This window comes from Ranitomeya variabilis, chromosome 4 (genome assembly GCF_051348905.1).
Source record: "Ranitomeya variabilis isolate aRanVar5 chromosome 4, aRanVar5.hap1, whole genome shotgun sequence".
NCBI lineage: Eukaryota > Metazoa > Chordata > Amphibia > Anura > Dendrobatidae > Ranitomeya > Ranitomeya variabilis.
In genome coordinates this window covers 260,870,990-261,015,168 of record NC_135235.1, presented here as the reverse complement: position 1 = coordinate 261,015,168, position 144,179 = coordinate 260,870,990, and the positions used below count along the sequence as shown (strand labels likewise).

Sequence of the window (144,179 nt, the reverse complement as noted above, 5' to 3'; positions counted from 1 at the left end):
AACTGAGAGAAGTGCTGCTAGTGCATTACAAAGCAGCTCAGTGCGTCCAGGCAGTGGAGGAGGCTCTGCACAAAGAGGGAGCAGAAGCAGTGCCTCTGCCCAAGGCAAGACCAGTATGGCCCAACTGTGGCACAGTTTTCTGTGCCCCCCACAAAAGTCTACACCATCACAGACGGCTCCAGTCAGCAGGAGGCAACGGTTCCGTCAGATGGTGACAGACTACATGTCTTGCCCTCTTGCTGTACTCCCAGACGGCTCTTCCCCTTTCAAGTTTTGGGTCTCAAAGCTGGATACATGGCCAGAGCTAAGCCAGTATGCATTGGAGGTGCTGTCTTGCCCTGCGGCCAGTGTATTATCGGAACGTGTCTTTAGTGCTGCAGGTGGTGTACTAACTGACCGTCGCATGCGACTATCCTCCGATAACGTTGACCGGCTTACTTTCCTGAAAATGAACAAGGCCTGGATCTCGCAGGAATTTGCCACTCCTCCTCCTGATTAAATAATTAGGTCACTGTATACGTTATCCAGGTCTCCTGTTGTGTTCATCTTTCTACCACCTGAACTTAAATTCCTGTGCTCCAACACCGCCAGTTGAGGCTCAGAAGTGCCGTCTGCACAGTCAAAACATACGACCCAGTGTTATTGGGTTTCAGTAACGTCAGCTGATCCCCAGCTGTGTAGCCGGCAATGTGTCATGCGACCGCCACGCTGACACAACAACTGAAATGTAAGGGAATCTGTCCCCCCCCCAAGGCGTTTGTTACTGAAAGAGCCACCTTGTGCAGCAGTAATGCTGCACAAGGAAAAGGTAGCTATTTTTGTTTAGCTCCTTGCACACGCAGAACTTAACACTTATAAAATGTGTCCACTGATACCGTAAAACCGTCCCGGAGGTGGGACTTTCCTTCGTAATGTGACGCAGCACAGCCGTCATTCCTACCCCCCCGGCGCCGCGCACCGGCTCCTCAGCGTTGTTTTATTCCGTCCCGGAGCCTGCGCTGTTATGTTATCCCGTGGCCAGGCACACTTAGGGCTGCCCGTCTTCTGGCATCATTTGGTGTCAGGATGGCTGCGCCTGTGCGGCCGTGCTGGCAGAGAGCCCGCCTCGCAGTGTCTTCTGATTTAATCCCACTGGGGGCCTGGGATCCATGGACATGCGCAGTGCATATCTGAACCTCCACCTCTCACTCATTTCCCTATGGCTTCTTCAGACTGTTCGGTGTCAGCTGGTCCCTAATAGCATGCCACGGCCGTGACACCGCACAGTCTTAAGAAGCCGTAGGGAGGGGAGTGAGAGGCGAGGATATGCACTGCGCATGTCCATGGATCCCAGGCCCCCAGTGGGATTAAATCAGAAGACACTGCGAGGCGGGCTCTCTGCCAGCGCGGCCGCACAGGCGCAGCCATCCTGACACCAAATTATGCCAGAAGACGGGCAGCGCTAAGTGTGCCTGGCCACGGGATAACATAACAGCGCAGGCTCCGGGACGGAATAAAACAACGCTGAGGAGCCGGTGCGCGGCGCCAGGGGGGTAGGAATGACGGCTGTGCTGCGTCACATTACGAAGGAAAGTCCCACCTCCGGGACGGTTTTACGGTTGCAGGGGACACATTTTATAAGTGTTTAGTTCTGTGTTTGCAAGGAGCATGATGAAAAGAGCCACCTTTTCCTTTTGCATCTTTTGTGCTGCACAAGCTGGCTCTTTCAGCTACAAACGCCTTGGGGGGGGGTTAAAGGTTCCCTTTCGACTTTCTCAGGCTTCGGCCTACATTGTGTTCCTCTGCTTTTCCACCTGTCCCTGGGCTCCAACACCGCCAGTTGCCGTCCAGAAGTGCTGTACGCACAGTCAACAGTCCCTCCTCTGTTATTGGGGTTCAGTAACGTCAGCTGTTCCCCTGCTGTGTGTGTGGCAATCCCTCCTACCTCCTCCAACCTCCTCCTCCTCCACCTGTCCCTGGGCTCCAACACCGCCAGTTGCCGTCCAGAAGTGCTGTACGCACAGTCAACAGTCCCTCCTCTGTTATTGGGGTTCAGTAACGTCAGCTGTTCCCCTGCTGTGTGTGTGGCAATCCCTCCTACCTCCTCCAACCTCCTCCTCCTCCACCTGCCCCTGGGCTCCAACACCGCCAGTTGCCGTCCAGAAGTGCTGTACGCACAGTCAACAGTCCCTCCTCTGTTATTGGGGTTCAGTAACGTCAGCTGTTCCCCTGCTGTGTGTGTGGCAATCCCTCCTACCTCCTCCAACCTCCTCCTCCTCCACCTGCCCCTGGGCTCCAACACCGCCAGTTGCCGTCCAGAAGTGCTGTACGCACAGTCAACAGTCCCTCCTCTGTTATTGGGGTTCAGTAACGTCAGCTGTTCCCCTGCTGTGTGTGTGGCAATCCCTCCTACCTCCTCCAACCTCCTCCTCCTCCACCTGTCCCTGGGCTCCAACACCGCCAGTTGCCGTCCAGAAGTGCTGTACGCACAGTCAACAGTCCCTCCTCTGTTATTGGGGTTCAGTAACGTCAGCTGTTCCCCTGCTGTGTGTGTGGCAATCCCTCCTACCTCCTCCAACCTCCTCCTCCTCCACCTGTCCCTGGGCTCCAACACCGCCAGTTGCCGTCCAGAAGTGCTGTACGCACAGTCAACAGTCCCTCCTCTGTTATTGGGGTTCAGTAACGTCAGCTGTTCCCCTGCTGTGTGTGTGGCAATCCCTCCTACCTCCTCCAACCTCCTCCTCCTCCACCTGTCCCTGGGCTCCAACACCGCCAGTTGCCGTCCAGAAGTGCTGTACGCACAGTCAACAGTCCCTCCTCTGTTATTGGGGTTCAGTAACGTCAGCTGTTCCCCTGCTGTGTGTGTGGCAATCCCTCCTACCTCCTCCAACCTCCTCCTCCTCCACCTGTCCCTGGGCTCCAACACCGCCAGTTGCCGTCCAGAAGTGCTGTACGCACAGTCAACAGTCCCTCCTCTGTTATTGGGGTTCAGTAACGTCAGCTGTTCCCCTGCTGTGTGTGTGGCAATCCCTCCTACCTCCTCCAACCTCCTCCTCCTCCACCTGTCCCTGGGCTCCAACACCGCCAGTTGCCGTCCAGAAGTGCTGTACGCACAGTCAACAGTCCCTCCTCTGTTATTGGGGTTCAGTAACGTCAGCTGTTCCCCTGCTGTGTGTGTGGCAATTCCTCCTACCTCCTCCAACCTCCTCCTCCTCCACCTGCCCCTGGGCTCCAACACCGCCAGTTGCCGTCCAGAAGTGCTGTACGCACAGTCAACAGTCCCTCCTCTGTTATTGGGGTTCAGTAACGTCAGCTGTTCCCCTGCTGTGTGTGTGGCAATCCCTCCTACCTCCTCCAACCTCCTCCTCCTCCACCTGCCCCTGGGCTCCAACACCGCCAGTTGCCGTCCAGAAGTGCTGTACGCACAGTCAACAGTCCCTCCTCTGTTATTGGGGTTCAGTAACGTCAGCTGTTCCCCTGCTGTGTGTGTGGCAATCCCTCCTACCTCCTCCAACCTCCTCCTCCTCCACCTGTCCCTGGGCTCCAACACCGCCAGTTGCCGTCCAGAAGTGCTGTACGCACAGAGCCAAACACCTCGCCAATGTGTTAGTGGGGTTCAGCACCGCCAGCTGTTCCCCTGCTGTGTATACGGCAACGTGTACTGCGACCGCCACGCAGGCACAACAAGTTAAATTTAAGGGAACCTGTCCCCCCCCCCCAGGCGTTTGTTACTGAAGGAGCCACCTTGTGCAGCAGTAATGATGCAAAGGGAAAAAGTGCCTCTTTTCGTGGTGCTCCTTGCAGATGCTGAACCTAACACTTATGAAATGTGTCCCCTCACAGCGTTCAACCGTCCGGTAGGTGGAACTTTCCTTTGTCATGTGACGCAGCACAGCCGTCATTTTTACCCCCTTGTCGCCGTGCGCCGCCTCCTCAGCGTTGTTTGAATCTGTCCCGGAGCCTGCGCTGTTAGGTTACCCCTTGGCCATGCACACATTTTGCGCTGCCCGTCTTCTGACATCATTTGCTGTCAGGCTGGCTGCGCCTGTGCGGGTGCGCTGTCCGAGATTCAGCCTCGCGGTGTCGTCTAATGTAATCCCACCGCGGGCCTGGGATCCGTGTCCATGCGCAGTGCATATCCTCGCCTCTCACTCCCCTCCCTACGGCTTCTAAAGACTGTTCGGTGTCAGCTGATCCCTAATAGCATGCCACGGCCGTGACACCGCACAGTCTTAAGAAGCCGTAGGGAGGGGAGTGAGAGGCGAGGATATGCACTGCGCATGGACACGGATCCCAGGCCCGCGGTGGGATTACATTAGACGACACCGCGAGGCTGAATCTCGGACAGCGCACCCGCACAGGCGCAGCCAGCCTGACAGCAAATGATGTCAGAAGACGGGCAGCGCAAAATGTGTGCATGGCCAAGGGGTAACCTAACAGCGCAGGCTCCGGGACAGATTCAAACAACGCTGAGGAGGCGGCGCACGGCGACAAGGGGGTAAAAATGACGGCTGTGCTGCGTCACATGACAAAGGAAAGTTCCACCTACCGGACGGTTGAACGCTGTGAGGGGACACATTTCATAAGTGTTAGGTTCAGCATCTGCAAGGACCATAATTAAAAGAGCTAAGTTTACCTTTTCCAGCATTAGTGCTGTACACGATGGCTCTTCCAGCTACAAACGCCTGGGGGGGGGGGGTTAAAGGTTTCCTTTCAACTTGCTCCAGTGCAGGCTTCGGCCTACACTCCGCTCCCCCTGCTCCTCCTGCTGACCCTGGGCTCTAACACCGCCAGTTGGGGCCCAGATGTGCTAGCTGCACAGAGAAAAACACCTCGCCAATGTGTCAGTGGGGTTCAGCACCGCCAGCTGTTCCCCTGCTGTGCAGCCGGCAACGTGTCCTGCAACAGCCACGCAGGCACAACAGACCCAAAGCTGCCGCCAGTGCAGGCTTCGGCCTACACTCTGCTCCCTCTCCTCCTCCTGCTGACCCCGGGCTCCAACACCGCCAGTTGGGGCCCGGTACTGCTAGCTGCACAGAGAAAAACACCTCGCCAATGTGTCAGTGGGGTTCAGCACCGCCAGCTGTTCCCCTGCTGTGCAGCCGGCATCGTGTCCTGCAAAAGCCACGCAGACACCAGAACTGAAATTGAAGGGAACCTGTCCCCCCTCCCCCAGGCGTTTGTACGTTTTTAAGGCCACCTTGTACAGCGGTAATGCTGCATGTGTGCAAGGTGGCTCATAAACGTATTCTCCTCGCACATGTGGAACGGAAAACACGTCTAAAATGTGTCCTCTGTGTGACCATTTAACCGTCCCGGTGGTGTGACTTTCCTTTGTAATGACACGCTGCAACCCCCTTGGTAGCGCTGCCCGTCTTCTGGCATCATTGTTTGGCTGCCTGCGCCTCTGCGGCCGCCCTGACCCACACAACGCCCCTCGGTGTCTTATTTCTTGGGAGTGCGAGGGTGTGTTTGATGGGCATGAGCAGTGCATCAGTTCGCCTGTCCCTCATCTCCTTCCGCCTTCTTCAGACTGTGCGGCTTCATGGCCGTGGCATGCGATAAGGGATCAGCTGACGCCACATAGTCTGAAGCAGGTGTAAGAACCCAAGCGAGAGGCGAACATATGTACTGCGCCAGGCCATGAATCCCAGCCCCGCAGTGTTTTAACTATGTCAATACACTGCGGGGCTGTGATTCATGGGCATCGCGAACCGCACCAGCCAACATTAAATGAGGTCAGAAGATGGGCAGCGCTAACAGCGCTAGGCCAGGGGATAACACGACAGCGCAGACTTCTGTACAGCAAATAACAACGCTCAGGAGGCTGCACCCAGCACCAAGGTGGGATTCTTGACATCTGTGCTGCGTCTCATTACAAAGGGAACTCGCGCCTCCAACACAGTTTGAGTGTATAAAGGGCTAAATGTTATACGTGTTCCATTCAGCGTGTGCAAGGAGCCAAATTAAAAGAGCAACCTTTGACTTGTGCACCACTACTGCTGCATAAGCTGTGGCTCTTCTACTTTGTAACCCCTGAGGGGGGGTTAAAGGTTACCTTTGAAATTGGTTCGATTAGGCTTCGGCCTACACTCTGCTCCCCCTGCAGAGCCCGGGCTCCAACACCGCCAGTTGGGGCCCGGTACTGCTAGCTGCACAGAGAAAAACACCTCGCCAATGTGTCAGTGGGGTTCAGCACCGCCAGCTGTTCCCCTGCTGTGCAGCCGGCAACGTGTCCTGCAACAGCCACGCAGGCACAACAGACCCAAAGCTGCCGCCAGTGCAGGCTTCGGCCTACACTCTGCTCCCTCTCCTCCTCCTGCTGACCCCGGGCTCCAACACCGCCAGTTGGGGCCCGGTACTGCTAGCTGCACAGAGAAAAACACCTCGCCAATGTGTCAGTGGGGTTCAGCACCGCCAGCTGTTCCCCTGCTGTGCAGCCGGCATCGTGTCCTGCAAAAGCCACGCAGACACCAGAACTGAAATTGAAGGGAACCTGTCCCCCCTCCCCCAGGCGTTTGTACGTTTTTAAGGCCACCTTGTACAGCGGTAATGCTGCATGTGTGCAAGGTGGCTCATAAACGTATTCTCCTCGCACATGTGGAACGGAAAACACGTCTAAAATGTGTCCTCTGTGTGACCATTTAACCGTCCCCGGTGGTGTGACTTTCCTTTGTAATGACACGCTGCAACCCCCTTGGTAGCGCTGCCCGTCTTCTGGCATCATTGTTTGGCTGCCTGCGCCTCTGCGGCCGCCCTGACCCACACAACGCCCCTCGGTGTCTTATTTCTTGGGAGTGCGAGGGTGTGTTTGATGGGCATGAGCAGTGCATCAGTTCGCCTGTCCCTCATCTCCTTCCGCCTTCTTCAGACTGTGCGGCTTCATGGCCGTGGCATGCGATAAGGGATCAGCTGACGCCACATAGTCTGAAGCAGGTGTAAGAACCCAAGCGAGAGGCGAACATATGTACTGCGCCAGGCCATGAATCCCAGCCCCGCAGTGTTTTAACTATGTCAATACACTGCGGGGCTGTGATTCATGGGCATCGCGAACCGCACCAGCCAACATTAAATGAGGTCAGAAGATGGGCAGCGCTAACAGCGCTAGGCCAGGGGATAACACGACAGCGCAGACTCCTGTACAGCAAATAACAACGCTCAGGAGGCTGCACCCAGCACCAAGGTGGGATTCTTGACATCTGTGCTGCGTCTCATTACAAAGGGAACTCGCGCCTCCAACACAGTTTGACTGTATAAAGGGCTAAATGTTATACGTGTTCCATTCAGCGTGTGCAAGGAGCCAAATTAAAAGAGCAACCTTTGACTTGTGCACTACTACTGCTGCATAAGCTGTGGCTCTTCTACTTTGTAACCCCTGAGGGGGGGTTAAAGGTTACCTTTGAAATTGGTTCGATTAGGCTTCGGCCTACACTCTGCTCCCCCTGCAGAGCCCGGGCTCCAACACCGCCAGTTGGGGCCCGGTACTGCTAGCTGCACAGAGAAAAACACCTCGCCAATGTGTCAGTGGGGTTCAGCACCGCCAGCTGTTCCCCTGCTGTGCAGCCGGCAACGTGTCCTGCAACAGCCACACAGGCACAACAGACCCAAAGCTGCCGCCAGTGCAGGCTTCGGCCTACACTCTGCTCCCTCTCCTCCTCCTGCTGACCCCGGGCTCCAACACCGCCAGTTGGGGCCCGGTACTGCTAGCTGCACAGAGAAAAACACCTCGCCAATGTGTCAGTGGGGTTCAGCACCGCCAGCTGTTCCCCTGCTGTGCAGCCGGCAACGTGTCCTGCAACAGCCACGCAGGCACAACAGACCCAAAGCTGCCGCCAGTGCAGGCTTCGGCCTACACTCTGCTCCCTCTCCTCCTCCTGCTGACCCCGGGCTCCAACACCGCCAGTTGGGGCCCGGTACTGCTAGCTGCACAGAGAAAAACACCTCGCCAATGTGTCAGTGGGGTTCAGCACCGCCAGCTGTTCCCCTGCTGTGCAGCCGGCATCGTGTCCTGCAAAAGCCACGCAGACACCAGAACTGAAATTGAAGGGAACCTGTCCCCCCTCCCCCAGGCGTTTGTACGTTTTTAAGGCCACCTTGTACAGCGGTAATGCTGCATGTGTGCAAGGTGGCTCATAAACGTATTCTCCTCGCACATGTGGAACGGAAAACACGTCTAAAATGTGTCCTCTGTGTGACCATTTAACCGTCCCGGTGGTGTGACTTTCCTTTGTAATGACACGCTGCAACCCCCTTGGTAGCGCTGCCCGTCTTCTGGCATCATTGTTTGGCTGCCTGCGCCTCTGCGGCCGCCCTGACCCACACAACGCCCCTCGGTGTCTTATTTCTTGGGAGTGCGAGGGTGTGTTTGATGGGCATGAGCAGTGCATCAGTTCGCCTGTCCCTCATCTCCTTCCGCCTTCTTCAGACTGTGCGGCTTCATGGCCGTGGCATGCGATAAGGGATCAGCTGACGCCACATAGTCTGAAGCAGGTGTAAGAACCCAAGCGAGAGGCGAACATATGTACTGCGCCAGGCCATGAATCCCAGCCCCGCAGTGTTTTAACTATGTCAATACACTGCGGGGCTGTGATTCATGGGCATCGCGAACCGCACCAGCCAACATTAAATGAGGTCAGAAGATGGGCAGCGCTAACAGCGCTAGGCCAGGGGATAACACGACAGCGCAGACTCCTGTACAGCAAATAACAACGCTCAGGAGGCTGCACCCAGCACCAAGGTGGGATTCTTGACATCTGTGCTGCGTCTCATTACAAAGGGAACTCGCGCCTCCAACACAGTTTGACTGTATAAAGGGCTAAATGTTATACGTGTTCCATTCAGCGTGTGCAAGGAGCCAAATTAAAAGAGCAACCTTTGACTTGTGCACCACTACTGCTGCATAAGCTGTGGCTCTTCTACTTTGTAACCCCTGAGGGGGGGTTAAAGGTTACCTTTGAAATTGGTTCGATTAGGCTTCGGCCTACACTCTGCTCCCCCTGCAGAGCCCGGGCTCCAACACCGCCAGTTGGGGCCCGGTACTGCTAGCTGCACAGAGAAAAACACCAGCCAATGTGTCAGTGGGGTTCAGCACCGCCAGCTGTTCCCCTGCTGTGCAGCCGGCAACGTGTCCTGCAACAGCCACGCAGGCACAACAGACCCAAAGCTGCCGCCAGTGCAGGCTTCGGCCTACACTCTGCTCCCTCTCCTCCTCCTGCTGACCCCGGGCTCCAACACCGCCAGTTGGGGCCCGGTACTGCTAGCTGCACAGAGAAAAACACCTCGCCAATGTGTCAGTGGGGTTCAGCACCGCCAGCTGTTCCCCTGCTGTGCAGCCGGCATCGTGTCCTGCAAAAGCCACGCAGACACCAGAACTGAAATTGAAGGGAACCTGTCCCCCCTCCCCCAGGCGTTTGTACGTTTTTAAGGCCACCTTGTACAGCGGTAATGCTGCATGTGTGCAAGGTGGCTCATAAACGTATTCTCCTCGCACATGTGGAACGGAAAACACGTCTAAAATGTGTCCTCTGTGTGACCATTTAACCGTCCCGGTGGTGTGACTTTCCTTTGTAATGACACGCTGCAACCCCCTTGGTAGCGCTGCCCGTCTTCTGGCATCATTGTTTGGCTGCCTGCGCCTCTGCGGCCGCCCTGACCCACACAACGCCCCTCGGTGTCTTATTTCTTGGGAGTGCGAGGGTGTGTTTGATGGGCATGAGCAGTGCATCAGTTCGCCTGTCCCTCATCTCCTTCCGCCTTCTTCAGACTGTGCGGCTTCATGGCCGTGGCATGCGATAAGGGATCAGCTGACGCCACATAGTCTGAAGCAGGTGTAAGAACCCAAGCGAGAGGCGAACATATGTACTGCGCCAGGCCATGAATCCCAGCCCCGCAGTGTTTTAACTATGTCAATACACTGCGGGGCTGTGATTCATGGGCATCGCGAACCGCACCAGCCAACATTAAATGAGGTCAGAAGATGGGCAGCGCTAACAGCGCTAGGCCAGGGGATAACACGACAGCGCAGACTTCTGTACAGCAAATAACAACGCTCAGGAGGCTGCACCCAGCACCAAGGTGGGATTCTTGACATCTGTGCTGCGTCTCATTACAAAGGGAACTCGCGCCTCCAACACAGTTTGACTGTATAAAGGGCTAAATGTTATACGTGTTCCATTCAGCGTGTGCAAGGAGCCAAATTAAAAGAGCAACCTTTGACTTGTGCACCACTACTGCTGCATAAGCTGTGGCTCTTCTACTTTGTAACCCCTGAGGGGGGGTTAAAGGTTACCTTTGAAATTGGTTCGATTAGGCTTCGGCCTACACTCTGCTCCCCCTGCAGAGCCCGGGCTCCAACACCGCCAGTTGGGGCCCGGTACTGCTAGCTGCACAGAGAAAAACACCTCGCCAATGTGTCAGTGGGGTTCAGCACCGCCAGCTGTTCCCCTGCTGTGCAGCCGGCAACGTGTCCTGCAACAGCCACGCAGGCACAACAGACCCAAAGCTGCCGCCAGTGCAGGCTTCGGCCTACACTCTGCTCCCTCTCCTCCTCCTGCTGACCCCGGGCTCCAACACCGCCAGTTGGGGCCCGGTACTGCTAGCTGCACAGAGAAAAACACCTCGCCAATGTGTCAGTGGGGTTCAGCACCGCCAGCTGTTCCCCTGCTGTGCAGCCGGCATCGTGTCCTGCAAAAGCCACGCAGACACCAGAACTGAAATTGAAGGGAACCTGTCCCCCCTCCCCCAGGCGTTTGTACGTTTTTAAGGCCACCTTGTACAGCGGTAATGCTGCATGTGTGCAAGGTGGCTCATAAACGTATTCTCCTCGCACATGTGGAACGGAAAACACGTCTAAAATGTGTCCTCTGTGTGACCATTTAACCGTCCCCGGTGGTGTGACTTTCCTTTGTAATGACACGCTGCAACCCCCTTGGTAGCGCTGCCCGTCTTCTGGCATCATTGTTTGGCTGCCTGCGCCTCTGCGGCCGCCCTGACCCACACAACGCCCCTCGGTGTCTTATTTCTTGGGAGTGCGAGGGTGTGTTTGATGGGCATGAGCAGTGCATCAGTTCGCCTGTCCCTCATCTCCTTCCGCCTTCTTCAGACTGTGCGGCTTCATGGCCGTGGCATGCGATAAGGGATCAGCTGACGCCACATAGTCTGAAGCAGGTGTAAGAACCCAAGCGAGAGGCGAACATATGTACTGCGCCAGGCCATGAATCCCAGCCCCGCAGTGTTTTAACTATGTCAATACACTGCGGGGCTGTGATTCATGGGCATCGCGAACCGCACCAGCCAACATTAAATGAGGTCAGAAGATGGGCAGCGCTAACAGCGCTAGGCCAGGGGATAACACGACAGCGCAGACTCCTGTACAGCAAATAACAACGCTCAGGAGGCTGCACCCAGCACCAAGGTGGGATTCTTGACATCTGTGCTGCGTCTCATTACAAAGGGAACTCGCGCCTCCAACACAGTTTGACTGTATAAAGGGCTAAATGTTATACGTGTTCCATTCAGCGTGTGCAAGGAGCCAAATTAAAAGAGCAACCTTTGACTTGTGCACTACTACTGCTGCATAAGCTGTGGCTCTTCTACTTTGTAACCCCTGAGGGGGGGTTAAAGGTTACCTTTGAAATTGGTTCGATTAGGCTTCGGCCTACACTCTGCTCCCCCTGCAGAGCCCGGGCTCCAACACCGCCAGTTGGGGCCCGGTACTGCTAGCTGCACAGAGAAAAACACCTCGCCAATGTGTCAGTGGGGTTCAGCACCGCCAGCTGTTCCCCTGCTGTGCAGCCGGCAACGTGTCCTGCAACAGCCACACAGGCACAACAGACCCAAAGCTGCCGCCAGTGCAGGCTTCGGCCTACACTCTGCTCCCTCTCCTCCTCCTGCTGACCCCGGGCTCCAACACCGCCAGTTGGGGCCCGGTACTGCTAGCTGCACAGAGAAAAACACCTCGCCAATGTGTCAGTGGGGTTCAGCACCGCCAGCTGTTCCCCTGCTGTGCAGCCGGCAACGTGTCCTGCAACAGCCACGCAGGCACAACAGACCCAAAGCTGCCGCCAGTGCAGGCTTCGGCCTACACTCTGCTCCCTCTCCTCCTCCTGCTGACCCCGGGCTCCAACACCGCCAGTTGGGGCCCGGTACTGCTAGCTGCACAGAGAAAAACACCTCGCCAATGTGTCAGTGGGGTTCAGCACCGCCAGCTGTTCCCCTGCTGTGCAGCCGGCATCGTGTCCTGCAAAAGCCACGCAGACACCAGAACTGAAATTGAAGGGAACCTGTCCCCCCTCCCCCAGGCGTTTGTACGTTTTTAAGGCCACCTTGTACAGCGGTAATGCTGCATGTGTGCAAGGTGGCTCATAAACGTATTCTCCTCGCACATGTGGAACGGAAAACACGTCTAAAATGTGTCCTCTGTGTGACCATTTAACCGTCCCGGTGGTGTGACTTTCCTTTGTAATGACACGCTGCAACCCCCTTGGTAGCGCTGCCCGTCTTCTGGCATCATTGTTTGGCTGCCTGCGCCTCTGCGGCCGCCCTGACCCACACAACGCCCCTCGGTGTCTTATTTCTTGGGAGTGCGAGGGTGTGTTTGATGGGCATGAGCAGTGCATCAGTTCGCCTGTCCCTCATCTCCTTCCGCCTTCTTCAGACTGTGCGGCTTCATGGCCGTGGCATGCGATAAGGGATCAGCTGACGCCACATAGTCTGAAGCAGGTGTAAGAACCCAAGCGAGAGGCGAACATATGTACTGCGCCAGGCCATGAATCCCAGCCCCGCAGTGTTTTAACTATGTCAATACACTGCGGGGCTGTGATTCATGGGCATCGCGAACCGCACCAGCCAACATTAAATGAGGTCAGAAGATGGGCAGCGCTAACAGCGCTAGGCCAGGGGATAACACGACAGCGCAGACTCCTGTACAGCAAATAACAACGCTCAGGAGGCTGCACCCAGCACCAAGGTGGGATTCTTGACATCTGTGCTGCGTCTCATTACAAAGGGAACTCGCGCCTCCAACACAGTTTGACTGTATAAAGGGCTAAATGTTATACGTGTTCCATTCAGCGTGTGCAAGGAGCCAAATTAAAAGAGCAACCTTTGACTTGTGCACCACTACTGCTGCATAAGCTGTGGCTCTTCTACTTTGTAACCCCTGAGGGGGGGTTAAAGGTTACCTTTGAAATTGGTTCGATTAGGCTTCGGCCTACACTCTGCTCCCCCTGCAGAGCCCGGGCTCCAACACCGCCAGTTGGGGCCCGGTACTGCTAGCTGCACAGAGAAAAACACCTCGCCAATGTGTCAGTGGGGTTCAGCACCGCCAGCTGTTCCCCTGCTGTGCAGCCGGCAACGTGTCCTGCAACAGCCACGCAGGCACAACAGACCCAAAGCTGCCGCCAGTGCAGGCTTCGGCCTACACTCTGCTCCCTCTCCTCCTCCTGCTGACCCCGGGCTCCAACACCGCCAGTTGGGGCCCGGTACTGCTAGCTGCACAGAGAAAAACACCTCGCCAATGTGTCAGTGGGGTTCAGCACCGCCAGCTGTTCCCCTGCTGTGCAGCCGGCATCGTGTCCTGCAAAAGCCACGCAGACACCAGAACTGAAATTGAAGGGAACCTGTCCCCCCTCCCCCAGGCGTTTGTACGTTTTTAAGGCCACCTTGTACAGCGGTAATGCTGCATGTGTGCAAGGTGGCTCATAAACGTATTCTCCTCGCACATGTGGAACGGAAAACACGTCTAAAATGTGTCCTCTGTGTGACCATTTAACCGTCCCGGTGGTGTGACTTTCCTTTGTAATGACACGCTGCAACCCCCTTGGTAGCGCTGCCCGTCTTCTGGCATCATTGTATGGCTGCCTGCGCCTCTGCGGCCGCCCTGACCCACACAACGCCCCTCGGTGTCTTATTTCTTGGGAGTGCGAGGGTGTGTTTGATGGGCATGAGCAGTGCATCAGTTCGCCTGTCCCTCATCTCCTTCCGCCTTCTTCAGACTGTGCGGCTTCATGGCCGTGGCATGCGATAAGGGATCAGCTGACGCCACATAGTCTGAAGCAGGTGTAAGAACCCAAGCGAGAGGCGAACATATGTACTGCGCCAGGCCATGAATCCCAGCCCCGCAGTGTTTTAACTATGTCAATACACTGCGGGGCTGTGATTCATGGGCATCGCGAACCGCACCAGCCAACATTAAATGAGGTCAGAAGATGGGCAGCGCTAACAGCGCTAGGCCAGGGGATAACACGACAGCGCAGACTCCTGTACAGCAAATAACAACGCTCAGGAGGCTGCACCCAGCACCAAGGTGGGATTCTTGACATCTGTGCTGCGTCTCATTACAAAGGGAACTCGCGCCTCCAACACAGTTTGACTGTATAAAGGGCTAAATGTTATACGTGTTCCATTCAGCGTGTGCAAGGAGCCAAATTAAAAGAGCAACCTTTGACTTGTGCACCACTACTGCTGCATAAGCTGTGGCTCTTCTACTTTGTAACCCCTGAGGGGGGGTTAAAGGTTACCTTTGAAATTGGTTCGATTAGGCTTCGGCCTACACTCTGCTCCCCCTGCAGAGCCCGGGCTCCAACACCGCCAGTTGGGGCCCGGTACTGCTAGCTGCACAGAGAAAAACACCTCGCCAATGTGTCAGTGGGGTTCAGCACCGCCAGCTGTTCCCCTGCTGTGCAGCCGGCAACGTGTCCTGCAACAGCCACGCAGGCACAACAGACCCAAAGCTGCCGCCAGTGCAGGCTTCGGCCTACACTCTGCTCCCTCTCCTCCTCCTGCTGACCCCGGGCTCCAACACCGCCAGTTGGGGCCCGGTACTGCTAGCTGCACAGAGAAAAACACCTCGCCAATGTGTCAGTGGGGTTCAGCACCGCCAGCTGTTCCCCTGCTGTGCAGCCGGCATCGTGTCCTGCAAAAGCCACGCAGACACTTGCTCTTGTACCTTCTGCTCCCCATCCTGGTTCCAGTACCGTCAGCTGGTTCCGGGCAGAGCCTTTGGCTTAGGTGCCTCCCTCTGGGTATCCGAGTTCCACCAACGTCAGGTGGTCCTTGGTAGTGCTTTCAGGCACGGGTACCTCCTGCTTAGTAACCGGGTTCCAGTAACGTCAGCTGGTCCTCGGTAATTCCATTGGCTCTTGGACCTTCGGCTACCCATCCGGGTTCCAGCACCGTCAGCTGGTTCTCGGCACTGTCTTTTGCTCTTGTACCTTCTGCTCCCCATCCTGGTTCCAGTACCGTCAGCTGGTTCCGGGCAGAGCCTTTGGCTTAGGTGCCTCCCTCTGGGTATCCGAGTTCCACCAACGTCAGGTGGTCCTTGGTAGTGCTTTCAGGCACGGGTACCTCCTGCTTAGTAACCGGGTTCCAGTAACGTCAGCTGGTCCTCGGTAGTTCCATTGGCTCTTGGACCTTCGGCTACCCATCCGGGTTCCAGCACCGTCAGCTGGTTCTCGGCATTTTCTCAGCCTTCTTGTACCTTCTGCTACATTTCCAAGTTCAAGAGACTAAACACGATGACCCGGAAGAACACCCCTAAGATGACGACGACACCAGAGACGACAACCACCATGATGACGACGACCCTGGAGACGATGACCCTGAAGACCACCGTGATGACGACGACCCCGGAGATGACGACCCTGAAGACCACCCCGATGACGATGACCCGGGAGACGACGACCCTGGAGACGACGACCCTGGAGACGACGACGACCTGGAAGACCGAGAAGCAGAAGAACAAGAGGCTGCAGAACAAAGAGCAGAAGAACATTAAGCATAACACTAAATATCAGAGCAAAAAATATTATCTAAATTATAAGCAGAAGAAGACTAAGCAGTGTATGGGGGTGAGTCCGTTCCTCCTCGTGGTGCCCCTGGATAAAGCCTGATGCTGCAGGCCAAACTGAACGCGGACAAATGTAACTGTTTTGTGACAGGCAGAACGGAAGGTGTAATCTTCAAACTTTTATAGATAACAACTACAGGAATGCCTGTCACAAATAAGAATATGATGAAGAAGTAGAATATGATGAAGATAATAGTAAAATAAAAAGAATATGAACAATGTAACCCAAAAAATAATAGGTAGAAGATGAAGAAGAAGATGAATAAGGTGAAGAAGTTGATGTCAAAGAAGCTGATGATGAGGATAATGAAGAAGAAAGCGTGGGAGAAGAAAAAAAGAAGGTGAAGGGCGTTGAAGTAGTGAAACATCAATATGTGGCATAAAAAAAAAAAAAAAATTAACATAGTCAAATTCTTTCTAACGCCGAACGTCATCCAAAAAAAAAAAAATCCTGCTATTCTATTACATTGGGCTAAACCTCTGTGCCTTTAATGTCTCCGCCACGTCCCCCAATACATCCTACATTATTCTTAGTTGTTTTCCTTCATGTAGAATGAACCTACAAGTGTATAAAGGGTTTATTTTAATTCCGATATTTTCGTCCCATTGACTTGCATTGGGATCGGGTATCGGTATCGGATTGGATCCGATATTTTGACGGTATCGGCCGATACTTTCCGATACCGATACTTTCCGATATCGGAAAGTATCGCTCAACACTACTGAGGGCACAAGAGGACAGAAAATCACTTTCAAGCTTGGTCATGAACAGATTTGCATACACCACAGAATCTGCATCAATTCCTGCATTTTCCATGAAGACTTTGCAGCATTTAGTCCATCCTGCTGTGGGGTATTAGAGCACAAAGATTCCCCATCCATGGTGGCCAGGACGGATCCTTCTGGTGGATGGCAGGGGCGGAACTACCGCGGTCGCAGGGGTCGCAGCTGCGACTGGGCCCAGAGTGCTTAGGGCCCGCCCAGTCCAGCAAAGACTGGGCGGGCCCCTAAGCACTGAGCTATAAAATTGTCCGCTGGCCCTTTAAATCAGTGGGTGGCTTTAAATGCGGCGGCCGGCAGGTCCGCAATTCTCCGGGGGCAGCCTGCCATATCGTGCCGGCTGCCGACCCTTTAACCCCCGAGTGCAGGGTAAGCAGCGTTCATTACAGAACGCTGCCTCTCCTGCACAGCAGCACAGGAATGATGTCATCAGAGTGGGCGGGGTTACCGGGTGGGCGGAGTTACCACCCAATGCTCTCCTGTCCTGTCCCGACTCCAGAATAGGAGCTGCTGCCCAACAGAGTCCAGTCTCCAGAGCGATTTCTGTGCTGCCAGCTCTGTGCCTCTCTGCAGGTGATCTGTGCCCCTCAGCTCTGTGCCACCCCCCACTGTTTGCCCCAATATGATCTGTGCCCCCCGCTGTGTGCCCCAATATGATCTCTGCGCCCCCCGCTGTGTGCCACAATATGATTTCTGTGCCCCACGCTGAGTGCCCCAATATGATCTCTGTGCCCCCCTGCTGTGTGCCCCAATATGATCTCTGTGCCCTCTGCTGTGTGCCCCAATATGACCTCTGTGCCCCAATATGTTCTGTGCCCCCCGCTGTGTGCCCCAATATGATCTCTGTGCCCCCGCTGTGTGCCCCAATATGATCTGTGCCCCCTGCTGTGTGCCCCAATATGATCTCTGTGCCCCCCGCTGTGTGCCCCAATATGATCTGTGCCCCACGCTGTGTGTACCAATATGATCTCAGTGCCCCCCGCTGTATGCACCAATATGATCTCTGTGCCCCCCGCTGTGTGCACCAATATGATCTCTGTGCCCGCTGTATGCACCAATATGATCTCTGTACCCCCCGCTGTATGCACTAATATGATGTCTGTGCCCGCTGTATGCACCAATATGATCTCTGTGCCCCGCTGTGTGCCCCTATATGATCTGTGCCCCAATTTGATCTCTGTGCCCCCCGCTGTGTGCCCCTATATGATCTGTGCCTCCCGCTGTGTGCACCAATATGATCTCTGTGCCCCCCACTGTATGCACCAATATGATCTCTGTGCCCCACTGTTTGCCCCAATATGATCTCTGTGCCCCCCGCTGTGTGCACCAATATGATCTCTGTGCCCGCTGTATGCACCAATATGATCTCTGTGCCCCCCGCTGTATGCACCAATATGATCTCTGTGCCTCTGTTTGCCCCAATATGATCTCTGTGCCCCCCGCTGTATGCACCAATATGATCTCTGTGCCCCGCTGTATGCACCAATATGATCTCTGTGCCCGCTGTATGCACCAATATGATCTCTGTGCCCCCCGCTGTATGCACCAATATGATCTCTGTGCCCGTTTGCCCCAATATGATCTCTGTGCCCCCCGCTGTGTGCCCCAATATGATCTCTGTGCCCCACGCTGAGTGCCCCAATATGATCTCTGTGCCCCCCTGCTGTGTGCCCCAATATGATCTCTGTGCCCTCTGCTGTGTGCCCCAATATGACCTCTGTGCCCCAATATGATCTGTGCCCCCCGCTGTGTGCCCCAATATGATCTCTGTGCCCCCCGCTGTGTGCCCCAATATGATCTGTGCCCCCTGCTGTGTGCCCCAATATGATCTCTGTGCCCCCCGCTGTGTGCCCCAATATGATCTGTGCCCCCCGCTGTGTGCACCAATATGATCTCTGTGCCCCCCGCTGTATGCACCAATATGATCTCTGTGCCCCCCGCTGTGCGCACCAATATGATCTCTGTGCCCGCTGTATGCACCAATATGATCTCTGTACCCCCCGCTGTATGCACCAATATGATCTCTGTGCCCGCTGTATGCACCAATATGAGCTCTGTGCCCCGCTGTGTGCCCCTATATGATCTGTGCCCCAATTTGATCTCTGTGCCCCCCGCTGTGTGCCTTTATATGATCTGTGCCCCCCGCTGTGTGTACCAATATGATCTCTGTGCCCCCCGCTGTATGCACCAATATGATCTCTGTGCACCACTGTTTGCCCCAATATGATCTCTGTGCCCCCCGCTGTTCTGCCTTCCTCCACGTAGGATGCTGTGTGGATTCCAACATACGGCTAAACCTTCATCCACATCCCAGTAAACAGACTGTATTGAAGCTCAAGTCTTATTTATTAGGGTGATGATAACATAAACTATAACGTTGAACAACAATGGTGGATAGTATTCATAGTAGATGATCGAATAGTGAATGATGTTGATGTACAAAGTGGATGTTCAGTGAATAATCATAGTGGATGACTGGTGAAAAACTGTAAAGAATAACAGCATATCAGTATATGCACATACAGGGTGCAATCACATAAATAACTGGGACATTACAGCAAGAATTATACAGAGTGCATTACACAGTAATTCTAGCAGCACTGCCCTATTCTATACAAAGATGCATCTATCTACATGCAAGCTGCAGAGCACAATCTGCCTAACTACATCAGACTATAGGAGCTGCATAAGGCTGAGATACTAACACAAACATAAGATGCATTTAACCCTTTATAAACGTACCGAGATCCGTTAGGACAGGGGTAGGAAAGTAAGTGAGACAGGAGCACGTGTGCCTCCCTTCAGACCTGAGGAGAAATGGCTACTGAAGCTTGTCTTCCACAAGAAGAATGAGGGCGGGACTTACCCAGAAGATATTGCTCTTCTGAGGGATAAGTTGGTAAACAACATGAAAAGTAGGCAACTGATGACCTCCAGTGGCCACAACTTGAATAACATGATAATTAACTTTCTGTACATTAAGATGGGCAGAACACTCCCCGCTTGGCGTCAACAGATGCCACAATTAGGTTCTTTTGGGGAAAATAATAATACAAGCTCGGTAACGGGCCTGAGGAACAGTTTGTTCTCCCCAAGCTTGCACACTCTGACCTCTACTTTCCGCACCTTCCCATCTTTGCTGGGAAGGGTCTTGATGACTAGGCCGAGTGGCCACTCGTTCCGATGTGACTGACTGTCTTTGACGAGTACAACATCGCCAGATTGAATATTTGGGCGGTCTTTCTGCCACTTTGTCCTGGTTTGCAGAGTGGAGAGATACTGTTTCCTCTATCTATCCCAGAAGACGTTGGACACGCTTTGTACTTGCCTCCATTGACGTCTGTAGAGGTCTTTGTCATTGAATTCCCCGAGTGGAGCTTTCGGGACACAGGTTTTCTGTGTGAGTAACATTGCAGGAGTAAGGATGGATGGATCTCCAGAATCACTAGAAAGTGCTGTCAGTGGCCTGGCATTCATGATGGCCGAGACCTCTGCCAAGAACGTGGATAAACTCTCTTGTGTAAGTCTGGTGTTAGCTTGCAAGAAGATAGAGTCTAGTATTTTGCGTGCTATCCCTATCATCCTTTCCCACGCACCTCCCATGTGCGAAGAGTGTGGTAGATTGAAAGTCCAGGTACATCCTCGCTCGCCTAGATACCTTTCCACATTAGCGATGTCCAGATTGGAAGGGATTTGGAGTTCTCTTGCCGCTCCGACGAAATTCGTACCTCGGTCAGAACGAATATGCTTCACAGGACCTCTGATTGCGATGAAGCGTCGAAGTGCGTTTATAAAACTTGATGTGTCCATCGATTCGATTACTTCGATATGAACGGCTCTGATGGACAGACACGTGAATAGAACTGCCCAACACTTTGCTTCTGTAAGTATTTTCCTAGTCCGTCGTGTAGCCACAGACCAAGGACCGAATACATCTATTCCAACGTTGGTGAAGGGGGGTTCAGTACTGAGTCTGTCGGGTGGAAGATTGGCCATCTTCGGGTTTTGGAATGTGCCCCGGAGTTTGCGACACCTAACACAGTCGTTGATGAGTTTGCTCACTCTTCTCTTTGCTCCAACTATCCATAGTCCAGCCGCCGGTAGGTTTCCTTCAGTGAACAAATGGCCTTGGTGTCTCACTAAGACATGTTGATGTTGAATCAGCAGGGTTGTTACGTGATGACATCCAGGAATTATCACCGGGTGCTTCTCTGAAACTTCTACCTCAGCTTCTTGAAGACGGCCACCGACTCTCAGCAGCCCATCTTGATCGACAATCGGATCAAGCTTCTTCAGTCCACTGACTTCAGCAATGAGTTGTCCCTTGTTGAGGTTGTCTATTTCTCTGCCATAGGTTTCTCTTTGTACGACACGAAGTATTATAACCTTGGCTCTTTCCAGGTCTGGAGCAGTAAACGCAAGCCTGCAGTGATGCCAACCTTTCCAAGGTCTCTGGCTATCAGGTAGTGTTGACTTGTAGGACTGGGTTACATGAAATAGACAAGCTATAGCTCGAACAAGTGACTTCCAGGTGGAGAACCTGCTGAACCGGTGAGATTCGAGGTGGCAGCTTGAAATCTCTGTATGTAGAGCAGACACTTGAGGTCGGACCTCTTCATCTGTGTCTGGACCCACTAGTTCAAAAGTTTCAGGCCTGCTGATGTGGGGCTTCAAACGGTACAAAGAGGTAGGACCTGTGAACCATGTAGTGTCCTTCAGATAACTGGGTGCAACGGATCTAGTCGCGTGGTCCGCAGGATTGTGGTGAGTAGGTACGTAGTGCCACTGATTAGGGCCGGTGGATCTTCTTATCCGAAGTATCCGGTTGCTGACGTAGAAGCGTTGTATCTCGTTACAGATGTACCCCAGTACCACCTTGCTATCGGTGTAGAACTCTGCATCCTTGATCTTCAGACTCATCGCATCCGAGATCAGTTCGGCCAACTCAACTGCTAGGACAGTGTTACGCCATCCTATACTTACCGTTCCGGCCGGCGCGCTCCCGACGCTCCTCCTCGCTCCTCTGTCCCTGCTTTCCTGGGTGCTCGTCCATTTGCCGGTCCGTGCATGCGCAGACGGGCTTCTCAGACCGCACGGGCTTCTGGGAGCTCGTGACCTGATGGCTCCGCCCCCAATATGGCGGCGCCCATCGGGTATTTCACTCCTGCACTTGCCCAGGTTAGACGCCTTTGCGGCTATCGTGTTTGTCGGTTCCTTGCCAAGCAATAACAAAACCCAGCACTCAACTTTGTTGTGAGAGGAAAAACGGATAATTTATTGTATCCCAATGCAAAACGTTTCGGTCACACATAAGACCTTCGTCAGTAACTGGAAAGTATATATATCAAAACTGTACATAAATTCAGAATAACACAAAATCATAAGTAATAAACAAAGTATATACACAACATAAACATGTACAGCCGTACATGTGCATGGCAAAAGAGAGCTTTCTAAAGTGCGTATATGGTAACAGAGAGTTACAAATCTATAGTGGCACAGTGAATGAGAAGAGGGGTATAGATAGATACATACCAAGAACTGGGATGAAGATAAATGCTAGTGGCTATACAGTGGGGCAAAAAAGTATTTAGTCAGTCAGCAATAGTGCAAGTTCCACCACTTAAAAAGATGAGAGGCGTCTGTAATTTACATCATAGGTAGACCTCAACTATGGGAGACAAACTGAGAAAAAAAAATCCAGAAAATCACATTGTCTGTTTTTTTATCATTTTATTTGCATATTATGGTGGAAAATAAGTATTTGGTCAGAAACAAAATTTAATCTCAATACTTTGTAATACATCCTTTGTTGGCAATGACAGAGGTCAAACGTTTTCTGTAAGTCTTCACAAGGTTGCCACACACTGTTGTTGGTATGTTGGCCCATTCCTCCATGCAGATCTCCTCTAGAGCAGTGATGTTTTTGGCTTTTCGCTTGGCAACACGGACTTTCAACTCCCTCCAAAGGTTTTCTATAGGGTTGAGATCTGGAGACTGGCTAGGCCACTCCAGGACCTTGAAATGCTTCTTACGAAGCCACTCCTTCGTTGCCCTGGCGGTGTGCTTTGGATCATTGTCATGTTGAAAGACCCAGCCACGTTTCATCTTCAATGCCCTTGCTGATGGAAGGAGGTTGGCACTCAAAATCTCACGATACATGGCCCCATTCATTCTTTCATGTACCCGGATCAGTCGTCCTGGCCCCTTTGCAGAGAAACAGCCCCAAAGCATGATGTTTCCACCACCATGCTTTACAGTAGGTATGGTGTTTGATGGATGCAACTCAGTATTCTTTTTCCTCCAAACACGACAAGTTGTGTTTCTACCAAACAGTTCCAGTTTGGTTTCATCAGACCATAGGACATTCTCCCAAAACTCCTCTGGATCATCCAAATGCTCTCTAGCAAACTTCAGACGGGCCCGGACATGTACTGGCTTCAGCAGTGGGACACGTCTGGCACTGCAGGATCTGAGTCCATGGTGGCGTAGTGTGTTACTTATGGTAGGCCTTGTTACATTGGTCCCAGCTCTCTGCAGTTCATTCACTAGGTCCCCGCGCGTGGTTCTGGGATTTTTGCTCACCGTTCTTGTGATCATTCTGACCCCACGGGGTGGGATTTTGCGTGGAGCCCCAGATCGAGGGAGATTATCAGTGGTCTTGAATGTCTTCCATTTTCTAATTATTGCTCCCACTGTTGATTTCTTCACTCCAAGCTGGTTGGCTATTGCAGATTCAGTCTTCCCAGCCTGGTGCAGGGCTACAATTTTGTTTCTGGTGTCCTTTGACAGCTCTTTGGTCTTCACCACAGTGGAGTTTGGAGTCAGACTGTTTGAGGGTGTGCACAGGTGTCTTATTATACTGATAACAAGTTTAAACAGGTGCCATTACTACAGGTAATGAGTGGAGGAAAGAGGAGACTCTAAAAGAAGAAGTTACAGGTCTGTGAGAGCCAGAAATCTTGATTGTTTGTTTCTGACCAAATACTTATTTTCCACCATAATATGCAAATAAAATGATAAAAAAAACAGACAATGTGATTTTCTGGATTTTTTTTTCTCAGTTTGTCTCCCATAGTTGAGGTCTACCTATGATGTAAATTACAGACGCCTCTCATCTTTTTAAGTGGTGGAACTTGCACTATTGCTGACTGACTAAATACTTTTTTGCCCCACTGTATGTGCTGCCTAGAATGAAAGTAAAGATATGGCAAGACCGGTTATATCAAGGGCATCTCCTTGGTTTCCTAGGCCCCACCAGCGTTTACTCTGTGTCCTTCCCTGTCTCATTGTCTCCTTCCTCCGTACCAGTCCTGTGTTGCAGTCTCCGTGTCTGCCCTGTGTTCCAGCCTCCGTGTCAGTCCTGTGTTCCAGCCTCCGTGCCAGTCCCGTGTTCCAGCCTCCATACCAGTCCTGTGTTCCAGCCTCCGTGTCAGTCCTGTGTTCCAGCCTCCATACCAGTCCTGTGTTCCAGCCTCCGTGCCAGTCCCGTGTTCCAGCCTCCGTGCCTGTCCAGTGTTCCAGCCTCCGTGCCAGTCCAGTGTTCCAGCCTCCGTGCCAGTCCTGTATTCCAGCCTCCGTGTCAGTCCTGTGTTCCAGCCTCCGTGTCAGTCCTGTGTTCCAGCCTCCGTACCAGTCCTGTGTTCCAGCCTCCGTGCCAGTCCTGTGCTCCTGCCGTCTTGCCAGCCCAGTGTTCCAGCCTTCCTAGCCGGTCCTGTGTTTCCATCGCTCCCTATCAATCGTGGTTCTCCTTCTTACTGGTTAGTACCTAACATTCTGGGCTAGTCTCTTATCTGTGCGCCTCGGTGACACCACCTCTCCTGTATTCTCTGACCCACCTCTGGCTCTCATATTAGTCATCCCTTTGGTTCCGGCAGTCGCGGCCTCACCCCCCTTGGGCCTGTCCCAAACACTCCCTGTATAGGGGGTGGTTCCATCTGGTCCGCTCGCCCTCGGGGGCTCTGTAGCCGTGACCCTGAGGGTCCACTTTCCGAGCCGTGATAGACAGCAGCACAGAGTTCCAGTCTAGGTATCGTGTGTTCACGAAGTGGCGCCAATTTCGTCCGGCTCATAACGAACCCGATATGGCATTGTCCGCTCACGTCTATGGTTTTGAGGTACGCTACTGCTGCAATCGCTTTGGCTGATGCTGGCTTCTTAGGATGGTACACTCCGAAGATGGGCAGGTACCAACACTCCTCTGAGTGTCGAAGTGCAGGTGCAATCTCTGCGTGGTTGTTCTGGAATTTCTTTCCCATGAAGGTAAAGAAATGTTCCCTCGTCTCAGGTGACTTCTGAAGCTTGTGTCTTAGGGAGATGAATCTGCTGTAGACCAATTCCCTGTTGTTGGGTAGGCTGTCATGAATCCCCAATGGCTAGGGATAGCACAGGACAAGCAAAGTATAACAAATATCGGACGAGCTCTAGGGTGATGGAACCTGGGCTGACCGCTGCCCTACGCCTGACAAACGCAACTAGAGATAGCCAGGGAGCGTTCCTACGTTGGTTCTAGACGCCACGCACCAGCCTAAGAGCTAACTAGTACTGCAGAGAAAACAAGACCTCACTTGCCTCCAGAGGAATTAACCCCAAAGGTATAGTTGCCCCCCACATGTATTGACGGTGAAATGAGAGGAAGGCACACACATAGAGATGATGTATATAGCTTTAGCAAATAGAGGCCCGCTGAAAACTAGAAAGCAGAATGATACAAAAGGGGACTGAGCGGTCAGCAAAAAACCCTAATCAAAAAAACCATCCTGAGATTACAAGAACCCATGTGCCAACTCATGGCACATGGGGAGAACCTCAGTCCACTAGAGCAACCAGCTAGCATAGAGACATTCTAAGCAAGCTGGACCAAAAACCAAACAACTGAAAATCAGCACTTAGCTTATCCTGAAAGATCTGGGAGCAGGTAGGCAGGAACCAAACAGAGCACATCTGAACACATTGATAGCCGGCAAGGGAAATGACAGAAAGGCCAGGTAAAATAGGAAACACCCAGCCTCTGATGGACAGGTGGAAACCAAAGGCCGCAACCCACCAAAGTCACCCAGTACCAGCAGTAACCACCAGAGGGAGCCCACCAACAGAATCCACAACAGTACCCCCCCCTTGAGGAGGGGTCACCGAACCCTCACGAGAACCCCCAGGGCGATCAGGGTGAGCTCTATGGAAGGCGCGGACCAAATCAGTCGCGTGAACATCGGAGGCGACCACCCAGGAATTATCCTCCTGACCATAACCCTTCCACTTAACCAAATACTGGAGTTTGCGTCTGGAAACACAAGAATCCAAGATCTTTTCAACAACATACTCCAATTCTCCCTCCACCAGCACCGGAGCAGGAGGCTCGACCGAAGGAACAATGGGCACCTCATACCTCCGCAACAACGACCGATGGAACACATTATGAATAGCAAACGATGCTGGGAGATCCAAACGAAAAGATACAGGGTTAAGAATCTCCGAGATCCTATAAGGACCGATGAACCGAGGCTTGAACTTAGGAGAAGAGACCTTCATAGGGACAAAACGAGAAGACAACCACACCAAGTCCCCAACAAGAAGTCGGGGACCCACGCGGCGACGGCGATTAGCAAACTGCTGAGTCTTCTCCTGAGATAACTTCAAATTGTCCACCACCTGATTCCAAATCTGATGTAGCCTGTCCACCACCACGTCCACTCCAGGACAATCCGAAGATTCCCCCTGGCCAGAGGAAAAACGAGGATGAAACCCTGAATTACAAAAAAAAGGAGAGACCAACGTGGCAGAACTAGCCCGATTATTAAGAGCAAATTCGGCCAGTGGCAAAAAAGCAACCCAGTCATCCTGATCAGCAGAAACAAAACACCTCAAATAAGTTTCCAAGGTCTGATTAGTTCGCTCCGTCTGGCCATTCGTCTGAGGATGGAATGCAGACGAGAAAGACAAATCAATGCCCATCTTGGCACAAAACGTCCGCCAAAATCTAGACACAAACTGGGATCCCCTGTCAGAAACGATATTCTCCGGAATCCCATGCAAACGAACCACGTTCTGAAAAAACAAAGGAACCAACTCAGAGGAGGAGGGTAACTTAGGCAAGGGCACCAAATAAACCATCTTAGAAAAGCGGTCACACACAACCCAGATAACGGACATTTTCTGTGAAACCGGGAGATCAGAAATAAAATCCATGGAAATGTGCGTCCAAGGCCTCTTCGGGATGGGCAAAGATAACAACAACCCACTAGCCCGTGAACAGCAAGGCTTAGCTCGAGCACACACTTCACAAGACTGCACAAAGATACGCACATCCCTAGACAAGGAAGGCCACCAAAAAGACCTGGCCACCAAATCTCTTGTACCAAATATTCCAGGATGACCAGCCAACACAGAAGAATGGACCTCGGAGATGACTCTACTGGTCCAATCATCCGGAACAAACAGTCTTTCTGGTGGACATCGATCCGGTTTATCCACCTGAAACTCCTGCAATGCGCGTCGCAAGTCTGGGGATACGGCGGACAATATTACCCCATCCCTAAGGATACCAGCAGGCCCAGTGTCTCCAGGAGAATCAGGCACAAAACTCCTGGAAAGAGCATCTGCCTTCACATTCTTTGAACCTGGCAGGTATGAAACCACGAAATTGAAACGAGAAAAAAATAATGACCAACGAGCCTGTCTAGGATTCAAACGCCTGGCAGACTCAAGGTAAATGAGATTCTTGTGATCAGTCAAGACCACCACGCGATGTTTAGCACCCTCAAGCCAATGACGCCACTCCTCAAATGCCCACTTCATGGCCAAAAGCTCCCGATTACCCACATCATAATTGCGCTCGGCGGGCGAGAATTTTCTAGAGAAGAAAGCACATGGCTTCGTCACCGAGCCATTAGAACTTCTCTGTGACAAAACCGCCCCCGCTCCAATCTCGGAAGCATCAACCTCCACCTGAAAAGGAAGTGAAACATCTGGTTGACACAACACAGGAGCAGAAGAAAACCGACGCTTAAGTTCCCGAAAGGCCTCCACGGCCGCAGGAGACCAATCAGCAACATCAGCACCCTTTTTAGTCAAATCAGTCAAAGGTTTAACAATACTGGAAAAATTAGCAATGAACCGACGATAAAAATTAGCAAACCCCAAGAACTTCTGAAGGCTCTTAACAGATGTAGGTTGTGTCCAGTCACAAATAGCCTGAACCTTAACGGGATCCATCTCAATAGTAGAAGGAGAAAAAATGTACCCCAAAAAAGAAATCTTCTGGACTCCGAAGAGACACTTTGAGCCCTTCACAAACAGAGAATTGGCCCGCAAAACCTGAAACACCTTCCTGACCTGTAAAACATGAGACTCCCAGTCATCAGAAAACACCAAAATATCATCCAAATACACAATCATAAACTTATCCAGATATTCACGGAAAATATTGTGCATAAAGGACTGAAAGACTGACGGAGCATTGGAGAATCCAAAAGGCATTACCAAATACTCAAAATGGCCCTCAGGCGTATTAAATGCGGTTTTCCACTCATCACCCTGTTTTATCCGCACCAGATTATACGCACCACAAAGATCTATTTTAGTGAACCACCTAGCCCCCTTAATGCGAGCAAACAAATCAGTAAATAATGGCAATGGATACTGGTATTTGACTGTAATCTTATTCAGAAGGCGATAATCTATACAAGGCCTCAGGGAACCATCTTTTTTTGCCACGAAAAAAAAACCTGCTCCCAGAGGGGACGAAGATGGACGAATATGTCCCTTTTCCAAGGACTCCTTAATATAATTCCGCATAGCAGTATGCTCTGGCAGTGACAGATTAAATAAACGACCCTTAGGGAACTTACTGCCAGGAATCAATTCTATAGCACAGTCACACTCTCTATGAGGAGGGAGCGAATTGAGCTTAGGCTCCTCAAAAACATCCTTATAATCTGACAAAAACAGAGGGATCTCCGAAGGAGTCGATGAAGCGATAGAAATCGGAGGTGCATCATCATGAACCCCCTGACATCCCAAGCTTAGCACAGACATTGTTTTCCAGTCCAGGACAGGATTATGAGTTTGTAACCATGGCAGACTAAGCACTAGTACATCATGTAAATTATACAGTACAAGGAAGCGAATCACCTCCTGATGAACGGGAGTCATGCGCATGGTCACTTGTGTCCAATACTGCGGTTTATTCATAGCCAATGGTGTAGAATCAATTCCCTTCAGAGGAATAGGAACTTCCAGAGGCTCTAGACTAAAACCGCAGCGTTTAGCAAATGACCAATCCATAAGACTCAGGGCAGCGCCTGAATCCACATAGGCATCGACGGAAATGGAAGACAGTGAAAAAATCAGAGTCACAGACAAAATGAACTTAGACTGCAGAGTATCAATGGCAAAAGATTTATCAACCCTTTTTGTGCGTTTAGAGCATGCTGATATAACATGAGCTGAATCACCACAATAAAAACACAAACCATTTTTCCGCCTATAATTTTGCCGTTCACTTCTGGACTGAATTCTATCACATTGCATAGTCTCAGGTGCCTGTTCAGAAGACACCGCCAACTGGTGCACGGGTTTGCGCTCCCGTAAACGCCGATCAATCTGAATGGCCATAGCCATAGACTCATTCAGACCTGTAGGCGCAGGGAACCCCACCATAACATCCTTAATGGCCTCAGAAAGACCATTTCTGAAGTTTGCAGCCAGGGCGCACTCATTCCACTGAGTAAGCACCGACCATTTCCGAAATTTCTGACAATATATTTCCGCTTCATCATGCCCCTGAGAGAGGGCTAATAAAGCCTTTTCAGCCTGAATCTCTAGGTTAGGTTCCTCATAGAGCAATCCCAATGCCAGAAAAAACGCATCCACACTGAGCAACGCAGGATCCCCTGGTGCCAATGCAAATGCCCAATTCTGAGGGTCGCCCCGTAGGAACGATATAACAATCTTGACCTGTTGAGCAGGGTCTCCAGAGGAGCGAGATTTCAAAGAGAGAAACAATTTACAATTGTTCCTGAAATTCAGGAAGGTAGATCTATCTCCAGAAAAAAACTCTGGAATAGGAATTCTAGGTTCAGACATGGGAGTGTGAACAACGAAATCCTGTATGTTTTGAACCTTTGCCGCGAGATTACTCAGGCTGGAAGCCAAGCTCTGGACATCCATGATAAACAGCTAAGATCAGAGCCATTCAAGGGTTAAGAGGAGGTAAGAAGCAGCTAGACAGCAATTAAGGGCTAGGCAGCAAAACTCTGAAGGAAAAAAAAAAAAAAAAATTTTCCTTGAACACTTCTTTTCCTCCTGCTTCAGCCCAAACAATTAACACTTTGTAGGCCGGCTATACTGTCATGAATCCCCAATGGCTAGGGATAGCACAGGACAAGCAAAGTATAACAAATATCGGACGAGCTCTAGGGTGATGGAACCTGGGCTGACCGCTGCCCTACGCCTGACAAACGCAACTAGAGATAGCCAGGGAGCGTTCCTACGTTGGTTCTAGACGCCACGCACCAGCCTAAGAGCTAACTAGTACTGCAGAGAAAACAAGACCTCACTTGCCTCCAGAGGAATTAACCCCAAAGGTATAGTTGCCCCCCACATGTATTGACGGTGAAATGAGAGGAAGGCACACACATAGAGATGATGTATATAGCTTTAGCAAATAGAGGCCCGCTGAAAACTAGAAAGCAGAATGATACAAAAGGGGACTGAGCGGTCAGCAAAAAACCCTAATCAAAAAAACCATCCTGAGATTACAAGAACCCATGTGCCAACTCATGGCACATGGGGAGAACCTCAGTCCACTAGAGCAACCAGCTAGCATAGAGACATTCTAAGCAAGCTGGACCAAAAACCAAACAACTGAAAATCAGCACTTAGCTTATCCTGAAAGATCTGGGAGCAGGTAGGCAGGAACCAAACAGAGCACATCTGAACACATTGATAGCCGGCAAGGGAAATGACAGAAAGGCCAGGTAAAATAGGAAACACCCAGCCTCTGATGGACAGGTGGAAACCAAAGGCCGCAACCCACCAAAGTCACCCAGTACCAGCAGTAACCACCAGAGGGAGCCCACCAACAGAATCCACAACAGTAGGCGTCTCCTCTGAGGTCGAAATGGTAGAGGTGCGACCCAACTGTTCGACGTATCCTTGACTATTTGTTCATCCATGATGTCCAAGAACATCCTGTCTTCTATAGACATCGCTACCTTGTTGTCTTCCTTCGTCCTGTGGAAGACTGTACATCCTATGTGGTCTTGTTCACCTTCACAGGCGTGGTCTTCGTTGATAGGAACTGAGAAAGGGCAAGGTAGGGGAATGCTGCTCGGTAGTTCCTTTACCAGCAGACTATTGTGACACGGCTGGAAGAGAGATGGACGTCCATTTTCTAGTGTGCTGGTAAGCATACTGTTGACTGAGACCGGCTTGTGTGCTCCTCCTAGGCAGACATCTCCTACAATGACCCATCCAAGGTCTTGCCTCTGGGCGTATGGAGCATTCCGGGAGCTGTTGATGTATTCTCTAGTCTTGTGGACTGGTAGGATATCTCTTCCCAGAAGTAAAGCTATTGGGGCTTCTGGTTCCAACTCAGGTATCAGGTGGGCTATATGCTTCAGGTGGGGGTGATATGTTGCCACCTCTGGTGAAGGTATCTCAGACCTGTTGTCGGGAATCTGGTTGCACTCCAGGATGGTCGGTAGTGACAGGCAGGTCTGGCCATCTATGGACTCCACTTTGTATCCGGTTGCTTTCCTCCCCGCCGTCTCAACGGTAACTGAACATGTCCTAAGGGAGTAGGGAGAACCGGGGCCTACAATGTTGAAGTTGTCAAAGAAGATGGACCTGGCTAAAGACCTATTACTTTGGTCATCCAGGATTGCATATATCTTGAGCGCTTTGTCTCTGTGGCCTGCTGGATAGACTCGGACAAGGCAGATTTTTGAACAGGATCTTCCTCCTGTGAGTCCCTTACAGATCTCCGTACATTGAGAGATGACCGCAGGGGTGTCTTCGTCGGTGTTCTTCTGCTTCTCATCGTGCTCCTCTGCCTGTGACAACACTCCTGGAGGTGGTCCAGGGTGCAAGGCTGTATTGTGATCCGTGCTGCTGCATTCTGCACATTTCACGCTAGCTTCACAGTTCCTGGCGAAGTGAGAGGTTGTCGCACAGCATTTGAAGCAGATGTTGTTTTCCTTGAGGAAACCTTTGCGATCCTCTAAAGTCTTCTCCCTGAAGGCTCTGCACTTTAGTAGAGGATGTGGTTTCCTGTGTAGAGGACACTGCTTACTGACATCCTGAGGTTTGCTCTCTTCCGTAGGGGGCTTAGTTGTCTTGTGAGGAGGACCTGTGGAATCAATATTAGTTTTATGGACTGCCACGGGTATCTTAGTCTACGTTCACATTTGCGGTCTGCGCCGCAGCGTCGGGTGCCGCAGCGTCGCCGCATGCGTCATGCGCCCCTATATTTAACATGGGGGCGCATGGACATGCGTCGCACTTGCGTTTTGCGCCGCATGCGTCCCTGCGGCGCCCGCGTCCGGGCGCAGAGGACGCAGCAAGTTGCATTTTTGCTGCGTCCAAAATCAATCAAAAAAAGGACGCATGCGGCGCAAAACGCAGCGTTGTGCATGCGTTTTGCTGCGTTTTTGTTTGCGTTGTGCGTTGCGGCGCTGACGCTGCGGCGCACAACGCAAATGTGAACGTAGCCTTACTGGGTTTGACACCAGGGGTAGTGGAACATGACAGAGTGAAATCAAAACTAGGGTCATTTCTGATCTTGGCTTGCTGGGTGACAAACTCAACAAATACAGTAAAAGGAGGGAATGGTACATTATGAATTTGTTTATACCGTGAACCATGTATAATCCACCTTTCTTGAAGATTGTAAGGACGTTTTTGTACTATTGGATTGACACCCCTAGCAGTGTCTAAGAATGCCAATCCGGGCAAGTGACCTTCCTTCTGAGCGACCTGTAACTCTATCAATAAATCACTCAATTCTCTAAGCCTTTGATAACCTTTGGGCCCTATCTTAGGGAAATCATCAATTCTTTTGAATAAAGCATTCTCTATTACTTCTACGGACCCATAGCATTCATCAAGTCTTTCCCACACTTTACGTAGACCTATGTGTGGGTGTTCGATGTTAATGTCTCTTAGTTTTTTAGCATGCTCGACCGATTCAGTTCCAAGCCACTTTACCAGGAGATCTAACTCCTCACTACTAGAAAGGTCCAGTCCCTGAATGGCGTTCTGGAACGAAGCTCGCCATGACCTATAGTTTTCGGCTTTGTCAGTGAACTTTACAAGTCCTTTTGTTACCAGTTCTCGGTGGGCAAAGAACTTTGCCAAGTCTATGGTGGCTTGATCAGTGTTGGTACGAGCCGGTATGTTATAGTCATGTCTAGTGTGTGGTGCATCACCATACCTGTGAGACGCTCTTGGTTTCGGACAGTCTGCATAGTACCTTTCTGGTGAAGATGTCTCTTTAAGGTGAGGTGGGAGCTGTACCTTCTTCTCAGTGGAACGGTAGCTGTGGTCGACATCTCTGTGCTGGAAGTCTTCTTGTTTGTAGTAGCGAAGTTCGGGGTTGGATCGATGATAATTGGCGTAGGCTGATCGATGTAGTCTGTTGAGGGTGTTGTCCATGCTGGAGTGACGATGGATGTACTCTGCAACGCGCTGAGCTGGATCTTGCTGCTCTAGATCTGATCCAAGAACGTTGCTGCATCTCTCATAATCAGGATCCTTCATGGCTTCCAAGTACTCTGCCTTAGCTATTGCAGCTGCTGTCTCTTTGTCTGCCATAAGTCTTTCTAGAGACACTTGCAGGCGCGCACTTTCTGCCTCTTGCTCTGCCCGCAAACGTGCGGTTTCGGCTTGCAGGCGTGCAGTTTGTTCTGCCTGCAAACGTGCATTTTCTGCTTCATGCTCTGCTTGTCTCAGCTTTAGATGCATTTCTTTCTCGGCGAAGGAGGACCTCGCTTTGGCTGCTTCAGCTTCAGCACGGGCGACAGCAGCCAGCTCTGCTAAGGATGACCTGCTAGAGCTTGCCCGTGATCTCGTCTTGAGTGAGGATGTGCTGTTTTGAGACATTGTGCGCTTAGCTGCGTACTGCTGAGTGTTTTGGCGGGAAACTGAGTCTATGTGCGGTGAGCTTCCGCGTGGCGGGAATGATGTAGCTCTTCTTGGCGGGCTGCAGTAAGTTCTGCGGCTGTATGGCTGCTGCTGTGATACCCAAATGCGGAGCAGTGTGAGTGTTAGCGGTTCCGTACAGTCTGATCAACTACAGCCTGCGACCGGCTATCAGTTTCACTGAAGGCAGCTAATCTGTTCTTACTTTACAATCACCGCCTGCGACTGGCGGTCTCGTTTTTCACTGTTCTGCCTTCCTCCACGTAGGATGCTGTGTGGATTCCAACATACGGCTAAAGCTTCATCCACATCCCAGTAAACAGACTGTATTGAAGCTCAAGTCTTATTTATTAGGGTGATGATAACATAAACTATAATGTTGAACAACAATGGTGGATAGTATTCATAGTAGATGATCGAATAGTGAATGATGTTGATGTACAAAGTGGATGTTCAGTGAATAATCATAGTGGATGACTGGTGAAAAACTGTAAAGAATAACAGCATATCAGTATATGCACATACAGGGTGCAATCACATAAATAACTGGGACATTACAGCAAGAATTATACAGAGTGCATTACACAGTAATTCTAGCAGCACTGCCCTATTCTATACAAAGATGCATCTATCTACATGCAAGCTGCAGAGCACAATCTGCCTAACTACATCAGACTATAGGAGCTGCATAAGGCTGAGATACTAACACAAACATAAGATGCATTTAACCCTTTATAAACGTACCGAGATCCGTTAGGACAGGGGTAGGAAAGTAAGTGAGACAGGAGCACGTGTGCCTCCCTTCAGACCTGAGGAGAAATGGCTACTGAAGCTTGTCTTCCACAAGAAGAATGAGGGCGGGACTTACCCAGAAGACATTGCTCTTCTGAGGGATAAGTTGGTAAACAACATGAAAAGTAGGCAACTGATGACCTCCAGTGGCCACAACTTGAATAACATGATAATTAACTTTCTGTACATTAAGATGGGCAGAACACCCGCTGTGTGCACCAATATGATCTCTGTGCCCGCTGTATGCACCAATATGATCTCTGTGCCCCCCGCTGTATGCACCAATATGATCTCTGTGCCCCTGTTTGCCCCAATATGATCTCTGTGCCCCCTGCTGTATGCACCAATATGATCTCTGTGCCCCGCTGTATGCACCAATATGATCTGTGCTCCCCCCGCTGTGTGCCCCACTATGATCTCTGTGCCCCCCACTGAGTGCCCCAATATGGTCTCTGCCTCCATGCTGTGTACCCCAATATGATCTGTGCCCCCCCCCGCTGTATGCACCAATATGATCTCTGTGCCCCCCAGCTATGTGCCCCCTGTGATTTCTGTGCCCTTTGTGAGCGCGGCTCTCGTTCGTGCTTGGGTGTGCGTCTGCAGCCCTGGTCAGTGCGGGCAAACAGGAGAGTGTGTGCACACCAGGGCCTATGCAGTAGTGTGAAAAGGCCGCACAGATGCCTGAGCCTCACTCTGAACAGCGCTCTCCTCACCAATCCCCGGCCGGCATCCGCTCCAAGTCCTCAGCACCTCCGACGCTGGCTGGACAGTGGACCCTCCTCATCCTACTCCATCTCAGGTGAGTACCAGCATGAAATCTTTTACGTATATGCAGCATTTGCAGTTTGACCTGTATACTTTGTATAGACTGCTGTATGTACAATATATAGGTGACACTGCTGTACATAATCACCGTATCACCTATATAATGTATATACAGAAGTCTATATTCATTATATAGGTGACACTGTGACTAATGTGTATATACGTGATATAGGTGATACTGCTGTGTATATATAGTGTGACTATACAGTGTAGTCACAGTATCACCTATATAATGTATGTACAGCAGTCTATATACATTGTATAGGTGAAACTGCAACTGCGGTATGTACGTTATATAGGTTATACCACTGTGTGTAATATAGTGCGACCGCTGTGTATAGCCCATATAGGCCAGCCGCAGTGTGCGTGTTATATACTGTAGGGGTTTCACTCACTCAGGTGCGACGGCTGACACTTAGGCCGCTTTCACATTTGCGGTTGTGTCCGCAGCGTTTCTTCCGCAAATATCTGCATGCGTTGTGTATTCCTATCTTTAACATTAACGACGCATGCGTTTTTCTATGTTCGCGTTTTGCCGCGTTTGACGACGCATGCGTCGTCTAGCCGTCTGCGTCTTGGCGCGGAAATGCAACATGTAGTAATTTTTAGAGGCGTCAATTTGCCGCCTGGAAACGTATGCGGCTGATTGCGCAAGGTTTGCGCCCAAAAAACGCATTGTAGTCTATGTAAACGCATGCGTTTTTCAGTACATGCGTTTGCTTGCGTTTACCGACGCATGCGTCTCAATTGAGAAAAACATGTCTAGACACTGATAAGCCACCCCCCACATACAAGGTGATAAAGGGAGGTAGTGGACATTTGCAGGTCACTAGTCAGCAGACTGCCTTGCAGACGAGACGCCCCACAGCCCCTTGGATCAGCAAACAAGCCTCAGAACTATGTGAGTATATCCTATCCAATGCATTTCTTTTCTATAATCTGTGTCTATGTGCCCTAATTTCTGTCATTCCTTTCTTTCTGCACACATCAGAATGTCTTCTTCTTCTGATGAGGAAACGCCTGGGCCTGCACAAGGGGAACATGTCAGCGAAGTGAGTATTCACCTCCTCAGATTGTATTCACTGTCACATCTACACATATGACAATGTATATTTTCCCTTTTTCAGACCACTTCTTCTACAGCGGAAGAGACTGGGCAGGAGACTGGGCAGGAGCAGCGTAGTCATGGCCGGGCAAGACGGCGGCATCGTGTAAGTATAGCTGGCTGAATGTGTATTGTATCCTCACTTTATAATTCTTGAATCTTCATTTCTTTCTACTTCTCTCTTTCTTTCCCTTTTGCTTCAGCACCAGTGTTTTTTTTTACTTCAATATTCATGCCATTCCTCTGATTCTGTTTTCTGTCTTCCGTATGTGAACGCCTCCTATATTAATGTACTTTTTGTTGTTAGGTTCCAGAGGAGGATGAGGACCTAATTGAGAATGAACACCTCATCTCCCTGGTTCACGAGCGAGTCGCATTGTGGGACACCCGGGATCCACTGCACGCCAACAATGTGACGATCCGGAGGCTTTGGAATGAGGTGGCCGCAGCGTTGTGGGATGGCTGGGCCAATGCCCCGGCTCGGGTCCGTTCTGCATTTGGTAAGTATCGCAATGCAGTGTGATGTAGTCAATACCTTGGCCATGCTCACACAACTGTGTATGATGTGAGAAAGTCATTACTTTTTCACAGCACATACAGTTGTGTGACCATGGTCAAAAGACCATTGTCCTAACTATTATGTTTTGTTTTGCCAACAGTGTCAAAAGTGAAAACACGTTGGAGATCGATGAAGGACCGCTTCAACAAGGACCTGCGCCAAGAGAGCCGGCTTCCAAGTGGTTCTGCAGCAAGGATACGCAAATACAAGTACCACCGCATCCTTGCGTTTTTGAGACCAGTCCTTGCACGAAGAACGTAAGTATATTGGTTAAAAAAGAAAAAAAAAATGGTGTATAATGCAATTTGTTGCTGGTCATTATTTCCCATCAGTATTTGTAATCCGAAACCTTGATTGATTGATAGATGCAGCAGTGGGGTACGTGTTCTTTGAATACTTTCCCTCACATAGTTCCTCTCCAGGTTTTGGCATACCAATACTGATTTGAAAAACTGATCAAATACTGAGAGTGTGACGGCAGCCTGCACAACAGATCTATACTCAGCAAGTTAGGTGTCAGAAATAATGAATTCAGGATGCCAATGGCTCCTCAATTCATTTTTCCTGACACTTGTCCTGGTGAGTATACAGGAGGCTTGTATGTCCTCTGTCGTCAATTCGTATTTCCCATCAGTATTTGTAATCCGAAACCTTGATTGATTGATAGATGCAGCAGTGGGGTACGTGTTCTTTGAATACTTTCCCTCACATAGTTCCTCTCCAGGTTTTGGCATACCAATACTGATTTGAAAAACTGATCAAATACTGAGAGTGTGACGGCAGCCTGCACAACAGATCTATACTCAGCAAGTTAGGTGTCAGAAATAATGAATTCAGGATGCCAATGGCTCCTCAATTCATTTTTCCTGACACTTGTCCTGGTGAGTATACAGGAGGCTTGTATGTCCTCTGTCGTCAATTCGTATTTCCCATCAGTATTTGTAATCCGAAACCTTGATTGATTGATAGATGCAGCAGTGGGGTACGTGTTCTTTGAATACTTTCCCTCACATAGTTCCTCTCCAGGTTTTGGCATACCAATACTGATTTGAAAAACTGATCAAATACTGAGAGTGTGACGGCAGCCTGCACAACAGATCTATACTCAGCAAGTTAGGTGTCAGAAATAATGAATTCAGGATGCCAATGGCTCCTCAATTCATTTTTCCTGACACTTGTCCTGGTGAGTATACAGGAGGCTTGTATGTCCTCTGTCGTCAATTCGTATTTCCCATCAGTATTTGTAATCCGAAACCTTGATTGATTGATAGATGCAGCAGTGGGGTACGTGTTCTTTGAATACTTTCCCTCACATAGTTCCTCTCCAGGTTTTGGCATACCAATACTGATTTGAAAAACTGATCAAATACTGAGAGTGTGACGGCAGCCTGCACAACAGATCTATACTCAGCAAGTTAGGTGTCAGAAATAATGAATTCAGGATGCCAATGGCTCCTCAATTCATTTTTCCTGACACTTGTCCTGATGAGTATACAGGAGGCTTGTATGTCCTCTGTCGTCAATTCGTATTTCCCATCAGTATTTGTAATCCGAAACCTTGATTGATTGATAGATGCAGCAGTGGGGTACGTGTTCTTTGAATACTTTCCCTCACATAGTTCCTCTCCAGGTTTTGGCATACCAATACTGATTTGAAAAACTGATCAAATACTGAGAGTGTGACGGCAGCCTGCACAACAGATCTATACTCAGCAAGTTAGGTGTCAGAAATAATGAATTCAGGATGCCAATGGCTCCTCAATTCATTTTTCCTGACACTTGTCCTGATGAGTATACAGGAGGCTTGTATGTCCTCTGTCGTCAATTCGTATTTCCCATCAGTATTTGTAATCCGAAACCTTGATTGATTGATAGATGCAGCAGTGGGGTACGTGTTCTTTGAATACTTTCCCTCACATAGTTCCTCTCCAGGTTTTGGCATACCAATACTGATTTGAAATACTGATCAAATACTGAGAGTGTGACGGCAGCCTGCACAACAGATCTATACTCAGCAAGTTAGGTGTCAGAAATAATGAATTCAGGATGCCAATGGCTCCTCAATTCATTTTTCCTGACACTTGTCCTGGTGAGTATACAGGAGGCTTGTATGTCCTCTGTCGTCAATTCGTATTTCCCATCAGTATTTGTAATCCGAAACCTTGATTGATTGATAGATGCAGCAGTGGGGTACGTGTTCTTTGAATACTTTCCCTCACATAGTTCCTCTCCAGGTTTTGGCATACCAATACTGATTTGAAAAACTGATCAAATACTGAGAGTGTGACGGCAGCCTGCACAACAGATCTATACTCAGCAAGTTAGGTGTCAGAAATAATGAATTCAGGATGCCAATGGCTCCTCAATTCATTTTTCCTGACACTTGTCCTGGTGAGTATACAGGAGGCTTGTATGTCCTCTGTCGTCAATTCGTATTTCCCATCAGTATTTGTAATCCGAAACCTTGATTGATTGATAGATGCAGCAGTGGGGTACGTGTTCTTTGAATACTTTCCCTCACATAGTTCCTCTCCAGGTTTTGGCATACCAATACTGATTTGAAATACTGATCAAATACTGAGAGTGTGACGGCAGCCTGCACAACAGATCTATACTCAGCAAGTTAGGTGTCAGAAATAATGAATTCAGGATGCCAATGGCTCCTCAATTCATTTTTCCTGACACTTGTCCTGGTGAGTATACAGGAGGCTTGTATGTCCTCTGTCGTCAATTCGTATTTCCCATCAGTATTTGTAATCCGAAACCTTGATTGATTGATAGATGCAGCAGTGGGGTACGTGTTCTTTGAATACTTTCCCTCACATAGTTCCTCTCCAGGTTTTGGCATACCAATACCTTGTATAGAGATATGGCTTGTATTGTCTCCATCATCTCTTCATAGTTTACATCAGTTTTTTTAATCCCCAAGGACTGGTCGATGCATGCAGAAGTATAGCATGTTGTTTTATGAAACTTTTATTCCTACTGTTGAACTCCTGGCTTGCAAATTCTGATGTAAAATTCACTACAAATAGTAGTGTGACCTTTCCCTATCTGAATGTGTATCTAACTGTTCAGTTATCTTTTTGTAAATGTTTTGTAATATATTTTTTTTTTTTTTCCGCAGCACTTGGAGCTCCACTGTTGGCCCAGGTTCTGGAGCGGTCCTTCATCAGTCAGCCACGGACCCGTCCCAGCCATCCTCCAGCGCTGCAGCAAGTGGGCCTGCCACACAACCTGGAGACCAGGAAGCTGGTCCATTAGGTGTTCCCCTTCCCCAGTCCTCTGCCTCTAGCCAATTTTTTATGGGCTCCTCCCGGCAGCGGCAGAGGGCCGCGGACAGGTCACTCATGCCCGAGTTTTTGCACTTGAGCTCGGTCTTCCATGAGGGACTCAAGGCGATGGGTGACCGACTGGATACTGCCATTAGTCATATGAGCACACGTATCCAGGAGGTAACCACAGCCCTTGCCCAAGTGAAAGCCGACCTCCAGAGGCCAGCACATCATTTTTTTAATCAGATAGAACAGGGCATGTCGGAACACCTTAGTCCTGAGCTCCAGATTACTGTTATGCAGGCCTGCAATGCTGCTTACGTGCAGGCTATGCAGCAGAGTCGGTATTTTCATCAGACAGTGGGGACATTTCCAACAGTGCCCACACTGTCACGCTTTACATCAATGCCGACATCTGCTGCATACCACTGCACGGCCACCTCCATTCCAAACACTTCCGGACCGTATTATAGCACCACCACCATGCCCAGTGCAGTGGGTCAGCCCACCGCCACCACCATGACAACTGCTGCTCCTGCTTGGGCCTCCTCCACTGCCACCAGCATGCTGCTGCCGCCGGACCCTGCCCTGGTGTTTCCTGGCACCACCACTACCAGACTGCCGCCGCCGGACCCTGCCCTGGCGTTCTCTGGCACCACCACTACCAGACTGCCGTTGCCGGACCCTGCCCTGGCGTTCTCTGGCACCACCACTACCAGACTGCCGTTGCCGGACCCTGCCCTGGCGTTCTCTGGCACCACCATTACCAGACTGCCGTTGCCGGACCCTGCCCTGGCGTTCTCTGGCACCACCACTACCAGACTGCCGTTGCCGGACCCTGCCCTGGCGTTCTCTGGCACCACCACTACCAGACTGCCGTTGCCGGACCCTGCCCTGGCGTTCTCTGGCACCACCACTACCAGACTGCCGTTGCCGGACCCTGCCCTGGCGTTCTCTGGCACCACCACTACCAGACTGCCGTTGCCGGACCCTGCCCTGGCGTTCCCTGCCACCACGACAACGTGCCCGCGCAAAACAAGGAAGGGGAAAGGCAAAAAAAAACAAAAAACCATAGCTATCCCTCCCCCCTCACCTCCCAATGTGTCTGTAATGTCTGGTTTGTCTCACCCTTCCAGTGTGTCTCAACCCTCTCATGTGTCTAGCCCTATCCCTGAATATCCTGACCCCAGTAGTTTCATAGCGCCTTCTCCTGCCACCCCTATGTCGGCTACAGTAATAAGCCAGACCTCACTACTCAACACCCCACAATATCGGCACTCAACCCCAAGCAGGCGCAGTTAATTTTTTGGTTTGTGTGTGTTTAATAAACCTGTGTTTTTTGCCCCAATAAGGTTTGGTTAATTGTGTATTTCGCCACCGTCACCACACAGCATGCGCCAATAACAAATTATGCGTCAAACACATTTTTGGGGGCCACCTCCAACCTCCAGTACCTACTTAGCAGAACACTGAAGCTTGGTGTGTTTGGTTGAGAGATATGAGGTTGCCCCCAAAAATAACACTTGTATTTTCTCCAAAAACAGTTCTTTCTGTTTACTCCGTGACTTTTGGTCGCACACAGAAGACAAAATGGTGGTAATACACAGCACAACTATACTCAACAGGTCCTTTCTTATCCGAAACATTATTTATGACCCCTGACCTGCTGATTTTAGAAATGCATTGTATTACCTCCATTTTATCTTATTGGTACATATACATATATTTCACACAAAGTGAAGGAACAATGTACATGGCAAATCTATACTCACCCGGACAAGTGTCAGGAAAAATGAATTCAAGAGCAAATAGCATCATGAATTCATTAGTTCAGACACCTGACTTGATGACTATAGATCTCTGGTGTAGGCTGCCATCACACTGTCAGTATTCGCTCTGTATTTTACAGCACTATTTGTAAGCCTAAACCTGGAGTGGAACTATGTGAGGAAAAGTACATTAAACAGATATGCACCACTAAAAGAATTTAACTACCGCTCCTGGTTTAGGCTTACAAATACTGATGTTAAGTACTGGACAAATACTGCGACAATAACGGACATCGTCTATACAGTCTGCGGCAAAAAGCTAATGGTGAACCAAGACAGGACTCACGTCAACAACCTAAGCCCAAAAACCCAAAGTGGTTTGTTAAGGAAATAGATAGGAGACATGATGAAGAAAGTAAATCACAATTATTTTATTTGAAAAAACATTAACATTCCAAACATAAATTTGCAGACCCGAAACCAGCAGTACATTTTACACCATATTGTCCTGCCATGGCACACGTCCAATGTCAGAATCAAAAAACGCTGCAAATTGGTCCCGCATGTGGCCTACTTCAACTGTTGACCGCAGCGGGTGATGACGGTAATCAGGCAAAGGGTTGGCAACAGGTTCATCAAGTTCTATGGTGGGTCGCTCCTTAGCCAGAATGAAATTGTGGAGAACCACACAGGCTTTAACTACCTCATCCACTGTCTCCATTTTTAGATTTATTGCAGTTGCTAGAATGCGCCATTTGGACACCATAATCCCAAAGGCACACTCTACTGTTCTGCGTGCCCTGGTTAGTCTGTAGTTGTAGATCCGTTTTGTGCGGTTCAAGTCCCGACTTGAATAGGGCTTCAGGAGATTTTCACTCATCTGAAAGGCCTCATCCCCAACCATTACAAATGGCAGCGGTGGGCCTTGAGTGTAGGGGAGTGGTCGTGGCTGTGGGAAATTAAAATTTTTGCCATAAACACGTCGGCCCATATCAGAGGTTTTAAAAGTCTGTGAATCGTTGCCACGGCCAAAAGCACCAATGTCCACAGCAATGAAGCGACAGTCTGCATCGGCTATTGCCATAAGAACTACTGAAAAATATTTTTTGTAGTTGAAGAACTGTGATCCCGTTCTGGCTGGTTTGGTAATCCGGATGTGCTTCCCATCCACCGCACCCAAACAGTTGGGAAAATCACAAACAGTCCAAAATTTGTCAGCAATTTCTTTCCACATGTCCTCCGTGGGTATGGGTATAAATTCCTCACGGAGAATGGTCCATAAAGCCCGGCAGGTTTCAAAAACAATTCCGGACAGCGTGGAAATCCCAAGGCGGTACTGGAAATGAAGGGATGACAAGCTCTCTCCAGTTGCAAGAAATCTGTAGTAAGAATAAAAAATTTACAAAATAGGCAAAAAAACATCAGACCTGCAAAAAATTTTGGTTAGCTTTTGTTTAGAATTATTACGTACCTTAAGGTAACCAGGAGACGTTCCGCTGGTGGAATGGCTCTACGGAGCTGTGTGTCCTGTCTCCGGATGGCTCCTTGGACACGATCAAGCAAATCCCGGAAAGAGTCTTGTGACATCCTGGTATATTCTGGGAATTTTTCTGGGTTCTCATTGAGCTCGCCATACAGGGTGTGATATGTACCACGGCTCTCCCGCAGTTCTACAATGGGGTGTTGCCAAAACCGCCTACGCCTTGTCCTTCTCTGTCTTTCCCGGTTTCGGTGTTGCTCCCAAGCAAACGCACATGCCAGAAAAATCTTGATGCTCAGATCTAGTTTAAAGTAATAGCTATCCATGTGAAGATCCATCTTCTCACAGGACACAGGAGCAAAATCTGAAGATTTCAGCTGTCCTAGGGTCTATATATAGATTTCACATAATACACGCCCTCTGTAGTCCCATTGGCTGGTTCTTGCATCTAGAATTTTTCTCTGGTAAAATTTTGCGACATGCGCACAAAAAACTCAAACGCATAGAAAACGCAAGCAAAAGCATGTAAACGCTGCGTTTTAATGACGCATGCGGTAACCGTAAGCGTTTTAAAAACGCTGCGTTTACACGCGTTTTCATGCGTTTTTCGTGTCCTTGCGTTTGCGGATTAAACGCTGCAGATTCAAACGCTAATGTGAAAGTAGCCTTACCCATCACATGATTAGCCATGTGGTCTGACATCACCACAGGTCCTGAAACACATATATATACATGGTTATATGCAACAAAGAAATACTCCGGGCTACATTACAGCAACAAGCCACCTATGCGACACATATCTCCCGTCGACTACACACCCTTTAGCCATGCTACATACCTCCCCCCTCTGCCTAAAGCCGTGGGGCTTGGCACTTTCCCCCACTAAACAAGGGATTCTTGATAGGGCATCCACATTACCGTGCAGCTTTCCGGCCCTATGTTCCACATGGAAACTGAAGTCCTGCAAGGCTAAGAACCAACGGGTGACCCTAGCATTTCTACCTTTTGTTTCCCTCATCCATCCAAGTGGGGCATGGTCAGATATTAGTCTGAATTTACGACCCAGCAGATAGTACCGTAACGTGTCCACCGCCCACTTTATGGCCAAACACTCTTTTTCTACAACTGAGTAGTTCTTCTCAGATGAGGACAGCTTTCTACTCAGATAGAGAACAGGATGCTCCTCCCCATGTAGCTCTTGGGAAAGGACTGCTATCCCAACATCCGAGGCATCTGTCTGAAGAATAAATTCTTTCTTGAAGTCCGGGGCCATCAGAACGGGCTGCTTACATAGAGCCCCTTTCAACTCTTGGAAGGCTGACTCTGTCTCTTCGGACCATTTAACCATCACCGATTTTGTCCCCTTTAGCAGATCAGTCAGAGGCGCAGCCACTGTGGCGAAGTTCGGGATGAACCTCCTGTAATATCCCATGATTCCCAGAAAGGTTTTAATTGCTTTTTGGAGAGTGGTTTCGGCCATGTTTGGATTGCCTCCACTTTCCTGATTTGGGGCTTTATTTCTCCACGACCCACTATATAGCCTAGGTATTTAGCTTCTTCCTTACCCAAGGCACACTTCTTTGGGTTTATTGTAAACCCCGCCTCTCTTAGAGCATCAAACACCGCTTGGACTTTCTCCAGATGACTCTCCCAGTCCGGGCTAAAGATGATGATATCATCTAGGTACGCAGCAGCGTAGGCCTTATGGGGTGCAAGGACTCTATCCATAGCCCTCTGGAAGGTCGCCAGAGCTCCCTGTAGGCCAAACGGCATCCGGACATACTGGAAGCATCCATCAGGTGTCGAAAAGGCCGTCTTCTCCTTGGCTTCCTGTGCCATGGGGATCTGCCAATACCCCTTTGTCAAATCCAAGGTGGATATATATCTGGCGTGCCCAAGCCTTTCGATGAGCTCATCAACGCGGGGCATGGGATAAGCGTCAAACTTGGAGACCTCATTCAACTTCCGATAGTCGTTGCAAAACCTCCACTCTCCATCAGGTTTTGGGACCAGGACAATTGGGCTCGACCAACCGCTCTTGGATTCCTCAATGACTCCAAGCTTCAACATACGCTCCACTTCCTTGGAGATAACTTCTCGACGAGCCTCAGGAATACGATTGGGCTTCACGTTCACCCGCACATGTGGTTCTGTTAGGACCTCATGCTCTATGACCTTCGTGTGTCCTGGCAACTCTGAAAACAGGTCCCTGTTTTTCTGGAGTAACTCCCGGCACTGCTGTTTCTGGGTCTACGATAGCGTCTCCGCTATAGTAACCGCTCCAACCTCACCTTCTGGGTTGCTTAACAACGATGCAGTTACTGTCGGCTCTCTATCTTGCCATGGCTTGATGAGGTTGACATGGTATACTTGGAATGGTTTCCATCTTCCTGGTTGGTGAATTTTATAATTTACTTCACCAAGTTTCTCGACAACCTCATATGGCCCTTGCCATTTGGCCAATAACTTGCTTTCCACCGTCGGAACTAACACAAGAACTCGGTCTCCCGGATTGAACTGCCTCACTCTTGCAGACCGGTTGTAGACTCTGGCCTGAGCTTCTTGTGCCTGGAGGAGGTGTTCTTTCACGATAGGCATCACCTTTGCAATCCTCTGCTGCATCAGGGCCACATGCTCATTGATGCTTCTGTGGGGTGTGACTTCGGCTTCCCAGGTTTCCTTGGCTATATCCAGGAGTCCTCGCGGATATCGGCCATATAGAAGCTCAAACGGTGAGAACCTTGTGGAGGCCTGTGGAACTTCGCGAATGGAAAACATCAGATAGGGTAAGAGACAATCCCAGTCTCTACCGTCTTTCTCTATAGCTTTTCTCAGCATGCTCTTCAGTGTCTTGTTAAATCTCTCAACAAGGCCATCTGACTGGGGATGGTACACCGAGGTCCTCAACTGGGAGATTTTCAGGGCTTTGCATAACTCCCTCATCACCTTGCTCATGAAAGGTGTCCCCTGGTCAGTCAGGATCTCCTTTGGCAGACCTGTCCAGGAAAAGACATGGACCAACTCGCGGGCTATACTCTTCGAGGAAGAATTTCTCAAGGGAATTGCCTCAGGATAGCGTGTGGCATAGTCCAGGATGACTAATATATACTGATGGCCCCGGGCTGATTTAACTAAGGGACCAACCAAGTCCATGGCAATTCTCTCAAACGGCACCTCAGTAATGGGCAGTGGCACAAGGGGGTTCCGGAAATGAGGAGTGGGAGCAGTTAGCTGACATGTAGGGCAGGACCTGCAATAGTTCACTATTTCCCGGTGACACCCAGGCCAATAGAACCTCTGCACAACCTGTTCCTGCGTTTTTTCCACCCCTAGGTGTCCACCCAAGATGTGTGAATGGGCCATGTCCAACACCTTCCGTCTATATGGACCCGGCACTACCAACTGCTCTACCAACTCCTCCCTTATTTTCGTGACCCGGTACAACAACTCCCCACTCATCAGAAAATGGGGAAATCTTGTGTCTGCCCCCGGCTCCTGTACCACCCCGTCAATAACTGTGACATTATTAAAGGCTTCCCTCAGAGTGGGGTCCCTATGTTGGGCAGTCCCAAAATTTTCACCGGTTACCTCTAACTCCATAATGTCAGATGCAGGGGACACTTCCTCCTCATCCCCAACCAGAACACAAAAAGGAAACCTGTCTGTCTCTGGGTGTGGCGACACCCTTCCAGGGTTCATTGGTTCCCTACTCTTGCTAAGGAGCTCAGAACCTTTTCCCCACAAATCCCAAAACAAACAGAAATCCCGGCCAATAATTATAGGGTGCAACAAGTCCTGCACAACGCCGACTATGTGGGACTCATAGCCACATGCCGTTTCAATGTCCACCCTGGCCAAAGGGTAGTCCTTTGCATCACCATGTATGCAACGCACTCCGACCTTCTTTCCCGGGAGCAGGTGGAGAGGAAAAGTGGCCCTCACTAGGCTCCCCGAGTCTAACAGTGCCGTGACTGCTCGACCGTTCACCTTTACGGGACACGCTTGAGGTCCCTCGTTGGGTGGAGAGTTCACACTGCAGGCTGGATACGCATAGTATGAACAACGGCGTCCCATGCTGCAGTCCATCTGCTCAGTGGTCTGGGGACAACGGGCAGCTATATGTCCTGGCCCGTGGCACCTCCAACAAATAACATCACCCGTAGGGACCTTGGGCACCACCTCCCCCGCCCTTTGTGACCTTGGACGCGCCACCCCTTTTTGGGACTCAGCAGCTTTCTGGGACCCCCAGTACTGCATGGGCTGCCTCCCAAAGGAGCCTTCCATCCCTTGGTACCTCTCGACCAGTCCGATCAGTTCATCGGCATTCTGGGGATTACCCTGGGCAACCCAAGTCTGTATGGACCTCGGGAGGGAATGCACAAACTGATCCATCATCACCCGTTCTACCATCTGTGCAGGCATAGAGGACTCTGGGTGCAGCCATTTCTGGACCAGGTGTAACAGGTCAAACATTTGGGAGCGAGGCGGTTTGTTCCGGTGATAGGCCCAGCAGTGAACTCGCTGTGCCCTAACAGTCAGTGTCACCCCCAAATGTGCGAGAACCTCGGCTTTCAATTTGTCATACTCCTTGGCATCCTGCAAGGTCAAATCATAGTATGCCTTCTGAGGTTCCCCCGTCAGGTAAGGTGCCAACACCTCTGCCCACTGCTCTGGCGGAAATTTTTCCCTCCCAGCGACCCTCTCAAACACCGTCAGGAAGGCCTCAACATCATCCCCGGGAGTCATTTTCTGTAACGCGCGTCTTACCGTCTTCCGGACGTGGGTGTCATCAGCCAAACCTGGGGTTGGGGCGCTCGTCTTGCCCTGGATGGCGGTTGCCAGAAGCTGCATCTGCTGCCGTTGCTCCTGCTGGTTCTGCCATTGCTCCTGCTGGCTCTGTTGTATCTGTTGCATCAACAGCCTGTTGGTCTCCTGCTGCTGTGACTGCAACAACCTGTTGGTCTCTTGCTGCTGTGACTGCAACTGGACCAAGTGTTTCAGCAGGTCCTCCATTTTCCCCGGCAATGCTTGCTGGCTTACAGCCGACTTGACCCAGGACATTCAAAAATAGACTTACGTCTCCACTGGGAACGCTGCCCGCACGTCTACCACCAATTGTAGGGGTTTCACTCACTCAGGTGCGACGGCTGAAACACATATATATACATGGTTATGTGCAACAAAGAAATACTCCGGGCTACATTACAGCAACAAGCCACCTATGCGACACATATCTCCCGTCGACTACACACCCTTTAGCCATGCTACAATACACACACACACATACACACTGCGGCTGGCCCATATGGGCTACACACAGCGGTCGCAGTATATTACACGCAGTGGTATAATCTATATAACGTACATACCTCAGTCGCAGTTTCACTTATATAATGTGTGTGTGAGTCTGTATATATATATATATATATATATATATATATATATATATATATATATATATATATATATATACACACACAAACACACACACACACCACTCTGATTGAGGCCTGTCCCACACGTCCAGATAATTCCGGTACCGGAAAAATCGGTACCGGAGTTATCCGTGTCCGTGAGCTCACGTGGCACATCAGTGTGGCACACGTGCGGCAGCCGTGTGCCGCCCGTGTGCACACTGGGTACCACACGGACCGTGCAGGAGACAGCGCTATAGTAAGCGCTGTCCCCTGCTTTGGGTGCTGAAGCCGCCATTCATTTCTTCTCTCCAGCAGCGTTCGCTGGAGAGAAGAAATGAAAAATCATTGTTTTTTTTTTTTGTTTTTTTGCGGTTGAAATAAAAAGATCTTTGTCACCACTCCCCTCCCACCTCCTGGGCGCCCGCCTGCTTGAAATAAAATACTCAACCAGCTCCCTCGATGCTTCCTCTCCGCGCCGCAGCTTCTCCTGTATGAGCGGTCACGTGGTGCCGCTCATTACAGTGATGAATATGCGGCTCCACCCCTATGGAAGGTGGAGCCGCGTATTCATCCCTGTAATGGGCGGCACCACGTGACCGCTCATACAGGAGAAGCTGCGGCGCGGAGAGGATGCATCGAGGGAGCTGGGTGAGTATTTTATTTCAAGCGGGCGGGCGCACAGGGGGTGGGACGGGGGTGGTGACAAAGATCTTTATTTCAACCGCAAAAAAAACAAAAAAACAATGATTTTTCATTTCTTCTCTCCAGCGAACGCTGCTGGAGAGAAGAAATGAATGGCGGCTTCTGCACCACAAGCTGGGGGGACAGCGCTTACTGTAGCGCTGTCTCCTGCACGGCACACAGATGGCACACGGACAGCATCCGTGTGTGGTACGTGTTTTACATGGACCCATGGACTTTAATGGGTCCGTGTGATCCGTGCGCTCCCACGAACACTGACATGTCTCCGTGTTTTTCAAACGGACACACGGTCCGTGAAAACACGCTGACATGTGCAGAGACACATTGATTTTTAATGTGTCTACGTGTGTCAGTGTCTCCGGTACGTGAGAAAACTGTCACCACACGTACCGGAGCCACTGACGTGTGAAACCGGCCTGATTGTGATAAAAGTGTCGGACTCTTTATTGGCCCAACGTGGCAACATTTCGGATCAATAACAGAACATTTCTCTGATATGAAACTGAAATGTTGCCACATGGGCAAATAAAGAGTCCACTGTTTAAAGGGATTGTAGAGATATAGAAAAAATACACAGCACCGATGTGCCTACGTGTCACCGCCTCCATAAATAAATAGTACAACTGTTTGCCACTGCTATGCCATGTATGTCTGACCTTAGACACTGGGTGCACATAAAAAGTGGATTGTAAAAATCCAGGCAAAGAAAAATCAGAAGTGCACTCACCAGTCTCTTGTGCGAAAGTCCTTTATTTAGAACATATACGGGCACACTTGGGGAGAACGTGGACAAAAGACTTTGTCTTTTGTCCATGTTCTCCCCAAGTGTGCCCGCATATGTAATATGTAATAAAGGACTTTCGCACAAGAGACCGGTGAGTGCACTTCTGTTTTTTCTTTGCCTGGATGTTTAAAGGAATTGTCTCCCACTGGGACAACCTCGTGTTAAACTAAATGTTCACCCCAATAAAATAATAAAGCCTATACTCACCTCCTGTGCCGGCGCCGTTCCCACAGTGGCTGTTATGACCCCCTCGGGGCTGTGATGTGCTGTTGAGATGCCCGGCACCAATCAGCGCTGGTATTGCTGTCTCCATCTTCAGACAAACTGAACGTGAAGAGGAAGTCCAGGACGAGGGTGTGAGTTTGGATCGGAATACCCTCCACGAGGCTGGAGGTTGTGGTCTGTATACAGACAGTGAACTTCACTCTTGTGAACACAGCCTACAACTAATTCTGTAATGGTACGTGTATACTAACGCAGATCGTGTTCGTTCGAGCGTGTCGCCATTTCTAATTCACCTATATGTTTTGGCATGGTGGGGGGCCCCATTTGAAAGTTCGCACCGGGGCCCATAACTTTGTAGTTACGCCACTGGTGGACGGTCTATTGCTGATAGTTTACTCCATAGGTCAGATGTGTCCTGTATGGAGCTGGGTGTCTCCTTTACCAGGGGTTTAAAAACTTCCTCTACCCATCCAGAAACTTGCTCAGTATTGGTGCCCACACATGGAAAATCAATTACTTGGTCAAAATGACAAAGTTGCAGTCAATCAGTGGTCACTGATTGGCTGCAGTGGTCACATAACCTACTCTTGCCAAAAGTGGAAGCCTGCAAGGGTCACAGAAAGCAGTGCACAGGAGAGGCAGAGGCTTGTGTGTTTTTTTTAAAACCATTCTAGGCCTAATTTTTCTATAATAATTGATGGTGGACAACCCCTTTAATGTATCAGTTTAGTTAACTGGAAATATTTGTTTTTCTTTAATTTTTCAAAAGAAATCAGTCAGCCACTGGTGTAATGGATGGATGGGCCTCGTCGGCCACATTCTGGCTGCTCGGACGCCACCCCTTTCCACAGGTTGTGTGAGGTACTGCATCCCGGCCCCAATTAATTCACTGGAGCTGAGCGGCAATAACGGATACAGCCCAGAAGAGAGTGGCGCTGTGTGCGGCAGCCATATTTTATCTAGTCACGTACAAGCCCTATAAATATGTGACAGTCTGACAACTGGAGCACAAAATGACGCTCACAGCGGTTGTCATAGCTTTACATTTTGGCAAAAGCGTTGTCCGTAGCCACCAATCACTTTTTGTGCTCCATCAGGACTTCTATTTTACCTGGGCATTGCTGCATTATATATATGCTGTGGCAACTCATGCTTGACAGATTTGGGGACGCCCTCTTCTGGTCATAATATATGTTGGATTTGCTTTTTTTTTGGATATATATACATTGTGTTATTCTTATTGCACCTACAGCAATTCTTAATGCATGGTAGTTATTGTCACATTGTATTTCTAGCCATTACTCGCATAGTTTGCTATGTTCAGGTGTATTATAGCATTTATTACATGAGTATCATTCTGACATCTTTACATTGGGAAGGGTGTTTTGTTCCTATGGTTTTAATTGATTTTATATTTTCTTGTGTGTCCGTGCTTTTGGCATAATAAAGTTTTGCATTTTTGTAATTATTCAGCAGGTGTGCACATCTTTATGCATTGGCTGTCTCTCTTTGCTTTAGCCACCAATCACAGCACAGCTTTCATTTTACCACAGCCAGGGGAAACAAAGTCTATTTTTTGTCATCAAATTTAAGTAGCCAATCAGATCCCTGATTTCATTTTCCACACAAACTAAAGCTGGATTCTGATTGGTTGGTGTGGGGAAATTGCTGTGTTTCTATTTTTGCCACATAATTGTTGGTGTTATTTTCCCGCCAGCTTCTGCTGGCGCCTCTCTTTCACCATGGAGACACGCGGACCGCTGCCCCCACCTCACTTCTTTCACCACAGGCCTACTTTATTTACCCTTTGTCTGTGTAACATTGAAAAGCGCATGCGCTTCTACAAACACGCATGCGCAGTGATTCGCCGCAGAATCGGACGCTACCATCTTTTAATATTTAGGGGTGAACGGAGCGCGTAGACATCCACTCGCCGGCCTTCTAGAGCATAATTCTGAAATTTTGCGCCCCGTATATCGAGGACGGTGTATTTCGCTGTGTGTGATAACATTATTTATGTTGTACCTGTGAAATAAACAGTCGGGAATCCCAGGTTGTAGGCTCGTCCTCCCCCGTCTAAGCAAGTGGTAGCGCGCAATATGAGATAGACGCTGGTGAGAAGAGCGACGCCGCCATTTTCTGACCGAGCTCGGGAGGTGTGAGAGCGACGGCTGGAGTGCTCAGTGACTGTGCGTATTGTGAACGGTTTACCGCTTTTGAGGCTTCCGCACATACTAGTGATTTCAGCTGTGATTCGAAACTGGATCCCGTGAGTATCAGTCTCCGGCGGGTGGGCTGAGTGGAGGCCGCATGGCCGGGGCCTCCGGTGGGAGGGGCGGCGGCTGGGAGCCGGCTCGGGCCTGTTCCACGAGCTCAGCATCGTCGTCTATGTCCATGAGGTGCTGGGCAGCTGCCGTGTGGGTAACCCTGTAAAGACCCGTTCTTTCAGATCTGCACTTCCTTGTTAATTTTCTTAAATTATTATTTTTTTAAATTCTTGCAGCTTTCTGATAATTTGCTTCAGTCCCCCTCTGTATGATCTCCTGTGATGGTCATGTGTGCACTAGCCAGCAGGCCCACGTATTGAGACCACAGTCCCATCCTAATGGGGAACCTAAAGCCCACCATAGTCCTAGGTTAGAGGGATCGTCTGGTGACTGGTGGGGGTCCGCCTGCGGCAGAAAGGAGCTGTAGTGTCATCCCCAGCTGAGGCTCCAATCATTTACTATGGGACTGCTGAGCTCTGCTTGGCTTTTTTTGGCAGTCCTATAGATAATGAACGGTGCAGTGATTGACTTGCTGATGTCCTAAAAAGTGTGTAATGCATGCTGGGAGATGTAGATCTGCAACTGTTAAAGGGGAACTTGTCACCCCAAAAATTGAAGATGAGCTGCAGCCACTGACATCAGGGTCTTATCTACAGCATTCTGTAATGCATTCTGTAATGCTGTAGATAAGCCCCTGATGTATCCTGAAAGATGAGAAAAAGAGGTTATATTATATTATACTCACCCAGGGGCGGTCTGGTCTGATGGGAGTTGCGGTCCGGTCTGGGGCCTCCCATCTTCTTACAATGATGTCCTCTTCTTGTCTTCACGCTGCGGGTCCGCACAGCGTGAAGACGAGAAGAGGACATCATTGTAAGAAGATGGGAGGCCATCAGACCGGACCGCCCCAGGTGAGTATAATCTAACCTCCTTTTCTCATCTTTCAGGATACGTCAGGGGCTTATCTACAGCATTACAGAATGCTGTAGATATGCCCCTGATACTGGTGGCCGCAGCTCATCTTCGATTTTTGGGGTGACAGGTTCCCTTTAATGTCCACTCCAGTAGCAAGTAGCTTTCACGTGCTCAGTTTTCTGGGGGTTCTAGTGGTCGGCTTATCCCTTATCCTGTAGACATGGCATCACTTTGTCTAACTAACTTAACCCGTTCTGGTTTCCTGCATAAATGGTTCTCAAAATCCCCTTCATTTATAGCAGAAAATTGGATCGCTGTGCAGCTTAGCTACTTGGTAATTGTGTGCCCCTATAAGACATGTGGGCTGCGATTGTTGGGAAGCCCCTGGATCTGCAGATGCAGTGTTACTGATTTTCTAAACGTGGACCATACAGATGCCACTCAAGTGCCTGATTAAAACTAAGAACAAAGTCTTCACCCGATGTCTTCCTGTTCACTTGCCCTCGTTGTATTCTGAAGTTCCATCTCATGGGTAGTCAAGTATATGAACATCAATAGCATTTCTTGCTGCAACAGGCTTTTCTGGAACTTTAAAATAAATATATGCCTCACTTATGATGTATTGTATTGGTAACAGATATGGTTTCTTTTAGTTTGCAACCATGGAGATGGAATATATCCGTGTGGCGGAGGACGAGAATGAGGAGCCGATGGAAATTCCATCGGAGGATGATGGCACCGTCCTGCTGTCCACCGTAACCGCTCAGTTTCCCGGCGCCTGCGGCCTCAGATACCGGAATCCAGTGAACCAGTGCATGCGGGGAGTCCGCCTGGTAGAAGGCATCCTACATGCTCCAGAAACTGGATGGGGAAATCTCGTGTATGTTGTGAACTACCCAAAAGGTGAGTTCTCTTCTAGTGGATGTGTAACGTCTGCTTGGCCTGTTCTGGTCGGTCACTCTCTTAATTATGGCTATAAAGCCTTCATGTGATGCCCTAGTGCATGTGAATAAAAAAACAAAAAAAAGGTAACACTTTTTGGGATTTATCCAGATTAATTGAAATGCTTTTGATTTGCCCATAAAATGAGATTTATCAAATGAATCCACGCACTGGAGAGGATTTCTGCACATAAGCTAAATTAAGATGCAGATATTTAAATCTGCACCAAGATTTTCCAACCCTTTTCAGTGTAATGGGGTGTCTTGATTTTTCCTGTGAAATTTCCTTCCCTGGCCGCCATTCCATTTATTGGTTTCCCTGAAGAAAAAAGCTCAGCAGCCACATAAAAAAAGAAATAGAGTAGTAGTCAGGCATCTGTGCTGCTGTTGCTCCCCCTCACAGGGTTGTAAGTTCCCGTTGGTTATGGTTTTGGCGATCGGACACCCACCGATCAAGTTATCACTTATCCTGTTTAATGGGTAATATCCTGAGTATCAAAAATAAGGCAAAAAAGGAATGCTAAGTGGTAGTGAGGGTATCCATAGTATTTAGTGAATTTTAAATATAAAATCATGAAGGTGAATCACCCGGCAACCAAGAAGCCGTGCCTAATTAATACCTAGACAGTTGGAAAACTATGAAACAAGGAGAATAAAGAACCGACCATATAGTCCGAAATAATTTGTTACTAATTGAGGTAAGAAATAACAGGACAAACCACAATGAATTAGATAAAATGGAAAATTTGTACAAAAAGGACGCTCGCCCAGGGGTATGCTACTGCAAATAGAGCTGGGTGAAAAGTGACACTATGGTATATGTTGTACAATACTATTGTACGCTCACAAAAATCAATGAGCAAAACTGCAAAATATTTATAAAGATTAAAAAAACAATATGAAGGTAAAAATAAAAACTAGCAAAAGTCCTAGTGCAGTGTAACAAAGCATGTCACCGTAGCAGCAAAATCAATGGGTATAAGTGTACGTATACCATACAGTGGTCAAAGCACCAAATAGTGAATGTGTGTATCAAGGTGTTACCATAGCAGGAATATCATTAAATGCAAGTGTATACCATCATAGTGAACAGGGCACCAAATGGCAGCACAGAGTAAGTGTGTGGTAGCAAGAGCAGAAGATAGTGTGAAAGTATAACTAATAAATCCAAGGTAGGAAATATCTCGCAATGATGGTGCAGAACTCTGGCTCCTGGATGGTGTCCACCCCAATGCGTGTTTCGGCAGAGTGCTCTGTACTGTCCCATTGATCTTGTGGCCTACTATACCATTATGGCTGGGCCAGAAGATATGGTAGACTGGCAGGCATTAACATGGGCATTATGGTAGGGATTAGTGCCAGTCCTGTAGACAAGTGTGCTTCATCCTAGGGGTCTTGGTGCTCATCCAGTAAAGGCTAAACCATGGAGACTTCCTATAGATGCCAATAAGTTGGAGCGGTGTGTGCCTAGAGCTCAGAATGGAGGAGAACATTGCTGCTGTTATGGCCTCCTGATGGCTAAAGAACACTGTAGCTTATGGTAGATGGTATTATGTAGACCCTTGTGCCTTCTTTCAAGACAGTCAATATATTTTTATTGCAGACAACAAAAGGAAGATGGATGAAACTGATGCTTCTTCCGCTGTTAAAATTAAGCGAGCAGTAACAAAAACCTCTGACCTAATTGTGCTCGGCCTACCATGGAAAACAACGGAGCAGGATCTGAAGGACTACTTCAGCACATACGGAGAAGTCATCATGGTCCAGGTACTGATGCTGCAGATGTTCACTGTTTCTTGCTAATGAGCTGAAGTCTGACTTACTGCAACCTTAACACTTTTTTGTTTTGATTTGTAGGTTAAAAAAGATGCTAAAACTGGGCAATCTAAAGGCTTCGGCTTTGTAAGGTTCACAGAATATGAAACACAAGTGAAAGTGATGTCCCAGCGCCACATGATAGACGGAAGATGGTGCGACTGTAAACTACCCAATTCCAAGGTAACGTCACACCCTCGTATCATTCTTGTGCATGTCGATTAGATGCTCATGAAGTGGTCCATGGCAGTTCTGTCTAAAGGTTTCCTTTAATATTTGTAAACGTAAGAATTTGGGCTCTTACAAAAAAGTACCGTATTTTTCGCTTTATAAGAGGCTCCGGATTATAAGACGCACCCTAAATTTTGAGGAGAAAAATAAAAAAACCTTTTTTTTTTTTTTTAAATAATGGTGCTTCTTAAAATCCATGTCTTATCACTTACGGGGGTGGTGGCTGCGGTGAAGGTGCCAGGGTTGCTGCTGGAGGAGGCAGAAGTGGAACGTTGCTGCAGGACGCAGGCTGGGATGAGGCGGTGTTCAGATGTGCGTCATGCTCTGTGCCCGGTGTTTGTCATCGCGCTCTGTCCCTGGTGCTGCCTGGGACAGGGTGGTGGCAAGCTCTGGACACCCGCAGCGGCAGCACAAATAAGGTATATCCGCATTGTAAGACGCACCCCCATTACAAGTGCGTCTTACAAAGCGAAAAATACAGTATAGAACTTGAGATTTGCAATACATGGAGTTTGCAAGTGCTGGTTAGTGGCTGCAAATATCAGTTACAGCAAAGCAATGTAAGAGGTTGTACACATGGCAGCAAGTTTGCTCATTGTTGCTCCCTTACAGCAAAGCCCGGACGAGCCAATGCGCAGCCGTAAAGTGTTTGTTGGCCGCTGCACCGAGGATATGAGTGCCGATGAGCTGCGCCAGTTCTTCACACAGTACGGAGAGGTTGTGGATGTCTTCATCCCAAAGCCGTTTAGAGCATTCGCCTTCGTGACTTTCGCAGATGATCAGGTAAGACAGGATAAATGCAGCTCCCTCGTTTTCTATGACTGAACTCCTTTAGCAGCTTTCTTAAATTAATGCATGAACATATCCATTCGCCACCATTTCTAATAAAATTGGATCACACGGATGTGCTGTGAAACTGATGTCTTAACCTTTTCTGAATGATCAAGTCCACAAAATAAGTGACCACACGCACCCACTTATCCGATCTATAACTGCTTTGTGCAGTTGTTGTGCTATTTATTGGTCACCTATCAGTTTGCATATGGCACCCTGTCTGTTGGGAGGACAGTAATGATTGGGAAGAGCTGAGCTTGTAGGCATGGGGGTGATTGATCGTTATAACGTCTGTCCTAATTTTTTAAATCTATGCCCTCACCATGCACTGGGGGGTGTTAACTGATCGTCAGCACAGTCCTACAATGATTTCTGCAAGGACTGCCCACCGCTCTACTTGGCAAACATCTAATTAAACCTGCGCTAAAGCATGCGGCCTGCCAACTGGGTTTAAGCTTTATAATAGTTTGACAGATAAAGGTCAGATGTCCCATATTGGACACTAAAGGCTGGATATCGGGGTCTTTTTGTAGCCCTTGGTACTAGGATTGGTTTTGTGGCATTGCAGGTGACACCCCCTAAGTGAATGTCTTTTATTTTTCAAGGTTGCCCAGTCTCTGTGTGGAGAAGATCTCATTATCAAAGGAGTCAGTGTTCATGTGTCTACAGCGGAGCCTAAACACAATAATAACAATAGAAGCCCTTTGGAGAGGGGTGGCAGATTCCCAGGCCCCAACTTTGGCAATCAGGGGTACCCTAATAACAGGCCAAACAGTGGTGCACTTGGAAACAATCAGCCCAATAACATGGGGGGAGGCGGTGGTGGTGGTAGCGGCGGAGGCGGTATGAATTTCGGGGCATTTAGCATTAATCCCGCAATGATGGCGGCTGCTCAGGCAGCTTTACAGAGCAGCTGGGGTATGATGGGCATGCTGGCTAGTCAGCAAAATCAAACTGGCCCCCAGGGTCAAGGCAATCAGCCTCAAGGCAATCAGCCACGGGACCAGGCACAGGGCTTTGGCTCTGCCAGTAACTCCTATGGATCAAACTCTGGGGCTATAGGTTGGGGTTCTCCTAATGCTGGCTCCGGCACAGGCTTCAATGGAGGGGGCTTCAGCTCAAGCATGGAATCAAAGTCCTCTGGTTGGGGAATGTAGATGGTATGGTAGATGTGTTGGGGGGGTTATAATGAACATTTCCTAATTTTATGGTAAGTACAATGTTAAATGCAATTACAGACCTATTGTCCCTCAAGGGTTTTCTTCAAGCTTGCAGGTGGTTCAGCTGTATATCCTCTATGAAGGAAAGCAGGTGGTGTGATCCCATGTGTGAATGCTCTATGAACCCTTACTGCATGTTGAAGAAAACCATTTGCCTTTGGTGTTGCCCATTGATTTAACTTAAACGTTTTTGACTTTTTTTTTTTTTTCTCCTTCTTTGATGTTAATGAGAATCGCATCTTGTTTAGACCAGTTTTCCTTCCCTTATTGTGTTCACTGCTCCAACTACCGACCTCTGCTCCGCACACTTGTCTCTCTGGACCTGGCACTCAGTTCTGTTTTATATCCGGCCTTGGCATCATTCCTTCATAATTCTCCCCTCAAGAAATCGACAGCACACGGCCATTCTTAAGACGGTGGGTGATCCAATTTTTGTCCACTATATTTCGTGGAAGTCGTACCAGCGCTTTGAGAACGCACGGCTGTGAGATGGATCCAGAAGGCTGTTTGAACCGTGGGCTTGTTGGTACCAAGGCATGAGAGGCTTGGGGTATGAGCGAGAAGCGGAGAGCGTGCAGAGACCTGGTGGTGCATTTTGGAATATTTTTTTTTTTTTCTAAGCGTTAAAAGATGTGTCTCTCGATCCAGTGGCCATGGTGAGCGTGTGCCGAGAGCAGTTGGGAGCCAGTAACGTACGAATGTTTTCTTGCATTCAAAAGACTCGTTCATTTGAAAGACTGGGGCTGATATATATTTTCTTTTTTTCTTGCCTAAATGCTATAAATGTTTGAAATAGGTTTGTGTACAAAGAAGACATTTTTTTTTTCTCCCTTTACCTTGAAATGTCTACTGCTGTGAATGCTGTATGAGGTGTGCACTCTTATCTGTTCAATGACCTTGTGAGTCCTTGTGAACTGCATATGATGTTGGTGGGGGTGGGTGGTGAACGCTCTGGAGTGACATGGGAAATGCTCCTGTTCTAGAGTGTCGGGACTGTTTTTTTTTTTTGGTTTGTAAGTAATACCCAGAATGCTGTTTGCAGTCATGTGTTCTGTCTGGATGCTTTTTACAAGACTTGTCAATGTAGGATTCTTAAATAAAATCGATTAACTACGATGTGTTTGAGTTTTTCCTCCTTCCAAAAAACAATCGGCTTTACCCTCTGCTGCTGCATCAAAGTGGGACAACATTAGTGATAAAGTGACTGCAAAGAATAAGTACTGTAATCAGCTGTAAATGTTGGTCTGTATTTGTTATAGCGCCATTTATCCATGGCGCTTTACATGTGAAAAGCAGTCTAAATAATAAAAAGTACAATAATCTTAAACAATAAGTCACAACTGGTACAGAAGGAGAGATGACCCTGCCTGTGAGGCATCACAATCTACAAGGGATAAGTGAGGATACAGTGAGTGAGGGCAGAGCTGGTCATCCAGCTGTTTGGTGGATCAGTGGTTACTGCAGGTTGTAGGCTTGCCAGAAGAGGTAGGTCTTCAGGTTCCTTTTGAAGGTGTAAAAGGTATAACAGCTTTTGGCATCTTGTTCCTCATCATGTCTGACCTGGCTGTATGTGCTTTGTCTGTGCTTTTTAACCTTTCACCCCCGAGCCTATGTTCTTCATTCTGGACAAATTTTACAATTCAGAAGTGTAACTTTGTGTGATTCCACTGACTGAGACTTCTTTCGTCTCATCTCGTCCTCCCACAACCGCATCCAAGACTTCTCCCGTGCTTCCCCTATATTCTGGAACTCTACCCCAACACATCAGGCTCTCGCCTACCGCAGAAACCTTCAAAAGGAACCTGAAGACCCACCTCTTCCGACAAGCCCTACAACCTGCAGTGATCCCTAGTCTACTGAACCGCTGCATGACCAGCTCTACCCTCTCCTAGTGTATCATCACCCATCCCCTGTAGACTGTGAGCCCTCGCGGGCAGGCTCCTGTACTTGTGTGTGCATGTTTATTGTACTTGTCTATATTTGCCCCATTCACATGTGAAGCACCATGGAATAAATGACGCTATAAAAATGTATAATACTATACTTCATGATAGTGGTAAAATTTGATGGATATAACTTGCATTTCTTAGTGAAATTTAGAGGAAAATTTGGCAATTTTCAATCAAGTTACATAACATAGTAAGTAAATATTTTCCATAGGTCTACTTTACATCAGCACAATTTTGAAAACGTAAAAACAAAATTAGTAAGTTAAGGGTTAAAAGTTGACCCTCGGTTTCCCATTTTCCACCAATTGACAAACAGGCTTGGTTTCTTTCTTTTGGGGTGTTCATTTGAAAGGCCTATATCACAGAAAATGTCCAAAAGTGACATTCTAATAACTGCACCCCTTCAAGGTGTTTAACCCCTTCATGACCCAGCCTATTTTGGCCTTAATGACCTTGCCGTTTTTTGCAATTCTGACCAGTGTCCCTTTATGAGGTAATAACTCAGGAACGCTTCAACAGATCCTAGCGATTCTGAGATTGTTCGTGACATATTGGGCTTCATGTTAGTGGTAAACTTAGGTCGATAATTTCTGAGTTTATTTGTGAAAAAAACGGAAATTTGGCGAAAATTTTGAAAATTTCGCAATTTTCACATTTTGAATTTTTATTCTGTTAAATCGAGAGTTATGTGACACAAAATAGTTAATAAATAACGTTTCCCACATGTCTACATCAGCACAATTTTGGAAACATTTTTTTTTTTGCTAGGAAGTTATAAGGGTTAAAATTTGACCAGTGATTTCTCATTTTTACAACAAAATTTACAAAACCATTTTTTTTAGGGACCACCTCACATTTGAAGTCATTTTGAGGGTTCTATATGGCTGAAAATACCCAAAAGTGACACCATTCTAAAAACTGCACCCCTCAAGGTGCTCAAAACCACATTCAAGAAGTTTATTAACCCTTCAGGTGTTTCACAGCAGCAGAAGCAACATGGAAGTAAAAAATGAACATTTAACTTTTTAGTCACAAAAATGATCTTTTAGCAACAATTTTTGTATTTTCCCAAGGGTAAAAGGAGAAACTGGACAACGGACGTTGTTGTCCAATTTGTCCTGAGTACGCTGATACCTCACATGTGGGGAGTAAACCACTGTTTGGGCACATGGTAAGGCTCAGAAGGGAAGGAGCGCCATTTGACTTTTTGAATGAAAAATTATCTCCATCGCTAGCGGACACCATGTCATGTTTGGAGAGCCCCTGTGTGCCTAAACATTGGAGCTCCTCCACAAGTGACCCCATTTTGGAAACTAGACCCCCCAAGGAACTCATCTAGAGGCATAGTGAGCACTTTAAACCCCCAGATGCTTCACAAATTGATCCGCAAAAATGAAAAAGTACTTTTTTTTTCACACAATTTCTTTTAGCCTCAATTCTTTCATTTTCACATGGGCAACAGGATAAAATGGATCCTAAAATTTGTTGGGCAATTTCTCCTGAGTACGCCGATACCTCATATGTGGGGGTAAACCACTGTTTGGGTGCACGGCAAGGCTCGGAAGGGGAGGCGTGCCATTTGACTTTTTGAATGGAAAATTAGCTCCAATCGTTAGCGGACACCATGTCGCGTTTGGAGAGCCCCTGTGTGCCTAAACATTGGAGCTCCCGCACAAGTGACCCCATTTTGGAAACTAGACCTCCCAATGAACTAATCTAGATGTGTGGTGAGCACTTTGAACCCCCAAGTGCTTCATAGAAGTTTATAACGCAGAGCCATGAAAATAAAAAATAATTTTTCTTTTCTCAAAAATGATTTTTTAGCCCACAATTTTTTATTTTCCCAAGGGTAACAGGAGAAATTGGACCCCAAAAGTTGTTGTCCAGTTTCTCCTGAGTACGCTGATACCCCATATGTGGGGTAAACCACTGTTTTGGCACACGTCGGGGTTCGGAAGGGAAGTAGTGACGTTTTGAAATGCAGACTTTGATGGAATGCTCTGCAGGCGTCAGGTTGCGTTTGCAGAGCCCCTGATGTGCCTAAACAGTAGGAACTCCCCACAAGTGACTCCATTTTGGAAACTAGACCCCCAAGGGAACTTATCTAGATGTGTGGTGAGCACTTTGAACCCCCAAGTGCTTCACAGAAGTTTATAACGCAGAGCCGTGAAAATAATAAATGTTTCCTTTCCTCAAAAATATTTTTTTAGCCCAGAATTTTTTATTTTTGCAAGAGTAACAGGAGAAATTGGACCCCAAAAGTTGTTGTCCAGTTTCTCCTGAGTACGCTGATACCCCATATGTGGGGGTAAACCACTGTTTGGGCACACGTCAGGGCTCGGAAGGGAAGTAGTGACATTTGAAATGCAGACTTTGATGGAATGGTCTGCGGGCGTCACATTGCATTTGCAGAGCCCCTGATGTGCCTAAACAGTAGAAACACCCCACAAGTGACCCCATTTTGGAAACTAGACCCCCGAAGGAACTTATCTAGATGTGTGGTGAGCACTTTCAACCCCCAAGTGCTTCACAGAAGTTTATAACGCAGAGCCGTGAAAATAAAAAATAATTGTTCTTTCCTCAAAAATTATGTTTTAGCAAGTAATTTTTTATTTTTGCAAGGGTAACAGGAGAAATTGGACCCCAACAGTTGTTGCCCAGTTTGTCCTGAGTACGCTGGTACCCCAAATGTGGGGGTAAACCACTGTTTGGGCGCACGTCGGGGCTTGGAAGGGAGGGAGCACCATTTGACTTTTTGAACGCAAGATTGGCTGGAATCAATGGTGGCGCCATGTTGCGTTTGGAGACCCCTGATGTGCCTAAACAGTGGAAACCCCTCAATTCTAACTTCAACACTAACCCCAACACACCCCTAATCCTAATCCCAACTGTAGCCATAACCCTAACCACAACCCTAACCGCAACACACCCGTAACCCTAATTCCAACCCTAATCCTAACCCTAATCCCAACCGTAACCCTAACCACAACTGTAACCCCAACACACCCCTAACCCTATCCGTAACCCTAACCACAAGCCTAATCTTAACCCTATTTCAAACCCTAGCCCTAATTCCAACCCTAACTCTAATTCCAACCCTAACCCTAAGGCTATGTGCCCACGTTGCGGATTCGTGTGAGATTTTTCCGCACGATTTTTGAAAAATCTGCAGGTAAAAGGCACTGCGTTTTACCTGCGGATTTACAGCAGATTTCCAGTGTTTTTTTGTGCGGATTTCACCTGCGGATTCCTATTGAGGAACAGGTGTAAAACGCTGCGGAATCCGCACAAAGAATTTACATGCTGCGGAAAATACAACGCAGCGTTTCTGCACGGAATTTTCCGCACCATGGGCACAGCGGATTTGGTTTTCCATAGGTGTACATGGTACTGTAAACCTGATGGAAAACTGCTTCGAATTCGCAGCGGCCAATCCGCTGCGGATCCGCGGCCAAATCCGCACTGTGTGCACATGCCATAACCCTACCCCTAGTTCTAACCCTAACCCTAGTGGAAAAAGAAAAAAAAAAATATTTTCTTTATTTTATTATTGTCCCTACCTATGGGGGTGATAAAGGGGGGGGTTTATTTATTATTTTTTTATTTTGATCGCTGCGATAGAACCTACCACAGCGATCAAAATGTACTTGTAATGAATCTGCCGGCTGGCAGATTCGGCGGGCGCACTGCGCATGCGCCCGCCATTTTCCAAGATGGCGGCGCCCATGGAGAAGACGGACGGACACCGGGAGGGACATCGAAGCTAGGTAAGTATGGGGGGGTGGGATCGGAGGACCGGGGGGGGGGATCGGAGGACCGGGGGGGGGGATCGGAGGACCGGGGGAGCGGACAAGAGGACCGGGGGAGCGGGCAGGAGGGAGGAGGGGAGCGGACAGGAGATCGGGGCAGAAAGGACGACTGGGGGGGGGCGATCGGTGGCGGTGGAGGGGGGGGGCAGATCGGGGTCTCCAGCCATGGCAGATGCTATTGCAGCATCGGCCATGGCTGGATTGTAATATTTCACCATTTTCATAGGTGAAATATTACAAATCGCTCTGATTGGCTGTTTCACTTTCAACAGCCAATCAGAGCGATCGTAGCCACGGGGGGGGGGTGAAGCCACACCCCCCCCCCCTGGGCTGAAGTACCACTCCCCCTGTCTCTGCAGATCGGGTGAAAATGGAGTTAACCCTTTCACCCGATCTGCAGGGACGCGATCTTTCCATGACGCCACATAGGTGTCACAGGTCGGATTGGCACCGACTTTCATGACGCCTACGTGGCGTCAAAGGTCGGGAAGGGGTTAAAACCACCACAGTTCAATAAGATTACAAACCCTTCAGGTTATTCGCAGGAATTAATGGAATGTGGAAGGAGAATTTTTCACAAATCTTGCTTTAAACCCAATTGTTCTTATTTTCGCAAGGGTAATGGGAGAAAATCCCTATACAACTTGTGCAATTTCTCCTGAGTTTGCCAATACCCATAATGTCTAGAAAAATTGTTTGGGTTCAGAGCTCAGGATGGAAGGAGTGCCATTTGACTTCTTAATGCAAAATTTGCTGTAATCATTAGCAAATGTCATGTTGAGGTTGGCCAGCCCCTAACCCCATTTTAGAAACTAGACTCCTCAAGGAACTTATCTAGATGTGGGGTGAGCACCTTGAGCCCCAAGGTGCTTCATAGAACTTTATAACATTGAGCAGTGAAAATAAACTTCCCCACAAATTATTTTTTCCCCAAATGTTTTATTTTCATAAGGGTAATTATGCAATTTCTCCCGAGTATACAATACCCAATTTGTGGCCAAAAACTGCTTTCGAGGCACACTGCAAAGCTCAGTAGGGAAGAGGCAATATTACAGTGCAGATTTTGCAGGACGGATTTGAGGGTGCCATGTCACATGGTAGAGCCCATGAGGTGCCAGAACAGCAAAAACACCTCCCCATTTTCCCCATAAGACCCCATTTTGCAAACTACAACCTCTCAAAATTAATTCATCTAGGAGTGCAGTGATCATATCGACACCACAGGTGTCACAGGATTTATTAATTTTTTTACCATTGGGCTGTAAAGAAAAAAAATAACTTTGTTTTAGCCTCAGATTTTACATTTTCACACTGGGAAATGGGTAATATGGCACCAAAATTTGTCCCACAATTTCTGCTGAATGTGGAAATATCCCTTATGTGGCTGTACAGTACTGCTTTGCCATATGACAAGACTCAAGTGATGAAGCGCTATTTGCATCCTGGTCTGAATAATTTCCTAGAACAGTTTGCGGACTCCATATACAGAGCCCCTAAGTGCTAGAAGAGCAGAATACTCACTCAAGTGACCCCATTTTGGAAATGAAATTCCAAAAGTGGTATATCTACAGGTGTAGTAACTTTTGACTCCATGGATGTTTTCCAGAAACAAGCAGCAGTGGATGTCGCTGAGTGAAAACTGTACGTTATGAGCAGCTCATGCTTCTAGAGAAACGCACCCGTAAATTAGGTGGGCTTTCATCGCTACAGAAATTCCAAACTTGGACTCTAAAATGTGCTTTAGGCACACTGGGGCCCAGAAGGGAGGGATGATTTGGGAGCGCTGAATTTCTTTTGGGGTGTGAGAGGTCATGCTGCTTTTCCAGAGCCTTTGTACTAGCAGTAAAGTGGAAGCCCCCTATGTCTGTTAGATGACGGATGTGAGTAGGGACTAGCTTTTTTTTCTTTTTTTCTTTTTGTGGATTGGTTTGGAACTTTTGTAGAGAGAATTTTACATAACATTTAGGATCACAATTATCCAGCGCTCTACGCTGAGCACTTCGAGGTTTACATCTAAATCTGTGACGTGATTCAGATAAGACCACTGAGAAATCCATTCACTATGAGGCATCAGAGTTATTCTGGACTCTGTCTGGTCTCTATTCTGCCATGTCCTTTCTAATGGTGCATAAAAAGCAGTGGTCGATTGCGCTTTTATGCACGCCTAAAAAGACATACTGCTAGATCATAGGTCAGACGACATCCACAGTGTCTCCATCGCCCTCAATATAGGGAATCTTTTGCCGGGGGGTCCGTCTGAATCACGTTTTTCAGAGAATTGCACAGAAACTCCAGTGTAAGCTTTGTATTACCATATTTTGAGCTATGATTTTCCCCTTCTCACATGATGGCACCACCTGAGAGAGGGTATCCGCCCATTAAGGAAAGGAAACCTACTGAATGAAAGGGTGGTACCTCTCCTCTGCATCAGTTTGGTTTTCTGTCCTTGTGAGAACCTGGGAAGAGAGCTGAGCAGCGGCCTTTCTGGCTGACGCCCCTGCAGGTTACGTCAGGTTGGCAGCTAGGTCAGCAAATCTATCACCTCTGTGCCTCAAAAGCTGGCCAGGGGATGCCCAGTCCCAAGCAAGACTATGCTCAGTCCCATGTGAAGGGAAATTTATTTTCGGCCAGGCTCTGGATGATATCCTAAATAAAGCAGCGGATAAGAAGGGCTTTCCCAATGTGCCTCTTCCTCAATACAAGAGTTTCTTTCGTACGAAGAAGTATAACGGGAACAAACCCTTTAGGCAACAAGGGAATTGGAAGGAGAAGAAATCAAGGAACAGAGGTTTCATGTTTGGGGGGCCCTTGGCAGAGAGCTGAAAGCCCTCTAAGTGACAGGCTTCCCCAGGTAGGAGGAAGGTTGTCCCACTTACACACTGCCTGGGAGAAAATCTCAGCTAATACCTGGACCTGAGTTAAGGTCCACTCCCAGGCACAGCTTCAAGATCTCGTTCCCTAAGACTCTGAAAGAGCAACAGGCCCTAGAGGAGGAAGTGTTATGCTTACCGCAGAAGCGAGGTTCTGGTGGAGGTACTGATTCAGCAGCAGGGGAAGGGGTTTTATTCTCCCCTGTTCCTGGTAATGAATCCTACCAGTCCTTCAGGACTATTATCAACCTGTGAATTCTCAACAAGTTTCTGGTCTACAGACCATTCAAGATAGAGTCAATAAAATCGTCAATAAGATCTTGTTCCCAGGCCGCTATGAGTGTCTTAGATGTGAAGGATGCATACTACCATGTCCCCATCCATTGGAGATACCAGCTGTAGCTGAGAGTAGCTATATATACAGTTAGGTCCATATATATTTGGACATAGACAACATTTTCCTCATTTTGGTTATAGACATTACCACAATTTAATTTTAAACAAAACAATTCAGATGCAGTTGAAGTTCAGACTTTTAGCTTTCATTTGAGGGTATCCATATTAAAATTGGATGAAGAGTTTAGGAGTTTCAGCTCCTTAACCTGTGCCACCCTGTTTTTTAAAGGGACCAAAAGTAATTGGACAATTGACTCCAAGGCTATTTCATGGACAGGTGTGGGCAATCCCTTCATTATGTCATTCTCAACTAAGCAGATAAAAGGCCTGGAGTTGATTTGAGGTGTGGTGCTTGCATTTGGAAGGTTTTCCTATGAAGTAAACATGCGGTCAAAAGTGCTCTCCATGAAGGTGAAACAAGCCATTCTTAAGCTGTGAAAACAGAGAAAAAACCCATCCGAGAAATTGCTACAATATTAGGAGTGGCAAAATGTACAGTTTGGTACATCCTGAGAAGGAAAGAAAGCACTGGTGATCTCATCAATGCAAAAAGACCTGGGCGCCCACGGAAGACAACAGTGGTGGGTGATCGCAAAATAATCTCCATGGTGAAGAGAAACCCCTTCACAACAGCCAACCAAGTGACCAACACTCTCCCGGAGGTCGGCGTATCAATATCCAAATCTACCATAAAGAGAAGACTGCATGAAAGTAAATACAGAGGGTTCACTGCACGGTGCAAGCCACTCATAAGCATCAAGAATAAAAAGGCTAGACTGGACTTTGCTAAAAAACATCTAAAAAATCCAGCACAGTTCTGGAAGAACATTCTTTGGACAGATGAAACCAAGATCAACCTCTACCAGAATGATGGAAAGAGAAAAGTATGGCGAAGGCTTGGTACAGCTCGTGATCCAAAGCATACCACATCATCTGTAAAACACGGCGGAGGCAGTGTGATGGCTTGGGCATGCATGGCTGCCAGTGGCACTGGGTCACTAGTGTTTATTGATGATGTGACACAGGACAGAAGCAGCCGAATGAATTCTGAGGTATTCAGAGCCATACTGTGTGCTCAGATCCAGCCAAATGCAGCCAAACTGATTGGTCGTCGTTTCATACTACAGATGGACAATGACCCAAAACATAAAGCCAAAGCAACCCAGGAGTTTATTAAAGCAAAGAAGTGGAATATTCTTGAATGGCCAAGTCAGTCACCTGATCTCAACCCAATTGAGCATGCATTTCACTTGTTAAAGACTAAACTTCAGACAGAAAGGCCCACAAACAAACAGCAACTGAAAACCACCGCAGTGAAGGCCTGGCAGAGCATCAAAAAGGAGGAAACACAGCGTCTGGTGATGTCCATGAGATGAATTCAAGACTTCAGGCAGTCATTGCCAACAAAGGGTTTTCAACCAAGTACTAGAGATGAACATTTTATTTAAAATTATTGAATCTGTCCAATTACTTTTGGTCCCTTTAAAAACAGGGTGGCACAGGTTAAGGAGCTGAAACTCCTAAACCCTTCATCCAATTTTAATGTGGATACCCTCAAATGAAAGCTGAAAGTCTGAACTTCAACTGCATCTGAATTGTTTTGTTTAAAATTCATTGTGGTAATGTCTATAACCAAAATGAGAAAAATGTTGTCTCTGTCCAAATATATATGGACCTAACTGTATATATATATACAGACCGCTCAGACACTTCCAGTACAGGGCACTACCCTTAGGTCTTTCCATGGCTCCAAGAAACTCAGAGAATCTGTCGCAGGGATTCTGTGGTCCTACCGGGTAACAGACGTGATTCTGACGGGTGCGAGCGCAGAAGGATGGGGAGCACATCTCAGAGATCATATATAGTCCAGGGTGTCTGGTCAGAGACTGAAGTTGACCATTCCTCAAACATGAAAGAGCTACTGGAGGCAAAAAGAGCAGTAGTAGAATTCCCTATCTAGAGGGGCACCACGTTCGAGTTATGTCAGAACCAGACGATGGTTGCTTATATCAACCGTCGGGGGGGCACAAGATCCCAGGTCCTGAATCTGCTATCACAGTCAGTTCTCCATTTCATGGAGGAACATCAATTGAGACTAATCACACTGCATGTAAAAGGGAAGGGCCCAGTGTCTCATCATCAGAGGTCTGGTCTGCATTTGACGGCCTAGATTTTGAGAGGGCACTATTAATACAAAAAGTCTTCTCCCCAGCCTTAGTCTCTACCCTGCTGCAGAGTAGGAAGCCGGGAACGACTAGAATATACGGCAAGATATGGGCTAAATTCTTAGCTTGTTTAGGGGGATAAGGTCCCGATTAAGGCTATATTGAAATTTCTTCAGAAGGGTATGGAGATGGACCTGGCCATTAGCACCCTTAAGGTGCAGGTGTCTGCTTTGGCAGTCCTATATAATCATAACCTCGTGGCGGATAGATGGATAGTTAGGTTCATTAAAGCATGCCATGGGTCGAGACGAATGCCAGGCCCAAAGATGCCTCCTTGGGACTTAAATCTAGTTCTCGAGGCATCGACACGATCTCCCTCTGAGCCCTTGAATTAATTACCGGCTAAAGTGCTAACACTAAAAACTGATATTAGAGGCCCTAACATCAGCTCACAGGGTCAGTGATCTACAGGCTCTATCAATCACTCATTCATGCAGTTGTCAGATGATGGGGTTATTCTGAGGCCATATCCAGCATATCTTCCGAAAGTAGCCTCAAAGTTTCAGAGAAGCCAGGAGATAGTACTGTCCCCTCCTTTTTAGGGACCTGAAAAATGCGGAGGAATGCAGGCTTCACACATTAGATGTTAGGAGAGCCCTGGTACAATACTTAGACGTGTCAAGACAGTGGAGAAAAAGTGAGTCCTTATTCGTATCGTTTCAGGGAATTAGGAAAGGTCTTAAGGTTACGAGGGGTACTATAGCTAGATAGGGTAGAGATGCCATTAGCCTGGCGTACACCTCTAGTAATATGCCGGTTCCTGAGAACCTGAAGGTCCATTCCACCAGGGCCATGGCGACATCCTGGGCTGAGAAGGCGGAGATGTCGATCGACAGAATATGTAAGGCGGCAACATAGTCTTCTCCTTCAACCTTCTATAAACACTACCGTCTTAGGCTACTTTCACACTAGCGTCGTGCACTGCACGTCGCTATGCGTCGTTTTGTAGAAAAAACGCATCCTGCAAAAGTGCTTGCAGGATGCGTTTTTTCCTCCATAGACTTGCATTCGCAACGCATTGCCACACTTCGCAACCGTCGTGGGACGGTTGCGTCGGTCCGTCGCCACCAAAAAATGTTGCATGTAACGTTTTTTGGTGCGTCGAGACCGTCTTCCGACCGCGCATGCGCGGCCGGAACTCCGCCCCCGCCTCCCCGCACCTCACAGTGGGGCAGCGGATGTGTTGAAAAACAGCATCCGCTGCCCCCGTTGTGCGGCGCTTTCAATGCTTGCGTCGGTACATCGCAACGACGCAATTCGTCGTGCGTCGTACAACGCTAGTGTGAAAGTAGCCTTAAGCTGTCTTCCTCTGATGACCTATCCTTTGGTAGAAAGGTGTTACAAGCGGTGATCCCTCCCTACAGTGCTTTTTGTTCTATATAAATCTCAGGTGGTGCTGTCATGGGAGAAGGGGAAAAATTTTAGTTACTTACCAATAACGTGATTTTACAGAGCCCACTACTGCACACTTATATTTCCTCCCTGTTTTATAACTAGTGTGCACTTTTAAGGGTGTTTTTAAGAAAATAATTTGTTTGGTGATAGTTATATTACTCTGAAACCCAAACTGATGCGGAGTAGAGGTACCGCCCTTTTATTCAGTAGGTTTCCTGTCCTTGGTGGGCGGATACCCTCTCTCAGGTGGTGCTGTCATGGGCTCTGTAAAATCCTGTTACCGGTAAGTAACTTAAGATTTTTTTCCCATTTTCGGCCCACTATATGAGGCCTTATTTTTTGTGGGACGAGCTAGCGTTTTTATTTGTACAATTTTTGGGCACATGACATTTTTGATAGTTTTCTATTCTGATTTTTGGGAGTCGGAATGAACAAAAACTAGCAATTGCTTCTTTTTTTTTTATGCCGTATCGCGTGTGGTAAAATTGATAAGACTGCTTTATTCTTTGGGTCAGTACGGTTACAGCGATACCACATTTATATTGTTTTTTGTGTTTAGGCGCTTTTACACAACGATTTTATAAATGATAATTTTTACAACTCTTTATTCTGAGAGCTATAACAGTATTCTTTCACTTACGGATCTGCATGGCGGCATTTTTTTGCGAGAGAAGATGAACTTTTCAGACATACTGTTTTTTAGATTTGGTCATTATTATTGCATTTTATTCCTCTTGTTCGGCGGTATGATGATAAAGTGTAGTTTTTCGATCACCCATGACAGCACCATGAGAGAGTACTACCAAAATAGCGTGCACCTCCATCCATCAACAATTAAACACTAAGTAGAAAAGTAGGGTGCAAAACCTTGTAAGGAAAACAACCATAAATCAAGGAGAAAACAGACCAAACAAATGATGGTATGTACACCTAATACAATGTAAATGTGAAATGTACAAATAATTTTTATTAGGACCTGAAACATAATGTATATTAAAAACACTTAAAACCATATACAACACATGACAAATACTGTATATCACACCTATGAGCCAAAATCATATCAAATGGCTGATGAGCTAAAAATCCAATACTAAATGAGTTCCAACCAGGTTAATTAAAGGGTCAAATAGCCCATGATAACACAGAAAACTGAAATGGTCGGAGGACCACGTGTGCAAAAGGATGTAGATTGCAGATGACATAATATGAAAAGCGCAGCCTGAAAGACCAAGTGTAAAAGACAATATGGATATATATATAGATGAAAAATCATGTGTAGTGACCTGCAAAAAAAAGTGAATGTGCAGACTCTAAGAAATGTCCCTAGGCATGGCTACCTGACCGGCTCTGGAGCATTCATGAGATGACCAAAAGGACAAATATGTCCACATGGGACCGGGGTGTGAGGGGAACCCCACTCGTATCGCTGCTAGAAGCAGCTTCGTCGGGGAAGTATCTTCATATAAGAGGGAGAGAAAACATCAAAGCAGACTTTTTAAGCTGCAATCAACTCTGGCAAGGAGATTGGGAGTTAAATCAAGCCATCTTCAGCCAAATAGTACAGACGTGGGGCCGACCGCACATGGACCTCTTTGCCACCAGTTTGAACAGGAAGGTGAAGAATTTGTTCTCTGAACCCCAGAGTAGGTCACCAGGTGTAGATGCCTTCTTAGTTCCATGGAAGTTCAACCTGCATATGCTTTTCCTCCAATATCCCTGATCTGATGCTGCTGGTGGTAAGAATGATCAGAGAAGACAAAGCAAGTCTTATCTTAATTGCCTCAGAAGGCAATGGTTTTCAGGGTTAAGGACTACGTCGATCACCGACCCATGGGTCCTCCTGGAGGTTCCGAATTTCCTCTCAGGGACCAATCTATCATCCACGAGTAACCAATCTCCTTTTGATGGCGTGGAATTTGAGAGGGTGCTGTTAATAGAAACGGGTTTCTTTCCCAATCTTGTCACCACTCTGCTTCAAAGTAGAAAAGTTTCCATGGCTAGAATTTATACCAGAATATGGAAAACGTTTCTGACTACCTCGGGATCAAGAATTGAGGATGGGGCTCCAGTAGGTCTGGTTCTGGAGTTTTTACAAAAGGGCCTTGAGCTAGGCCTATCCAGCAGCACCCTCAAGGTCCACTTTTCAGCTCTGGGGGCCCTGTATAACTGTGATTTGGCATGGAATTATTGGGTATCTAGATCCAGGCTCATCCTTAAAGGGTAGTGCCATGGGATTTAAACATAGTTTTAACAGCCATGATGGTCTCCTTTTGAGGCCATTGATTTATCATCAGTAAAATTTATTTCTCTTAAAACTGCCCTTCTGGTGACTTCAACATCTGCCCGAAGGGTCAGTGACATTCAGACCCTTTCCAGAGTCCCACCATTCACTCAGTTTCTGGACGACAGAGTCATTTTGAAGTCGGATCCATCCTACCTACCAAAGGTGGCATCCCGGTTTCATAGGTTACAAGAAACAATTATTAATTCCTTTTGTGCTAGCCCAAACAATCAGAGGGAAGAGCAGCTTCATACGTTGGACGCTACAAGAGGTCTACTAAGATACCTGACTGTTACTGATCTCTGGAAAAGATAATTCTTTGTTCATGTCCTTCCAGTGACCCAGATAAGGGTTTAAAGCTTCAAAACGCACAATAGCTAGGTCTAATAGGAAACTATTTCTTTTGCTTATTCTGCAAGTGGCAAAGTAGTTCCAGTAGGTCTGAGGGCTCACTCTACACGGGCTGTGGCAACCTCCTGGGTGGAGAGATCGGACGTCTCAATTGAGCAGATCTGGAAGGCAGCAACCTGGTCATCTCCCATTTTCTATAAGCATTATACACTGGATATGGGTTCATCTTCTGACCTCACCTTTTGGAAGAAGGGTGCTCCAGGCTGTAATCCCTCCCTGAACTCTTACTTTCTCTGTAATTCTCTTGTGGTGCTGTCATGCGTGATCAATAGTCTTAGTTACTTACCGGTAACCGGATTTTTCGGAACCCGGGACAGTGCCCTTATATTACCTCCTGTCACGTGTGGGTGAGCACTTTCATTAGTGTATAAAGTCACATTTAGGATTGTGATTGGTTATACAGGTAAAATTTGTATTTATTTGCAATAACCATTGGAGGTCCTCTCGAGCTCTGTAATCCAATTGATGAATGAGAGAGGCGCCGCTCTTTTATGACAGAAGTTGTCTTGTCCTTGAAGGATGGATCCCCTCTCTCGTGGTGGTGTCATGGGTTCTGAAAAATCTCATTACTGGTGAGTAACTAAGACTTTTTTGCCTCGTGTTTTTTTTTTTTTTTTTATACTGTGTTCCCTGAAGGGGTTAACTAGTGACAGTTTTCTACGTCGGGTTGTTATGGATGCGGTGATACCAACTGTGTACTTTTATTTATTTTTTACATACATGTATTTATTGGATACATTTTTTTTTCTGACCCCTTTACAGCCTTAGGCCGGGGTCACACATGCGTGTTTTACGGACGTAAGAGCGCAGAAACTACGTCCGTAAAACTCGCATTACATACGGCACAATGATTCTCAATGGGGCTGCTCCTATTAGCCGTATATTACGGTTCAGTATTACACGGCTTTCTACGGCCGTACAAAATCGCAGCATGCTGCGTTTGTCAGCGTATTGCGCAAAAAAAATCGCCAATGAAAGTCTATGGGGGCGAGAAAAATACGGATTCCACACGGACCAGCAGTGTGACTTGCGAGAAATACGCAGCGGTGTTAGTGAAAAGTCGGTAATTCAGTTGCCGGCTTTTCATTTCTCCTGCACAAACCCGACAGGATATGAGACATGGTTTTCATACAGTAAACCATCTCATATCCCCTTTTTTTTTTTGCATATTCCACACTACTAATGTTAGTAGTGTGTATGTGCAAAATGTGGGCGCTGTAGCTGCTAAAATAAAGGGTTAAATGGCTGAAAAAATTGGCCTGGGCTCCCGCGCAATTTTCTCCGCCAGAATGGTAAAGCTAGTGACTGAGGGCAGATATTAATAGCCTAGAGAGGGTCCATGGTTATTGGCCCCCCCGTGGCTACAAACATCTGCCCCCAGCCACCCCAGAAAAGGCACATCTGGAAGATGCGCCTATTCTGGCACTTGGCCACTCTCTTCCCACTCCCTGTAGCGGTGGGATATGGGGTAATGAAGGGTTAATGCCACCTTGCTATTGTAAGGTGACATTAAGCCAGATTAATAATGGAGAGGCGTCAATTATGACACCTATCCATTATTAATCCAATTGTTTGAAAGGGTTAAAAAAACACACACACATGATTTAAAAGTATTTTAATGAAATAAACACAGCGGTTGTTGTAATAATTTATTGCTCTCTCAATCCATTTCCAGGCCCTCGCTTGGCAAAATAATACACGCACAAGATACATACCTTCTGGTGAACCGTCTCGTCCCACGAGGTAATCCATCTGAAGGGGTTAACTAATATTACAGGCAGGAGCCCTGCTAATGCAGCGGTGTGCTCCTGCTTGTAATTCCCCGGCGAATGATTGAAATGTAGGTCATTGACCTACATTTCCTTCAGTCGCGGTGATGCGCCCCCTGGTGGATGTCCTCATATGACTTGGAGCGTGGGAAAAAGTTCCCAGGCTGCAGTTCATGAGAACATCCACCAGAGGGCGCCTCACCGCGACTCAATGTAAGTACAGATCCAGCTTTCCTTTCAGCACCCGGGGATTACAGGCACGAGCGAGTGGTTTATCGCAGCTCGTGCCTGTAATATTAGTTAACCCCTTCAGATGGATTACTTCGTGGGACGTGACGTTAACCCTTCATTACCCCATATCCCACCGCTACACGGGAGTGGGAAGAGAGTGGCCAAGTGCCAGAATAGGCGCATCTTCCAGATGTGCCTTTTCTGGGGTGGCTGGGGGCAGATGTTTTTAGCCACGGGGGGGGCCAATAACCATGGACCCTCTCCTGGCTATTAATATCTGCCGTCAGTCACTGGCTTTACCATTCTGGCGGAGAAAATTGCGCGGGAGCCCACGCCAATTTTTTCCGCCATTTAACCCTTTATTTTAGCAGCTACAGCGCTGAAATTTTGCACATACACACTACTAACATTAGTAGTGTGGAATATGCAAAAAAAAGGGGATATGAGATGGTTTACTGTATGTAAACCATGTCTCATATCCTGTCGGGTTTGTGCAGGAGAAATGAAAAGCCGGCAATTGAATTACCGGCTTTTCACAGATATCGCGCTGAATGAAATATAAATACAGACTATATATATATGTGTCTCAATGACATATACAGTATATATATATATATATATATATATATATATACTGTATATATGTTTTCCCGAACATTTGAGCACATAAATCCATTAGATGTCGGTTTTGCAAGCCTGCGCGAAAATCTCGCAGTACGGATGCCATACGGATTACATACGGAGGATGCCATGCGCAAAATACGCTGACACACCCTGACTACGGATCAATATTTTGGGAACATTTCTCCATATTACGGCCGTAGTACGGACGTATAATACGTGGCGTATTGTCTTACGCCAAGTGTGACCCCAGCCTAAGACGTATAGTTACTTCTAAGGTTGGCTCCCCCAGTTTGCAAAGTTTTTTTTTTTTTTTTTTATAAAAACTTTGTGGGTTTTTTTCACCACTTAAATAAAAAAAGAACCTATACAAGTTTGGTATCTGCAAACTCCTAATGACCCGGAGAATCATAATATCAAGTCTGTTTTTAGCATTCAGGGAACATAGTAAAAAAGCAATTGTGGAATTGCCCTTTTTTTTAAATACTACTAAATGCACAAAACCAAATGTTGCCTTGTTTAAAAACAAAAATATATGGACCTTTGCATGATGAAAATGTTGTTTGGCTTTGGTAGTCACTTGTGCTGCTATGGAGCAATTGCTACTGTCAAGTAAATGACAATGGAGTGGTGGGAAAAGGGTCTTATGTTATTTTATTACATTCTCTCCCTACAACACTCTGCCAGTTTCGGAAACCTTACATTTATGGAGCTTGTCTATCAATCTTTTATAGTTTCTCTTGGTTATCAGTCAGCATTTGCCATGATTGTCTCTTGTATCCAGTCGAGATAGTTTCTTACGTTCGTATACACCCCAAATAGTGTTTGAGAACCGCACTCATTGCTCCCCCAGGATACTATCCCCCCTATAAACCATTTATTGGAGACTATATCTTTAAAGACGAGTGCACCGCCACTGTCCCCTTGACAAGAATCCTTTATCTCCCCGTCTTCTTTACCGGCACAGAACATGTTGTCAGTGATTACCCCATTTTTTTTCAAGTAGGCGACTTTACATTTAGCTTGATCAACTATGTCCACATCAACATAACGCAGCAGTCTGGATGCACGTGAAGACTCTGTTTTACCCCATCCGGCCACGTCTCCGGTCTTGTGACCTTCCCCAGAGTGGCTGACCCGGAATCGCTCATCTTTGCTTGGAAGACAGATTGCGAAGATATTTTCACTCAGTGGGACCTTGTCTTGCACTTTAATCAGCGCAATATCATTGTTGAAAGAGTCATCGTCCTTGTAGTGTGGGTGTATAAAAACTGAGTTAGGGGTGGCAATATAGGCATTAGGGTCCGTCCTGTTGATTATTCCCATTTTTACGATAATTTCGTGCGGCTTTTTGTCATAGACGACATGAGCGGCGGTTATAATCCATTTGTCGTTAATTAGCGCTCCTCCTCCTTTACTGTCCTCATTCTTTATGAAGACTTGCCATGGAAAATCGCCCAGCTTGGCTACCTTACCTCCCATTATTCTTCCACGGAGCTCTGTTTTTTTCTTACCGCAATCTGAGGGGAGATAGAAATGGAGCATGAGTGTACAAGGAGTCAAGATGTAACACAACCTGTGTCTCTGCACACTTTATACTACAAGCTTAAAGGGTTTCACCCAACTGATTAAAGAAACTTGCTCAAATAGTGCAAGTAAGTATTATCCACCTCCTTCCATGACCCAACCATTAGGACGGCAATATATAGGATAGGTGATAACTTGCTGATTGCCGAGGGTTTAATCTCTGAGACCGCCAGTGATCTCGAGAACTGGTTTCTATAATGCCCTGTTGAAATCAAGGTGTGGCCATACATGCTGTACTATACTATATATGGGTGCCACCTGTAGGACGTAGTAATCCTAAAAGTCACTATTGACCTTTTTTTTAAAAGGCCTTTTGACAAAACCTGTCATAAGAAGCCAAACCAGAAATTACAATTGCAGATGTGTTTTGGGGGTTTACTCCTCATCAGTACAAAGCAGTTTAATCAAGCTGTAGCCATGCTTGCTTTGCCAGACTGTTAACTGGGTGCCATATGTTTCAGGTAGCAATCCTAAAAGTCACTTTTGAACCTTTTTAAGGTGTCTTTAGACCAGACCTGGGACATGAAGCCAAACCAGAAACTATTTGCAGATGTGTTTCTGGATTTTGTTCCTCCTCAGTTTCAAGCAGAACTGTTGGTTGGGTCAAAGACCTTTCACAGGATGTCTGCAGGGTAGTACCGGAATTCACATAGACAATGAATGGGTTTACTTAAAACAGTAAGCCGAGTAAAAGGGGGAAAAAACTGTCACTGCACATTCTAAAGTAATGCCTTGAAAAGCCACCAAAACATCATATGTAGCCCAAAATTGTATTGCTTGAACGTGCAAATCTCAACGCGCAAAAGAAACAAACCTTTTTTACAACTCCATTGGCTAATAAAATAGTTTTATAACCATTGGAAGAAGGGAAGGAAAACAGAACACCAAGGACAAAAAATTTCCCTGAAGGGGTTACTGGAATGTGTCATCGGGAAACCATCTATTGTTACATCAGGTTTTTTTTATGTTAAATGCATTTTTAAAAGTTGTTGATTATTTTATATTTTTCGTACCACTATATTAAGAGGATAAAACTGTGAAAACCCAATTTTTTTTTTATCAGTCATTATACAGGAGGAGGAAGTGAGCTGTGACATCACCTATTGTGAATGGTGGATCCTGTGTTATCTACTGTATATAGAGGTGATATCAGTCATTGTACAGTAGGAGGAGGAGGTGAGCTGTGACATCACCTATTGTGAATGGTGGATCCTGTGTTATCTACTGTATATAGAGGTGTTATCATTCATACAGGAGGAGGAGGTGAGCTGTGACATCGCTTATTGTAAATAATGGATCTGGTGTTATCTACTGTATATAGAGGTGTTATCAGTCATTGTACAGGAGGAGGAGGTGAGCTGTGACATCAACCAAAAGTGAATAATGGATCTGGTGTTATCTACTGTATATAGAGGTGTTATCAGTCATTGTACAGGAGGAGGAGGTGAGCTGTGACATCACCTAAATTGTGAATGGTGGATCCTGTGTTATCTACTGTATATAGAGGTGTTATCAGTCATTGTACAGGAGGAGGTGAGCTGTGACATCACCTATTGTGAATGGTGGATCCTGTGTTATCTACTGTATATAGAGGTGTTATCAGTCACTGTACAGGAGGAGGAGGTGAGCTGTGACGTCACCTATTGTGAATGGTGGATCCTGTGTTATCTACTGTATATAGAGGTGTTATCAGTCACTGTACAGGAGGAGGAGGTGAGCTGTGACATCACCTATTGTGAATGGTGGATCCTGTGTTATCTGGAGGTGTTACCTGTCATTGTTCAGAATGGGGAGAACATGAGCTAATGTAAAGCTGCCTATAGATGGGAATGTTTTCTCAATAGTTCTCAACACCAGTCTCAAGTCTGTGATTGCTTTGTCTCCTGCCCTGAAATATAGGTGGGATCAGTGGCCAAATAATTCCTTAGATATCGCCTACGTTCATTCAGAGAATTATCAATGATAGGGCGTTAATGGCTGTTTTTTTTTTCCTTTTTGGGGATAGGATACTGGCTATACTTTCCCTGGTATATACACTATTGATCATTCTCCCAACCTTTAGGTACCGTATATACTCGAGTATAAGCCGAGATTTTCAGCCCAAATTTTTGGGCTGAAAGTGCCCCTCTCGGCTTATACTCGAGTCATGATCGGTGGTGGGGTCGGCGGGTGAGCACTGTCATATACTCACCTAGTCCCGGCGATCCTGTCGCTCCCCCTGCCCGTCCCACGGTCTCCGGGTGCCGCAGCCTCTTCCCCTGAGCGGTCACGTGGGACCGCTCATTAGAGAAATGAATAGGCGGCTCCACCTCCCATAGGGGCGGAGCCGCCTATTCATTTCTCTAATGAAGCGGTGCCGGTGACCGCTCAGGGGAAGAGGCTGCGGCACCGAAGACAGGCAGGGGGAAGGAGCGGGACGCCGGGAGCAGGTAAGTATGACATATTCACCTGTCCTCGTTCCACACGCCGGGCGTCGCGCCATCTTCCCGGCGTCTCTCCGCTCTGACTGTTCAGACAGAGGGCGCGATGACGCATATAGTGTGCGCGGCACCCTCTGCCTGATCAGTCAGTGCGGAGAGACGCCGGGAAGATGGCGCCGAGGAGCTGCAAGCAAGACAGGTGAGTATGTTTTTTTTTTTTTTTTTTTATTGCAGCAGCACAGCTATGGGGCAATAATGGACGGTGCAGAGCACTATATGGCACAGCTATGGGGCAATGGTGCAGAGCACTGTATGGCACAGCTATGGGGCAATAACGGTGCAGAGCACTATATGGCACAGCTATGGGACAACGGTGCAGAGCACTATATGGCACAGCTATGGGGCAATAACGGTGCAGAGCACTATATGGCACAGCTATGGGGCAATAACGGTGCAGAGCACTATATGGCACAGCTATGGGGCAATGGTGCAGAGCACTATATGGCACAGCTATGGGGCAATGGTGCAGAGCACTATATGGCACAGCTATGGTGCAATGTTGCAGAGCATTATATATATGGCACAGCTATGGGGCAACGGTGCAGAGCACTATATATATGGCACAGCTATGGGGCAACGGTGCAGAGCACTATATGGCACAGCTATGGGACAACGGTGCAGAGCACTATATGGCACAGCTATGGGGCAATGGTGCAGAGCACTATATGGCACAGCTATGGGGCAATGGTGCAGAGCACTATATGGCACAGCTATGGGGCAATGGTGCAGAGCACTATATGGCACAGCTATGGGGCAATAATGGACGGTGCAGAGCACTATATGGCACAGCTATGGGGCAATGGTGCAGAGCACTATATGGCACAGCTATGGGGCAATAATGGACGGTGCAGAGCACTATATGGCACAGCTATGGGGCAATGGTGCAGAGCACTATATGGCACAGCTATGGGGCAATGGTGCAGAGCACTATATGGCAAAGCTATGGGGCAATGGTGCAGAGCACTATATGGCACAGCTATGGGGCAACGGTGCAGAGCATTATATATATGGCACAGCTATGGGGCAACGGTGCAGAGCATTATATATATATGGCACAGCTATGGGGCAACGGTGCAGAGCATTGTATATATGGCACAGCTTTATGTGGAGTATCTATGGGGCAATGGTGCAGAGCATTGTATATATGGCACAGCTTTATGTGGAGCATCTATGGGGCCATAATGAACGGTGCAGAGCATTATATGTGGCACAGCTTTATGTGGAGCATCTATGGGGCCATAATGAACGGTGCAGAGCATTATATGTGGCACAGCTTTATGTGGAGCATCTATGGGGCCATAATGAACGGTATGGAGTATCTATTTTTAATTTTGAAATTCACCGGTACCTGCTGCATTTTCCACCCTAGGCTTATACTCGAGTCAATAAGTTTTCCCAGTTTTTTGTGGCAAAATTAGGGGGGTCGGCTTATACTCGGGTCGGCTTATAGTCGAGTATATACGGTATTTAAAAAAATTACATTTCTGAATATCCGAAGGGTAATCATATATTTAGTTGCTGGTTTCCCTTCACATACCAGGCGCACAGGTTGGGAGCTTTTTATTCCCAGTAATGATTTCTTCCCATTGTCCTTCTTCTCCACACCGATATTGTGCTGTAAAAAAACAGAAAAATATTTATTTTTTTCTTTATATGCCTAGCAACCAAAAAGTGAGCACATGAAGTGATGGGAATAGTTACAGGAAGTTCTAACTGCAATACAACAGACTGCGTCTCCTGGGTACACTTACTTTACGTCTCTTCCTCTGCAGTTTTGTTTCTAAAACAAGTCAGAATTTCTGTATTTTAGATGTCTGGTTAAAGAAGTGTGTGTATTCAAATTTAAAGTGTTCCTGTAGTTTCAGGTGATTTTTCAGGCTAAGCAGTCATGTGTGTATTTGATAAGTACTTCTTTTGGAAAATTTTTGATGTGTCCTGCTTTTATAACCAGTTTTCCCCTATGTGTGCTCAATATCCATTTTACAGTGTCTGAGCTAGTGAGCGCTCATTAGTTACTAGGAAGTCTTTCCATACACAGCATACACAGACATGAGTTATTCCTGCTCTCCTGTCTCTATGTAGCACATGTTCAGGAGCAGCAGCAGCAGCATGGAGGACATTGTACAGCAGTACTGAGCAGTGTATCTGTGAATCTAGCTCCAGGTTCAGATAAGTGTTGGAGTATAGCAGATTCTAAGAAGCAACAGCACCAGATAGTGATGTACAGCATTACTGAGCATTGTGGATGTGGACCCAGCATTGGGGTGATAGAAAACAGTAGAAAGATGCTGCATGGTCTGTCTGTCCCTGCAACCCCCCTCCCCCCATTCTCCTTTCCATAGACTTCAGTAGGCAGCAGTGTCTGATTCCTCACTGAGCTGAGAGTCCATCCTGTTTAGGTCAACAGAGATTAGAGCTGTGTTGACCTGGATGATGAGTTCAATGGGAGGTTAATGAGTGGCTTATAAGTGGAGGAAGAAGTATATTTCAACACCTGCCTCTGCTCCCTTCCCCTATGTCTGCTGGTCTTTGCTGTGCTCCTTCTGTTTTCATGAGTTGCCCATCGAACCCCAGTGAATTTATCGCCCTAGGCCTTTTAAGGCAGACTCTGACACCCCTGGGTATCTGAATATTAAGTTTGCTTTGTATTGTGCTAGGAGTTTGTTTCAACAATCTGCATTTACTTCCTGGCTCAGACCTGCAGTTAATTCTTCATCTGCTAGAAGCACAACAAACTTATTTCACATATATACAGTTGTGCTCAAAAGTTTACATACCCCAGCAGAATTTGGTGAGGATGTTACCTTTAGTAGCCATTCAAACCCGTTTGTGCCAACTTCTGTGCATGTTATCAGGCCAAAATCATCAGGGTATGTGAACTTTTGATCATCGCCATTTGGTTGTTTTGGGCTGTAATTATGAATTAAAAGGAGAAAACACAGTAGTTTGACAATAAATGGCTTCACTCAACCAGTAAGCATGAGTGGAGGAAAGGTTTTGGTGTTATCATTCATATTCTCTGAAAAAAGAAAGCAAAAGTTCTGCCAGGGTATGTAAACTTTTGAGCAGAACTGTATTATACAGATTACAAACGCTGTATGAGTGCAGTGCCTCTACAATCAAGCTGGACTGTTCATCACTGCTGCCAGCGACTATCCATTTGTTTGCTGACTAACCCTTCGCCTGCTGTCATGCAAGGAGTTTGTATGTTCTCCCTGTGTTTGCGTGGGTTTCCTCCGGGTTCTCCGGTTTCCTCCCACATTCCAAAGACATACTGATAGGGTTCACGATCTAGAGTCCCTAATGGGGATAGTGTCAATAATGTCTGTAAAGCGCTGTGGAATTAATGGCGCTTTATAAGTGAATAAAATAAATAAAATGTTTGGACTTGTTCACATTGTAAATGCCACTAATCCTGAACTGTGTATTTATCTTACATTCCCGTGTGTGTGGCTTCTGACTCTGTGTCATCTGGCATTCCCTGTTTCACCTGTCTGCCTGCTGTCCTGGTCCTCACTGTTTCACGCCATGGTCTTTGATTTGTTTTGTCCACCCTGACCTGCAGCTTAGAGAATCCATGTCTCCAGGTGAGCCCATAGCAAGTACAGAGATTCATATAGTCTTCTGCATTATTTCTGCGTCTCCTCCCTTGTTGGTGTCATTATGTAGTACATGTACATACACGTAGTCATTTCCTTACCTTGATCCTCTTTCATTTTGTAAAACGGTTCTGCACATTTGTATAGAATTTGCTGATTGTACGTAGTCACTTCATTCCCGTTTTCAAATGTGAAATTCCCATTTTCGAGAGGATCAGGTGGGCCACAGTTTACAACTGGTCACGGGGGGGACGACACATTACCAGAATACATTAGTTAATTCACTCATATATTACAGAAAAAAAGTAAAACTTCTCCCTTGACCTTAAGCAAAGACCTTTTACTAGAGATTGTAAGGCCATTCTAGCTTTTCGGTTCTCTTAAACTGGAGATAAAATGGTATAGCCCTGAAACTGAGAAAGATGGACGGCCACGGGTCTCTAATGGGCCGATTCTACGGCTTCTCTCTGGCTACAGTGTTTTTACTGTGTAAGGAAACAACCTACTTTCGCATTTTGGCAGTGGTTTATCCCAGGTCCCGTCGCTCCGGCACACTGCGGTAAAGGAAGATAAAATGTTTCCATTCTACAAAATAAACAGAAATTGAGTAACTAAACACATTCTTGACATTCTTTGATATAAACCAAAGTGTTAAGAAGAAAAACCTGTGAAAGCTGTCTCGTTTATCCCAGAGGACCGTTATTCTTTTCCCTTAAGTGAATTTCTGCCCTTGAGTATTTTATTTGTATAAAGGTTTACTTGTTTTTTAAGGTTCATTTTGATATTTCAGCGCCATTATAATTACAAGCAGATCATTAGGCGTCCGGTCCTGAGACCCTAGCCGATCGCTCACACCCCACCACCTCCATAGCCTATAATTTTTTATTAAAGCCATGCCCTAGTCAGTGTGTGTTCAGCCAGAGGCTGCCAACCTCTCAGGGAGGGGGCTTAAATAAGGCTGGATTGGGGCACTGGGGACTCTTAACCCCAATGGTCTGCTTGGAATTGTAAGGCCACTTGAAAAGCAGGGCTGTGGAGTCGGAGTCGTGGAGTCGGAGTTAGTTTTGATTGGAGTCGGAGTCGGTAGAAATGTACCGACTCCGACTCCAGCTTTAAAAAAAATGTATTAATATTTCATAATTGAACTTTCATATGAATTTTATAAATGTTACTCAAATATATATGTTCTATCAAACTATGAACAACAGTGATAAGCAGTTCTGCTGGAGATAGAGACATTTCTTACTTCTTGTGTGTCACTGTTCTCCACTGCCCTTATCTAATCTTATAATTGGTTAACCTCATGCTGCCCCAACCCCCCTACTTACAATGTATGAAACTGAAAGTGAAAATGTGTTGCAAAGTCTTAGTAGTAAAGCTCCTCCTCTAGACTAGATGTTTACTAGGTGTGCGTCTTCCAAGCATCTCACAGCTGCTACTCAGAAGAGGAAGACTGTAAGAAGTATTATCCTTTCAACAAACTTTGCATCAGTTAACTGTGAGTATATGAGGAATAACAGTATTACTGATCACTATATCAGTTGTACGACCTGGCAATAATTTTGTACAATTGTTTTTAGGAAAAACAATTGTCATTTGGATTGTGAATGCAGAATTAAAAACCTGAGAATGTCAAAGAAGCGTCACATTAAATCAGCTGAATTTGAACATTTCACCGTTACTCAAGATAGAAAACATTATGTCTGTCAGTGTATGACAAATGATCCAGACGAAAACAAATGCTGTGAAGCTAAGATCAGTGCATATTCAGGCAAAGATAAAAATGCTCCTACCAGAGCTTCTAATCTAAAGAGACATTTACAGCGCTTTCATCCAGAAGTACTGAAAGCAGTGGATGAGAAAGACTGCATCCAGACCAATGAACCAGTGCCCAGCTCTTCCAGCCAAACAAAGGAGCAGAGAACTTTGCAGCCATCAGTTGCAAGATATTTTATCAGTGACAAAGTTACTGTGACAATGACAGTAGATCCATTTAAATAACATCATAGAGCTTGTTGTAAAGGATAGTGTGCCTATTTCATTATTTTCACGACCAGCTTTTATGTGTCTGAATGGGGAAATGGCCCGCAAGCTTGGTGTTTCTCTGGAGAGAGAGAGAGTATTAGAAAATTAGTAATCGAAGAAGCTTTTAAACAAAAGGAAGAACTTAAAAAAACTCAAGGGACGCTTTCTGTTTCTTAACCCCTTAACGACCGCCGATACGCCTTTTAACGGCGGCCGCTAAGGGTACTTAAACCACAGCGCCGTTAATTAACGGCGCTGTGGAAAAAGTGAATAGCGCCCCCCAGAGTCGAATTTTCTCAGGGGTCTCGGTTACCGGGGGTAGCCGAGATCCCAGAGAACATGATTCGGGGGTTTTTTACTGACCCCCGAGTTGCGATCGCTGGTAATTAACCGTTTACCGGCGATCTCAAAAAAAAAAAAACGCGATTTCCCATTTAATTTCTCTGTCCTCCGATGTGATCGCACATCGGAGGACAGAGAAATGGGGTCCCCGGTCTCCCCCGATGCCCCCCCGATACTCACCTGTCTCCCCCGGTGCTCCTCGTGGTTCCCCATGGGCGCCGCCATCTTAAAAATGGCGGGCGCATGCACAGTGTGCCCGCCGGCCGGCACCTGGGAGATCTGCTGGGGGTAGCCGAGACCCCAAAGAACATGATCGGGGTCGGTTTTCACCGACCCCTGTTTTGCGATCGCCGGTAATTAACTGTTTACCGGCGACCGCAAAAAAAAAAAAGTGATGTGTAATTCTCTGTCCTCTGATGTGATCGCACATCAGAGGACAGAGAAATAGGGGGATTCGGGGACCCTATCATACTTACCGGTGTCCCTGGGTCCTCCTGTGTCTTCTCCTGCCGGCCGGCTTCTTCCTACAGAAAGAAAATGGCGGGCGCATGCGCAGTGCGCCCGCTCTCTGCTGCCATCTGCCGGCCGGCAGGAGAGAAGAGTTGGGGCTAAAATTAGGGTTAGGGTTAGGGTTAGGGTTGGGGCTAAATTTAGGGTTAGGGTTGGAGCTAAATTTAGGGTTAGGGTTGGGGCTAAATTTAGGGTTAGGGCTGGGGCTAAATTTAGGGTTAGGGTTGGGGCTAAAGTTAGGGCTATAGTTAGAGTTGGGGCTAAAGTTAGGACTAGGGTTGCGGCTAAAGTTAGGGTTGGGATTAGGGTTTGGATTAGGGTTGGCATTAGGGTTACGTTTGGGATTACGGTTAGGTTTGGGATTAGGGTTAAGGGTAGGGTTGGGATTAGGGGTGTATTGGGATTAGGGTTAGGTTTGAGGTTAGGGTTGAGATTAGGATTAGGGGTGTGTTGGATTTAGGGTTCTGATTAGGGTTATGGTTGTTTTGAGGTTAGGGTTGCGATTATCCTTAGGGTTGTGATTAGGATTATGGATCGGGTTGGCATTAGGGTTAGGCCTCTTTCACACTTCAGTCTTTTGGCGTCAGTCTGAAACGGCCATTTTCATCAAATAGCGGATCCGCCATTTTTTTTGGCGGTTCCGCTATTTTCCCATAGACATGCATTAGCGACGGATTGTGGCGGATGGTCGTCCGTTCCATCCGCCATGTGACGGATCCGTCGAGATTTGGCGGACGTCATCTAGACATTGACGGCCATTGTAACGTTTTTTGTCTGCGCCGAAATGGCGGTTCGCGACGGATCCGTCGCGTTCGTCATTCCATAGAATGGCCGCCTATGGGCGACGGATCCGTTGTTACTGTCATTTCGGCGGATCCGTCGCCCCAATCCGCTTTTTCAATTGCGCATGCTCCAAAAAGTAGATACTTTTCCCAGACAACCCCCAAGTAACGGATCCGTCAAAAAAACGGATCCGTTAATACCGTTTTCTCAACAATTGTGACGGATCCGTCACTATGTCGGAGCTGACTGACGCCAAACAACTGAAGTGTGAAAGAAGCCTTAGGGGTGTGTTGGGGTTAGGGTTGGAGTTAGATTTGGGGGGTTTCCACTGTTTAGGTACATCAGGGGGTCTCTAAACGCCACAGCCAATTTTGCGCTTAAAAAGTCAAATGGTGCTCCCTCCCTTCCGAGCTCTGCCGTGCACCCAAACAGTGGTTTACCCCCACATATGGGGCATCAGCGTACTCGGGATAAATTGGACAACAACTGTTGGGGTCCAATTTCTCCTGTTACCCTTGTGAAAATAAAAACTTGGGGGCTAAAAAAATTTTTTTGTGGAAAAAAAAAATATTTTTTATTTTCACAACTCTGCATTATAAACGTCTGTGAAGCACTTGGGCATTCAAAGTTCTCACCACACATCTAGATAAGTTCCTTGGGGGCTCTAGTTTCCAAAATGGGGTCACTTGGGGGGGGGGGTTCTACTGTTTAGGTACATCAGGGTCTCTGCAAACGCAACATAATGCCCGCAGACCATTCTATCAAAGTCCGCATTCCAAAATGGGGTTCCTTCCCTTCCGAGCTCTGCCATGCGCTCAAACAGTGGTCCCCACCACACATGGGGTATCAGTGTACTCAGGACACATTGGACAACAACTCTTGGGGTCTAATTTCTCTTGTTCCCTTGTGAAAATAAAAACTTGGGGGCTAAAAAATCTTTTTTGTGGAAAAAAAAAAAATAATTTTATTTTCACGACTCTGCATTATAAACTTCTGTGAAGCACTTGGGGGCTCAAAGTGCTCACCACACATCTAGTTAAGTTCCTTAAGGGGTCTAGTTTCCAAAATGGGGTCACTTGTGGGGGGTTTCCACTGTTTAGGCACATCAGGGGCTCTCTAAACGTGACATGGCATCTGATCTCAATTCCAGCCAATTCTGCATTGAAAAAGTCAAATGGCGCTCCTTCTCTTCCAAGCTCTGCGGTGCGCCCAAACAGTGGTTTACCCCCACATATGGGGTATCGGCGTATTCAGGAGAAATTGCACAACATTTATGGTTAAATTTCTGTTTTTACACTTGTGAAAATAAAAAAAAAATGGTTCTGAAGCAAAATGTTTGCAAAAAAAAGTTAAATGTTAATTTTTGCCTTCCACATTGTTTCAGTTCCTGTGAAGCACGTAAAGGGGTGCAGTTTTTAGAATGGTGTCACACTTGGTTATTTTCTATCTTATAGACCCCTCAAAATGACTTCAAATGTGATGTGGTCCCTAAAAAAAAAATGGTGTTGTAAAAATGAGAAATTGCTGGTCAACTTTTAACCCTTATAACTCCCTAACGAAAAAAAATTTTGGTTCCAAAATTGTGCTGATGTAAAGTAGACATGTGGGAAATGTTATTTATTAACTATTTTTTGTGACATATCTCTCTGATTTAAGGGCATAAAAATCCAAATTTTGAAAATTGCTAAATTTTTAATTTTTTTGCCATATTTCCATTTTTTTCATAAATAATCGCAAGTAATATCGAAGAAATGTTACCACTAACATGAAGTACAATATGTCACGAAAAAACAATCTCAGAATCAGCAGGATCCGTTGAAGCGTTCCAGAGTTATAACCTCATAAAGTGACAGTGGTCAGAATTGTAAAAATTGGCCTGGTCATTAAGTACCAAATTGGCTCTGTCACTAAGGGGTTAAAATGGATGCCTGCACACGTCACAGAGTGAACTATTTTGCCATCAATGTCCGATTTGTTTGTGACAAAAAAGAAATAGTTACCAAGACATTGGCAGTAAAAGACACCAAAGCTCATCACACCAGTGAGTTTCTCCAGGTCTTGGTGGAAAAGGTTCTGCAAGACTATGAACTTAAAAAAGAGCAAGTTCTTTCTGTCGTAGCTGACAATGCTTCAAATATGATGATGGTGACCAGCAGCTAGAAGAACATTCTGGGTCCACAGACACAGAAATGTTTGAAATAGAGGAACACAGTATTGTAACTGAGGAGCAAACTGAAGTTGCTTCAGATGAACAGCAACATGATAGTTTAGATGATCTTGTTGAAACTGTGTCAATACGTTCTTTCATTCATCACATGCGCTGTGTTGTGCATACGCTACAGCTGGCTATAAGAGACAGTCCTCAAGAAGGACATGCTGCTGCACTGATTGGCAAGGTGAGAAAATTGGCTTCTGTTGCCAGAACCCTTAAAGTTGACTCAATTTTGAAGAGACGTGCTGGAAAAGGGGCAATTATTGATCAAGCCACACGATGGGGCAGTACTTACTTAATGATTCAGCGCTTGGTTGAACTGAAAACCTTTCTTGTAGACATGGCTAACCCTCAACTGACGTTAAATTAAAGTCAGTGGAATCAGGTGACTGAGCTGGAAAAATTGCTAGAGCACCCATTTACAGTGACTAAAAAATTACAAGCAGAGGACTTAACTCCAGGTATTTTCTTAAAGGAGTGGAAGAACCTGATGTTTCGCCTGTCCCGATGAGGAGGGTTAATTGCAAGTGGCATTACTACATCAATGAAACGGAGAGATGAGCTACTATTACAAAATAACATTCTTTTGGCAGCTGTTTATGTAGACCCAATGCATCGGATTCTTCTAGATGATCGACAGCTAACTAAAGGAAAAGAAGCTCTGTTTGAAATAGCAGTAAGGATGAAAGGGTTGCAGAACAGTCAGGAGGAACAAGAAGAATTTGGTCGTCCTGCCACATCTTCACCCTCATCAACTGATGAAGAATTTAATTTTGAAAAATATTTGGATCACAAGGACCGTACAAAGCGTTCCCGCATAGAAGAGTCATCCCCATCAAAGAGCACAGCCAGTACATTTCAGCAGAATTTTTCATGTGCACTAAAAGAAATTGAGAAATTTGACCGTTCATCAAAAATAACAGTGCAACAAGCGATTCCTCTGTATCCTGACATTGTCAGAGATGTTGCCCTAGTGGTTACTGCTTTGCCGCCAACCCAAGTTAGTGCAGAGAGGTTGTTCTCTGCTCTCAAAATAATTAGATCAGATTTGAGGGCATCCATGAAGGAGGATCTGACAGAGGCAATACTTTTTCTGAGGACAAATGTATAGATTTCTTCTTATTATCTGCATAACAGTGTTTATTGCATATTTACTTACAAGAGTTTAGAAAAGTTTATAAAAGTTATTTGCTATATTCTAATTGTATTCTAATAAATATAGTTTTTGCTCTAAGTGGTCTGATTACTTATATGATTGTGAGAAACTGAATAAGCACGATGTTAATATTTTACAACAGTAAATTTATTGTTACGAATTGGCCATTTATGAAGGAGTCGGAGTCGGAACCTGATAAAATCCAGAAGTCGGAGTCGCAACTGTGGCTTACTGACTCCACAGCCCTGTGAAAAGTTTTAGTAACTTTTTAATATATTCTTTTTTTAATTTATTTGGGGTTAACAAGTACCTAATTACATGCTGTGAAATGTGACTTCTTTGGGTTTGGATCCTGAAACATTTGTCATGTGCGCTCTGCTCCAGAAACAGAAGCGCTCAGCCAAGCCAGCACATTGCTGTGTTTGACCCGTAGCTGAGCACTTACGCTTTAGGGCACCTTGAATGTTGCATCTGTCTCTTTCCAACCTTCCCAGAATGCATTTGTTATACAAACCCATGTAAACAAATTTTATTTTTAATAGCATTGTGCACTGTATACAAATCACCTCCAATTGGCTGTTCATCCTGAACAATCATGTTGAATCTGTTGTCCCGTTGCTGGCCCTTCTTTTTGTTGAGTCTCTTGCTTTTTGGAAAAGTGGCCAATCCATCAAAAAGTTAGCTGGAAAATTGTGACCTAGGCTACTTTCACATTTCTGTCGGTAGTCGCCCGTCACAAAGCGTCGGCGCGACGTCCCGACGGAATTGTGTGCTTTCACATTTCCGTCTGCAGTCCCGAGCAGGGAAGACTATAAACATGAGGATGAATGACCTCGGGGAGATCAAAACATCCAACACCGTGGAGACGCCATCACGTGTTTCTTAACGCAGTGATCCAGAACACTGCCCCCATCCCTTATGGGAAATATGCAAATGCATGTAGAAAAGCCGCGGAGACACCATCACGTGTTTCTCAACGCAAGCAATGAATGGCCAGGTCTTTCACCGGGAAGGAACAACCACGGGAAGGGCAGCATCCAATAAAGGAAAACCAAATATGACAAAACATGGTATCCATCCACAGACAGCTGTTTCGGGGTTTTTGCCCCTCATCAGTGTGGAGTAGGAAACTGGCTATAAGGGATGGGGGCAGTGTTCTGGATCACTGCGTTGAGAAACACGTGATGGTGTCTCCGCGGTGTTGGATGTTTTGGTCTCCCCGAGGTCATTCATCCTCATGTTTATAGTCTTTTCACTAGGCACTGCTCCTAATAGCCAGTTTCCTACTCCACACTGATGAGGGGCAAAAACCCCGAAACAGCTGTCTGTTGATGGATACCATGTTTTGGCATAGGTGGTTTTCCTTTATTGGATGCTGCCCTTCCCGTGGTTGTTCCTTCCCGGTGAAAGACCTGGCTATTCATTGCTTGCGTTGAGAAACACGTGATGGTGTCTCCGCGGCTTTTCTACATGCATTTGCATATTTCCCATAAGGGATGGGGGCAGTGTTCTGGATCACTGCGTTGAGAAACACGTGATGGTGTCTCCGCGGTGTTGGATTTTTTGATCTCCCCGAGGTCATTCATCCTCATTTTTATAGTCTTTTCACTAGGCACTGCTCCTAATAGCCAGTTTCCTACTTCACACTGATGAGGGGCAAAAACCCCGAAACAGCTGTCTGTGGATGGATACCATGTTTTGGCATAGGTGGTTTTCCTTTATTGGATGCTGCCCTTCCCATGGTTCCTTCCCGGTGAAAGACCTGGCTATTCATTCCGAGCAGGGAAGAGACAGAGAGTGAGATTTCCTGCCGGGCATGCGCAAACGGAAAAACAGGATGCAACTCACAGAAAAACGTTCCCTTAAACGTTTTTTCCAGACGACGGGCCGCCAAAATCCGACGCAACCAGTGCACGACGGACGCAACGTGTGGCCATACATCGCGATCCGTCGGCAATACAATTCTATGGGAAAAAAACGCATCCTGCGGGCAAATTTGCAGGATGCGTTTTTTCTCAAAAAGACGCATTGTGACGGATACAAAACAACGTAAGTGTGAAAGTAGCCTTAATGCTTGAAAACTGGTGTAAATCCTTCTGTTCAAGGGTAGATGTTTCTCCACATCTGCTGCTGCACAACAAGTTGTGTTTTTGCACTATTTTTTTTCTCCTTGATTTGGAAAAGGGCAAAATGGTGTTTTATGTGGATATATCAGTTCTAAGATCAGCCACAAAACACCAGTAATCTGTGGCCACTATCTGGAAATACTGCAGCAACAGTGAATGACCGTCAGTAATAAGATCTGGGATATTCTGCCTCTCACCGTGGGACTTGGGTATTGAGCTTTTATTATAATGTGACTCGTCACTGATCTCTCTGGGCTTCTTATCTCCGTATAATGCTGACATTCCCGAGATGTGACTTTTACTGTCAGCAACTTCATCAGACTTAAAATATATCGTACAGAAGCAGCCCGTATGGGATACTGTGGAGCATTTACCCCTGAATTAAATTAGCACATCAGGGAAGTTGTAGATCTTGAAATGTACCCATTGTTAGGCTATGTGCACACGTTCAGGAATGTCTGCAGAAATTTCCTGAACAAAACCGGACTTTTTCTACAGGAAATCCGCATGCGTTTTTTTCGCGTTTTTATTGCGTTTTTTGCGTGGTTTTTTTTTTTTTTGCGGATTTTTTTGTTTTTTTTCCGGAGCTTCCCAATGCAATAATATAGAGGCAAAACGCGAAAAATCGGCAAAATTAATGAACATGATGCCTTTTTTTCTCAGAAAAATAACGCAGCATGTGCACAAAAATTGCGGAATGCATTAAAAATGATGGGATGCTTATGTATGCGGGGTTTTTTTAGCATTTTTTCAGCGGAAAACGGCCAGAAACCCGAAAAATCTTGAATGTGTGCACATAGCCTTATAGTTCACTTGTGAGAAATCAGCATTGCATATGTGTGCATGAAATATAATGTATCTAGGGATAACTGGTAGGACGAAGGCACTAGGGTGTGTGACCCTGAGAATGCATTCTTAGCAACTGGAAGGGAAGCAGCAGGATATATATACATCGGATTGGCTTACAGGACAAAGCCCTGAATTCTACGATACTGGATTTCAGAACAGTATTATAGTAGTTATATTCTTGTACATAGGTAGCAATTATAGTAGTTATATTCTTGTACATAGGGGCAGTATTATAGTAGTTATATTCTTGTACATAGGGGGCAGTATTATAGTAGTTATATTCTTGTACATAGGGGCAGTATTATAGTAGTTATATTCTTGTACATAGGGGCAGTATTATAGTAGTTATATTCTTGTACATAGGGGCAGTATTACATTTAATATAGTCTTGCTTTTAATACATTTAGGAGGCTGTAATGGCACAGCGTATATAAAAAACGTAGAGTAGGACTGCCCCATCTGAGAATGCCATGACATGGCGGGGTAGCTCAAAGAATTGATTAATTGTTTGCTAAATGTCTCAGTTTAACCCCTTAAGCCCAAACGGTGGTTTGCACGTTAATGACCGGGCCAATTTTTACAATTCTGACCACTGTCCCATTATGAGATTATAACTCTGGAACGCTTCAACTGATCCTGATGATTCTGACATTGCTTTCTCGTGACATATTGTACTTCATGATAGTGGTAAAATTTATTCGATAAGACTTGCGTTTATTTGTGAAAGAAACGGAAATTTGGCGAAAATTTTGAAAATTTTGCAATTTTCCAACTTTGAATTTTTATGCCGTTAAATGACAGAGATATGTCACACAAAATACTTAATAAGTAACATTCCCCACATGTCTACTTTACATCAGCAAAATTTTGGAACCAAAATTTTTTTTTGTTAGTGAGTTATAAGGGTTGGTTAAAAGTTGACCAGCAATTTTTCATTTTTACACCATTTTTTTTTAGGGACCACATCTCATTTGAAGTCATTTTGAGGGGTCTATATGATAGAAAATACCCAAGTTAAAAACTGCACCCCTCAAGGTGCTCAAAACCACATTCAAGAAGTGTATTAACCCTTCAGGTGTTTCACAGGAATTTTTGGAATGTTTAAATAAAAGTGAACATTTAACTTTTTTTCACACAAAATTTACTTCAGCTCCAATTTGTTTTATTTTACCAATGGTATCAGGAGAAAATGGACCCCAAAAGTTGTTGTACAATTTGTCCTGAGTACGCCGATACCCCATATGTGTTGGTAAACCACTGTTTGGGCGCATGGCAGAGCTTGGAAGGGAAGGAGCGCCGTTTGACTTTTCAATGCAAAATAGACAGGAATTGAGATGGGACGCCATGTTGCCTTTGGAGAGCCAATGATGGGCCTAAACATTGAACCCCCCCCCACAAGTGACACCATTTTGGAAAGTAGACCCCATAAGGAACTTATCTAGATGTGTGGTGAGCACTTTGACCCCCCAAGTGCTTCACAGAAGTTTATAATGCAGAGCTGTAAAAATGAAAAATCATATTTTTTCACAAAAATGATCTTTTTGCCCCCAATTTTTTATTTTCCCAATTTTAAGAGAAGAAATTGGACCCCAAAATTTCTTGTCCAATTTGTCCTGAGTACGCTGATATCCCATATGTGGGGGTAAACCACTGTTTAGGCGCATGGCAGAGATCGGAAGGGAAGGAGCACTGTTTGACTTTTCAATGCGAAATTGACTGGAATTGAGATGGAACGCCATGTTGCGTTTGTAGAGCCACTGATGTGCCTAAACATTGAAACCCCAAAAAAGTGACACCATTTTGGAAAGTAGACCCCCTAAGGAGCCTATCTAGATGTGTTGTGAGAGCTTTGAGCCCCCAAGTGTTTCACTACAGTTTATAATGCAGAGCCGTGAAAATAAAAATTATATTTTTTCCCAGAAAAATTATTTTTTATCCCCCAGCTTTGTATTTTCCCAAGGGTAACAGGAGAAATTTGACCCCAAAAGTTGTTGTCCAATTTGTCCTTAGTACACTGATACCCCATATGTGGGGAGGAACCACCGTTTGGGCGCATGGCAGAGCTCGGAAGGGAAGGAGCGCCATTTGGAATGCAGACTTAGATGGATTGGTCTGCAGGCGTCACGTTGCATTTGCAGAGCCCCTGATGTAACTAAACAGAAACCCCCCACAAGTGACCCCATATTGGAAACTAGACCCCCAAGGAACTTCTCTAGATGTGTTGTGAGAACTTTGAACCCCCAAGTGTTTCACTACAGTTTATAACGTAGAACAGTGAAAATAAAAAAAAAAAAATTTTCCCACAAAAATGTTTTTTTTAGCCCCCCAAATTTTTATTTTCCCAAGGGTAACGAGAAATTGGACCCCAAAAGTTGTTGTCCAATTTGTCCTGAGTACGCTGATACCCCATATGTTGGGGTAAACCCCTGTTTGGGCGCACGGGAGAGCTCGGAAGGGAAGGAGCACTGTTTCACTTTTAAAACGCAGAATTGGCTGGAATTGAGATCGGACGCCATGTCGCGTTTGGAGAGCCCCTGATGTGCCTAAACAGCGGAAACCCCGAATTCTAACGGAAACCCTAGCCCCAACCCTAACCCCAGCCTTAACCCTAGCCCTAACCCTAATGTGAAAGTGGGAATAAATACATTTTTTTAATTTTATTATTTTTCCCTAACTAAGGGGGTGATGAAGGGGGGCTTGATTTACTATTTATAGCTGTTTTTTAGCGGATTTTTGTTTGGCTGCCGTCACACACTAAAAGACACTTTTTATTGCAAAAAATAGTTTTTGCGTCTCCACATTTTGAGAGCTATAATTTTTCCATATTTTGGTCTACAGAGTCATGTGAGGTCTTGTTTTTTGCGGGACGAGTTGATGTGTTTATTGGTAACATTTTCGGACACGTTACATTTTTTGATCGCTTTTTATTCCGATTGTTGTGAGGCAGAATGACTAAAAACCAGCTATTCATGAATTTCTTTTGGGGGGGCGTTTATACCGTTCCACGTTTGGTAAAATTGATAATGCAGTTTTATTCTTCGGGTCAGAATGATTACAACGATACCTCATTTTTATAATTTTTTTTATGTTTTGGCCCTTTTATACGATAAAAACTATTTTATAGAAAAAATAATAATTTTTGCATCGCTTTATTCTGAGGACTATAACTTTTTTATTTTTTCGCTGATGATGCTGTATGGTGGCTCTTTTTTTGCGGGACAAGATGACATTTTCAGCAGTACCATGGTTATTTATATCTGTCTTTTTGATCGCGTGTTATTCCGCATTTTGTTTGGCGGTATGATAATAAAGCGGTTTTTTGCCTCTTTTTTTTTTTTACTGCGTTCACTGAAGGGATTAACTAGTGGGACAGTTTTATAGGTGGGGTCGTTACAGACGCGGCGATCCTAAATATGTGTACTTTTATTGTTATTCAGATAAAGAAATGTATTTATGGGAACAATATTTTTTTTTCTTTATTTAGGAATTTTTTTTATTTTTTTTAACACATGTGAATATTTTTTTTTTACTTTATAACATTGCCCCGGGGAGGGGGGGGAGCATCATGTTATAGGGTCAGATCGCTGATCTGACACTTTGCAGAGCACTGTGTCAGATCAGCGATCTGACATGCAGGGCTGCAGGCTTACCAGCGCCTACTCTGAGCAGGCGCTGGTAAGCCACCTCCCTGCAGGACCCGGATGTAGCCCCGCGGCCATTTTGGACTCGGGGCCTGCAGGGAGGAGACGCTAGGTACAAGGTGAGCACATCGCCTTGTACCGAGGGTCTCAGGGAAGCATGCAGGGAGCCCCCTCCCTGTGCGATGCTTCCCTATGCCCCCAGAATGCTGCGATCATGTTTGATCGCAGTGTTCCAGGGGTTAATGTGCCAGGGGCGGTCCGTGACCGCTCCTGGCACATAGTGCCAGATGTCAGCTGCGATAGTCAGCTGACATCCAGCCTCGTTCGGCCACGCTTCCCCCGTGAGGGCGACCGATCGTATATGACGTACTATTACTATCCCGTCGGTGGTCATACGGGCCCACCCCACCTCGACGGGATAGTACGTCATATTGGATTAAGGGGTTAAAGTACAGTTGGAAATTAATATGTACATATGCACTTTATGTGTTGCGTGCTAACCATAGGCAGCGCTGGCTTCGTGTTTTTTTTTAATTTTTTTTATTCAGTATTATAGTAGTTATGTTCTTGTACATAGGAGCAGTATTATAGTAGTTATATTCTTGTATTCAGAGGCAGTATTATAGTAGTTATATTCTTGTACACAGGAGCAGTATTATAGTAGTTATATTCTTTTATATAGGGGCGGTATTATAGTAGTTATATTCTTGTCCATAGGAGAGGATAGACGTGTGTTTGTGAGCTCCCAGCAGGGCGGAGGCATGGCTTCTGACCCAGGTGGAGGGGAGGGAAGCTGGGCTGATGATCCAGGGGAAGCTCCCAGCCTGGAGTGTGGCCTGCAGCATGGACCTGATGGTAATGGAAACCTGGAAATGGTGGCTGGTGAGTCTTCTAAACCTGCTTGTTATGTTACACGAATGAGTGCTAAAGTTACAAGGCAAAGCATTATTAAGCTGGAATTGCAAATCTGCAAATTAAAAGATGAAATTCAGAATGAGACTGATCCAAAGATAAAACTGATGAAAAGTGAGAGCTTGGATGACTGCAGACGAGAGCTGGCCATTCGGAAAGAAAACCTGGACAAAGATGTAAACTCTATGCCCAGAAAGGTGACTTGGGCTAAGGAGAAAAAAAGGGGATCCAGAGCCGAGAAGGAGAGTAGAAAGAGTAAAAGTTTAATTGGTAAAAAGGACATTAAAAATAAAACTGTGCACAGTGTGGAGCAAGGAAGTCCAGAAAGAATTGCAGAACTTATATCAGCCGCACAATGTGAGGGGTCTGAGGCAGCAGATAATGCAGGGATCGCTGCGGAGGAAAGTGTGTCAGCAAACGAGGGGTTAACTGCAGTGCCCTCTATATGCAGCAATGAAGTGAGCACAGCTCCTGTGTGTGATAAAGAAAGTGCCCCCTGTACTGACTTTGTATGTGAGACCCCGCTCACTGGTGCTTGCCTGCCTGCAACAGATACAAACATTATAATGGAGTCTGAACCCTCCATGTCAGTGAATGGAGACAATATTGTATATCAGTCAGCGGTAATGGAGTCTATGTCATGCATGTCAGTGAATGCAGTAATAATGGATTGTGAGCTGTCAGTATTAATGGACTCTAAACCCTCCATGTCAGTGAATGGAGACTGCATTGTACAACAATCAGTAGTGGATCTGAACGTTTTTGCAGCACAAACAGGTGTCAGTAATAATGGGGCTGGAGGAAGCTCCAGCACTGATCCACCTGTTGGTGGGGAAAGCTCCAGCACTGATCCACCTGTTGGTGGGGAAAGCTCCAGCACTGATCCACCTGTTGGTGGGGAAGGCTCCAGCACTGATCCACCTGTGGCTGGGGAAAGCTCCAGCACTGACCCATCTGCTGACCAACATCAGTTCAGGAGACTGTTCTCCAATGTTACAAGACTAGTGAACCCTCCACCTCAGAGGAGGAACGCAGTCAGGATCAAGTACACAGGACCAGAGGAGAAGATCCCATCCAGAATCTATATTGGAAAAGTTCTTCTGAAAGAGTTTATGAAGTTTAAGGGTACGTTCACACAGGACTTTTTTGCTGCTTTTTTTTGCTGCTTTTTTTATGCTAATTTTCAGCTGCTTTTTACAGTACCAGTAAAGCCTATGAGATTTCAGAAATCTCATGCACACACGTTGGTTTTTTGTTTGATCAGTTTTTTCTGCTTTGCTGCTTTTTTTGGACATAGGGCATGTCACTTCTTTCAGCGTTTTTGCTGCGTTTTTGCAGCGTTTTTTCACCCATTGACTTGAATGGGTGATGAAAAAAACGCTGAAAAAACGCATGTAGCATTATTTGCTGCGTTTTTTGTGCAGAAAATCATGGCCAGCAGGAAGGGATCTCACAGCCAAGAGCTTAGGGGTGTGGTTAGTGAGGTGTGAAGAGCCATTGTGAGCCATTGTGAGGTGTCCTGTTTGTGATCTATTGTGAGGGAGTTCCTGGTAGTGAGGTGTGAAGAGCCATTGTGAGCCATTGTGAGGTGTGAAGAGCCATTGTGAGGTGTCCTGATTGTGATCTATTGTGAGGGAGTTCCTGGTAGTAAGGTGTGAAGAGCCATTGTGAGGTGTCCTAGCAGCTGAAAATTGGCATAAAAAAAGCAGCAAAAATCTGCAGCAAAAAAGTCCTGTGTGAACGTACCCAAAAAACGCACCTAAATTAGCATAAAAAAAGCAGCAAAAAAAAGCAGCAAAAAAGTCCTGTGTGAACGTACCCTAAGGCGTCTGAGGTCTATGCTCTGATCCATGTCCCATCCAGCAGGATCTATGACATCAGCTTTAAGCTCCAGTGTGATCTAGATATGTTCTGGAACATCTATAATGACACCAGAGGAGATAAGATCTGGGATAATCTCCAGTGTATCCAGCTGTCTAAGCCGCAGGAAATAACGGCCACTGGTCTGTTCCAGTCTGAGGTGGTGGCGCTGGCAGATCTGCAGCACTGGCTGAGCCGGCAGTGCATGGTGAGAAGTCATCCCGAGAAGATCTACGATGAGGAGCAAATATGTAATGGAGGATATTCTGTGAAAATCCAGCTTCTACAAGAGAATGGTGTAACCAGACATCTGCCTCACTCCTTCTACCTGGGCTCAGAGCGGGGGATATGCTACTACCCCGGTCAGCCACGTCTGTGCCATAGATGTGGGGGCAGGCACCTCGCCATGAACTGCTCTCGTATCACGTGCTCATTGTGTGGACAGTCCGGGCATACAAGGGACACATGCACAGGACCCGTTATCTGTAACTTGTGCTCAGGACCCGGACATACGTTCCGTGATTGCCCATATGCAGAACATAACAAATATTATGGCCAGACCTCCTTGGAAATGACAGAAAAAGATGTCACCAGAGGTGCAGATGTTGTCAAAGAAGTTGGCACTGATGCGGTGACAAGCCATAGTAGCAGCCAACATGCTCCACGACTGAGATATTACTAACGAATGCTGCACTACTAGGACCACCAGCCACTGAAGAAATACCTAAAGTACCACCAGCCAGGGCTAAACCATCATCAGACATTAAAGTAAGATCTAAGCACTGGTCAGCCACTAAAGTAAGGCATAAAATGCCAGTTACTAAAGAGAGACTTAAGGTGTCCAGGAAACCTGTTGCCAAACTGTTCAAGCTTCAGCCCAGCACATCTGTAGAAGCAGATAAACTGTCTGCAGTGTCCACTGTGGATGAGGAAGGTTTTGTGACTAAAAAGAAAAAATGCCTTTGTGGATTCTTCCAGAAAATTCACAACAGTCCAGAAAACCTCTGAGCCTCCATTGTTGGTGATAAGTCCTGGACGTTACTATGTACTGGGAGAAGAAGACAAAGAAGAAGAGGCACAAATGGAGCAAGGTTCTTCATACATCATAGAAAATGCCTCTGATGAGATGGATCCTGATCCTCCCGTGTCCACAAAGAGATGGGGCACTGCAGGTGACAGCAGTGGAAGGTGAATGCAGCCAAGAGAGACTGGGTCCGTCATTCTGGTCCTTTAGGCTAGAGAGAAATGACGGTGTGGGGATCCTCTTTAATACCATGGATGTCCAGGTGGACAGAGTCCTGAAGATTTGTCCGGGCCGCTGTCTGTTGCTGGACTTTACATTGGATTCTATGTATTATAGAGCAATAAACATTTATGCTCCGCAGACTAGGAAAGAGCGGAGGGATTTGTTTGATCACATGAAGCCATATTGCTTTACCTCTAAAGTGTTTATATTGTGTGGGGATTTTAATAATGTATCTTGTAATGTGGACAGATCCAGCAGTCACAAGAAACTGCGATATGATGAGACGTTTCTTAATAAACTAATCCAGCAGGCCAATTTAGTAGACCCTTATGGTTCTTATTATACCAGGAAGACATACACATATCATAAGGGGGGTAATGCCAGCAGAATAGACCGGGTGTATATAAAGAGGGAGGCGAGATGTTCTCAGTACAGGATCAGCCCTCTGGAGTTCTCTGACCATTGTATGGTGAGTGTGACGCTTGATCTGGCCCAAGCTATGGTCTGTGGAAAGGGGTACTGGAAGGTGAATAGCTCTGGGATCCAAGATCCAGGGATCAGAGAGGCTTTCACCACCTTCTATAATGATCGTAGGACCACCCAATGTATGTGTGATGACATAGCCGAGTGGTAGGAGACTATGAAAAGTGATATTAAGCAGTTTATTATACGAGCAGCCAGGAAACATAGTAATATAGAGTATATGAGATATTCTGCCCTGAGACTGCAACTGAGCAGGCTATATAGCAGGATGAATGGTGGTGAGGAGGTGGACGGACGGAGCGTCAGCCATATAAAGCAGCGAATGAGGGAGCTGCAGTACGATCGCCTCAAGTCTCTCAAGGCAGAGGGACAGTTTGATAATTGGGGCGTTCATAACCCAGATCCCTTTATTGCCTGTAAAAACAGGGTCAGTAAGAAGCTAATCACTGGCTTGTTGGATGAGAATGGGGTGGAGCAGTCACAGCAGGAGAAAGTCCACAAGATCATTGGTGATTATTATAGAGCTCTTTATAAAGGGTCTCATATTAATAAGGAGGACATTAAAGCCTATCTGAAGGGAGTGTCCCTGCCATCGCTAGATCCCGCGCTGGCAGCTGTTATGGCTACTCCCATAACTGAGGAGGAGGTGAAGAAGAGCATTGACTCCTTAAAGGCCAACAAGAGCCCGGGGCTGGACGGCCTGACCAGCGAGTTTTATAGAGAGTTCAGGGACTTACTAGCTCTGGATCTGGTGCAGGTCTATAATGATTGCCTCTCTGCAGGGAAGCTCTTACAGTCTCAGTATAAGTCTGTTCTGGTTCTTTTGGCAAAGAAAGGAAATCTAAAAGATATAAAGAACTGGCGTCCATTGTCTTTGCTGAACACGGATTATAAATTTCTGGCCAAGATCTTGTATTATCGGCTGAGTGAGGTGGCGGGTGAGCTCATCATCACCAACCAGACTTGTGGTGTGAAGGGTCGGACGATAGAGGACTCTGCTGTTGGTGAGAGAAGCTGTGACGTACATTAAGCAGCACCATGTGGGGGCTTATATTGTGGGCTTAGACCAGAGTAAAGCCTTTGATAGAGTCCACCATGACTACCTGTATCAAGTGTTGTTGCAGTATGGCCTCCCAGTGCGGTTTGTGCAATGGCTGCGGTTTCTGTATAAAGGAGCTATAAGCCTGCCGCTGATTAATGGTCACTTGGCCGAGCCCTTCGCGATCATGTCAGGGGTGAGGCAGGGATGTCCTCTTAGCCCATTGTTGTATGTCTTCAGTCTGGATCCTTTTCTCAGAAGGGTCCAGGATCACAGGGATTTCACAGGGCTGAGATGCCACCTACAGAGTATGGTGGAGGATGTAAAGTTCTGTGCCTATGCTGATGATGTGTCGGTTGTGAGATCTTCTAAAGATGATTGTGTGGCTCTACAGCAGGAGATCACAGCCTTCTCCAATGTATCTAACTCCACTGTGAACATGGAGAAGAGCGAGGCGCTGTGGTTGGGAGGTGACCATGATGTCTTCTCTGTGCCCTTCAGAACAGTTCAGGGTCAGATAAAGATTCTGGGAGTTGTTTGGTGCTGTAGATGATGGGAAGGTGAATTGGGAGGAGAAGCTGGTGGTGTGTGAGCGGAAGGCGCAGAGCTGGAAACACTGGAAGCTGACATATCTGGAGAAGATCCGCCTGCTGAAGACCTTCCTGCTCCCGCTCTTCCTCTATATCAGTGTGGTGTTCCCGGTGCCAGATACGCTGCTCCCCAGACTTACCAATGTCTTTTTTCACTTTTTGTGGGGTAACGGAGTGAATGTGGTCAGGAGAAACATTGTCTATCTCCCTCATAAGGATGGTGGTCTCTCCATGCCTTGTCCAGAGCTCTTCTTTAATGTTTTGTTTCTTATGAAGAATTTTTCGTTTTGTAAGAATTCGGAGAAGGTGCCATGGTCTTGTTTGTTTAAGAGCCAGATCCAGCAGTTTGTGTCTGTGTGGTCAATAGGGGACTCCATCAAGAGAATCTCAGGAAGAATAAAGAATAATGTTTCTTGGTATGGTGTCCACATAATAAGTAAGGTCATCAGATGGAGGATCCTATATGATGACGTCAAGCAGCTCAGTAGAAAGGAGTTGTATAAGAATGTCCTGTCTTCTCACTTCAGTGTCCAGGTACAACTGAGGGGTGCCCCAAGTGTAGATGTAAAACAGGCTGCAAGAAACGTGCTAGATCCCAGAGTTCCTCCTCATATGAGAGTTGTAGCGTGGCTGCCGCTCCATGGTAAAATGTACGTTAGGGATAATCTAAAGTGCAGTAATGTATCAGATAGATCCTGTCCCAGAGAAGAGTGCCCCCATATACTGGAGACGATGGAGCATCTGCTGTTGGAGTGTCCCTTTAGTATGCAGGTATGGGAGTCTGTGTCCTTGTCCCTAAAGTTACCACACCTAGTGAGACAGTCATATGGTCAGCTGCTGTACGGAGATTTCCAGCTTGAGCTCAGGGCGTATAACAGGAGCTCCCTGTATATAATAAATGTGACCATCTACCACCTGTGGTGTGCGCGGTGCTGCCTGCTCATCAATAAGGAAGTCCTGTCCTGTGATACTGTCAGGTATAAGATCCTAGAAAGTCTCAAGGCTGTATATAAGAAGGATATGAAGAGGAACCCGGGTAATGTGACCTGGAGGAACATACATGTATTGGGATTTGTCAATGCTATCGTGTAAGGTGATGTAACAACGCTATTTATTTCCTTTGTTATTTATTGTCTTGTGATTTTAATGTAATATATTTGTAATATATGGTTATCAGTTTTAAAATAAAAAGATCATTATAGTAGTTATATTCTTGTACATAGGAACAGTATTATAGTACTTATATTCTTGTACATAGGGGCAGTATTATAGTAGATATATTCATGTACATAGGGGCAGTATTATAGTAGTTTATTCTTGTACATAGGGAGCAGTATTATAGTAGTTATATTCTTGTACATAGGGGCAGTATTATAGTAGTTTATTCTTGTACATAGGGGCAGTATTATAGTAGTTATATTCTTGTACATAGGGGACAGTATTATAGTAGTTAAATTCTTGTACATAGGAGCAGTATTATAGTAGCTATATTCTTGTACATAGGAACAGTAGTATAGTAGTTATATACTTGTACGTAGGGGAAGTATTATAGTAGTTATATTCTTGTACATAGGGGCAGTATTATAATAGTTATATTCTTGTACGTAGGGGTAGTATTATAGTAGTTATATTCTTGTACATAGGAGCAGTATTATAATAGTTATATTCTTGTACATAGGGGGCAGTATTATATCAGTTATATTCTTGTACATATCAGTCTTATAGTAGTTTATGTGCTACCAACACAAAGTAAGTATTTAGTGAAATGTAAGGAAATTATATGTGGTTTTCTACATATTCTAAATATAAATCTAAAAATTCTGAGGTGCATTTGTGTTCAGCCCCCTGTAGTTTGATACCCCTAAATAAAATCCTGAGTGACCACTTGCCTCCAGGAGTCACATAGTTAGTAGAGTGAGTCCACCTGAGTGCAATTCTCCGTATAACTACAGCTGTTCTATGAAGGCCTCAGAGATTTGAGAACATTAGGGATCAAACAACATCATAAAAGCTAAGTAACATGCCAGACAGGTTAGGGATAACTTTGTGAAGAGGAGTGAAGCAGGGTTAGGTTATGAAAATAGCCCAAGCTTTGAACATCTCATGGAGCACTGCTCTGTTCAATCCATCATCCAAAAGTATAAGTATCGCACAACTAAAAACGTAGCCAGACATGGCCGTCCACCTAAACTGACATACCAATCAAGGAAAGCACTAAGTAGAGATGCATTCAAGAGGCCCATGGTCACCCTGGAGGAGTTGCAGGAATCCACAGCTCAGGTGGGAGAATCTATCCACAGGACAACTAGTAGACTATGGTCACACAATCAGTATTTAGTTAATATTTCACATCAGTGTTTTTAACCCAAAATCAGGAGTGAGTGAAAAATGCAGAAGTGGTGACGTGTTTCTATTATACATTTTCTCTGATTGTTCCTCACTTGTTTGTGGCTTACAAATCCTGATGTAAAATACTGACCAAATACTGATAGTGTGACCATACATAGCCTTAGTTGTATACTCCACAAATCTGGCCTTTATGGAAGAGTGGTATTAATAAAGCCATAAGAAGTCATTTTTGCAAAAAGCCGTGTAGGAGACACAGCGAGCATGTGGAAGAAGGGTTTTGGTCAGATAAGACCAAAAGAGAACTTTATTGGCTAAATGAGAGGCGGAAAGCTAACACTGCACATCACCCTGAAAACACCATCCCCACTGTCAAACATGGGGGCAGCATCATGCTGTGGGGAGGCTTTTCTTCAGCATGTGCAGGGAAGCTGGTCAGAGTTCATGGGAAGATGGATGGAGCTAAATACAGGGCAATCCTAGAGGAAAACCTGATAGAGGCTGCAAAAGACCTGAGACCTTCCAGCAGGACTTGACCCTTAAATATCCTACCAGAGCCACAATGGAGGGTTTCGATCAAAGCATATTACTGTGTGTGTGTCACAGTTCAGACCCAAATCCCAGAGAATGTTTGGCAAGACGTGAAAATTGCTAATGTCACTGAGCAAGAGCGCAAAGAAGAAGGAGCAAAATGTCACCTAGATGTGCAAAGCTGGTAAAGACCCCAAAAGACTGCAGCAGTTATTGCAGCAAAAAGGTGGTCTTCAAAAGTACTGACTCGGGGATGAATACAAATGCACGTCTCAATTTTCAAATTTATATTTTGTAAATATTTAGTAAACCCTGTATTATTTCCTTTAGGCTATGTGCACACGTAGGAAATGTGGTGCAGAATTTTCTGCACTAAATCTGCATCTCCTGGCAGAAAACGCAGGTGCAGTTTCTGTGCAGTTTCTTTGCAAATTTTACCAGTGCAGATTTTTATCATGGAAGGGTGCAGAAACGCTGCAGAACTGCATAAAAGAAGCGACATGCACTTCTTTGAAATCTGCAGCGTTTCTGTGCACACGATGCAGATTTAGTGCAGAATTGGTGCAGAACTGCAGCAGATTTTTCTGCTGCAGAAACGCTGCAGAACTGCACTGTGATTTACAGTACAATGTAAATCAATGTGAAAAAAACAAACCTGTGCACATGGTGCATAAAAATCTGCACAGAAACGCTGCAGATTTCAAAGAAGTGCATGTCACTTCTTTAGTGCGTTTCTGCAGCCTTTCTGCACCCCTCCATAATAGAAATCTGCAGTGGTAAAATCTACACAAAAACTGCACTAAAAACGCATAAAAAACGCACCTGCAGATTCTGCCAGGAGATGCAGATTTAGTGCAGAAAATTCTGCACCACATTTCCTACGTGTGCACGCTTCACAAATACTTGTTACTTTGCATTGGTATCGCATAGAATCCAAATTTAAAAAATAAGATAAAACATTTAAGCTTGTCAGTGTAACGTGAAAAATTATGGAAATGTTCACGGAGTATGAATATTTTTCAAGGCACTGTATATTGTTGTAAGGGTTTTACCAGTGTGATGAAATCAAGTATCAGCCTAGAAAGATTTATAATCACGTGTAAGGCCGGCGTCACACTGGCGTACTGCATCCGATGCGAGATCATCGGATGCGATATGCTAATGACCCTCGGCTCCTGCTTGCAGCAGAGCAGGAGCCGAGTATCATGCTTCTGTGCTCCGATTCTCTCGCACAGGGAGGATCGGAGCACAGCTGCGGAGGAGGCGGAGAAATGAATTTCTCCATCTCCTCCATTGCTGGGGTCCGCTTATAACGCACATCACTCGGATGATATCCGAGTGGTGTGCGCTGTCTCACTCGCACCCATAGGCTTATATGGGTGCGAGTGAGCCGAGATTTTTCCTCGGTCCGAGACAATCGCAGCATGCTGCGATTGTCTCGGACCGAGGAAAACGGCCGACAAAAAGTCGGCTGCTGGGAGCTGCCCCATATGTTAACATTGGTCCGAGTGCAATGCGATTTTTTTATCGCATTGCACTTGGCCGTTTAAAACGCCAGTGTGACGCCGGCCTAAGAGGCAAATCTTCATCCATTTTTGCTAAGTCGTTATTAGAACTTGTCCTTATCGAGTCTTTGCCAACCTTTTCCCGAATACTAAGTCAATGAGTGTATATTTCTTACCTGATCCAATACATATCCTTTCTCACAGGAAAGTGAAAGTTGATCCTTCACCACATAGGTCGTCTTTTCAGGTGTAAAATGCCCTCTTGGTGGCAGCACAGGATCAGGACATGGAAGGGCTGTGGATGAAGAAAAAGTAGCAAAAACTTTATTTCTCCCAAATCATAGCATTATGGACATGAAATTACTTGTATTGAAAAGTAACTTCAAAACTCAGAGAGACAGAAGAGTCTGGGAGTATAAACTGATGACGACCTTTGACACTCTAAATGCAGGAATGAATGTGTCACACGGATTTATGTCTTTTTACATCAACTAATGAACTTGCCCCTCAGACCATGTGGGGTCATCACAACAGAACGAGACCCTAATCACAGGACAATAAAACAATCCTTATCTAAGAATTGGCCCAATATTTATGGACGTAACTGTTTATCACCCATGGTAATTCTGCTTCATGTCACCTAGCTTATCCATGGGTTTTTTTTCCCCTCTTTTTTTTTTTTCTCTATACTATGTTGTGCATAAATATGTGATTCTTCAGAATTTGTTTTAGTCTTTGCCTGATGAAGAGACGTATGTAGTCTCGAAAGCTTGCAATTTGTTACCATCTTTTCAGTTAGCCATTAAAAGGTATCAACCACTGAGGACTCTCAATTCTAAATATTTTTCTATCTACTGGCTAACACGGTACCAAGATATATTTCTTTCCTGTATCAAAAACTTTATGCCTTTTCTTTTTTAGAATTGGCATTGAATCTGTCCAGCTACAGTGTGACAGCCATATCCACCCAGGGGCCCAGCGGTTTGGGGTAAATAGATACCTGATAACAGCATGGCTTTTTTTAATCACTCTCCATCTCCTAGGCTGGAGCTGTAATCTGAATATCTTAATGCAAATGCAATTACTGGCTGAGCATAAACCTTTTTTTGTATTTTATTCCTGACCTTGGATTAGGACAAGCAGGGAACTGAGCCAGATGCTTATCATCGCTGCAGTTACAGCAGTAAAGGTACCTTCACACTGAACAACTTAACAACGATGGCGATCCGTGACGTTGCAGCGTCCTGGATAGCGATATCTTTGTGTTTGACACGCAGCAGCGATCAGGATCCTGCTGTGACATCGTTGGTCGGAGCTAGAAGGCCAGCACCTTAATTCGTCGCTGATCACCCGCTGACATCGCTGGATCGGTGTGTGTGACACCGATCCAGCGATGTGTTCACTTGTAACCAGGGTAAATATCGGGTTACTAAGCGCAGGGCCGCGCTTAGTAACCCGATATTTACCCTGATTACTATAGTAAAAGTAAAAAAAAAAAACACTACATACTCACCTTCTGATGTCTGTCACGTCCCCCGCCGGCGGCTTCCCTGCACTGAATGTGTCAGCGCCGGCCGGCCATAAAGCAGAGCACAGCGGTGACGTCACCGCTCTGCTTTAGGGCCGGCGCTTATACAGTGCAGGGAAGCGGACGCCGGGGGACGCGACAGACACCGGAATGTAAGTATGTAGTGTTTTTTTTTTTTTTTACATTTACATTGGTAACCAGGGTAAACATCGGGTTACTAAGCACGGCCCTGCGCTTAGTAACCCGATGTTTACCCTGGTTACCCGGGGACTTCGGCATCGTTGGTCGCTGGAGAGCTGTCTGTGTGACAGCTCTCCAGCGACCACACAACGACGAAACAGGGACGCTGCAGTGATCGGCATCGTTGTCTATATCGCTGCAGCGTCTCTTAATGTGACGGTACCTTAACAGTGGAGAATGGCCAGGAGATTACAGCTTGTGAGTAAGGCTACTTTCACACTAGCGTCGTACGACGCACGACGAATTGCGTCGTTGCGACGTACCGACGCAAGCAGTGAAAGCGCCGCACAACGGGGGCAGCGGATGCTGTTTTTCAACGCATCCGCAGCCCCATTGTGAGGTGCAGGGAGGCGGGGCGGAGTTCCGGCCGCGCATGCGTGGTCGGAAAAGACGGTCACGACGCACCAAAAAATGTTACATGCAACGTTTTTTGGTGGCGACGGTCCGACGCAACCGTCGCACGACGGTTGCGACGTGTGGCAATGCGTCGCACAGCGTCGCTAATGCAAGTCTATGGAGAAAAAACGCATCCTGCAAGCACTTTTGCAGGATGCGTTTTTTCTACAAAACGACGCATAGCGACGTGCAGTACACGACGCTAGTGTGAAAGTAGCCTTACACACCAAGTCTGTGAAACCTCAACATCGCTGGACAGGTTATAGTAACACGCATGAAAATACCCACAGAAATACTGTGAACGGTCTCTATAGGCTTCTTCTAGCACAAAGCCTTCTAGTTTTATGACCCCTGCTGCTTGGTAAGTTTGGGGGCTGACCATGGCACTGACTTAATGGGAGCTATAATAGCAGATTTGGAAATTCGGGTCATGCACATGCGTAGAATTAAGTGCAACCTTTCCTGGTGTAGGTTCATTCCCTCATCCAGAAACAGCTTTCCCCCTTTTGCATCGAAAAAAAAATGTAATTGTGACCATTGAGCCAGTGTTGCACCTTTGCTCATGGTACGCGATTTTTATTTTAAGGCGTTGTTCACTATTCCAGGACGGGAGAGCCATTGTCGACACCACTGGAACGGCGCCAGCAGCGGGGTTGAGTATAAGTCATTATTTTACTGAGGGCAAACGTACGGATTGGGAAGGTATCTCCCGAGTAGTGGACAACCCCTTTTACGGCTGGTTTTACACTAACCGTGGTTTTGCGTAATAGAATTCTATGGGGCCGCAATAATTTCACGGTGCACCGTATGGCCGTGAAAAAAGATCGAGCCTGCTCGATCTTGTTTACGGTCACGGCCCCCATTGAAAATCAGTGGGGCTGCAAAAACAAAGGAAGTTTGTTTTTGCGGTGCACCGTGACTTACGGTTTTGCGGAACGCTGTTTTTTTTTCTAATACTATTTCCATAGTACTGGAAACCTGAAAAACGGCGATCCGATAGTTTTTTTGCGGTCTGTTATTGAGGCAAACCATGAAAATTGCGGCGATATGGCCCGCAATAACGGGGCCGCAAAAAACACTGTATGTGTAAAGGTAGCCGTAGTCATGTAAATTAATTTTTAATCCTTCTGTAAACTCTACATAGGAGACCCATAGGGGTGGTAAATATACCTTTTGGGTAATAAAGTTTTGGCAACAGCATCAATGAGAAAATAAAGTTTGAATCCTGGGCACCCCCTTCTGCAAGAATCACTGGAGATAGTTTGTGAGGCTAAAGTGCTCTCTAGACTTAATCCACAACGTCTCCCCTCCCTTCGAGTGCCGCCTGTAGCATCCTTCGAGGAGACCTTTACAGGCCTCTGTCAGAAGCAAGGGGAAGGGTTGTGGAGCACTTGCTGCAAAGAGCAATCCAGCCTTACACCCATACACATTAGTCAGCCAAAGACTATTCTTGTCTTTAAAGGGGTTGTCCGGTCCAAACCAATAAGTCTGCAGTCACTCTGTGACTGCAGACTGATTAATCCCCCCAGGGTACGCACTGTGTACAGCAGGCATTCTCTGGTTTCTGACCTGGGCTGGAGGGTATGTATGAGTTATACATACTCCAGGCCAGTGGGCACGTACTTGCTCGCAATACACTTGTCAATACAATAGCGATATTGAATATCAATAGCGAGGCCGTGTGCCCCGTTTAGTGACGTGACCAACCCGTGGGCGTGATCAACTAGAGGAAGTCGCCTCGCCCCATACAAGTGTAGCGCACACTGGCCAGGAGTATGTACTGTTACTACAGTCAATCTGTTCTCTTAGAACATGTTTGTTGGCAGCCTAACCTCTGTGCTATGTGGTGCCATCACCCATTATTTTGTATGGCGACATAATCTATTAAATCAGCCGACGAACAAGCACTTTGCTGATCTGGAGTCATGTTTACATGGGCCGATATCGATAATCGCGCTTTCTTATAATCTCAGCCTTCATGTGTGTGGGGGAGTCAAGAGGAATAGTTGTCAGCAGCTATCTATATTGTATGGGCATAAGACTGAGGAGCTCTCTCATTAATTCCTCCACTTCACTTTTTACCCTGCAGTTCTTGGAGGATCAATGATTGCTAGATTAAAACTCGTTAACGCTGGTGCCAAAGCCCTGCCCATAGATACATATGTCAACACCTTATATCTACAGCTACCAGTATGACGTTTTAAAGGGAATCTGTCACCCCTTAAGACGTATATAACCTATTAGTATGGGCATACCGGTGATAGAAGTGTTAGACTAGTCCTACCTGTTTGCCTCATATTAACCCCTTTCTGACATTGGACGTACTATCCCGTCGAGGTGGAGTGGGCCCGTATGACCACTGACGGGATAGTATGTCCAGCTAAATCGGCCGCGCTCACGGCCGGTTGTCAGCTGACTATCGCAGCTGACAATCGGCACTATGTGCCAAGAGCGGTCACGGACCGCCCCGGCCCATTAACCCCCGGCACACTGCGATCAAACATGATCGCAGTGTTCCGGCGGTATAGGGAAGCATCGCGCAGGGAGGGGGCTCCCTGCGTGCTTCCCTGAGACCCCCGGAGCAATGCGATGTGATCGTGTTGCTCCGAGGGTCTCTTACCTCTTCCTCCCTGCGGCAGGCCCGGATCCAAGATGGCCGCGGCATCCGGGTCCTGCAGGAAGGTGGCTTCACAGCGCCTGCTCAGAGCAGGCGCCAGGAAGTCTGGATCTGTGCACGTCAGATCGCCGATCTGACACAGTGTACAGCAAAGTGTCAGATCGGCGATCTTACACTATAACATCATGCCCCCCCTGGGGCAATGTAATAGTGTAAAAAAAAATTTTTTCACATGTGTAAAAAAAAATATATATATATTGTTCCTATAAATACATTTCTTTAACATGATGCTCCCCCCCGGGGCAATGTTATAAAGTAAAAAAAAAATATTCACATGTGTTAAAAAAAAAAAAAAAAAAAATCCTAAATAAAGAAAAAGAAATATTGTTCCGATAAATACATTTCTTTATCTGAATAATAAAAAAAACAATAAAAGTACACCTATTTAGTATCGCCGCATCCGTAGCGACCCGACCTATAAAACTGTCCCACTAGTTAACCCCTTCAGTTAACACCGTAAAAAAAAAAAAAAAAAACTGAGGCAAAAACAACGCTTTATTATCATACCACCAAATAAAAAGTGGAATAACACGCGATTAAAAAGACTGATATAAATTTCCATGGTACCGCTGAAAACGTCATCTTGTCCCGCAAAAAACGAGATGCCATACAGCGTCATCAAAGAAAAAAGAAAAAAGTTATAGTCCTCAGAATAAAGCGATGCAAAAATAATTATTTTTTCTATAAAATAGTTTTTATCGTATAAAAGCGCCAAAACATTAAAAAAATTATATAAACGAGGTATCGCTGTAATCGTACTGACCCGAAGAATAAAACTGCTTTATCCATTTTACCAAACGCGGAACGGTATAAATGCCTCCTCCAAAAGAAATTCATGAATAGCTGGTTTTTAGTCATTCTGCCTCACAAAAATCGGAATAAAAAGCGATCAAAAAATGTCACGTGCCCGAAAATGTTACCAATAAAAACGTCAACTCGTCCTGCAAAAAACAAGACCTCACATGACTCTGTGGACCAAAATATGGAAAAATTATAGCTCTCAAAATGTGGTAACGCAAAAAATATTTTTTGCAATAAAAAACGTCTTTCAGTGTGTGACGGCTGCCAATCATAAAAATCTGCTAAAAAACCCGTTTTAAAAGTAAATCAAACCCCCCTTCATCACCCCCTTAGTTAGCGGAAAATTAAAAAATTTAAAAAATGTATTTATTTCCATTTTCCCATTAGGGATAGGGTTAGGGCTAGGGTTAGGGTTAGGGCTAGGGTTAGTTCTAGAGTTAGGGCTAGGGTTAGGGTTAGGGTTGGGGCTAGGGTTAAGGCTACAGTTAGGGTTGGGGCTATAGTTAGGGTTGGGGCTAAAGTTAGGGTTAGAGTTTGGATTACATTTACGGTTGGGAATAGGGTTGGGGTTACGGTTGTGTCAGGGTTAGGGGTGTGGTTAGGGTTACTGTTGGGATTAGGGTTAGGGATGTGTTTGGATTAAGGTTTCCGTTATAATTGGGGGGTTTTCACTGTTTAGGCACATCAGGGGCTCTCCAAACGCGACATGGCGTCCGATCTCAATTCCAGCCAATTCTGCGTTGAAAAAGTAAAACAGTGCTACTTCCCTTCCGAGCTCTCCCGTGCACCCAAACAGGGGTTTACCCCAACATATGGGGTATCAGCGTACTCAGGACACATTGGACAACAACTTTTGGGGTCCAATTTCTCCTTTTACCCTTGGGAAAATACAAAACTGGGGGCTAAAAAATAATTTTTGTGGAAAAAAAAAGAGGATGTTTTTATTTTCACGGCGCTGCGTTATAAACTGTAGTGAAACACTTGGGGGTTCAAAGTTCTCACCACACATCTAGATAAGTTCCTTGGGGGATCTAGTTTCCACTATGGGGTCACTTGTGGGGGGTTTCTACTGTTTAGGTACATTAGGGGCTCTGCAAACGCAATGTGACGCCTGCAGAACAATCCATCTAAGTCTGCATTCCAAATGATGCTCCTTCCCTTCTGAGCTCTGCCATGCGCTCAAACGGTGATTCCCCCCCACATATGGGGTATCTGTTATGACCTGGTGGTTAGGAGCACCTGGAATGACCTGATGGTTAAACTAGACGACAGGACAAGCTCTGGGGAGTGGAATCTCTGCTGACCGCAAACTCTAATCCTATCACACACACTAGAAATAGCCGTGGAGCGTACCTAACTCTCCCTAGACGCCTCTTCACAGCCTAAGAGCTAACTACCCCTAAAGATAGAAAATATAGCCTTACCTTGCCTCAGAGAAATTCCCCAAAGGTAAAGGCAGCCCCCCACAAATATTGACTGTGAGTTAAGAGGAAAAATCACAAACACAGGAATGAAACAGGTTTCAGCAAAGGAGGCCAGACTTACTAAATAGACTGAGGATAGAAAAGGGATCTATGCGGTCAGCACAACAAACTACAAAAAGCCACGCAGAGTGTGCAAAAAGACCCCCGCACCGACTCACGGTGCGGAGGTGCCACTCTGCACCCCAGAGCTTCCAGCTAGCAAGACAATATCATATTAGCAAGCTGGACTAGAACTTAGCAGTACTAAGAAATATATTCAGTACACAATGAACAACAAATGAACTAGCAGGGACTTAGCTTCTGCTGGAGTAGACAGGTCATCAGAAAGAGCCGAGAGAGATCTGAACCAGTACTGATACATTGACAGCTGGCATCAAGTAACGATCTGAGTGGAGTTAAATAGAAAAGCCAGCCTAGCCGCAAACGAGGGCAGCTGATGAAGCAACCTCAGAGCCAGCAGTTCCACTCACAGCCACCAGAGGGAGTCCACGGACAGAACTCACCGAAGTACCATTCATGACCACAGGAGGGAGTTCGAGAACGGAATTCACAACAGGTATCGGCGTACTCAGGACAAATTGGACAACAACTTTTGGCGTCTAATTTCAAGTGTTACCCTTGGAAAAATACAAAACTGGGGGCGAAAAGATCATTTTTGTGAAAAAATATGATTTTTTATTTTTACGGCTCTGCGTTATAAACTTCTGTGAATCACTTAATGGGTCAAAGTGCTCACCACACATCTAGATAAGTTCTTTAGGGGGTCTACTTTCCAAAATGGTGTCACTTGTGGGGGGTTTCAATGTTTAGGCACATCAGCGGCTCTCCAAACGCAACATGGCGTCCCATCTCAATTCCTGTCAATTTTGCATTGAAAAGTCAAACGGCGCTCCTTCCCTTCTGAGCTCTCCCATGCGCCCAAACAGTGGTTTACCCCCACATATGGGGTATCTGCGTACTCAGGACAAATTGTACAACAACGTTTGGGGTCCAATTTCTTCTCCTACCCTTGGGAAAAGAAAAAATTGAGGGCGAAAAGATCATTTTTGTGAAAAAATATGATTTTGTATTTTTACGGCTCTGCATTATAAGCTTCTGTGAAGCACTTGTTGGGTCAAAGTGCTCACCACACATCTAGATAAGTTCCTTAAGGGGTCTACTTTCCAAAATGGTGTCACTTGTGGGTGGTTTCAATGTTTAGGCACATCAGGGGCTCTCCAAACGCAACATGGTGTCCCATCTCAATTCCAGTCAATTTTGCATTGAAAAGTCAAAAGGCGCTCCTTCGCTTCCGAGCTCTACCATGCGCCCAAACAGTGGTTTACCCCCACCTATGGGGTATCGGCGTACTCGGGACAAATTGTACAACAACTTCTGTGGTCCATTTTCTCCTGTTACCCTTGGTAAAATAAAACAAATTGGAGCTGAAGTAAATTTTTTGTGAAAAAAAGTTAAATGTTCATTTTTATTTAAACATTCCAAAAATTCCTGTGAAACACCTGAAGGGTTAATAAACTTCTTAAATGTGGTTTTGAGCACCTTGAGGGGTGCAGTTTTTAGAATGGTGTCATACTTGGGTATTTTCTATCATATAGACCCCTCAAAATGACTTCAAATGAGATGTGGTCCCTAAAAAAAAATGGTGTTGTAAAAATGAGAAATTGCTGGTCAACTTTTAACCCTTATAACTCCCTAACAAAAAAAATTTTGGTTCCAAAATTGTGCTGATGTAAATTAGACATGTGGGAAATGTTACTTATTAAGTATTTTGTGTGACATATCTCTGTGATTTTATTGCATAAAAATTCTAAGTTGGAAAATTGTGAAATTTTCAAAATTTTCTCCAAATTTCCGTTTTTTTCACAAATAAATGCAGGTAATATCAAAGAAATTTTATCACTATCATGAAGTACAATATGTCACAAGAAAACAATGTCAGAATCACCGGGATCCATTGAAGCGTTCAAAAGTTATAACCTCATAAAGGGACAGTGGTCAGAATTGTAAAAATTGGCCCGGTCATTAACGTGCAAACCACCCTTGGGGGTAAAGGGGTTAAGGGTCTTATTGCTGAGAAATCGTATTTTATTTCCTTATGCTAATTTCTTCCATGCTCTGGGACGTGCGGTGCCTGGAAGAAATCCCTGCCTCCTGTCTTCATTACAATACTACCCCCCTCCTTTGCACGTCAGTTATGACCCTGGAATCCCGCGCCTGCGCCCTGCACTCCCTCATCCTCCCTTCTATTGGCGCTGCATTCAGGAATCTGCGCAGGCGCTGGTGAGTCTGTGACCTCCGATGTGCACCCAGATAATATGCTCTCCCCCCTTCCCTCCCGGCAGAGTCATTGCTAGGAACCATGTGTACATAGCGATGACTATACAGGGAGGAAAATGGACTATCAGCGCGCACACTGAAGGTCACTGGAGTAGAAGTCGCCTGCGCTGAAGATCCCTGAATGCAAGGACCATAGAAGGGAGGAGGAAGTATGTATTTCTGAGGAAGCGCAGGATTCTGGGGCCATAACTGACGTGCATTGGAGGAGGTAAGTATTACAATGAGGAGAGGATGCACGGACGCCCCGGAGCCTGGAAGAATTATTAGCATAAAGAAAGAATATAACATTTCTTAGCAACAAGACTGTTAATATGAGGCATATACTGTACTGTAGATAGGACTAGTTTAACATCACCTGAATGCCCATATTAAAAAGCCATATACATCCTGGGGAGTGACCACCAATTCCCTTTAAAAAGGAGTTTGAAAACCTGCTAGGTGACAATTACATTTTCATAGTGTTTTTTTGTGTCGTTCTGCGGAAAGGTAGAAGAAAGTCAATATAAAGACTCCTCTCCAGAGGCCTTATAGAAAGCACATTGGCTTTTGAGTGCTAAAGAACATCCATCATGAGTCATGTATGGGGTCTATACTTTGGTCTGATGGTGCCAATGGTGTAAGATTTCTCCCTGCCATGTATTTTTCTCATATCTGCAAGTTTTACTCTGACCTTTGGTTGTATATTGCAGTTTCCATCCCGTGTGATGTCCTGATCCATCTGTCGTGAATGCAATGTCCACAGTTTTATTCCTCGTATCAATTTCTGGAGGCAAAGTCTCACCACATAGAGGAGCAAGGTCTTTTCCCCCAGCTGTAATCTGAAATGGAAAAATTCAATGATCACTTTTGTCTTGACCACACATGTCAAACTTTGGCCCGCAGTCCAAGTCTGGCCAAAGGATGATTATTAGTGATGAGCGAGTATGCCCGTTACTCGAGATTTCCGAGCATGTGTGGGTGATGTCCGAGTATTTTGGGCGTGCTCAGAGATTTAGTTTGTGTCGCCGCAGCTGCATGATTTGCGGCTGCTAGACAGCCTTTACACTTGTGGGGATTCACTAATAAACAGGCAATCCCCACATGTATTCAGGCTGTCTAGCAGCCTCAAATCATGCAGCTGCGGCTACACAAACTAAATCTCCGAGCACTCACAAATACTCAATTACCTGAGCATGCTCGGAAATCTCGAGTAATGAGCATACTCGCTCAACACTAATGATTATATTTGGCCCGCGAGGCCAGGCGAGGCCATTTTTCTGTATGGAGAACTATGTGGGGTCATTATACTGTATGGAAGGTAATGCAGGGTCCATTATACTGTATGGAGGACTATGTGGGACCATTATACTGTATGGAAGTCAATTCAGGGCCCATTATACTTTATGGAGTACTATATGAGGATTACAGTTGGGGACTCATACTGTAATGGGGTCACCATACTTTTTCAGGTGGTGTGAGTGGTGGTACAGTAAGGTCATCATATCGTGCTTGTGGGGGTGTCTTTCTTTGTTTGGGGAAACTTTTGTTAGCATCATACTTTATTAATCTGCATTATTCAAAGTTTATCACTTGCTATTACATATTTTAGTTACACCAAAGAAGGAAAACTCATTCCCAAACGCAGGTTTAAAAATACATTTTTATTAATACACAATATCAAAAATACATAATTATGTTCAAAATAATGTAATAACAATGTACCATAGGGGGAGCATACAGGGACAGAGACGGGCACAGCATCGCGACGATGATGTCATAAAGGTTGCCTCGACCAATCAGCGACGGGCACAGTCTGCCGCGAATTCGCCTCGACCAATCAGCGACGGGCACAGTATCGACGTAGATGTCATAATGGTTGCCATGGCGACGATGATGTCATAAAGGTTGCCTCGATCAATCAGCGACGGGCACAGTCTGCCGCAAATTCTGGAATCATCATTGTCCATATACTACGGGGATATGCATATTCTAGAATACCCGATGCGTTAGAATCAGGCCACAATCTAGTTTTTAATAAATATCAAGGTTGGCCCTTGACTTCGTCCCCCTGTGTATTTGAGTCTGACATCCCTGGTCTTGACAAACTTTGAATAAATCATAACTATAAGCAAAAATAAGTAGCTTTGAACCATCTTATTCCAGAATATGAGCCTTCTCCTGGCGTCTGAACTCGTACTCCTTCGAAAAACATGAAGCCCTCACTCATGTGTATAATTATATCTGACTGTCTTTATTTTCCTTCTACATATGTAGCAGAGATATGGTTGGGTGACAATGCCCTCCAGGGCTGTGGAGTCGGAGTCGTGGAGTCGGAGTCTTAGTTAGTTTTGGTCGGAGTCGGTAGAAATGTTCCGACTCCAGCTTTAAAAAAAAAATGTATTAATATTTCATAATTGAACTTTCATATGAATTTTATAAATGTTACTCAAATATATATGTTCTATCAAACTATGAACAACAGTGATAAGCAGTTCTGCTGGAGATAGAGACATTTCTTACTTCTTGTGTGTCATTGTTCTCCACTGCCCTTATCTAATCTTATACTTGGTTAACCTCATGCTGCCCCAACCCCCCTACTTACAATGTATGAAACTGAAAGTGAAAATGTGTTGCAAAGTCTTAGTAGTAAAGCTCCTCCTCTAGATTAGATGTTTACTAGGTGTGCGTCTTCCAAGCATCTCACAGCTGCTACTCAGAAGAGGAAGACTGTAAGAAGTATTATCCTTTCAACAAACTTTGCATCAGTTAACTGTGAGTACATGAGGAATAACAGTATTACTGACAACTATATCAGTTGTACGACCTGGCAATAATTTTGTACAATTGTTTTTAGGAAAAACAATTGTCATTTGGATTGTGAATGCAGAATTAAAAACCTGAGAATGTCAAAGAAGCGTCACATTAAATCAGCTGAATTTGAACATTTCACCGTTACTCAAGATAGAAAACATTATGTCTGTCAGTGTATGACAAATGATCCAGACGAAAACAAATGCTGTGAAGCCAAGATCAGTGCATATTCAGGCAAAGATAAAAATGCTCCTACCAGAGCTTCTAATCTAAAGAGACATTTTCAGCGCTTTCATCCAGAAGTACTGAAAGCAGTGGATGAGAAAGACTGCATCCAAACCAATGAACCAGTGCCCAGCTCTTCCAGCCAAACAAAGGAGCAGAGAACTTTGCAGCCATCAGTTGCAAGATATTTTGTCAGTGACAAAGTTACTGTGACAATGACAGTAGATACATTTAAAAAATAGATCATAGAGCTTGTTGTAAAGGATAGTATGCCTATTTCATTATTTTCACGACCAGCTTTTATGTGTCTGAATGGGGAAATGGCCCGCAAGCATGGTGTTTCTCTGGAGAGACAGAGTATTAGAAAATTAGTAATCGAAGAAGCTTTTAAACAAAAGGAAGAACTTAAAAAAACTCAAGGGACGCTTTCTGTTTCTTAAAATAATTGCCTGCACACATCACAGAGTGAACTATTTTGCCATCAATGTCCGATTTGTTTGTGACAAAAATGAAATAGTTACCAAGACATTGGCAGTAAAAGACACCAAAGCTCATCACACCAGTGAGTTTCTCCAGGTCTTGGTGGAAAAGGTTCTGCAAGACTATGAACTTAAAAAAGAGCAAGTTCTTTCTGTCGTAACTGACAGTGCTTCAAATATGATGATGGTGACCAGCAGCTAGAAGAACATTCTGGGTCCACAGACACAGAAATGTTTGAAATAGAGGAACACAGTATTGTAACTGAGGAGCAAACTGAAGTTGCTTCAGATGAACAGCAACATGATAGTTTAGATGATCTTGTTGAAACTGTGTCAATACGTTCTTTCATTCATCACATGCGCTGTGTTGTGCATACGCTACAGCTGGCTACAAGAGACAGTCTGCAAGAAGGACATGCTGCTGCACTGATTGGCAAGGTGAGAAAATTGGCTACTGTTGCCAGAACCCTTAAAGTTGACTCAATTTTGAAGAGACGTGCTGGAAAAGGGGCAATTATTGATCAAGCCACACGATGGGGCAGTACTTACTTAATGATTCAGCGCTTGGTTGAACTGAAAACCTTTCTTGTAGACATGGCTAACCCTCAACTGACGCTAAATGAAAGTCAGTGGAATCAGGTGACTGAGCTGGAAAAATTGCTAGAGCACCCATTTACAGTGACTAAAAAATTACCAGCAGAGGACTTAACTCCAGGTATTTTCTTAAAGGAGTGGAAGAACCTGATGTTTCGCCTGTCCCAAAGAGGAGGGTTAATTGCAAGTGGCATTGCTACATCAATGAAACGGAGAGATGAGCTACTATTACAAAATAACATTCTTTTGGCAGCTGTTTATGTAGACCCATTGCATCGGATTCTTCTAGATGATCAACAGCTAACTAAAGGAAAAGAAGCTCTGTTTGAAATAGCAGTAAGGATGAAAGGGTTGCAGAACAGTCAGGAGGAACAAGAAGAATTTGGTCGTCCTGCCACATCTTCACCCTCATCAACTGATTAAGAATTTAACCCCTTCGTGACATGTGCCGTACTAGTACTGCGCTGCGGCAACTGCAATTGTGCCAGCCGCAGTACTAGTACGGCGCACCGATCACCGCGGTCTCGCGCTGAGCGCCACGGTGATCGTGTGCGGGTGTCAGCTGTATATGACAGCTGACACCCCGCAGCAATGCTCACGATCGGCGCTAGCGCCGATCGCGGGCATTTAACCCCTCTGATGCTGCTGTCAGTAGTGACAGCGGCATAGAGGGGGATCGCGCAGGGACGGGCCTCCCTGCGCTCTCCCACCTGAGCAACGCGATGAGATCGCTTTGCTCCGGTGATCCGGAAGGAGTCCCCGGATCCAAGATGGCCGCGGGACTCCTTCCGGGTCATGAAGTGACGTGGCTAGCTGGCGCCTGCTGAGAGCAGGCGCCGGAAAGCCTCCTGCACTGCGTTTCAGATCACTGATCTGACACAGTGCTATGCACAGTGTCAGATCAGCGATCTGATCTAATATAGTTATGTCCCACCCTGGGACAATGGTAGAAAGTAAAAAAAAAAAAAAATGAATGTATAAAAAAAAAAATCCCCAAATAAAGGAAAAAAAAAATTCCCAATAAATCCATTTTTTATGTAAATTAAAAAAAAACAATAAAAGTACACATATTTGTTATTGCCGCGTTCGTAATGACCCTCTCTATAAAACTATCCCACTAGTTAACCCCTTCAGTGAGCACTGCAAAAAAAATAAATAAAAAACAAGGCAAAAAAACAACGCTTAATTATCATACAGGCGAACAAAAAGTGGAATAACATGCGATCAAAAAGACGGATATAAATAAACTTGGTACCGCTGAAAACGTCACCTTGTCCCGCAAAAAAAGCCGCCATACAGTGTCATCAGCAGAAAAATAAAAGTTATAGCTCTCAGAATAAAGCGATGCAAAAACAATTATTTTTTTATATAAAATAGTTTTTGTGTAAAAGCGCCAAAACATAAAAAAATTATATAAATGAGGTATCGCTGTAATCGTACTGACCTAAAGAACCTAAACCACACGTGGAACGGTATAAACGCCCCCCCCCAAAAAAAAAGAATTTCAGGAATTGCTGGTTTTTGTTCATTCCGCCTCCCAAAAATCGGAATAAAAAGCGATCAAAAAATGTCATGTGCCCGAAAATGGTACCAATAAAAACGTCAACTCGTCCCGCAAAAAAAAAGATCTCCTATGACTCTGTGGGCCAAAATATGGATAAATTATAGCTCTCAAAATGTGGTGATGCAAAAACTATTTTTTGCAATAAAAAGCGTCTTTTAGTGTGTGACGGTTGCCAATCATAAAATTCCGCCAAAAAAACGCTATAAAAGTAAATCAAACCCCCATTCTTCACCCCCTTAGTTAGGGAAAATAATAACATTTTTAAAAAAGTATTTATTTCCATTTTCCCATTAGGGTTAGGGCTGGGGTTAGGGTTTCAGTTAGAATTGGGGGGTTTCCACTGTTTAGGCACATCAGGGGCTCTCCAAACGCGACATGGCGTCCGATCTCAATTCCAGCCAATTCTGCGTTGAAAAACTAAAACAGTGCTCCTTCCCTTCCGAGTTCTACCGTGCGCCCAAACATTGGTTCCCATCCCCCCACATATGGGGTATCAGCATTTTCAGGAGAAATTGGACAACAACTTTTGGGGTTCAATTTGTCCTTTTACCCTTGGTAAAATAAAAATTTGGGGGCTAAAATATCATTTTCGTGGAAAAAAATATATTTTTTATTTTCACGGCTCTGCGTTATAAACTGTAGAGAAACACTTGTTGGTTCAAAGTTCTCACAGCACATCTAGATAAGTTCCTTGGGGGGTCTAGTTTCCAATATGGGGTCACTTGTGGGGGGTTTCTACTGTTTAGGTACATCAGAGGCTCTGCAAATGCAACATGACGCCTGCAGACCAATCCATCTAAGTCTGCATTTCAAACGGCGCTCCTTCCCTTCCGAGCTCTCCCGTGCGCCCAAACAGTGGTTCCCCCCCCATATATGGGGTGTCAGCGTACTCAGGACAAATTGGACAACAACTTTTGTGGTCCAATTTCTCCTGTTACCCTTGGGAAAAAAAAAATTGCGGGCTAAAACATCATTTTGTGGAAAGAAAAAATGATTTTTTAATTTTCACGGCTCTACATTCTAAACTTTAGGGAAACAATTGGGGGTTAAAAGTGCTCACCACACATCTAGATAAGTTTCTTAGGGGGTCTTCTTTCCAAAATGGGGTCACTTGTGGGGGGTTTCCACTGTTTAGGTATGTCAGGGGCTCTCCAAACGCGACATGGGTTCCGATCTCAATTCCAGCCATTTTTGCATTGAAAAGTCAAACGGCGCTCCTTCCCTTCTGAGCTGTGATATGCGCTGAAACAGTGGTTTATCCCCATATATGAAGTATCAGCGTACTCAGGACAAATTGCACAACTTTTGGGGTCCAATTTATCCTGTTACCCTTGGGAAAATAAAAAAGTTGGGGCAAAAAGATCATTTTTTGTGAAAAAAAAAATGATTTTTTTTTTACGGCTCTACATTATAAACTTCTGTGAAGCACTTGGAGGTTCAAAGTGCTCACCACACATCTAGATTAGTTCCTTAGAGGGTCTACTTTCCAAAATGGTGTCACTTGTGGGGGGTTTCCACTGTTTAGGCACATCAGGAACGCTCCAAACGCAACATGGTGTCCGATCTCAATTCCAGCAAATTTTGCATTGAAAAGTCAAATGGCGCTCCTTCCCTTCCGAGCTCTGCTATGTGCTCAAATAATGGTTTACCCCAACATATGGGGTATCGGCGTACTCAGGACAAATTGTACAACGACTTTAGTGGTCCAATTTCTCCTGTTACCCTTGGTAAAGTAAAACAAATTGGATCTGAAGTAAAAATTTTGTGAAAAAAAAGTTAACTGTTCAATTATTTTTTAAACATTCCAAAAATTCCTGTGAAGCACCTGAAGGGTTAATAAACTTTTTGAATGTGGTTTTGAGTACCTTGAGGGGTGCAGTTTTTAGAATGGTGTCACTTTTGGGCATTTTCTGTCATATAGACCCCTCAAAGTCACTTCAAGTGTGAGGTGGTCCCTAAAAATAATGGTGTTGCAAAAATGAGAAATCGCTGGTCAACTTTTAACCCTTATAACTCCCTAACAAAAAAAAAATTATGTTTGTAAAATTGTGCTGATGTAAAACAGACATGTGGGAAATGTTGTATTAACTATTTTATGTGATATAACTCTCTAATTTAAGGGCATAAAAACTAAAAGTTTGAAAATTGCTAAATTTTCACAATTTTCGTCAAGTTTCCGTTTTTTTTCACAAATAAATGCAAGTCATATCGAAGAAGTTTTACCACTATCATAAAGTACAGTATGTCACGAGAAAACAATCTCAGAATCACCAGGATCCGTTGAAGCATTTCAGGGTTATGACCTTATAAAGTGACAGTGGTCAGAATTGGAAAAATTGGCCCTGTCACTTAGGTGAAAACAGGCTTCGGGGTGAAGGGGTTAATTTAGAAAAATATTTGGATCATAAGGACCGTGCAAAGCGTTCCCGCATAGAGGAAGAGTCATCCCCATCAAAGAACACAGCCAGTACATTTCAGCAGAATTTTTCATGTGCACTAAAAGAAATTGAGAAATTTGACCGTTCATCAAAAATAACAGTGCAACAAGCGATTTCTCTGTATCCTGACATTGTCAGAAATGTTGCCCGAGTGGTTACTGCTTTGCCACCAACCCAAGTTAGTGTAGAGAGGTTGTTCTCTGCTCTCAAAATAATTAGATCAGATTTGAGGGCCTCCATGAAGGAGGATCTGACAGAGGCAATACTTTTTCTGAGGACAAATTTATAGATTTCTTATTAACTGCATAACTGTTTATTGCATATTTACTTACAAGAGTTTAGAAAAGTTTATAAAAGTTATTTGCTATATTCTAATTGTATTCTAATAAATATAGTTTTTGCTCTAAGTGGTCTGATTACTTATATGATGGTGAGAAACTGAATAAGCATGATGTTAATATTTTACAACAGTAAATTTATTGTTATGAATTGGCCATTTATGAAGGAGGCTGAACCGGAGTCGGAACCTGATAAAATCCAGGAGTCGGAGTCACAACTGTGGCTTACCGACTCCACAGCCCTGATGCCCTCTAAATGTTTATATCTTGGTTGTCCTATATGAGTAAGCTATAAATCCGATGGCCAACATTACTTCTCCTGAAAAGGCAGCCATCTTTCTTTTTTCTATCCATAAAAAATTGGCATCCGATACGGTTACCATGACTTTGTGAACAGGAAATCTGCAATGTTTTTTAATGTATGGGAATCTATATGGGAGCAGCTGTCATTAATATTGTCCGCCATCCAAAATAGATGTGAGAAAGAATTTTTATAGGAAAAAGACAAGTGAGTGACTTGTATTTAGAACAATTTTTTTTTTAGTTGAATAATTCTCTTCATATGTGATCAGTGTCAGCTGTAAAGCCATCTTGTCACAACAATGAAGCTTGTAGACTCATGCTTGTGAAGGGGTTACAGGTCGGATTGTGCCTTCTAAATAGCGGGAGTAGAAACAAGGAATTCTGGCGGCTTCTGGACAGATTCTGTCAGCTCTCAAATGAAGATTAAACAGAGCGAAAACTGGAAAATTACAAGAGTCCCCGAGGACACCGTATCAAATAGCAAAAGTGTCGTATTTATCGAATGGATTTTTCTGCTCTTACGAAGCTGAGGCCATTTCATCAGCGTTCATAGATCATGTTTCAAGCATTTAAAGACACGCGGCCAAGATAAATCTTCAACTTCACTGGCTTTCTCATTTTCGTTGAAGATCAACAGAAACAGAAGCTATGAAAACATATTTGTGCTGTACGCTGGACCGCGCAGCTCCTATCCTGATAATATCGCAATAAACCCAATGCACATTCCTATGGCACTTCCCGATAGACCAGGCACTGAAACTATACAGCTGCCGATCAAGTAGTGGCCAATTACTAGCACAATGTGCAATCCATGTGTGAGGTTATGGCGTGGAATTCATATAGCATGGCAGAGGGCCGCGTTATATCTGTACCCTCCTGTATCTGGCAGAGGCTTATCTCATGCTGAAAGAATGGATTGGGGTGTTGACCAAATTTAACTTTATGACTAGGATTTTAATTACCAGCGCATAAGTTTTTTTTTTACTTTTGCATTTTATTTTTCTTTTAGACTACCAATCTTTGTTTCCATCACGTGTCACACTGTCACTCTTTTCCACAGGTTCAATTCATTGCTTTCTTGAAATACTCTGTTTTTATTGCAACTCTATTTCTTCTACTTTTAATTCAATTTCTTATAAAATTGTTTCTTAAAGACTTTTCTGAATTAAGTTGATAACTTCGCATTTGAGTTCTCAGCTGATTTTGATGTGGGATTTTTTTGTTCATGTGTATCGGCAACATGTATAGGCAGCCATCTTTTTATTAGTAGCTCACCTATATTTCTTATAGCAAGAGATGCACATATTTATAATGGCGTATGCGCATACATTTTCTTTAAAGAGGACCTGTCACTGGCTACAATACCTTGTAAAACTCCCTGAGCTCCTTTGATTCTGGTGATCTTTACAGTTTAGCGCTGTGTTGCTCCATTACAGAAATTTTTTTTTTTTCTCCTGGAGCATAGTATGTGAAATCTCTGCTTCTTCAGAGTTTTTTTTGGCGGGCGGGTGGCCGGCGTGCTCTTTCACCTTCTGCCAGTAATCATCTTGGCAATGTCTGAGAACTGCTAGATCAGCTGTTGAGCTGTGATTGTCAGCATCTGGGAGGGTGTCACGGGAAGCCTAGGTGGGCAAGAGCTAATAACCCGGGCCCCTGCAATTTCCCTCAGACTAGGGAAATCCTGACTGACCCTCTACCTAGAGTTTACACTGATGGTGTGCATGTCTAGGCCTCCACCCTCACCCTATCTCCTGTTTCAACCCTAGGCTGAAACCAACCACCCACCACCCAGTGAAGAGATAATACACCAATACCCACAGTTAGCACAGACAAGGATAACTGAAAATATGAGCCAAGCCGCAGTCACTCAGGAATACACAATAAGTGCACAGGGCAAAACAAATACAAATATAGGAAGGAGTAAATAAGACAAAGGGAAATACACCACCAGATACGATACTCCAACTCCTAGCTCACCACTCCAGACCGAGATAACCAAGCACTAGACAGACGCTATAATCGGCGACGCCCAATGTTCAGAAGAACTATTTAAAGGCAGTGGGCTTGGCCCAGCTTCCAATCCGAGCACCAGCTATATTAACCCCGGACCAGCTAGACAAAATCTAGCAGACGCCACTGAGCGCATAGTGGACAAAAGCAGAATTACCGCTGTCTGTCGAACTCCCTAGAATGAACAGCGTCCGACATGACAGAGGGGTGAAGGTGCACACCCCCAGTATAGACTGAAGAAACTGCCAAGTAGTCTGCAAGCAGAGATTTCACATATTTCGCACTAAAAGCAACAAATGTGAAAATCTCAGCAGTGGATAGACGCAGCGCAAAAGCAAAAAGAGCTGCAGGAACGGGGCAGTTCAGGGATTTTTACAAGATAATTAACTATTATTTTTGAGCACGCGACCTGTCCTATTTATGGGACTCTACAGATTACTGCCCCCTGCAATATGAACACATTCATCCACTTCATTATGATTGTGATGAGGGAGCCGCCGCCATCTTGGACGGGCATACTAACAGAGATTGGCGTGACTCTATTTTGTCTCCTGGTCTCAGGTCTGCAGAGATGAGTGCTCCTGGCCCCCACCTTTTCTCATGAATAAAGTTCCTTTTAGCATGGTAATAGAATTAAGCTCAGTGTAGCAGGCAGAAGGTACTTCAAAGCTCAATGAGGAAGCCACACCAGCAGGGGACAAGAAGGTGCCTGGGGGCTTAATTAAAGCACACATGTCAAGTGGCCGTAGGATACACGTCTATTATGGCTTTCCAGTCGAACCGTCTCCAACATGGAATCGTGAATTATGGACGCATCGTCCGAGGTACAGGCTCATAAAAATATCCCCCTCGCCCTAAAGAAATTGCGCATCTGACAGTGCAACTCCCGGGTCCGTGAGAGTTCTGAAACCTGAGATATGGAGATCAGCCTCCCACAGTGACCGAATGGGTCCGGGTTTGGTCCCTGGGCGACCGGCAGAACAAACCTCGTGCACTGGTACCGCCCGTGTACTGATCCGATCATCCTGAGAGAAGTTATCCCATTTATTAGATATTGGATACAGATCTTGCAGGGAAGCTGAGGGGTGGAGATTCTTAGCCCGCCCAGGTACATGGGGAGGGACACAGCAGGGTTAAGAGCTGGGACCCTTGGAGAGTGGGTCAGAACAGGGGAAGATGACTAACTAAGAGGGTATGTCAGCCAGAGGGGAGCAAGCACACGCTTTCTGGGGGCTACCCGGCAACTAAGTCTTGGACCTGCGGAATGCTGAACCCCCCGGCTTCCACAAGCGACCTTCAACCTGGTAAATTAACCTCCAGCTTTATACCTCTAAGCCTTGTCTTATGATTGTTATATTTTACTCTGACTGTAACTCTTGATATATTTTGATAGATTATTTTTTGTAATTACCTAGTGCGCCCTTAAGGCAATTAAATCATAAATTAATTTTGGGCTGATCCTTTTACTCTGATTGCGAATCTTAGAATACCCAGCGTGGGTAACAGGGCAGTCTCCCCGGCGACCATTTGCTCTAGGTGCAGTTCCCTTATTGACCTGAGAGACAAAGGGGGCGCCGGAGAGCAGTGCATGTATAGTGACGTCACAGATTGGTGACGTGGGAGGAACCGGGTGTCCTTCACAATGATTATTTGCATTGACCTAAAGATTGTTATCCACCCGTTGCATTACAAAAAGATTTGTATATTCTATTCAACAGCGAATTCTGATATCAACTGAAATATTGAAAAGCAATAAGCAGTCCAACTTCTACAGGCACAAAAAATTGTCATTTTTCAGTCTTACTCATCAGCTACATATACACTGTTTAATTCCAGTCCCACTGATGATCCATTTCAACTGTTCACTTACAGATCTATTATAATATTCATCCAGACTAAAGGCAAGAGAAAAAAGCCGGAGTGCACACGGACTGGATAACCTTCAAATATGGAATAGATATTCCTAGATTAGATTGAGTGAATATTCTGCCTAGTGGAATTTGTGGGAAATTATGTGTAGTCACGAAGGCGATGATTTTATCTTTAGAAGCAAGAAGAATTGCGGTTCATCCATTCAAAGGAGTATAAGAAATGCTGCTAAAGATTTTTTTAAAGGTCCACTTTAACTTTCAAGTTAAGGCCCCGTCTCACATAGCGAGATCGCTAGCGAGATCGCTGCTGAGTCACAAGTTTTGTGACGCAACAGCGACCTCAGTAGCGATCTCGCTATGTTTGACTCGTACCAGCGACCAGGCCCCTGCTGTGAGATCGCTGGTCGTGTCGGAATGGCCTGGACCTTTTTTTGGTCGTTGAGGTCCCGCTGACATCGCTGAATCGGTGTGTGTGACACGGATTCAGCGATGTCTTCACTGGTAACCAGGGTAAACATCGGGTTACTAAGCGCAGGGCCGCGCTTAGTAACCCGATGTTTACCCTGGTTACCATCGTAAATGTAAAAAAAAACCAAACACTACATACTCACATTCCGGTGTCCGTCAGGTCCCTTGCCGTCTGCTTCCCGCACTGACTGACTGCCGGCCGGAAAGTGAAAGCACAGCGGTGACGTCACCGCTCTGCTGTTAGGGCCGGCGCTCAGTCAGAGCAGGAAGCGGACGCCGGGGGACGCGAAGGTGAGTATGTAGTGTTTGTTTTTTTACATTTTACATTGGTAACCAGGGTAAACATCGGGTTACTAAGCGCGGCCCTGCGCTTAGCAACCCGATGTTTACCCTGGTTACCCGGGGACCTGGGCATCGTTGGTCGCTGGAGAGCGGTCTGTGTGACAGCTCCCCAGCGACCACACAGCGACAAAACAGCGACGCTGCAGCGATCAGCATCGTCTGTATCGCTGCAGCGTCGCTGTGTGTGACGGGGCCTTTATAAGGTGCGTCGGAAATCATTTCCGTTTTGTGAACAAGGAGATTATGCTTCTTCTAGACTCATCATGCGGATGATAGCCACTACTATGCAAAAAGGAAAAGAGACAGCTCTTTTGATGATGGTGGGCGCCTTTGGTTACGGTTTCTACATATTTCAGTTGCTGGAGGCTACCCAAAAGGGATGTGGAGGAAGCGGCCCCCAGAACATACAGATGCTGGGACAATGTTCTAAGGAGTAGGAATAGTGGCATACAAATGCCTGGTTCAATTCCACCAAGTACAATTTGTGCTATTGTGGGTACAGGCCAGTTACTCCTGGTGTAAACCACTGCTAGTCTATAATAGTAGAGCTGCCACGATGGAGGAAGGCTGCTGGAGTAGGAAAATGACAGGGCTGCCCATAGAGGAGAGCAGTCTGGAGGCCAGCAGAGCTATTGAGAGGGACCTGCATGTTAGTCCAGCTTCGGAGGAACGGAAGAAGTGAAGGAGCCTGTATGTATGGAGTGACCTATTACACCTGGAGACCCCCAGAGAGACATAATTCCATCTTACTGCCTCATTTCTGCCATGATGACCTGTATATAAAACATTGTAGAATCTGTGTGTAGTGAAATATGTATAGGTATATATGTCGGTGTGTGATTTATGCTTCCATTACAGCATAGGACAGAGGTTGAATGCTGGACAGAGAGGGGAGACAGATTAACCCTTGCAGGCGCAACTGCAAGTCGCGTGCTGAGAGCGGGTAGACAAATTGGTAGCAGCACGGTGGGATCCGTAACACTGCCTTTGTGTTGCTGTTTTCCCACCAGTTGGAGTTGATCCCAATCCTGTGCTTGTGATAAGGCCCTAGGTGCTGATGGCAGTACACTATGGTATTGGGGCTTCTGTCGCGGTACCCTTTGCTAATGAAGATGGCACACACACATCTCACATCCAGCCTATATTACTGGGAAGGACAGTTCCACAAATTTTAACATTTGGGTCAGATGGACATGAAACTCCTCGAGCATTGCTGCACAAACGAGTGGTCTGGTACTTACAAATCTGGCCCTAATGAATCTTGCATTCTCTGGCATTTACTGGCTGTTTCCATAGACTTCAGATCTCATTGGCTGATCAAAATAATTTCAGTGAAATCTGTGATGGTCCCATAACTCATCGGGTTTGCATATTGTTCAAGCCAAAGCACAGACTCTACTTTCACTGCAGATGTAGCAGATTTCAGTGGGTCATTGAACTGTCAGTTATCGCATAAACAATCCCTTTAAATTTATCAAGAATCCCTGCTGATGTCGTCAGTATTTGATTGTTTAGTGATTTTTATCAGAATTGCCGAGACTGTGTTTAGTGAAGCTGACTTTTTCTGTAGAAATAATTTGCTTTTAGCTTTTTTTTTTAACAATCTAAATTATATGAAAACTGATTTAGAATGCAAAAAATTGCTACAATTTGGGGTGAATTTTGTTCTTTGACATGAACTGCTTCCTACCTGTAAACGGTCATAAGGACATAGAACATCTGGATGCGACTCTACATCAAAGTGCAGGAACCTCAGGAGGATAGAGAATCCCTCTTCAGCCTGGATCCGATATCTGCAGTTGGTCAGTTTAGGGTAAATCTCAGGAAATTCTGGACTTACAATCTCTCCTGAACTTGTGGTATAGATCGCGTCGTCACACTTAACTAAAACAGAGACATCCCTTTTAATTGTTGAGATTTTACATTGAGACTCAAGTTTTTAGTACTGAAATCTAGGTTAAAGACATGAGCACACAACATAACATACCTCTCCCCGCACGCAGGCAAATTATTTATTGAAAAGTCTTTTTAGATAAACATACCCAGTTAAATGAAAGTGTTGTTTTTTAATAAGAACTTGAAAGTCACCAACATAGTCAACTGTACTGGTGCAAGATTATTTTGTAAGAAATATTATCGATTAGATTCACAATTTGGTGTTCTGATCATGACTAAAAAATATTTTTTTCCTGCCTTGTTGATTGTGACTACTTTATCTATCTGTTGGGACCTCTAAAGATCCCAAGATCGAGGCTTTGGAAGCCCGAAAATGCAGCTTTTCAGCCTCGTCCTGAACAGAGTGTAGGTGTGCGTGTGTGACGTATGTTCCATTAAACGTCTAAGAAACCTACCAGAAATGGCCGAGCCCTGTAATCTGTAGTAAACTTTGTTTTGTAACCAATTCCAATCCAGCTGCAGATTTGCTATAGTCCAGCACACGGCATTCCTGCTGTTATGACAGCTTGGCATTTCAAACAAGTACTTTGGAGAAATCTAATGCCTTTACTGAAATTTCCCATGGACGAGGAGAATCATTGCAAATACATAATGACAAAAGCCAGAGCGTGATTGCCAAGCTATTTAAGAGTGCAGGTGTTAAAAGGTTGTTTTCCTGGATTTCTAATTATGTAATAAAAAGTGGACATTTAGGGGCTGATTCATCAGTGCTTTTCAGCAAGAAAATTGTCATAAAATCTTTGAAAAGTCACAAAAGGAAATTAACTCCTGAGAACCACTGGCTTTCAGCAACGCAGGCAAACCTGGTGCAATTACTGTTACTGCTCACAGCTACAAAGCGGCGGCTGTAATCGCGTATGACCATTGATTGACAGCCGGCTCTGCAGTGCATCAGTGCTTTATCATATGTATGAATAGTTTGAGAATTCTGAAGGAGAGGAGTATACTATTAAGCAAAATAAATACACAAACTATAATTGATTATTTATTATATAGAGGTAATAATAAAAGATTTGATCTCATGATTGTGAGACATGCTTTCCGCAGATTGGAATGGTTGTCTATTGAAGGTTTGCAAAGTTTGGCTCAGTTCTGACACTTTCTTACTTGTTTGAAGGAATTTTACTGCTCTATAAGACAAAAAAAATGACAATGTTCAGGGGTGTGAGCCGTACCCCTAACTGTCCCTTTAAAAAAAACAACAAAGCACTCTAATTGCGCTATGTTGGCTCGTGTATTCTTTAATGTATAACAAATTAAGTATTAGAAATTATTCGAATGTATTTACTAATTTATAGCAAGTCAGGTATTAGGGGGATTCTTTCTGAAGATTATATTCCCTAATAAAAATACCTGTACTTCACCTTCTGTCTGGGTAAGATGTCTTCTTTGATACTTTTGGACCTGTTGAAAAGCGCTTATACCTTCTGAATAAAAGCCTTTTTATAGGGGCCAATTTCAGCCCATAATGCAATGCCGATCAACTATATTCAGAGCGACATCTGATCATTTTACATGGGCTAGTAAAACGCAAACTATAGTTACCGAGCAATCATTAATACAATCATTCTGTTTCCAAATGGCATTGATATTGTTGGCAACAGAGCCTATGTTTACATGGGATGTTGAGCTGCGGACAAGTATTTTTATGTCTCTATCAACGTTCCAGTCAGCTGATGGACTAGCATTTTGCTCTTCATGTTTACATGGACTGATAATTGTGAACACTTGTTCTCATAAATGCTTTTTCAATTATCGGTCCATGTAAATAGACCTTAAAGTGGGTGGGCAAAGTTCATAGGTGGCTTGGAGCAGTACAAAATAAGCGTAAGTTCACGTTCAGTAATTGGCCAGTATTTTACATCAGTTTTTCTAAGCCAAAACCAGGAGTGGGTGAAAAATGCAGAAGCGGTGCCCTTGTTTCTATTATACTTTTCTTATGATTGTTCCACTTCTGATTTTTTGGCTTACAAATACTGAGTTAAGATACTAAACATGTGAATGTGGCCTAAACTGAACACACTAGGTGTTACCTACTGTCAGCCTCCTACATCAGGTGCGCGCTGCTCCATGGTCTGAGCTTACACAGGAAGAGGAGACGACTCCTACCAGCAGTGACTACACCGGTCAGATGACTTAAGCAGCGCGTCATTAGATGTCTTATTATAATGCACTACTCAAAGTATGCTGAGCGCTACCGTTAATCACAGGAAGCAACATTCTGGTGCTTCCTGTCTCTGCGCTGTCCATGGAGCAGCCTACGCTGGATCGAGGCAGGTACCAGTAGTTGAGTATTACTGAGTTTTTGGGTTTTTTACATATCCCCTGGGCAAAGTTGTATTTTGCCCTGACAACCTCTTTAAGGATGAATAGAAATAATTGCTCTCTACCATTAGGGCCAAAAGGAGTTACTGAGAAACTGGAGGTCACATTGGCACATCTTATAAGTTGTCCACCTGCTCATTGCACTAAACATCATTCTGAAGATTCAGGGTGGGATTCTCAGATGGTAGTGTTCAACCTCTAACACATTACTGATTTCAAAATAGTTCTACAAAGAGATCTTAAGACATTTATCCTCACATATAACTTACCAAGACAGGTTTTCTTATCTGTGTGCAGTTTGAAGCCTGCTCGACAACTGCAATAATGTCCACCAATGTGATTGTGGCAGAAGTGGTCACATATCTCTCCGTCTTCATCTTGTTTTTCACACTCGTCGATATCTATAGAAAATCAGACAAATATTTTTGTTTATTACTAGTTTTTCATCCATACACTGAGCAGAAATATAAATATCCATGTTCCAGGACATTGTTTGTGGCATTGCTAAACATTGGGGAGGGTTGCGGGAGTGATAGGGCAACCAACAAACTCACTCATTTCTGAAAGATTTTTTTTCGGGGGGGGGGGGTAATAGTTTAGATAGGTTCACCCCCTTGATTTTTTTTTCAGTGGTGAGGTTCATTGGTTCCTATGCTACCATTTCTGTCTAATATCGGTACTGACCGTACTTTGTTGATTTGCCTTTGGAAATACAGTTGACTTTAGCAGAATTAAGAAAAGGCTCTGCAAGTTACAGGTTCTACAGGATTAGAAAAATTTTGGTAGGAAAACATTCTTCCAAAATGTATGGTAGTGCATTAGGATCTCATTCACTACAGCATCTCTGAGCTTGCCATGTGGTGCCATTTTTGGAATACACAAGTCATGTTTTCTAATTCTGCACAACAGCTTTCCATGTATTTTATCTAGGCTCTGCAGTTGGGAGATGAATGGCGCTTTTAGATGCCTAATATTTGTTATTGCTCCTTGGACATCATTATCTATGACACCAAATTAGGTGTTGGTTCCTTACCTTCAGCTGCGTAGAAAGCCTCAAAGCCCGTGAACTCTTTCTCGTTGGAGAAGTCACTTATGAAGGTCACAGTCATCTGATTATTCAGGGAGTAATAGGGCAAATTTTCCGGGGCTTTCTCAGTGTCTGTAGACTCGGTGCCACAGAAATGAGCCACCACTTTGTCCTGTGACGTAAGCTGAGGATTGAAGGCACTGCCTGTTAGTATCATGCAAGCAAATCAGTGTTTAATAAGTAATTTCCCTATGTGCTCTATTGATGGGCACACTGGAAAACAAAGGAGCTGGGCACAAACTGTGGTCAAAACCAATGCCAGGCCTGATGGAGCGGAGAATGTCACAGGGCTTCTCTCTTTGGTGTCCATATTACACAGTCTCAGTGCAGTAGGTATAGCTAAGTTCCCTAACAAACAGGCAATCCCCACATGTATTCAGGCTGTCTACCAGCCGCAAATCATGCAGCTGCGGTGACTCAAGCATGATCTACAAGCACATCCAAGATACTCTGAGATCACCCGAGCATGCTTGGAAAACTCGAGTAACAAGCACACTCGCTCATCACTAGTAAGGACCAGATCAGAAGCAGCTGAAATAGAGCTTCATGTCTTGACCATAATAGAGTTGTTAACCTCTTAAGCACCAGAAGAAACTAAATCCATTTAATATGGGAGACAAATCACACCATTTGTAAAGACCTGAGATTCATTACCCAACGTGACACCCTCTTGACTGTCTTTCATTTATGAATCAGTTCTTGCTTTGACATCAAAACTATTTAAAAGAAAAAAAGCAGCAGCAAACCTGAATGTCGAATCACACTAATGTAGCCTGGGGCGTTAGCCATGGGCAAGGTACGTGTCCTTTATACCCTGGAACATTACATGAAGAAGGGGGTACCGGCTCTGTGTGTGGACTTGTGCTATGGGGGCGCTTGCAGGCTGATCGTTAGCGATGACTTTGGTTGGCCTGGACCAGATGATGTGGACTTCAATGAGCGAGACCACCAATTGAAAATAAACTCTTAATGACAACTTTGTGGGAATTGTATCCAGTAGGTAGGGGGTACACATCTTTATGAACGTTTCCTTCACAATACACAGCATTTCTCACGTTAGTCTCCATACTTGCTCATTCTCTATCTTCACTGTTTCACTCTACTTCACCACAGCCAGGCTCAGTACTACAGTCCAGTTAGTGGGAGTCCTATTCTTTCCCCTCTAGGGAACTATGTTGCTAGTATGGCCGGTACTTATTTTCTCTGTAACTGATGCTTTGGAATTCCCACTCATGGCACTCCCTTCATCTCATGTACTCTGACCCGTCTTGGCCCTTTAGCTCTCTGAGTTATAAACTCTGATCCGTAATGCTAGGCATCCTCTCTAAGGACTCATCTTTGATGGATCATTCTGTTTTTTTGGTCACTTCTCTTTTTTTAATAGAATCTCGCCAGACCAGAAATTAGGACTTCTTTTTACGCACTGTGTGCCACATATGAGTATCCCTTCACATTAACCCTTCCTACTCTGGGCAAGTCTAACTCTTGGGCAGAACACACAACCAATGCTATTAAATGCACATCACCGTTCATATTACACAACACATTAACACACATGTTCTTCACAGGGGAACGTGTGCAGTATGTCCATTTCCTACAATACCTTAGTGGCCTATTTAGTCTAGTCAATAATCAAGGAATGAGTGATCGGAAGTACACGTATTACCAATTATCGACCACTGTAAACATGCTGGCAATCATCTGACAAGCAAATTGCTCGTTTTCTTAAAGGTTTGTTCTTGATCTTGATGCATTATTACGCTGTTTGGCTTCAAAACGTTCAATAATAATCTATTTTTAATAAGTGGGAAAAATTCATCAAATGTTCATCATCATAGAATCATATATGGTTTGTAAGTCTGGCTGAACAAGTCAGTGAGCGATTGCCAATCTGCTGGTTTTTACCCGATCCGTGGTCGTTTAACAAAACAATTGCATTCAAAATTATATATATATATATATATATATATATATATATATACACTAGATGGTGGCCCGATTCTAACGCATCGGGTACCCGATGCGTTAATACAGGCCACGCAGTAAATAACACAGCCCACGTAGTATATAACACAGTCCACGCAGTGTATTGCGTCCACGCAGTATATTGCAGCCACACAGTATATACAGGCCACAGAGTATATAATGCTGGCCACAATATATAACAGCCCACGTAATATATCGCACAGCCCACATAGTATCTAACACTGGCCATAGAAGTAAATAGTCCCATACAGCTTCATATGATACACGACTACTCCGCACAGCTGGGGCCACCGTACACATAGATCACTACGCCCGGGCCCGGCTACTCACTGTGTAAGTAAAGTAAAAAATAGTTCTATACTCACCATCCGGCATCCAGCGAAGCTGTGCCGATGCGCTTCGCGGCTGCCGCCATCTTTCGTTCCCAGGATGCATTGCGAAATTGCCCAGATGACTTAGTGGTCTCGCGAGACCGCTTAGTCTTCTGGGTAATTTCGCATAAGTCTTCTGGGTAATTTCGCAATGCATCTCTGGGAACGGAAGCTGGCGGCAGGCGCGAGCGCATCGTTGGACGACGGAAGGTGAGAATAGCAGGTTTTTTGTTTTTTTTATTTTTAACATTAGATCTTTTTACTATTGATGTTGCATAGGCATTGGGGACACACAGGGTTAATAGCAGCGTTAACAGAGTGCGTTACCCGCTGCATAACGCGGTCCGTTAACGCTGGCATTACCCCTGTGTGAGCGGTGACTGAACGGGAGTATGGAGCGGGCGTCTGGGCACTGACTGGACAGAAGTAGGGAGGGACTAATTCTCGGCCGGGCTGTGGCCGTCGCTGATTGGTCGCGGCAGCCAGGACAGGCAGACGGCTGCGACCAATCAGCGACGCGGGATATCCGTTAGAGACAGACAGACGGAAGTACCCCTTAGACAATTATATACATAGATTTTTTTTTGCCTTTAATTGCATGTGATTGGTGGGGTCCAAGTGCTGAGATCACCATTGATCATCCAAAACACCCCTGAGAAGTGCACAGCTCATGACTGTGCACACTCAGTGGCGTACAGGTGCAATCGATATTTTTATATTGAATCTGTAGAAGAAGCACTTACATGTGGCTTCATATTGCAACAGATTACATGGGGATCATTTCAGTGTTCTACAACCTATGCAGCCATACCACTAATCGTACTGATGGGTTCTGTTTAAGTAACGATGGGAAAAGACTCCAGTGTAAAAATAAGATGTGTATTTAACCCAGATTGAAATAGAAGCTTCGATGAACATAATTCACACTGAAGTTTTTGACTGGCATGAAAACAAGACTTTTTTTCTCAGTATACAGTGGATTTTGCGCCTAGACAGTTTTCCTGATGTTACAGCTATTGGTTTGTGAGTTAATCATTAGCCGACTAGAATGAATCGGTCACAGAACATTTTCTGTTGTTGTGGGAACGTGTACGGCTTCATTTTGTCAGACTTATTTTACATATTGCATCTGCATCAAAAGTTGAGAAAGTTTGCTTTAGGCTGCTTTCACACATCAGTTTTTTGCCGTCAGTCACAATCCGGCAAATTTTGAAAAAAACGGATCTGGCAAAAGTTGCCGCCGGATCCGTTTTTTTTCTCATAGACTTGTATTAGCGATGGATTGCAAAAGATGGGCCTCACGTTTCGCTCATTTTTCGCCGGATTCTTCGGTTTTTGGTTTTCCGGCAGCCGGAGTAAACAGACATAGTAACTATTTTGTGTCTGTTGAAAAAACGAACAGCGATGGATCCGTTGCCGTCCGTCGTTTGCTAGAATGGAACCCTATGGCTCCGGATCCGTCAAATGATGGAATCCGGCGACGGATTCCGTTTTTTTTAACTGAGCATGCTCTGATTTTTTTAGGATCCAATTAGCTGGATCAGCTACTCAGATCTGTCGAAAAAACAGATCCATCACATCAGGTTTTCACAATCTGCTACGGATCAGTTTTTTCAACATTCAACGGATTGTGACTGATGGCAAAGAACTGATGTGTGAAAGCAGCCTTACTGTTTTTTTTCATTTACTTCCAGTGGCTAACAATGTATGGTGACGCACAGGTGCATAGCGGATACATTGTTTTGGAACTGTATGAACAATTCACATGTGCGCCCATCACTTGACCGTACAGAGTCAATCATTCAAGGAGATTTTTCAATTCATTGTATGGAATCCTTCGCTAGTCTGTAGACAGATTGTCACCGCTACTATTCTTCTCCCTCGGATTTCCCAAGCTTCGTACCTTGACATAATCATATTCACATAAATAGGACAATTCCACATTGAAGTGCGTGAAATAAATCTTGATCCGGTGTCCTTCAGGAACTCTTATATCCCACGTGATATTCTGATCGTTGGGGTAAGGTTTCACGAACCCAGGGGAGGAGATCCTTCCAAACAGACCGGTTAATTCGATGCAGTATCCATAACAGTGGAATATGGTGGCGAGTTCTAGAAAATGCCACAATCTGCAAACAGAGATACAACCATGATATAATGATAGGTGATTAACCATTGGAAGGATGTGTTATATATACGGACAAGCAAATAGTAGATGCTGTGGAATGTAGTTCAATTTTAGTGTTTAAAACCCATACAGTAGCCTACTACCTTTTAATAAATTGGGACACTGAGTACAGATACAATTTTCCAGCCTGTAAATTACAATGGAATTGATTGCTATGAATTTGCATGAAGACGAAACCCAAAATATCAAATGAAAAATGCCTGGGGAGTGAGTTCTCAAAGGCAAAGGAACAACAAGTTGTTTTTCTTCATTTGTATCACTTACAAGTGCTTCTCACAAAATTAGAATATCATCAAAAAGTTAATTTATTTCAGTTCTTCAATACAAAAAGTGAAACTCATATACTCTATAGTCACTACAAACAGAGTGATCTATTTCAAGTGTTTATTTCTGTTAATGATGATTGGCAATAATAATTTGGCACTCAACTCATGAAAATCCGATGAAGGAAACTTTTAATGTAGTCCAAAAAATTAGGGTACAACGTTTCGGTCGTTATTAGACGTTCCTCAGGATACCAACTGCTTAAGGTTTATTTGAATGGGTCACAATGTAGATGGAGGACCAGCAAGGAAAAATATCCCTACAGTGGCATCATATGTCCATAAGAAAAAAGGAATGCATCCAATGTCTGCTAAGCAAGTGACCTTTTTATGCACTGTGCTGCGTGTGATTAGGATATCACGTAGAAGTCCGGAATAAAACGGGACTGTGGTGGATAGTGGTACTGTGCAGGCACCCAACGCGGTATCCGCCTGCAAGATGAGACACCAGATCAAACAATGCAGACGAGCTGAAGGCTGCTATCAAAGCAACCTGGGCTTCCATAACCCCTCAGCAGTGCCACAGGCTGATCGCCTCCATGCCACGCCGCATTGATGCAAAAGGAGCCCCGACCAAGTATTGAGTGCATTTACTGATCACACATTTCAGAAGGCCAACATTTCGGATTTTAAAATTATTTTTCAAGCTGATGTTATAAAGTATTCTAATTTACTGAGATAATGACTTTTGGGTTTTCATTGGCTGTAAGCAATAATCATCAACATTAACAGAAATAAACACTTGAAATAGATCACTCTGTGTGTAATGACTCTATATAATATGTGTTTCACTTTTTGTATTGAAGATCTGAAATAAATAAACTTTTTGATGATATTCTAATTTTGTGAGAAGCACCTGTATTAATTTTGGATATTTAAGTTGTGAACTTTCATAAGAGTCTAGAAATATTTACAAAGTATATCTTCTATCAATCTAAGGCCCTGATTTGTTTTAAGAAACAAAAAATGTAAAAGAAAAAAAAAGGATAAAGTGATATTTCCATTCTACTGGAGTAAATTCGTTATCACTAATTATTGGCCATTTATGGATTATCTGGAGTCAAAATGTGAAAAATAAGCAACATTGTCTTTCTGACTATAGAGCCCTGACTATAACAATGCTAACCAATACCATGCTATATTGGGAGAGTATATGGGCTTTAAGTACAGAATGATGGTGTTCACTTGCCTCATGTTGACTGTTCCCCGTTAGTCTCCTCTCTGCTTCTAGTCTTGTTTGTTCCTGTTATACCTTTGCCCGTGTCACAGTCCTGAGAGGCTAGTGACCTTGCTGATTTGTTTTATTTAGGATGGGCTCTTCCAAAGTTTACCTTTTTAGTTTTGCGATGTTATTTCTGAGAACTGTATGCAATTTTGAAAAGGAAAAATAAACATCTAGTGGTAAAACTTAAGCCACATTTCCATAGAATGGCAGCAAATATGGGGAAAGTACTAGCAATTTTTCACAAGAGGACCCTATATTACATTAGGCTTATTTTAGAAAGAACTTATCTCTATATATTATCTGTAAAATAATCAGATGTAAACACAATCCACAGATACAGTGGGTACGGAAAGTATTCATACCCCTTTAAAAAATGTTCTCTTTGTTTCATTGCAGCCATTTCGTAAATTCAGAAAAGTTCCATTTTTTTTCTCATTAATGTACACTCTGCACCCCATCTTGACTGAAAAAAACAGAAATGTAGTAATTTTTGAAATTGTATTAAAAAAGAAAAACTGAAATATCACATGGTCATAAGTATTCAGACCACTTGCTCAGTATTGAGTAGAAGCCCCCTTTTGAGCTCGTACAGCCATGAGTCGTCTTGGGAATGATGCAACAAGTTTTTCACACCTGGATTTGGGGATCCTCTGCCATTCTTCCTTGCAGATCCTCTCCAGTTCCATCAGGTTGGATGGTGAACGTTGGTGGACAGCCATTTTCAGGTCTCTCCAGAGATGCTCAATTGGGTTTAGATGTGACAGAAAAAAGACTCGCACATCCAAACTAGTGTGAATAGGTGCATACCAGGAGCAGCTACCTCCATACATAAATATACAAAAAAGGTTGCACTCTATCGTGCCAAAGCATGTCTAATATGAAATACATGAAATATGAATAGCAAAATGGCTTTTGAACATTAGGAAAATATTTGAGACGCTTTGCACAGAATTTGATATAATCAAATAGTGTGAGCCCATCAACCATCGTCAAGGTGGTCTCATAAAACTGATGGGTCCCTGACCTCCCTGTTCAAATGTGAACACTTACCGAAGGCCAATGTCTGTATGCCTGGGTGAATGTGGACACCTCTGTTCAGCAAAGCCTACATATGAGTTGGCCGGGACTAAGTGTGATGAGATGCAATTAA

At 45.7% G+C, this 144,179-nt stretch overlaps 2 protein-coding genes across 3 annotated transcripts; one reads left to right on the top strand and one right to left on the bottom strand.

Annotated features, from left to right (window-relative positions):
• The first annotated feature begins 52,530 nt into the window (after window positions 1–52,530).
• TARDBP (TAR DNA binding protein) lies at window positions 52,531–60,017 on the top strand. The gene is made up of 6 exons (XM_077249708.1): window positions 52,531–52,947; window positions 54,514–54,763; window positions 56,405–56,568; window positions 56,659–56,799; window positions 57,460–57,630; window positions 58,287–60,017. Exons 2-6 carry the CDS (start codon window positions 54,523–54,525, stop codon window positions 58,836–58,838), a joined length of 1,269 nt encoding a protein of 422 aa, XP_077105823.1. The 5' UTR covers window positions 52,531–52,947; window positions 54,514–54,522; the 3' UTR covers window positions 58,839–60,017.
• A 17,163-nt stretch (window positions 60,018–77,180) lies between these two features.
• Window positions 77,181–143,046, bottom strand: MASP2 (MBL associated serine protease 2). Of its 2 annotated transcripts, XM_077249706.1 has the most exons (11): window positions 142,994–143,046; window positions 141,197–141,422; window positions 136,883–137,060; window positions 136,119–136,250; window positions 133,259–133,452; window positions 118,817–118,964; window positions 108,860–108,978; window positions 85,034–85,112; window positions 84,629–84,763; window positions 82,466–82,543; window positions 77,181–78,381 (listed from the first exon to the last, which is right to left on the bottom strand). In XM_077249706.1, the coding sequence occupies exons 1-11, from the start codon at window positions 142,996–142,998 to the stop codon at window positions 77,609–77,611; spliced, it is 2,067 nt and encodes a 688-aa protein (XP_077105821.1). In that variant the 5' UTR covers window positions 142,999–143,046; the 3' UTR covers window positions 77,181–77,608. The 2 variants fall into 2 exon arrangements, with proteins under 2 accessions (XP_077105821.1, XP_077105822.1); XM_077249707.1 differs by lacking the exons at window positions 77,181–78,381; window positions 82,466–82,543; window positions 84,629–84,763; ... (2 more) ...; window positions 118,817–118,964; window positions 133,259–133,452 and adding an exon at window positions 134,498–134,654.
• Between the last annotated feature and the right edge of the window lie 1,133 nt (window positions 143,047–144,179).

Excerpts from the sequence above, each read along its gene's own strand:
- MASP2 (XM_077249706.1), bottom strand. Across the intron at positions 137,061-141,196 it reads GTGAATATGATTATGTCAAG|CTTACGTCACAGGACAAAGT; the intron begins GTACGAAGCTTG and ends TTCAATCCTCAG. Across the intron at positions 136,251-136,882 it reads GGCTTTCTACGCAGCTGAAG|ATATCGACGAGTGTGAAAAA; the intron begins GTAAGGAACCAA and ends GATTTTCTATAG.
- TARDBP (XM_077249708.1), top strand. The coding sequence starts at position 54,523 with ATGGAGATGGAATATATCCGTGTGGCGGAGGACGAGAATGAGGAGCCG. Across the intron at positions 56,800-57,459 it reads GTAAACTACCCAATTCCAAG|CAAAGCCCGGACGAGCCAAT; the intron begins GTAACGTCACAC and ends GCTCCCTTACAG. Across the intron at positions 57,631-58,286 it reads TGACTTTCGCAGATGATCAG|GTTGCCCAGTCTCTGTGTGG; the intron begins GTAAGACAGGAT and ends TTATTTTTCAAG.